This window comes from Phragmites australis, chromosome 8, assembly GCF_958298935.1.
Source record: "Phragmites australis chromosome 8, lpPhrAust1.1, whole genome shotgun sequence".
In the NCBI taxonomy this organism is placed as follows: Eukaryota; Viridiplantae; Streptophyta; class Magnoliopsida; order Poales; family Poaceae; genus Phragmites; species Phragmites australis.
Window position 1 is genome coordinate 26,649,709 of NC_084928.1, and position 144,179 is coordinate 26,793,887.

The 144,179-nt window shown below is 47.3% G+C and overlaps 4 protein-coding genes, 1 long non-coding RNA gene and 1 other non-coding gene across 7 annotated transcripts; 3 read left to right on the top strand and 3 right to left on the bottom strand.

The window, feature by feature from the left end:
* Positions 1–47,665: 47,665 nt before the first annotated feature.
* LOC133926867 (ras-related protein RIC2-like) lies at positions 47,666–58,489 on the bottom strand. The gene is made up of 2 exons (XM_062373007.1): positions 58,083–58,489; positions 47,666–48,360 (listed from the first exon to the last, which is right to left on the bottom strand). The coding sequence occupies exons 1-2, from the start codon at positions 58,304–58,306 to the stop codon at positions 47,934–47,936; spliced, it is 651 nt and encodes a 216-aa protein (XP_062228991.1). The 5' UTR covers positions 58,307–58,489; the 3' UTR covers positions 47,666–47,933.
* Positions 58,490–75,544: 17,055 nt separating this feature from the next.
* Positions 75,545–76,519, top strand: LOC133925923 (uncharacterized). The gene is made up of 2 exons (XM_062371663.1): positions 75,545–76,064; positions 76,190–76,519. Exons 1-2 carry the CDS (start codon positions 75,564–75,566, stop codon positions 76,217–76,219), a joined length of 531 nt encoding a protein of 176 aa, XP_062227647.1. The 5' UTR covers positions 75,545–75,563; the 3' UTR covers positions 76,220–76,519.
* Positions 76,520–77,135: 616 nt separating this feature from the next.
* Positions 77,136–77,207, bottom strand: TRNAQ-CUG (transfer RNA glutamine (anticodon CUG)). The gene has a single exon. It is a non-coding gene; the product is annotated as a tRNA-Gln (tRNA).
* Positions 77,208–77,316: 109 nt separating this feature from the next.
* Positions 77,317–82,290, top strand: LOC133926868 (uncharacterized). 2 transcript variants are annotated; one of them, XR_009911195.1, is made up of 3 exons: positions 77,317–77,570; positions 79,158–79,298; positions 79,387–82,290. It is a non-coding gene; the product is annotated as an uncharacterized LOC133926868 (long non-coding RNA). The 2 variants fall into 2 exon arrangements; XR_009911194.1 differs by lacking the exon at positions 79,158–79,298 and having other exon boundaries at positions 79,917–82,290.
* Positions 82,291–90,397: 8,107 nt separating this feature from the next.
* On the top strand, positions 90,398–93,448 carry LOC133926869 (protein BZR1 homolog 3). The gene is made up of 2 exons (XM_062373008.1): positions 90,398–90,901; positions 92,221–93,448. Exons 1-2 carry the CDS (start codon positions 90,656–90,658, stop codon positions 93,034–93,036), a joined length of 1,062 nt encoding a protein of 353 aa, XP_062228992.1. The 5' UTR covers positions 90,398–90,655; the 3' UTR covers positions 93,037–93,448.
* Positions 93,449–96,857: 3,409 nt separating this feature from the next.
* Positions 96,858–101,838, bottom strand: LOC133926870 (uncharacterized). Its single transcript, XM_062373009.1, has 5 exons — positions 101,524–101,838; positions 99,679–100,542; positions 98,561–98,761; positions 98,271–98,466; positions 96,858–97,275 (listed from the first exon to the last, which is right to left on the bottom strand). The coding sequence occupies exons 1-5, from the start codon at positions 101,680–101,682 to the stop codon at positions 97,094–97,096; spliced, it is 1,602 nt and encodes a 533-aa protein (XP_062228993.1). The 5' UTR covers positions 101,683–101,838; the 3' UTR covers positions 96,858–97,093.
* Between the last annotated feature and the right edge of the window lie 42,341 nt (positions 101,839–144,179).

The following is a 144,179-nucleotide window of genomic DNA, read 5'->3' on the forward strand; positions in this document are numbered from 1 at the left end:
TTGTGTTTTTATTCTTTCATGTGTTTCGCTTTTTTCTGTGATACATTTCTTATTTGCTTATTTATGTATAAAATCTTTTTTGTACTTTGTTATTTGCTCCATTTATGTTTCTATTTGTTATGTATTAAGATATATAATCTTTTTTTATTATGCCTTCATATATGTTGTCTCACACAGAGGGTATTTTCACTGTATTGTTTAAGGATGGTATGTACTCTGTAGTTTCTCAAGGGATGAATAACAAAATGAGCTACCTTGTTTAGATTTAATATTTAGTGCACCTCAAAAGAATAATTAGTTGAGCTGTTTAGGCCAATTCTTCTCTACCTTCTGTAAAATCAGATGGTTTTGCAAAGCTTTTTTGGAAAGTGTACATGTTATAGAGGACTAAGAATTTGCTAAATGACTTTGTTTCCTGTGACAAAGTTACTCTTTCCTAGTTTCACCATTGCTAAACCGTCTCGTTTGATAACAATATACACATTGTAGATTGAAACAAGTAATTTTGTTTTTTTGCTATTATCAATGAATCCATAAGGTAGAGACATTTTTCATCTATTTTGCTATGAATAAAATTTATTGATCAATCTTTTCTTCTTCTTTTTTTGGTTGAACATTGATATTGCATCTGTCATATTATATTTCAATTAAAAAATAGGGGTGAGGTTGCTCTGTTATATATGTGCTAAGATTACTTTTTTTTTTTGCAAAATAGGAAACAAGAATGTTTTTGAATCCAAACCCAAATAATAGCTTGAAGCTGTCTCCAACAATTCCATGCAAAAAAAAAAAAATGTGCAAAGGCAAAATTCCTAATATTGACCTAAATTTGTCCCTCAAGGCTGGGTGGAAGCTTGATGTAGACATTGTTGAAGTATGTTTTTTTTGCATTTTTCTTTGTTAATTTATTTGTTATCTTTTTTTAGAATATGTCTTTGAATTTTTCATTTTTTGATGGATTTTTTAGGCTGATACTATACAAAACTCTTTATCTCGACAAAATCAAAACATAAATGATAAATGTTTCAGAACTATAAGTAGCAAGAGGAATCCTGAAACAATTGACTATAAGGTAGGAAATCCTCAAAAATCTGAAAATGTGTTGAGAGCACATCATTTTTAATAATTTATTTAGAGTTGTATGTTTTAATCTCATTATAATTTTTGCTTTTTTTGGTTGTTTAGGATCCTAGTACCGAGAGGTTATTTCAAAGATTATGCAAGCTAGGTTAGTTTTTATTTTGTTATAGTGTAGAATTTCTAGTGTTGTGAAATTATTATATTGGTTATAATTTTTATTTATTTTCCTATATTCTTTTTGTTGTTGATCTGAGCAAAGAATTTGTTAAAAATAGAAGTATTGTATCTTTTGGTAATCATCTTGTCATAGGTATGATATGTGTTAAGTGTTATCTTAAAATATTTTATGGTAAGTTATTATGATATCTTATTATGTTCTTTTATAAAATGCTCCAATTAAGAAGCCCAAGATTATGCCAAAGCTTAGAGATATCCATAAAAATCTAAATTTTGTTGATCTGAACAATCCATCATGTAATTCTCTCTTTGATGAATGTCCTGATTCATACAAAAAAGGTGTTGCTGAAGTGAAAAGGGATTATTATGTTTTGGAAAATTTTCTCCTAATCATCCTTCCAATTGCTCCCAGCGTATTGAATCGAAGGTACGATGTGTTGGATATTTTTTCAAACAATCTATTAGTCTACATATTATATATTAATTCAACTATACATTATGCTATTTATGATTATTTTTATCCACCTTTTTTTTTTACAAACTCCTTGCGCATTCTACTGATCTTTTGAATGCTAAACTAAAAACAAAATCTTCTCATGTATGTTTTTTTATCTCATCCCTTTTTACTGGATATTAATTATATTTATCCATGTACATTATAGCTTAATTAATTTTTCTATGTTTTTGATGCTGCAGAGCAATGTTGATGTTGAGATTCTTGATGAGATTAGATTTGATCAGAAGACAAAGTCAGCGTGTTCAAAATATGAGAATCTTTACAACAAGTCTTTTATATATGACCATCAAAGTTTCAAGCATGTTAATAAGGACATCCCACATTCTACTGCTGTCAAGGGTACTTCTATTAATTGCAGCAACGTTGGGGCTCATCCTGATATTTTGTCTAATATTGTTGTCAATAGTGCTTCTAAATTTGTTGCCAATATTCAAGAGAGGAGGAACTATTATGCTGTGTGCAGCCTTGTAACTAGCACAATACACTACAAGTAAGTTGATAAGCCTTTTTTTTTTGTCTTTTTTATTGTTATGTGTGTATGTCTGAATATTTAATTTATAGTTGAGCATTTTTTCTTTTTTACGCAGCCAGTACGCCATTGATATTGATGGTTGCCATATCAAATATGATTATCTTGGGAATTCTATGAAGCCGGGTGGTAAAGTTGGTAGTTTTGTTATAAATATATTTTGCCATAAGTTTTTCTTGGATGAGAGGCCTACAAAGTCAAGGAAGCACTATTTTTCTCCAGTGTTGTTGTGAGTTTGAATTGTTTTGTTATTCACAATTGAAATATGCTTCATTTTTTATTATAATTTTATATTTGAAGAGTTGTTATTTTTTCTTGCAGCATGTGATATTGAGTGATACCACTGATTACTCGTATGTGAATAAATGTTTTGACGGAGTTGCCAGTGTTATCGCGTTGCGTAAGGCTGATATGGTCAATCCTCTCTTTTTTCTTATGATTTTTTAATTGTTGCGATTTGTAAGATGCTAATTTCTAAAAAAAATTAGCTGATTTTCCCTATCTGTCATGATGACCATTGGTTCCTTTTTGTTGTTGACTTGAAGTTCAATTTGTTTCTTTTTCTTGATTCTTTGTATTCCAAGGATGATGATTATCAAGCTTTTGTAAGAAGAAAGCTAGTAATATATCTTTCTTCATGTGTATGTGTATTTGTATGTGTATGTGTACATGTATGTATGTTTATGTGTTGTGTTTCTTTTTGCATGTTTGTGTGTTGTTTTCATTTTGTATATGATAGCCAATAAATAGGTTGGTTACATTAGTGTTGAGTTGTGTAAGTTCTTTATGTGTATGTGTTTGTGTACATGTATGTTTGTGCTTGTGTGTGTGTTTCTTTATGTATGTATGTATGTTTGTGTGCTGTTTTCATTTTTGATCCGATAGCCAATAAATAGGTTGGTTACATTAGTGTTGGCTCGTGTAAGTTCTTTTTTAATTGCTAATTTGCCACCTCACCTACAATCTGAAATGATAAGTCACTTTTTGTATTATGTGCTCTACCTTCACAATCCCAAGTTATGGATATATCTAGGAAAATTATAAAGTGAAATATAGTACAAGTTTGTGGTCCGTAGATTGCATCATATGCTTACGTGTTGCTATGCTTAGTCGGTTAAAGAGCCTGTTGAATTTCCACGGTAGCCAATGTTTTCAAATAGTGCGCAAAGTAGGTGTTCTAAAGCTCACAGTCACTGTTGGTGTGGTAACAATATGTTTTGTATATGTTTGTCCGTTTGTTTCTTTGGACTGGGTTTGGATATATTTTTGGGCATGTTTGTGGTGGAGTCAGCGTATATGTGTATGATGTTCTCGTGGTTTGGGGAGCCTGTTCCTGAAAAGAAGGACATGACCTTGGTTCGGGTTTGGTTAGTTTTGGTACATGTTTTTTGTTTGGGGGGGGGGGGGGAGAACCGAATCAATCTGTGATATCAGTTGTATTTCTTTTGCAAATAGGGGCGTTAATTCTTTTTAAATGGAACCATGTCTTGTTTGTGGTTCTATTTCATAAACATTTGTAATATACAAATATTTGTTATCATCCGTGAAGTGTGAGCTGAAGATTTCTGATGATGTAGATAGGGCACTGGTGCTGTTTGCATAAAGGATTTGTATGGTGTGTTAGAATGCGCACTTTTGTAACTGCCTCTTCCCCCTCATTTTCTTTCTTTTTTTCCTTCTGTACTTCTATTAATGGAAACCTCGTAAAATATTTTGTAGTTCTGTTAATGGCAATACCCTCATTTTTAGTTACTTGGCTTGTATTGATTTTGTTTGATATATGGATGAGTATTGCTGCAGTTCTCATTACATAGGCCTGCTGCATATTTTTGTGTAAAATGATGTGACATTTATTGAGTAGTTGTGTGTGTGTGTGTGTGTGTGTGTGTGTGTGTGTGTGTGTGTGTGTGTGTGTGTGTGTGAACTAGCTATGTGGTTGTTTGCTGTTTGATCCAGTTCTACTAAAAAAGATATGTGTGTATGAATTATATTTTTTTGGTCTAACATGCATAGCTTTTGTTGTGTTTTCTCAGATTATTTCTTTCAAGCATGTGTGGAATAAGTTTGTGCAAACACCAATCCCAATACGTTTGGACAATTTTCGCATTGGATATCCTTCTGTTCTGAAACAAAATAATATGTATGTCTCACCTTACTGCCTATACTTTCTGGTTCTATTATTGGTTTTTTCTAATATATCTTGTGTTTCATTTGTTTTAGATTTGATTGTGGAGTTTTTGTCATGAAGCTTATGAAACTTTGGAGACCTAAGGCTCTTCTTCGCTCCAAATTTTCGCAACCAATATTGGAATTCAACTTATGAATGATCTAGTTTTCAGTGAGCACAACATCGTCGACACTAGCATTGTAAGGGACTTTTATGCAGAGGTTTGTTTTCCACTTGTGTTTCTTTTTTTTTGGGAATTCTATTTTTTATGAAGTATAAAGAGTCTTGCCTTTTCTTTTATATGTTGGTTCAATGTCGATTATTTTTTTTACAGGGAAATTATCTTCGAGTTGGACAGGGGGTATAGAAGCTCACTATGTCCTTGTATCAAAAGGCAGCAAATACAACTTTATAGAGTTGATAATTAGTATAAAATGCAGCACATACGCAAAACATATGATCCTTGGAAGTAGCCCATATATGTTCCTTAGATAATACAAAATACATTGTAATGAAGAACTCGGTTACATAATGATCAACCATCATAGTACTTTTATAGTTTGTTCATCGGACAATACTTGCTGAAATATTATTGCTATTTTAGTACAAATTATTGATATAAATCCTTGCTTAGTCCTGTGTCGTGCTTTTCTCATTGCCTTTGAGTTGAGATGTCATTTGTATTTCTCTTCTTCCCTTTGTCTTTCTCCTTGTCCTTCTCCTACAAATTCATCCTTTATTAGACTATAGTAAAAGCTACAAATTTAGTCATAACTTTTTGTTAGTTACCTTAATTTTTTAATTTTACCTTTTGTAGTAGTGTTATTGTCCTTCTTCTTTCTCTTCTACTTTTTTTTTTTGCTCAAATTAAACTGTAGGTGTTTGAATTTACAATCGTGAATATTGTGTCCTACCCCTCCACAGTGTCCATAGTTGTATTTTTACTTACTTAGTATTTTTTTCAACAGTTGGCATCCATCTTTTATTTGACAGTGGTCTCCCTTTTGTATTTGCCACATCTAGGTCTTGCACCTGGATAATTGATTCCGAATCTGCACATTTCCATTTGATTGCATATAGTATGTTGGACTTTGTGGTTATTCTTCTGCATCAATGTTGTCCATTAGTTCTTCTATTCTCGCAATTTCTATTAGCACAAACTTGTATTTGTCTTCTGTTCTTGCCCCTTTGGATGCAATATCTGCAAGCCTTCAGGAGAGTATATTGAACCTCAGACTTACACTATCAGCCACAGGTGCATTTGATGTGCTTGATATTTCTTTCTTCCTTTCTCTTTTTCTCCGCCTTTCTATTATGTATTTATCTGGAATCTCTTTGATCTTTTGCTCCAACATTACTTTCAGGATGTGTGAGCACAAGAGTCCATCTTTCTCAAATTTCGCACAAATGCATATGTACTCTTCTGCATTTAAGTCTATCAGCACAATATAAGTCATGCTTCTATGTTCTTTCTTCTTGTGATAATCTGATTTGTAAATATGATATGTTTTATCCCTCTATATGACTGTCACATCTAGCTTTGTTGTACCCTTGAGCTAAAACTGGAATTTTCTGAAAAATTTTCTATTGTATAGCAGCATTACTTGTTCTTCTATCCAATATCCAGACTAAAGCTTTGATGGCCCTTTTGTGTTTTATTCATGATCTAAATGCTCTTCGTTGTCAAATATGGTTTCTTGTATCCTTTCATACTCCTTTAGAAAGCTAGTAACACTATATGTAGGTCCAACATTTGCTGATTCACTTCTTGCAATGCTTTGTATGAAAGGATAGAATTGATGTTTTAAAACACTGGCGCTCACCTTTGTCTTGTATTCCAAATGTGTGTCAAGCATCTTATATTATGAAGGTTATTCTTGTCTACCATTTCTATCCATAACTTCTCAAACTCCTCCACTGTCAACGAGTTGTTCACTATGTCCTCAAATTCCATATGCAGTTCTTTGTCCTCAAATGTTCTTCCACTTTTCTGCTTCACTTTATTTTTGATGTGGAATAAACAATTACGATGGCTTGCATTTGGAAACGCTTGTTCTGTTGCTAACCGCATTGCACCATCTTGATCAGTTAGGATACTTTTTGGAATTTTTCCTTCTATTGCTTCTAGAAACGTTGTGAACAACCATTTGAATGTATTTGTGCTCTCATCTGAGATTAGTGCACAAGTAAATATGCATGTCTTTGCATGGCCTATTATTCCCACAAAAGTTGCAAATGGCATATTGTATTTGTTTGTCAAGTATGTAGTGCCAAAATTGATGCAATCACCATACAATTTGTAGTATTCTCTTGTTGTTATCCATGTTGACCCTTGCCTTTATGTCAGCCCAATATATGCATTTCACTCTATTGCTATTATCCATATTGATCTTGTACAAGAATGTGGGATCTTCTATCTTTTTTTCTCGTGAAAAAACTAATTGCTTGCATAATATTATTTTGTGACGTATGTCTTCTAATTGATGTCCTTAGGTTGCTGACATCTTTTGATTCATATCGTAATGCTGCCAATCCTCCACAAAGATATGACAAAGTAGCAATCATCTTTCTTGTAGGCATGTTGCAATCATTTAAGGTCCTTATCCTTTTTCCTTCTTCAGCCATATCTTTATGAGCTCTAAAGAATTTTGTTTGTGTGCTTGGACTCAATGGATGATTGTGATCTAGGTTTACTCTTGTAATTTTCCATACCTTTTTTTCTTCTGAAATGACCATCACAACTTGGCAATTTGTTTTAATGAGAATGTTTGTGTCTCTTTCTACAGTCACCTCTTCCTCTCCTTGTTCTTGTTCTTCTTCTGTTGTTCCTTTTGACTGTTGACTCCTCCCTTATCTATTGCATTTGTATGTAATCCGTACCACCTCATTGTTTCTTTTCTTGCTTTGTGTGTGTGCACTATGTGCTATTACTATTGCAAAACCAGCCAAATATGAATGAAAGTTAAAGAAATGATGAGCATCTTCTGGGGTTTTGAATTCCATCCCTAATGTTGGGATGTATTCCCTATCTATTTGCACATTATTACCATGAGTTGCTGTCCTTCTCTCATTTTCTAGAAAATTATCTATGTCATCTTCCTTTAGTTCAGCACCCTCATTGCATTTTTCCTTTTGATGTCCTGCTTCTTTTCTTATCTAGCCAACTTCCTGCCCACATAAAACAGCTACTGTCAGTGACATGGGAACCGGGGGTCCCCGAGTCCCGAGGCCAGGACAACAGAGTGCCACTTGACGCCCTCCCTCGGGGATTATATCCCCGAGGTCCGAGAAGACCAAGTTCCGTGAGAGGGTGCTCGGGGCTATGAACAGTGGTCCCCGAGTACCCGAGTTCCCTGATGACCCGAGCAGTCTCAGTTCCGGGAGAGGGTGCTCGGGCCCATGAACAGTGGTCCTCGAGCACCCAAGTTCCCCGATGACCCGAGCTGTCACAGTTCCGGGAGAGGGTGCTCGGGCCCATAAACAGTGGTCCCTGAGTACCCGAGTTCCCCGATGACCCGATCAGACACAGTTCTGGGAGAGGGCACTTTGGGCCATGAACAGTGGTCCCCGAGCACCCGAGTTCCCCGAGGACCAAGAAAGGGCATATCCGAAAGAGAGTGCTTGGGGTTATGAACAGTAGTCCCCGAGCACTCACAGTTCCCCGAGGACCTGAGAAGTCCTTCGCCGGTGGTCCCCACAAGGGCTCAGCGATGAGGTGTCAATTGGTGAGAGGCCCGATGCTGCATTTAAGAGGGCGCGTGGCCTGTCACTTCCAACCACTCCCCCCACACCTCCTGTCAGCCGTGGGGATATTTAATGCGGCGGGTCCCATCGTGCGTCATCCGGCGCGCCTCGGGATAACGTCACATGGCTCGAGGCATATCACCTGCCGCTCTGTTGTGTCAGGTTCGCTCTGACCGGGCGGGCACGCGAGGTTGCTCGGTGACTGCCTGGTGGACCCTCCCCGCAGCACTCGCTGAAAAGCGGAATGATGACGACAGGACCGGACGGGGGCGCGTTTTCAACCCCCCCGTCACATCAAACTGCAGTCCATGATGGTTGCTTTTCATTTATGGTGCCTTGGAACTCGCGCCATCCATTCTGGGTACGCTAACCGCCCCGACAGGTATAAAAGGGGGGCGGGCTCCCCGGAGAAAAGAGAAGGGAACGATCGAGCTCACGGCAGACCACACAGAAGACAACGGTTTCTTTAGGACCGATACAAGCCGACGAAGAACAACAGGCACAAAACTCTAGACTTAGACAAACATCCTTGTAACACAAGAGATCCTCAGGGAGGTATTTCCAGAGCATTTATAGCATACACACAGGAGTAGGGTATTACGCTCCATGCGGCCCGAACCTGTCTAAAATCCCCAGAGCACTTATTTCCTCCTACATCCGATCCTCTGTCCCACCTGCATCTCATTTACTCCCATTTATTTCATGTACGAGGTAGATTCAGAATCATCCCCCCGGTCGAATCTCAAATGGGGTCCCTCCGGATCCCCGCTTGTGGAGTTCATCCTCGACAGCTACCATGTTTGATGTTTGGTTGCTTCCACATATTATTGCTCATTGCTCATCAATATGAACTTCAATGTCCTATACATAAGACATAGATCAGGGGTGATTTACTCTAGTGATATATGTGTTGAATATCTTTATTTGGATAGCTTGGTTACCTGATTTTTTTCAATGTTTCTAAATAGGTCTAAATTTCATTGTCCTTTTCTCTTCATCTTCTTCACCACATGTTTCTGAACTTTCCATCAACCAAAACATTTGGTTAGTATCCATTTCACATTCTTTATTTTTGTTTCATCCTTTTTTATTTATGAAGGGTGGCACTACCTCATGACTTATGAGACTATCTGACTGTCTCTCTTCATTGTTTTTGAATGTTGTGTCTCCACTGACACTGGCATAGGGTTGTATCTGCATGGAAATTTGAAGGTTAGTTGTCTATTGGTCTTTATTTTTTCACATTTATACATACTGTATTATGCTTTTCTTTTTTAGGGGAGATATAAAATACCTCGGTTGATAAATCATTTAGCTGCAATGTTATGTTGTTGTCAGTTAACCTACTTGTTGTCACAAATATGTTCCTCTCCACCTTATAATTGATTGATAATAATGACTTTTTGTTCTACAATTTTTTTCATACCAGGTATGGAAGTGGATCTGTTAGGAGTCATGAGTAGCCCCTAATTGGCCGTTCCTATTTTGTTTTATGGAAAATAGAAATATAATGTGTTCATATTTATTACAAAAATATACATGTATCCATTTTCAATTCTTTAAGTTTAAAATATAATATAACGAAGGGGGAATACCTCATTGTATATCCATTGCAGACTCCTTGCATCCGTTTGTTGGGTAAGAAGATGAAGCTGCTGCTCTCGATCTGTGTCATACGACAATTTGCTTGCAAAAAGAGATGAGCTAATCATACCACAAATTCAAGCATGCATGCGTGTATGTATGTATGTATGGGATATTTGTACGTATGAATGTATGTGCCCATTACCCAAGCCTGTTCACATATCTTGTATGAATTACTCAAGTCACTATAGCCACTCATGTATATCTTGTATGTGGTAATTTTTATGTTTTATTGATATGAAATCTTTTGTTGTTTGGCGGGTATATTAGCAGAGAAAAGACCCATTGATGCAGTCTTCTGATATGGTACTAATCATATCATGCAAGATAAATTTTCCTTTTTGTTCTCAGACAAATGTATGAACGTATGTAGGCAACAAATGTTTTTATTGGATACAAAGCAATATGTTTTGACTATGTTTTGGGTATTATTTTTGGAGTGCTAATTGTGTTGTTTTTTTAACCGAATTAATGGAACTTTATAGATTTGGTGCAAAGCTAGCAGATTAATTTTTATGTTTCTTTTTTGTTGTTTTTTTAATTGTCTTTTGTACATCGAGCTGTAGTAAGTCTGTTATATTTTTTGTGTGTGTTTGTGTGTTCTTGTCTATTTCTATGACAGATAAATAGGTAGAAATAGAAACATAAGCACATTTATGTGTGCGTTTGTCTCTCTTTGTTTAATTATGTGTCTCTCTATAGCTCTCTATATTTATATATGTTTGCTTTGTTTATATATATGTTTTTTTTCTTCTTTGAACATGTACCTCTCTCTATCAATAGAAAGAGGTTACATATATTTGCTTTGTTTAATTATGTCTCTCTACGCCTCTCTCTATTTATATATATTTGCTTTATTTATATGTATGTATCTATATCTCTCTCTATTTCTGTGTCATCTCCCTATCAATAGGTTATTTGTTTTGTTGTGTCATCTCTCTTTCACTATGTTTGTGTGTGTTTTGTCTGTGTCCTCTCTCTCTAAGTATCTCTATCACCATCTTTGTTTCTCTCTCTATTTTATCTCTCTCTTTCTCTTTCTTTTTCGAAGTATCTCTTTATTTCTATTTGTGTGTTTCTATCTCTTATCTCTTTATTTCTCTCTCTATGTTTCTATCTCTTATCTCTTTATTTCTCTCTTTCAGTTTCTCTCTATCTCTATTTATGTTTGTCTGTGTATGTGTTTATGTTGTGTATATGTTTGTCTTTGTGTATATCTCTTATGTCTCTTTCTCTTTTGATTCTGTCAATAGGTGTCCCTCTTTCTATTATTCTGTATGCTTGTGTATGCATTTGCCTTTGTTCATATCTCTTATTTGTCTTTATCTTTTGATTTTATCAATAGGTGTCACTCTTTCTATTTATATGTATGTTTGTTTGTGTGTCTCTATCTTTCTCTCCCCTTCCTCTCTCTATTTCTCTCCCCTCCCTCTCTATTTCACTGTATATATGTGCATAAATAAACAATTACCTTTTGTTACGACAAAAGGTAATTGTTTATTTTCTATCTCTTTCTTTTTGTTTGTTGTATCTCTATATATGCCTACAGATACGGTTCTTCCAATGGTCATATGCATCTGAGTATTCATATCTATGTCTGTGTTTCTATTTATATATGTGTTTTGTAAGCTCTTTGTTTAATTATCTCTATGTCCGTGTCTTTATTTCTCTATCTTTTTGTTTATCTCTTTCCTTATGTCCACTTGTATCTGTATGTCTTTACTGTTATCTGTTTCAATCTCTCTGTGTTTCTGTACCATTTTGTCTATCTGTGCATCTCAGTATTCATATCTCTTTCATTTTTTTCATACACTGACTCTTGTCTCCCCTAATATTTTTCAGTTTTGTGTATGTATCTCCGATATTTATGTATTATGTGGTATACATGTACCTTTTTATTTTGTGTGATATTTTTTTGTGTTCATATATTTTCAGTGGAATACACTTGTTTGTTTTATAGCAGAGAGAAGTTTTTTGAGATATACATGCATCTTTTATTTGTTTCATACACAGATAGAGAAAGATTGAGTGTTTTATATGCTCACGTCTCATATTCAGTTTGAAATATTTGTGTTATACATGTATTCTGTTATATAAATTTTAGCATGTATCTGTCATATTCCACTTCTGTGATATACATGTTTATCTGTGATATACACTTGTGTGTTTTTTTTGTGTTTTGTAGGATTAGATCATCAGACTATATGCAGGAAGACAATATTTTTTGGACTGTGTTTGGAGGTGAGTTTGGGTTACTTTCCTGGGTTTTTTTTGTTTGTATGTCTTCCTCTCTTTTTTCCATTTGTTTATCTTTGTTGTACAAGTCTACATTATAGTTGTTTGGAGATCGATCATGCATATCTCTAAGCTTCATCTTGCATCTGTGTCTATTGAACTGGATTAATTTGTCCCACAATCAACGAATCAAATCTACTGCATGCATGCATGAAGGATCAGGGGTAAAGTTTTCTGATTCATCGATGAGATGAGATGAGCAAGCAACAGCTATCCTGATGCTACAAATTTAGAACATGTTGTATAACAAAGAGAGAGGGGGGATCACGAACTACTACAAAATTGAATTTGGGTTACTTATCTGCATTTTTCTTCTTTCGATCACCATCTTCTTCAGATTTCATTATGTTTTCTTCTTCCTCCATTGTTTTAAAGCTTTTTTTTGTCTGTGTTTGTGAGCAGCTAGGAGACAGGGGATTGTTTTTTGGCTTCATCTTGTGCTGCAAGATGGCTCATTTTGGACTTTTTTCAAATTTTTTTGCTATGGGCTTTTTTACAAACTCGTTTGATGTGTTTTATGTGGCCTTTTTTTTTTGTCTTCCTGTATGTGGGTGTTTTTTTTATATGTTTTGTAGGTTAACACATATATAAATTTGTAGATCTTACCTAGCTAGTTTGTGATCTATTGCGGGCTTACCCGTTAAGGTTATTGAATCCGGTCTAGGGAAATATGATAGATTTGTTTTAAAAAAATCATTCAAATTCTCCACGTGGCCCTATATGATTGGACAAAAATATGATAAATTTTGAAACAAAAATATGTCAGCAGACAACTAGATAGACTCCTGAATTTTATATGGAAACGTCAGTACTTGTACAGACTGCAGAGTCTACGCGGTTGGGATGGTGTGAATTATCATCAACTGGCAAAAATCCAAATTAGACAATATACATAAATGTATTTACTGAAATAGATAATATATTATCGTATTTACTGAAATAGATAATATATTATCGTATTTACAAATTTAGCATCCGTATTTGACGCATCATTTACCGAAAATGAATTTTCGGTACACTGTACGCTGAAAAACTTATATTTGGCACACCGTGTGACAAATACGACACTGTAGCCCGTATATGATACACCGTGTGCCGAATACGGTCTACAATGCCGTATTCATCACACGGTGTGCCAAATATGACCGTGTGCTGAATTAGTGACTGCACGGCTGGCAAAGGCCATACTCGGCACACCGTGTGCCGAATATGGCAGTGTAGCCCATATTCGGCACACGGTGTGCCGAATACAGTTGATATTCGGCATATGGTCATATTTGGTCGAATATGACCTGGCCAAATATGACCGAGCTCGCGATTTTTCGATTTACGGTGTACTGAAATTCTATTTTCGGTAAATGATGTACCGAATATGAATACTAAAATTGTAAATACGATAATATGTTATCTATTTCAACAAATATGCTCATATATATTGTCTAATTTTAGATTTGTCCTCGTTCTTGACGCTATGAATATACCTGGAAGTTTTCAAATAGCTGCGATAAGGAATCTTCGGTTATTTCGAAGCAAATATAAAATGTCCACGAGAGTAGTTCATGTGGCACGCAAGAGAATTTTCTTTCTTTTTTTAATCAAAGGATTTGTTTTCTTAGGAACCATAAGAGCTTCAAAAATATAGGAACCACATATAAGAGCTTCAAAAATAGACCAAAAAATACGTACAGGTTGTTAGTGTAATCTGTTACTAGCTAGCTTAAGTCAACCGTTAGAATCGGTGTTTTCAGTTAGTGTGTGACTTTCAGAGTCTGTTAGAATCAGAGGAAAGCCGCGGGTTTGTGCAAGCTATGTGCGTCACGGCAACTACAGGATCTGCTCCTAGGATGACGCAAGATAACCGGATCATGTGCATGCACGTTCTTTGTTTTTATCAAATAAAAGGAGAGGAAAAATCACAGAAAAGCTACGTAAGCAACCTTAATATCTATGTACGAGCATCTATATTTAACCATATATATTTTTCTACTTGCGTATAAACGTAAATGAAATCCTCTCATGAACATAACTATAAATCAAACCATCTTAAACCCATTTCATTCAATCATACCATACATCTTACATTTGTGACTCTACGACTGCTACAAATGAACAGAAGCATACTCATGACCGAAAGCGTGATAATTCAAATTGTTCTTACACCCTGTAAGGGTACAACTTTACCCACATGACTCGGAACTATTCGGCTTGTATAGCCACATAGGTCCACACAAAGGGTACTCGTGTCAATCTTTCTCATACCCAGAACTACCTACTTACATATACCCCTATGGCACCGGAGTTACCACAACCGTGTCCCGGATACCTCCGGCTCCCCGCCACCTTGCTTCTCCTTTTTTTTCTCTTACGCAACATAGAGACGCACGGAAAGCGTCAACATGGTATATGGTAATTGGCTTGTCTTACCATTAGATCAACATGTGGTTAGTATGAAAAGTGCTAGAACCAACTGCTACAACGGACGATGCTTAAACGATGCAAGCGGTCTATAGCATTCGAGTTCCTCTCCCGAACTATATCGAGGAACTCCTCTGGTGAAGAAGATACCTCTAGCACCACCCACATCTCGCCTCATACTCACAACTCATACAACCCACATCATTATCATTACATTTGTAAACAATAAGTAAGTCATAAGCTCGTGAACAATAGTTGCACCATTGCTTGACTTCTACCAGGGACATATGCATTGCTAAGCATTTTGAATAACTCTTAAATTAGACCTCGACAAGATTAACAAGGCTACAAGGATATAGATAATCAACAACTCAAGATAGAGGTAATGTAATTCAATATATGTTCTGCTCGTATAAACCCGACATTGACTCGCTAACTATGCAAATGTACATAAGCGACAACTTATCAATTTAGACTCCATTCAATTCAAACAAAGATGTAATATGCTTAGATGTTTGCCTTGCTGCTCCAGTGTTTGACTGATACTCCCGGCGTAACACTCACAAAACTCAAGTAGATTGGTGTCACCTACACTCGCTTGGACCGTCAGCACAATGCTCTCTATTCAAATCAAGAATGCATTGCATAAACAAATGAACGATGGAAAATGATGCATGCTTGGATAATAATAGAGTGTTGTGTTTTGAAAACAATTGCAAAAGATCGCTAAATGATTAGGGTTCCGAAGTTTGAAACCCCAAATAAGATAACCTAATTGCACAAAGCCTTGAAGAGCTGGCGGTCAGACTGACGTGCAAGTGACGGCTAGACCGCGAGCGTGTAGAGTTAGGGCCCTGGTGGTCAAACCGAAGGCATGGTGGTGGTCAAACTACCAACCAACGGTTAGACCGGCCCTAACGGCGATCTAACTCCTAAATTCAGATATTTTGGACAGACCTATCGGTAGTCAGACCGGCCCTAGTGGTGACCAGACTGCCAGACTCTGCCTGTAGCACCTTCGTAGGGTCACCGGCGATGACTCTGACGAAACCTTCAAGGACGAAGGGCACCAAAGTACTCTATAGGACTAAGGGAATGTATCCTATGATTGTTCGGACGACATGCATGGTCTGAACACGTAAAATCCCAAAAATGAGATCTAGACCTAGTATTCACTAGGGTTTTGCGGCGAAAGCAAAACAACAATCGCCTAGGGCTAGGAAATGACGAGAAAATGGTAGAGAAATATTTACCTCGGTGTAGAAGAACTTTGTATCGGATCAGAATCCTCCAGGGATGCTTCGATCCATCGATTCGACTCCCGGAGGGTGAATGAGCTCGCGGAGGAAGAAACGGCGAGGAAACCCTTTCGGCGAGAAGGAAAGGGGGAACAAGCTCGGGAAAGTCCTCTGGGAAGCTTGTGGGAGTTCCCACCTCTGATCTTCGGCCATCGACATGTCGATTTGGAGCTCTCTCTTGTTGAAGTGAGAGAGTGAATGAGAGGGAGAGAGAGGAGTGAGAGTGGCGATCGACCACTTAAGGGAGCCTCTGTGCGCTGGTGGTCAGACCGCAAGAAGGGTCGATCAGACCGTGGGAAGCCTACGTGGCTATCCACCTAGCGGTCAGACCGTGGTTGAGCCCGATCAGACCGCGAGACGGGTTTTTGCTGAATTTTGTTCTAATTTCCCTATATTTTCTTTCTTCTTTCATTTCTTATTTTCTCCAGTGTATTTATGGTCTTCCTATCTCTTCCTATATCACTTTCACTCCCGAAATATCCAAAATAATAACTAATCACGTAAAACATACTACCATGATGATTATGCATGCTTAATCCCGTAATTAGCATTTTGAGATGTGACAACTGTCGACATTCTCAGGTGAGGCTTGGTGATTATCGTAGGACAAGGCGGACGAAGGCGTCTCCTTACAAATGTCTACTAGATACCACACCTTCGCATGAGTTTGATTAGTCTGGGCCAGCTCGATGAGGCAAGCTACCATATCCTGATTGAAGATGGGATTCTGTGCATTTGAGATCGTGATCAGAGGCTGCTTGCGAAGGGAACCCGCACAAGCAATTGTTGGTGCATGCTGCCACTCAGGCCAGAATAGGCAAAACGTATCTCTACACAAAAGGAAGAAGAGAGTTGGTCCACCTCAACTTTGACTCCATTCGCGAGCTCACATGGCGTGACATGGTTTATGGATTTATGGTGATCGAGTGCATCAACAAGATCTGCACATTCTGACTTGTAGGAAAACAGAGACAGTGACTTGTGCGGTCCAATCATGCCGGCAACACATGGTGGAAAATGTTACTTCATCCTGCTCATCAATAATTGCAACAGCTACATGTGGGTGCAGCTACTCCGAGCAAAACACGAAGTACCAAGCATCATCAAGCAGTCCAAGGCCAGCGCTGAAGCCGAGACAGGAAGGATGATGCGAGTTCTCTGTACTGATCGAGGAGGGTAGTTCGCCTCCATTGAGTTTGGGCGTTATTGTGCTGATAAAGGCACCTCATCACACTGTACTTACTGTAGCATAATGGTGTGGTGGAGAAATGCAACCAAACCATACATGCTATGGCACGGTACATGCTAAAGAACAAGTCGATGCATGACATGTTCTGGGGAGAGGTAGCGACAAGAGTTGTCTTCATTCTGAACAAATCGCCGACCAAGAAGCTAGACGAAATCATGTTGTTTGAAGCCTGGCACGAGCGCAAGCCCAACGTGCATTTCCTTCGCACATTCGGGTCACTCGCTTACATGAAGATCACTAAACCAGGGACGAGCAAGGTCGATGACCAAAGCTTCTCAGTAGTGCTGATCGACTACAAAGAAGGTTCCATGGCCAACTAGATCTACGATCCAGTGACACATCGAGTGCATGCGACAAGGGATGTCATGTTAGATGAAGGCGTGTGCTGGGAATGGGATGAGCTAGCAAGTGGTAGCAATTCTCTCGGTGAAATCTTCACGGTTGAGTATGTCATGCAGATTGAAGGAGGCAACATGTCTGTAAGTCCTGATGTTAGAATTTCCATTGATTCAGCACAACCGAGCACTAGGATCACGCCAATAGGTCCTGTCACTCCACCGACTGTTCGGGTGGAGGATCTCGACACTGATCATGATGATGCGCTCCTTAAGCTCTGACCCATTGATGATGTCCTCAGGCCAGCACAAGCACCAGGGCTAACAGTGCACACACTGGACTCCAATGTGCTGCTCATCGTGGCAAAAGAAGAACATGCCTCATATGATGAGGCAATGAAACATGCATGCTGGCAACACGCTATAGAAGAAGATATCCAAGCCATCGAGGAGAATGGTACTTGGGAGCTCACTGACTTGCCTGTTGATCATCGTCCAATAGGGCTCAAATGTGTGTTTAAACTTAAGAAGGACGTCGTGGTGTCGTCATCAGGCACAAAGCTCGGTTGGCGGCCAAAGGATCTGTGCAATGTGCCAGCATCGATTTCGATGAAGTCTTTGCCCCGGTGGCTCACCTTGATTCATTACATGTGTTGCTCGCCATTATTGCACACAAGGAGTGGAAGTGCATCACCTCGATATCAAGTCTGCCTTTTGAAAGGTGATCTCAAGGAAGAAGTGTTTGTGTAGCAACCAAAAGGCTTCATCAGCAAAGGATAAGAAGGAAAAGTTCTTTGATTGAAGAAAGCGCTCTATGGGCTTCGTCAAGCGCTTAGGGTCTGGAATGCCAAGCTCGATAGCATGCTAATCTCATTTAGTCCAGAGGAATCATTGGAGTATGTAGTTTACACCCGTGGCACTGAGGACTCTCGACTGTTACTCGGAGACTATGTAGATGACCTCATTGTAACTAGAGCAGATGGAGAGGAGATTGGCAAGTTCAAGAAGGAGATGATGTACTCATTTCAAATGAGTGACCTGGGGCTCCTAACATACTATCTTGGAATTGAGGTAAGTTAGGAGCCCGGTTGAATTACTCTGTGTCAGTTGGCTTATGCAAGCAAGCTACTGGAAAGGTCTGGTCTGAAGAATTGCAATCCGACTCAAGCTCCAATCAAACAAATACTCAAATTGAGCAAACAAAGCTCAATTCCTCCTATAGAAGCCTCACTGTATCGAAGCATCATGGGCAACTTGAGGTATCTTGTACACACTTGGTCAGACATCACATTCGCAGTGGGGTATCTCAGCAGGTTCATGGAGTCACCCACATCTGAACATCTAAGTGATGTCAAACACCTATTGCGGTATGTCTTCGGGGCAATCAAGTATGGGTGTTGCTACCTCAACCACAAGAGTGAGCTGAACTTAATTGGTTATAGTGACTCAGACATGGTCGGGGATATCGACGATAGGAAGAGTACGACAAGAATATTATTCATGATTGGACAGAACCCAGTTACATGGCAATCACAAAGAAAAAGGTTGTAGCTCTTTCATCTTGTGAAGCAGAGTACATAGCTGCAGCGTCAACAACATGCCAAGGTGTGTGGTTCGGGAGGCTGGTCAGTGATCTTCTTGGTACAAAACCAGAAGTTGTCGTGATTCACATTGACAACAAATCAATGATCTAACTTTGCAAGAACCCAGTCTTTCATGATCGAAGTAAACACATTGCGACACATTATAACTTCATCGGAGAAATCGTGGACAATGGCAAGGTATCTATCAAAGGCATCAACACTAGTGATCAGATTGCTAACATTCTGACAAAATCGCTTGGTTGGGTGAAGTTCTAGGAATTGTGAGCTCAGCTTGGTGTTGTGGATAATAGCAGTAACTAGATTAGGGGGAGTTTGTTAATGTAATATGTTACTAGCTAGCTTAATTCATCCATTAGAATCGGTATTTTCAGTTAGTGCATCAGTTTCAGTCTGTTAGAGTCAGAGCATAAGCCGCGGGTTGTGTGAGCTATGCGCGTCATAGCTACTACACGATTTGCTCGTGGGATGACGCAAGATGGCCAGATCATGTGCAGGTATGTTCTTTGTTTTTGTCAAATAAAAGGAGAGGAAAAATCACAGAAAAGCTATGACACTTGCAGCACAAACTCCCGAGCAAAACCTTCTCTGAAACTTCATTGAGCGTTTTCAGTCCACTGTAGTTTGTCTTGCCGGATTTCCATCAGACAAAGCGAGACAAGAGTTTGTGAGCTGAGAGCGAGTAGGATCAATGCAAGCCCAACACAGGTAGTTTGTCCCATAGGCCATATAGCTCGTGTTTTCTTGAACGAAATGTGTACGGTCGTGACCTATTGTTTCCAGCCAGTTACGAAGCTTGTCCTGCCGTTAAAAACATGGAAACTAGCTGCGGGCGAGGATACGACGCGATCCAGGTAACAACGACAGGGGAAAACAAGCATCGCATGTATGCTGCATGCGGGGAATGCAACTTCTGTATTAAAGATCGCTGCTGAAAAAAGGGAGCCTGACGGCCCTGCTGCTTGTTTTCAGCTCCTAATAAATTCCGATCCTGACGAGTTTCTTAGCATTGCAATGCTATAGCAGTGAGTTCTGAGTTGTGTGTCTAGCTAGAGTAAACACCATGCCTTGTAATATTATATTGTTGGAGAACCTCAAGCACTAACGTAAGCAGGCAGATTGTATATAAGATCTGAATTCTATATAGAAAACTGTAAAGCTTATAGACTACAGAGCCTTCGTTGCCGGCCGGGCGGAGGTTCTAAATAATTGTGCTAACGAATCTTCCATTATTTCGAAGCAAATTAATATTATGAGTTCATGTGACCCGCAAGAATGCTTCTTTTATTTATTAGTAAGATCTTCTAACTTCAGTTTTAAAAATAGATCAATAGTAGTCTGCTCTGTACCTCCTTTGTTTTCTTTGAACGATAAGTGTAGGGCCGTAGGGGTGTAGTAAGTTGTAACCCATTGCGCACCAGAACCGTGTGACGGACGTGACTGCTGCAGCAGAGACGTGTTCTACGATCATCGTGATCTTATTATCAGTTCATCAGCATGGCCTACGAATCTTCAAGCTCTAAAATGCACTACGGGTATACAATTTTTCATCTTTTCTTTTCCTACGCGTCCCTAGTCAACCAAAGATGGACTTAGTTTATTTTCTGCGGCCCATTTGTTCAAAGAACCAGAAGGTCCAGACTATCCCTGCTCGTCATGGGGCGGCCTTCTTGGTCTCCTTGCATTGGAGCCTTCTTTGACCAGAGATTGTTTTTTAAAATATATTTATTTTTAATTAATATTAAAAAAAATAGGCATCTGTCTGCAAATTTGACCTAAATAGACCCTTGACAAGGCTAATAACCCCACCATTGGGCGATTTGTTTTGCAAAAATCAAGTAAATATTACGTTTCTTTACTCTCAACATTCAAAACACCATCGAGGTAGTCACAACAAATTCTGAAACAATTTGGTCGTATATATTATTGTCTCTTCAAGCCTTCCACAAATTTTAGCCCAAACGATGACTTTTACAATTAGAAACAAAAAAGACAAATTTTAGAAAAACATTAGCTTGTCTTTGTCGCTACTCATGGTACAAGCCATTATTTGAGCTAAACATCTGTAGAGCTCTTGAAAGTAGCATCCTTTGCAACACCAAAAAATTTCAAAATTTTTAGTGACTATTTGGATGGTGTTTTGAAGGTTGAGAGTATAGTAACATATTATTTTCCTAGTTTTTGCATATGTCAGTCAATGGGTGAATTTTGCAAATATCGCCCAAAGCTCAGGAGCGATTAGGTGTTGTCCTCCGTTGGTTTGGAAATATGGATCATTTTTATAAAATTTAAAAACAGAGGTCTTATTTTGTAATATTAATAAAAAAATAAAATATATTTTAAAAATCTGCACTGGAAACTAGCAAATTCAGCTTTGGTACACTTGAACTTCCTCTAGAGAATGTTCAAGACCCTGTTTGGAATAAGGAGATTTTCATCAATCTTTTTTCCTTGTACAAAGTCCAGTGACATTCTTACGAAATTCATGCGTTTTAGACTAGGGCTAACACATGAAAAACAGAAGTTTAACACATGAACTGATGACGGTAGTATATCCAGTGGCGCAGCTTAGGCCAAAATTCAGAGGAGACTAGTGAAGCTAAATAGTTTCCAACTGAACCACAGAGATGCCAAATCAATAAAATATAAGAGATTAGACTCAAAATATACTATAAAATAAATAAAACATTGTTGAGATAGGAGGGTCGTGGCCACAATAATGCTCCGCCCCTGAGCATATCCAACAGAACATGCTTCTTCATTCTATGCCATGCATGGGAGCCAGCAAAAAAGATGCGCGAAGCGAATCGGCAGAGCATATATATAGACTCTATTCCAAATCGCAGAGCCTGTGTTCAACGGCCCAGTTTGGAAGTGAGGTTTTTCAAGGAACTTTTGAAAGGAAAAAAAACTGTTCTGGTTCCTGTCATTCCTTCGTTTCAAAAAAGTTTGCAGCTGCAGTAAACCTACTCCCCCATAAAAAAGGCACTAGTTAATCTTAGCTTAGTCAGTGTAAAATACACAAGAAACATTGGAATAAACACGACTATTGTCGTTGGTACAATACAAAAGACTCGTATTTTTCTTTCGTAACTGATACACATTTTTTTAAAATACCTTCAATCTACCAAAAGTTTCTAGTCCAAGATCTAGTCACAAATGGACGCATCAAAGTGGCCAAATAATTGAGATCTTAGATCCTGCCCGACATCGAAGACCCAATGGCTCGTCAATCTTCACTTCAGACACAAGCTTATTTAGGTAATCCTCAAAGGAAGGGTCCCTAGGAAGTAGGAAGCATCCAGAACAATGTTCTGCCAATGAACATGTTGGATTTCACACTGGCAAATTGCATATATTTTTCCTCTGTATTGTTAACTAGAAACCAAGTATTTCGGTTAGGCCACGCCATCAGAAATCTACCGCCTTCGGATTTAGAATTTCCAGCTTAGGGACTACCAGATATTGCTCAAATTAGCACGTAAAACACTGTACGTTGTCTGAATTTAGTGTTTGATAACCAGGATCAAGGAAGCCAACTACACCGAATGATCGGAGCAAATGTTCAACGGCCAACGGGCCGTGACTTCTATAATCAATGGCCATGTGACAATCTTTAGTCTGTTTTGTAAGCCTGCTATGATGTCAAACATAAAGGAACATGATTAGTCAAATAATCATTCATTTTTAGAGAAAAGGACCATTTTAGTAATAAAATAACTATTACATTTATTTCTGAATTTCAGCTATCCATTAACCTTAAAACTGTATTGGAGAATTGTGCTGATAATGAAACAAATTGAATTACATGTTTGCGCAAATAACATCAATTGTTTGTATAGTCCACAACGGAAATACATGTAAATATGAGTCACATCATTACCTTTCCTGTGTATTGCATCTAAAAATGGAAACACTATGCTATCGTTTGACCTCTTTTAAGACTAGAACAAATATTGACATATAACTATTTGTATCTTCGTAACGTAAAACTGTAATTTTTTAATTTATTTTATAAAACTATAACTACTTATTCCCTTAGTAACGTGAAACTATAATTTTTTTTGTCTGGTTCCACCTATTAGCCACACATTACTCGTTTTTCCCATTATATTAAAAATTTGTGGCTCACGAGTGGTACCCAGCTAAAAAAATATAGTTTTGCGTTATTAGGAGCAAAATAATTGTAGTTTTGTGAAATAAATCTTAAAAGTTGTAATTTTACGTTATAAATATATAAATAGTTATAGGTTTGTTAAGTTTACCCAATATTAATAGATTGCTGCTCACCAAAATTTATGATAACCAAATGGAAGAATAATTAGATAAGTGCAATGTACAAACCCAAACAGGTGCACATGCAGTGAACAAGTGCATGCGGGTATAGTTCTACCAACATTGATGTTGGGGTCGTTGTTAAGGACCCCCAACAGCCACTTGCTCAGCTAGCCCATGTCTATGGACTCACACCTCTTGAGACCGCTTTCAGACTTTCAGGCTTCGGAGTAACCATCTCCTGGAGCCATGTCTCCCTAAGCCTCCATCTTCCAGAGCCATGCCTCCTGAAGCCTCCACCTCCTAGAGCCATGCCCCTCTGGAGCCCCTGTCTCTAGGGCTTGGGTAGGCTTCCCAAAGGTTACGGGGTGAGTCATCAAATCTCAAGAAAGATCTGCTATAAGGGGAACACCAGTCATCCTTTACCTGCAAGGAAGTGACGACATTAAGTAACTAGGCTAGTGGACGCAATCCTGACACTCTAGTACAATGGAGGTTATCCTGACACCCCTGGCAGCACAGCGTCGAGCCGTAATTGGCGACCAGCTCACCCCTCAGGGTGCAGGCACCATAATAGTTACCATAGTAGATATTTATCTTCCATATAGGGTAAAAAATAGTTATCCAGGATAAGACCATGTAATTCACCGGGTTCTGGATATTTTACATATAGCGATAACTTGTACGCTAAGCTACGTATAATACTATAAATAGGAGGCCATGATCGTCTGGAAGAGGAGAGGGCAACACATAGGACATAGAGGTGCACAAATACAAAGTCACGCTGTGATACCCCCTAGGTCGATCCATTTTTCTACTATCAATACATTTATGGTGTTCCTTCCTCTCAAACTTCGTCTCCAAGTTTGAGTTTCCTCCTTAGAAGAAACTCTCGCCGTACTTACTGGGGCAAGACGATCTTTTACTATAACAATTGACAATTAAAAAAACTTGACTTAGGAGGGAGACATCTCGAAAGTATTGCATAAAGGTCGAGAAAAGACCACAAAAGCCGGCTACAACCTACACGCTATCGCTAAGCGACCGCACCATGACTATAAAAAACACACAACGAGAGGTCCTTTTCTGCGAGAACCAAAATTCAAACCCTGGTTGATAACCTTACACTTAAAAGTTTTACCACCGTACTATTCGTACGTTCTCAACACTGACAATTATGTTCCTAAAGATTGCAAATGTTGATTGCTGGGCAAATCTCCTTTGGCAGAGCAAACTAGCTTCAGGAAAGTGAAGCACAATGCCACAATCACTCTGCCCAAGGAGACGTGGCCCGGTAATCCAAAACTTGCATGTATGCACACTGCATTTACTACTTCACTCTGCCTATCTGGCTTACCTGATGACTGGCTTGCCTCATCCTAGGTTCAAACAATCCGGTATTTATATGCATTGCATGGTTGCTAGATTTGAGCTCGTGGCGCCAAAGCTGGCATCAGCATATCCGCTTGAGCTTCTCTTCGCTCTTTGCTTGACAGGTATTTTTTCATTAATATTTAAGAGAATAAGAAGATCCAGGAATAGCATGTAAGTGATCCTCTTAGTGTATGACCCATATGATAAAAATGTTACGCGGCCTTTCGACGCCCGCAGCAGCTCACCTTGCAGAAGGTGCACCCTTCTGCAAAAGCTCATGGAATCAGATACCTACTGGATTCTTCAACCGAAGCAGCTTTGAATAGCACCAAATGAGAAGATCCATGGGGATGTTCCGCGACAAAGCATAACATCAATGCGCCTTCATGGCATAAAGAAATAGAATACAATCTGATTGTGACCATTCAATGCATGTATAGGTTATTAGGGAAGTAGATGTATGAATTGATAGAAGAAGATGATGGGTCGGTGCATATTTTCTTCCCATTAGGTATGCAATTTCCGAGCTTTTTCAGACAATGCAAGCTCATAGTTCAATAAAAATCATTGGAAGTGTGGCACCGTTGGCTACAACTTACTACCTCCGTTTTTTTTTCTTGGCATTTAGGATATTGATACAGTCTCTGTCGGTGTATTAGGAACCAGGGGTCCCTGAGTCCCGAGACTGGACCCGCCATCCGCCACATGTCACCATCCCGCGAGGTCCACCCTGCCGGATAAGAAGAAACTAAGTCCCGGGGGAAGGTGCTCGGGGCCGTAGCCTCTAAGTTTCCGAGCACCCCAGTTCCCCGATGATCCGCAGAGTACAAGTACCGGGAAGGAAGTGCTCGGAAGGGTTCTCACTTACCCCCGAGTACTGTAGTCCCCCGATGATCCAAACACCGAAGTGCTCGGGAGAGAGTGCTCGGGGCTGCACGTGGCAGCCCCCGAGGACTCGGTTCCCCGAAGGTCTCACCCAAGTACTCGGGAGAGAGTGCTCGGGGCTGCACGTGGCAGCCCCCGAGGACTCGGTTCCCCGAAGGTCCCACCCAAGTACTCGGGAGAGAGTGCTCGGGGCTGCACGTGACAGCCCCCGAGGACTCGGTTCCCCGAAGGTCTCACCCAAGTATTCGGGAGAGAGTGCTCGGGGCTGCAAGTGGCAGCCCCCCAGGACTCGGTTCCCCGAAGGTCCCACCCAAGTACTCGGGAGAGAGTGCTCGGGGCTGCACGTGGCAGCCCCCGAGGACTCGGTTCCCCGAAGGTCCCACCGAAGTACTCGGGAGAGAGTGCTCGGGGCTGCACGTGGCAGCCCCCGAGGACTCGGTTCCCCGAAGGTCCCACCGAAGTGCTCGGGAGAGAGTGCTCGGGGCTACACGTGGCAGCCCCCGAGGACTCGGTTCCCCGAAGGTTCGCGCAAGATCGTCCGACGACCCGAAGGGTCCCATCGTCGGGGTGTCAGCCAGTCAAAGGCCCAATGCCGCATTTAATAGGCACGCGCGGCCTGACATCCTGACATTCTCAGCTGCCCACGCCCCAGTGTCAGACCCTGCCATGCACTGGCAGGGGGGCGTGGGTCCATTAAATGCATGGGTCCCGTCCCGTTTCATCCGGGTGCCTCGGGATAACGTTGCCAGAATCGAAGCGCTCCGCCTGCCACCCTGCCCTGGCAGAAGAACAAGATAGGGTGGGCGCACCGGGCACCTCTGAGGCTGCCCGGTGGGCCCCCTTAATGGCGCCGGAGGGCATCCACAGTGGCGGGTGGTCGGATGCGCGCCGTATTTTTCCACCGCCCCTGTCACTTCGCCAAGACGGAATGATGACGCCTTTCTCCGTGGCGCCTTGGCACTCGCACCCCCTCTTTCCCATTCAGGATATGTCGAGGTCGGCGCGCCTATAAAAGGAAAGGATGGAGAACACGTAAAAGGAAGTGAAAAAAGGAAGAGGACGCAGACGCTCACAGAAAAAAGCCCGACAACGCACACGCTCGAACCAGCTCAAGCCAAGCTAGAACACGAGAGCCTCAAGCTCTCTGTAAGTGGCTCTCCCCTGTAACCAGATACATCCTTGAAGAATTCCCTTCAAGGATAGATATAGCACTCACACAGGAGTAGGGTGTTACACCCCCGTGCGGCCCGAACCTGTCTAAACCCCGGTGCACCCATCTTTCTCGCACTAGGACGATCATCTCCCACCAGCCACTGCATTTATTTCCGTTTCCCGCTTATTTCCCAAACAAGCTCGTTCAGGATCATCCCCCCGGCCGAATCTCTAAAAAGGGGTCTCTCGGGATCCCTGCGACAGGAGTCCATCCTCCGACAGCTGGCGCGCCAGGTAGGGGGGAATATCCCTGGATTGTTTGTTTCACTCTCTTTCCACAGGAAAAGATGGCCGGTGGGCACCGTCTCCAGCGTTCCGGCTCCACTTCCAGTGACGGGGCGCTGCCCGACGCCAGAGGGAGCCCAGTCGCTGCTGCGTACCAGCAGCAGCCGCCATCCACGTGCGCGGTTTTTCCCGCTCAAGGGGATAGAGGCGCTGGGCCCATCAGGGCCGCCGCCGCCGCTGCCGACGCATTTTTCGACCCCCAGCAGGTGGTCGGGACCCCGGCCGCTAGGTCCGCCTCTGGACCACGTCGGGTGCCACCTCGATGCAGGCTCGCTTTCAGCGAGGCCAGCCCAGGGAGCGCGCTGCTTGCAGCACATGCTCTCCTTAGGCACCCGCCCGTTCAGGCCACGCCGAACACTCCGGAAGGTCGATGGATCCAAGATGTCGTCGCTTTGGTCGGCACTGCTCGTCGCCAGGTGCAGGCCTGGAGTCCTCGCACCACTTCCCAGCATGGTGCCGCCAGAGCCGGCTCCTCAACAGGCAACACCCGCACGGGCCGAGTGGTCTCCAGACGGAGTGCCGTCCCCCTGGCCGTGTCTGAAGCCCGGGACCAGCCAAGTTCTTCCCGCTCCGACAAGCGGGAAAAGAAGAAGAGAAGAAAGCGCGAGGCCGCTCCCGTTGAGCCAACCCAGGTCCTCGCTCACAGGGTGCCGCAAGAGCCTGATCACCGGCAAGAGCGCCGGCCGGGTGTCGATCGACGCCCCGTCAGGGCCCTTGCTCGGGCTCCTCCTCAGGCCTCCGTGCCTACGAGGGCCCTGGCTCCAGCAAGGGCACCGGCTCCAGCAAGAGCCCCGGCCCCCGGCCGAGCTCCTGCTCCAGCGAGGGCCCCCGCTCCCGCGGGGCCCGAGCCAGGTAAATGGTGTCCCATACACCAGACTAGATGGCACGACCTCACGGAGTGTCGTACGGTCAAAGGACTCGTGGAGCAGTGCCAGAGGGAGCGCGATGAGTCCCGCGGAGGAGGCGATACTGAGGTCGCCCCCGACGACGCCGAGCTCGGCTTCCAGGAGCCCGAGCACGCCGTCGCCTTCATCGACGGGGGCGCTTACACACCATGCTCGCGCCGTGGCATCAAGGTCATGCGACGCGAGGTGTGCTCGGCAACCCCGAGCGAGGAGGCCGCAAGGCCCCTAAGGTGGTCGGACGCTCCGATCACATTCAGCATGGCTGATCACCCCGCCAGTACTGCAGCCGTGGGGCGACTACCTCTGGTAGTGTCCCCCATTGTCTGCAATGTCAAGGTCGGCAGGGTGCTGATCGACGGTGGTGCCGGCCTCAACCTCCTTTCCAAGGAGGCTTTTGAGAAGCTGCAGGTGTCCTCCCGACGCCTAAAGCCGTCGCTCCCCTTCTGTGGAGTGACCCCCGGGCACTCCCTGCCCCTCGGGCAGGTTGAGTTGCCTGTAACGTTCGGGAGTCGGGACAACTTCCGCACGGAGTGTGTCCTCTTCGATGTCGTGGAGCTCCCTCTCCCCTACAACGCCATCCTTGGGCGTCCGGTGCTCGCCAAGTTTATGATGGCCGTGCATTATGCATACCTTACGGTTAAGATGCCCGGACCCGCAGGCTCCATCTCTGTGATCGCCGACTCCGGCGGCGCCGTCTCCTGCGCTGAACAGTCATACATGGCTCTGGTCTCAGCGCAGGCCGAGGTCGATGGCTCTACAAGGGGCCTGGGACCCTCTTCATCCAAACCCCGACTCACCGCCGACACCTCTGTTCCAACGAAGGAGGTCGTGGTGGGCGAAGACGCTACCCAGGTTGTCCGTATCGGCGGCGACCTGGGCAGCAAATAGGAAAGCGTGCTCGTCGCCTTCCTCCGGGCTAACGTAGACGTGTTTGCCTGGCAACCGTCCGACATGCCCGGGATCCCTAGGGAGGTGATCGAGCATCACTTGGCGGTGCGTCCGGACGCCCGCCCGGTGAAGCAGAAGGTCCGATGGCAGGCGCCAGAGCGCCAGGAGTTTATCCGCGAGCAGGTCAGCAAGCTCCTCGACGCCGGATTTATCCGAGAAGTCCTCCACCCCGATTGGCTAGCAAACCCAGTCATCGTCCCGAAGGCCAACGGCAAGCTTCGCATGTGCGTGGACTACACCGACCTTAATAAGGCTTGCCCTAAAGATCCCTTCCCCTTACCTCGCATTGATCAAATTATAGATTCAACCGCGGGATGCGATCTTTTATGCTTTTTAGATGCAAACTCTGGGTATCACCAGATTCGCATGGCCGTAGGGGACGAGGAAAAAACTGCTTTTACCACTCCGGTGGGGACTTATTGCTACATGTCAATGCCTTTCGGCCTGCGCAACGCTGGATCCTCTTTCCAGCGCGCTATTCGTATTACTCTTGACTCACAGGTTGGCTGCAACGTCGAGGCTTACATCGACGATCTCGTGGTCAAAACCCGAGACCGCGCCACCCTGCTCGAGGACCTTGCCGAGACTTTCAATAGTCTCCGCTCTACCCGCCTCAAGCTCAACCCGGAGAAGTGTGTCTTCGGGGTACCGGCGGGCAAGCTCCTTGGATTCTTGGTTTCTGGCCGAGGAATCGAGGTCAATCCGGAGAAGATTCGGGCCATCGAGCAGATGCGACCCCCGGCTCGACTCAAGGAGGTCCAGCGTCTCGCCGGCTGCATGGCAGCTCTCGGGCGCTTTATCTCCAAGCTCGGGGAGCGAGGACTCCCCCTCTTCAAGCTTCTGAAGAAATCCGGTCGTTTCGACTGGACGCCGGAGGCTGAGCAGGCCTTCCGCGATCTAAAGAAGTACCTCACTTTACCACCCGTGCTGGTAGCTCCCTCTCAAGGTGAGCCCCTACTGCTCTACGTTTCGGCCACACCTCAGGTCGTGAGCGTGGTGCTAGTGGTGGAGCGCGATGAGAGTTCAGGGCCGGACGCTGGGTCCCAGCTCCCAGGGGCCCCCGACCACTCGCCTATCCTCGCGACTCCTCCTACTCAGGGAGTCGAGCCCGAGTGCCCAGCCAGCCCCGACCGTGCCGCCAAACCTGGGGGCTACGGCAGCCCCCCGAGTGGAGCCGCCGTCCGGGCTCGCCGGGTACAGTGACCGGTGTACTTCGTCAGCGAAGTCCTCCGGGAAGCCAAGACAAGGTATCCCCAGGTGCAGAAGCTACTCTATGCCGTGCTCGTCGCCTCCCGGAAGCTGCGCCACTACTTCCAGGCGCACAAGGTCTCGGTGGTTACCACTTATCCACTGGGACCCATTCTCCGGAACCGGGAAGGCACCGGGCGCGTTGTCAAATGGGCGGTAGAGCTGGCGGAGTTCGACCTACACTTCGTCAGTCGCCAGGCAATCAAAAGCCAGGGGCTCTCCGACTTCTTGGCAGAATGGACGCCCGTCCCCTACATCGTCCCAGAAGAGATCTCTGCCTATCCCGGGCACGACGCACCCGGGTACTGGGTCATGCACTTCGACGGCTCCCTCTCGCTTAAAGGCGCAGGGGCCGGAGTGGTTCTCACCTCCCCAACAGGTGAAGAGCTCCGGTACATCGTGCAGTTGCAGTTCCGCGCATCCAACAACATGGCGGAGTATGAAGGTCTCATCGCCGACCTCCGGGCTGCGGTGGGGCTCGGGATTCGTCGCCTCCTAGTCAAAGGGGACTCCCAACTGGTCGTCAACCAGGTATCCAAGGAGTACCAGTGCACGGATCCTCAAATGGCGGCGTACGTGGCTGCGGTCAGGAAGCTCGAGAGACGCTTCGATGGCCTCGAGTTGCGGCACATCCCTCGCCGCGACAACGTTCTGGCCGACGAGCTCTCTCGCCTGGCCTCCTCACGTGCGCGCGTCCCTGCCGGAGTCTTTGAAGAAAGACTCGCACGGCCTTCCGTCCTGCCTGCCGAACAGGATGAAGGGGAAACCTCGAACTCAATTCAGGGGACCCCGGCGGTGCCCTCAGTGGGAAGCCCCGTCAGGGCGCCACCGTCCGGCGAGTGCGCTGTGCTCGCCGAATGTTCTCAAGATGCCTCGTGGATGTCTGACATCCGAGGGTACTTGAAAGAAAAGTTCCTACCCGGGGATGAGGCGTCTGCCGAAAGAGTTGCTCGGCAGTCCAGACGCTATGCCATAGTAGATGGGGATCTCTACCGGCGTAGCGCAGGAGGTGTCCTCCTGAAATGCATCTCCCGGGCAGAAGGCGGCGATCTTCTCGCTGAGGTCCACGAGGGCGAGTGCGGTGGCCATTCATCGTTCCGCACGCTGGTCGGGAAGGCCTTCCGGCAAGGTTTCTACTGGCCTACAGCTCTCCAGGATGCTTCCGAGCTGGTTCGGCGCTGCAGGGCGTGCCAGTTCCATACAAAGCAGATTCACCAGCCAGCTCAGGCTCTTCATACCATTCCCCTGTCATGGCCTTTCGCGGTCTGGGGTTTGGACATTCTGGGTCCATTCCCCCGAGCAGTCGGGGGCTATGCATACCTATATGTCGCTATCGACAAATTCACCAAGTGGCCGGAAGCGGTCCCAGTCATCAAGGTGACTAAAAGCACGGCGCTCCAGTTTATCCGCGGCATCACCAGCCGCTTTGGCGTCCCGAACCGGATCATCACCGACAATGGCACCCAGTTCACTAGTGCCTTGTTCGGGGACTATTGCGAAGATCTCGGCATCAAGCTTTGCTTCGCTTCCGTCGCTCATCCTCGGAGTAACGGGCAGGTCGAGCGCGCCAACGCGGAGATACTGAAGGGCCTCAAAACCCGGACCTATAACGTGCTCGCTAAGCACGGGAAGGGATGGGTGGACGAGCTGCCAGCCTTGTTGTGGGCTAATCAGACTACGCCAAGCCGCGTCACCGGGGAGACTCCGTTCTTCCTCGTCTATGGCGCCGAAGCAGTCCTCCCCTCCGAGCTCACTCTGGGCTCCCCTCGAGTGCATGCATACTTTGAGGGTGAGCAGGAACGGCAAAGACGCGATGACGTGGACTACCTGGAAGAGCGCCGGCGGCGTGCCGCTGTCCGGGCGGCTCGGTACCAGCAGAGTCTGCGGCGTTATCATCTGCGCCATGTCCGGGCCCGGTCTCTCGAGGTGGGGGACCTAGTTCTCCGACGCGTCCAGTCGCGCGAAGGAATGAATAAGTTGTCCCCTGTGTGGGAAGGTCCCTTCACCGTGATCGCGGTCCCGCGGGCAGGTTCTTTCAGGTTGGCGACGGAGGAAGGACAGCCACTCCCGAATCCGTGGAACATCGAGCATCTCCGACGCTTCTACCCGTAGATGGTCGTGCTCGCGGCCCAGGTTGGCAAGGCCGGGGGCTTCTCCCCGCCCAAGCAGTCCGAGGGCTCCGCCCCTTGGGTAAGTCGCTATCGCCCCACCATGTAAATGTTGTACATTCAGTATTTCAATAAGCAATCGCTATGTCGAAATATTTTTTCTGGATTCCGTATGTTTAATCTGTCTGGTGAGGTGCTCGGTTGTGCGAGAAAAAGTTCGCTCTCTCTCTCTTTTTTCCCGCTGATAAAAGAATCCCAATCGGTATGCATGCGAGCAGTCGCCGCTGACTTACGTCCGGCATGGTAGGCTGTGGTTCTCGGTGTCGTGACAGGCTCCCGGGCACTACCAAGCTTCGGGGCGCTCTGGGTAATCCCATCGCTCGAGCCGCTCGAGTAGTCCGGAGCCCAAGCCCCCGGAGCGGGCTGTCGGTGCTCGGTCTGGTCTGCCATACCCGGGCGCCACCAAACCATAGGACCTCTGGGTTATGCCTCTGTCCGCTCTTGTCCGCCGGTTCGGGTATTCAAGAGGTCTCGGGTCAAAAACGAGAGCAGTCTATGGCAAGTGCCGCACTAACAGAGCGCACCAGACAAAGAAATTCTATACTCTCTCTTAAGTCACAGGCTGGCAATCACGGGCGGTTCGGCCACGAGGGCTCAATGCCCCGGTCTCCGGTCGGCCCCAAGGGTCCTCGGGTGGTCCTACCACTTAGGCATGGGTGGTCGAGATCCCCCGACCCTAGGAGCCTCGTACGCCTCTGGGCGCTCAGGCGCTCCGTTGAAAGGATCAAGTTCCCGGGCACCCGAGCTCGGAAGCACGTCCCTCCTGGATCGGTGGGCCGGAAGGCCGACAGCTGTCCAGTGAGTGGTTACATTCAGGCAAATCTGTTTTCAGTAAATTTATGTTCCCGAGCCATTCTCGGGGGCTCTCGTGCTTTAATCTGTTCGGCGAGGTGGTCTCCTCGCACGCAAAACCCTGCCGCGTGTCTACTTTTTCCTAGAACGACAGAGCGGTTTTTGTAGAAAGGAGAACCGCGCGTACGGTAATGTCTGACCGAAGCCCTTCGTGGTGGTCGTGGTGTTTGGTCCGCTTTTAAGGACCCCGAGCACTACCGAGTCCTCGGGTGCCCTGGGTAATCCTATCGCTCGAGCTGCTCGAGTAGTCCGGAGCTCAGGCCTCGGCGGCGGGCTGTCAGTGCTCGGTCCAGCCTGTTTTAAGCCCGGGCACCACCGGACCACGAGGACTCTTGGTCGCCCGCACGCGTCTCCCTTCTACTAACTGAGTGGTCGCGAAGTGAAAAAAATGTTCACTAGGCATGGCGTCTTCCGAGCGGAATAGATCTATCTCCCGGGCAAGGAAGTCTGTGCCTTTGTTTCTTAACTTAAGCAGTACGGACTCGCGAGAGCTTGAAGGCCGACTACGCCATCAACAGCGATCAGGACAACTTCATCCTCGGGGACGGGAAGGTCGGGAACGGCCCGACTGAGTACTCCCCGGGACTTCAAAGTGAAACACCAGAAGAAACATCCAAACACTCAGAGAAACTGGAGTTGCGAGCCCAAGGAAAAGCTGCCATTAATATTCACAACATATATACAATGCTTTTTCTAAGGGTTCACTCCTACATCTACATTCATCAAGACAACAAAAGAAAAAAGGCTACAAAAGATCTAGTCGGCGGCAGAGGCGTCGGCTGAATCCTCTGAGTCGTCCCCGGGGGCTGACGGCGGCGGCACCTCTCGCCTGAAGCCGGCCGCCACCACGGCGGCGGTACTCCGGACCGCTACCCGGGCAGCCTCTCCCTCAGCCTCGACCACTCCCTCCCGCGCCGGCTCCAGCGGGAAGTTTGGGTCCCTGCTTCGGTAGCAGGCCAGGACGTGCTCGGCCACTGCATGGGCCAAGCCACGTCCCTCCCGGGCGGCGAGTTCCTGGACTGCCCAAGGTAGGGCCTCGAGGCGCTCGCAGACCTGCTGCAGCCCCAACACTTGTCGTGCGGGGCTGTCGCCCTTCTCGCCTTCAACGAGCCGTCCGAGACCACCCTTCTCTACGGCCCGCCGCATCCGCCGGAGTATGTCTTCCAGCATATGCTCGAGGTTGACCCGCGAGACAAAGGCGGACTCGAGCTTCTCCTTGGCGACCCGCAGCTGTGCCTCAAGTCCCTGGTCCCCGACCGGACCGGAAGAACCGCCAACTGCTGCGGGGGCGGCAGCCTGCTTCGTCTTGGCCACCATCTCGGATAAAGCGCGTTCACGAGCGGCCAGTTCCGCCTCGTGCTTCGCGTTCTGCTCCGCCCTGGTCGCCATGGCCGCCGCCGCCGCCGCCGCGTCAGCCTCGCCCTCTCGACGACTCAGTTCGCCTTCTCGGTGACTCAGCTCGCCCTCCCGCCGGGCCAGCACATCCTCCTGCTGGGCCATCGAATCCTCCCGAGCACCGAGATCCGACGCCGATAACTCATTGTCCACCTCCCGGATGGAGACGTCCTCCTCCCAGCGGCGGATCTCTTCTCTGATCTTCCGGAGGTCGTCTTCCCTGCGGTGGAGGTCGGCACGCGTCTTCTCGGCCGCGCCCTCCCGGCGGGTCAGCTCGGCTTGCCGCTCCTCCGCCGCCTGCTCCCGAGCTGCGACTGCCACCTCCCTCTCCTGCGCCTGCCCCATCCTGGCAAGGGCCTCGGCAGCTTGCTGCTTCGTTGCCTCAGCCAGGCGGGCGGCGTCTTCTCGTTCCCGCGCGGCCTCTGCCCGCACGGTCTTCAAAATTTCTTGTTCCCGCGCGGCTTCCGCGCGGATGTCTTCTAAGAGCTTCTGCTCCCGCGCGGCCGCCGCACGGGCCTCCTCCTGGGCGCCCGCCAGCTGCGCCTTCTCCAACGCCAGGCGGGCGCGCTCGGCTTCAAGCTCCCCCTCCTTAGCGTTCACCGCTGCGCCCAGCCGCCCGACCGCTACTTGGACGCCTTCAATGGCGGCCAGGAAAGGGTCGGCGGGCTGGCCGGGCGCCGGTGGGGCCCAGGCTTCTCCGCAGAGTGCCTCCAGGGGGGCCGAGCTCACTGCAGGGCCCTGCATTGTCATCCGCCCCGGGCTCTGCCTGCCCGGGGTAGGCTCTGCCGGCGCCGAAGACTCGGACAGCGGCCGCATTCCCGCATCGGCCGCCCTGTCCGCCGGCCCCGGCAAAGCGTCCACCGTCATCCGCCCCGGGCTCTCCGCGCCCGGGGTAGGTTCCACCGGCGCCAAGGATCCGGACGTTTGCTCCGTCCTCCTCTCGGCCGCCACCTCCGTCGGAACAGCAGGCGGGCTCGGCTCTGGTCCCGGCGCCCGCTCTTTCTCCGTCGCAGTAGCGTCTGCGGCCGGCCTACGGGAGACAAATGAAAAACGCCGAAGCTTAGTTCGGGCCAGAAATGCCCATGGAAAAGCAAGAAAGGAGACTCACCGATACCGCCATTTGGCCGCTGAGAGCCTGATGTCCGGGTCCGGCGCCGTCGATCCGGACTCCTCCCGCCGCCTCTTCCGCTGGGGGCTCGGCTGAACGCTGCGCGGGCCTCGGGCGCCGCCGCGCGGGTCTCGGTTTCCGCCATGCGGGTCGCGGGCGCCGGTGCAGGCCCCATCCGCACCAGGCGCGGCTCCAGCACCGGAAATGCCACCGCTGCCGTTGGCGACGGCGGAGAGTCTGGCACTAGGATCAGGGCCCGGGGACGCTTTCCCCGATCTCCCGGCGCCACCTCCTCGACGATTTCGGTGGCGCCCTCCTCCCTGGCACGGCGGTTGCCGCCTGCGGCGACCCCTTCGCCAGCCCGCGACGAGCTGCCAGCGACCTCCTCGCCAAGTAGCTCCTCCAGCCCGGGGAGTTCGGAGGCCTCGGGACTCCGGCTTCTTGGCCGGTCCACAAGCCCCTGGGCGTCGAACTCCGGCAGCCCCGCCATAATGGCCACCCGGTTGGGGTTGGCGCAGAGCGCCATCTCTGGCCACGGGAGCTTTGTTCGGCCCATGTCCTCCGTTCCGGTGATCACCCTTGTCATCCCCCGCAGTTCCGCCTGCCCCAGATCCCAGCTCGCGCCGATCTGGGTCCTGGTGATGTCCTCCGGTCCGGTATAGAACCAACTCGGCCGGGCCCGCTCTCGCAAAGGCGCCAGCCGATGGCGCAGGAAGTCTACGACCACCATGACGGAGGTCAGCCCGGACTCGCGCAGCTCCAGGATGCGCTCCAACACCGGCTTCAGCCTCGCGTCTTCTGGCGGCGGCGCCTCCCACGTCGATCGCCGAGGTTCCGCCGCCGCCTCCGGCAGCTCGAGGCGCTCATGGGGGTCGACGTCGATGAAGAACCAGTCCCGTCGCCACTCCTCCCACTTGCTGCGCAGCACCTGGGGAATGTAATGATCCCCCAGGCCGTCCCGGAGCCGAAGGTTGCAGCACCCCGCGACGTCCGTCGTGGAGTGCCCCCTCTTCTTCCCCACCGGCCGAAGGACGAAGAAATGGCGAAGCAGCGTCGCCGACGGCATCACCCCTACGAACATTTCGCAGAGATGCACGAAAGTCGCCAACACCACCACAGAGTTGGGGCTTAGGTGCACCAGCTGAATGTCGTACGTCTCCAGCACTTGCAGGAAGAAGGCGGAGAACGGCGGCACCAACCCCGCCGCCACAAAGGATGTGAAGAGGATGGTCCACCCAGGGACGGTCGTCGCCGGCGTCAGGCTCGCCGGCCTCACCACCACAGCACCTTCTTGCCCCTCCGGCACCAGCAGTTTCCTGATTTTGTCCGCCGCCTCCTCGTTCCTCAAACGAGACTCCGGCAAGATGCTGTCCGAAGCCTTGTCCCGGCGTCCTCCTCCAACCCTCGTCATCTCGGCAAAGATGGAAGGTGTTTTGGTGGTGGAGAGAGAGAGAAGGAAGAATGCTCCGGTCGCCTGAGAATTTCATAAGGGCTTCGGAGCACAAAGAAGGCAAGAGCACAAGTGCGAGAAAGCGTAAAGAGGGGAACGGACTGATCCATTCCCCCTTTTATATCTCAAAGTTCAAAAACTGCCGCCCAAACGGTTCGCTCGGCGAAGCGTCGCCTCGATCGACGCAACTGCCAGGCGAATCTCCCGCCGATCGCGCGATGTCAGCGGCTGCCAGGCGTATTTTCCTCGATCTGCGCGGCGACCGCGCGTGCCGCCCGTATGGTCATCATACCCTTCGGAAGTTGTGTGGACACGCGTCCACTCATTTTCCCGTTGGGGCGTACTTGAGGTCTGGGTCCGCAAGGGCCACCTCTCGAAAGCTTGCCACATGGCGTCTGCGCCAGCCTCGGCCTCGGCCGCGACGAAGGGCCCATTCGCAGTCTCTGTCCCGTCGCCTACCAATGGACCCGGGGGCTACTGTCGGTGTATTAGGAACCAGGGGTCCCTGAGTCCCGAGACCGGGCCGGCCATCCGCCACATGTCACCATCCCGCGAGGTCCACCCTGCTGGATAAGAAGAAACTAAGTCCCGGGGGAAGGTGCTCGGGACCGTAGCCTCTAAGTTCCCGAGCACCCCAGTTCCCCGATGATCCGCAGAGTCCAAGTACCGGGAAGGAAGTGCTCGGAAGGGTTCTCACTTACCCCCGAGTACTGTAGTCCCCCGATGATCCAAACACCGAAGTGCTCGGGAGAGAGTGCTCGGGGCTGCACGTGGCAACCCCCGGATTCTCGGTTCCCTGAAGGTCTCACCCAAGTACTCGGGAGAGAGTGCTCGGGGCTGCACGTGGCAGCCCCCGAGGACTCGGTTCCCCGAAGGTCTCACCCAAGTACTCGGGAGAGAGTGCTCGGGGCTGCACGTGGCAGCCCCCGAGGACTCGGTTCCCCGAAGGTCTCACCCAAGTACTCGGGAGAGAGTGCTCAGGGCTGCACGTGGCAGCCCCCGAGGACTCGGTTCCCCGAAGGTCTCACCCAAGTACTCGGGAGAGAGTGCTCGGGGCTGCACGTGGCAGCCCCCGAGGACTCGGTTCCCCGAAGGTCCCACCGAAGTACTCGGGAGAGAGTGCTCGGGGCTGCACGTGGCAGCCCCCGAGGACTCGGTTCCCCGAAGGTCCCACCGAAGTGCTCGGGAGAGAGTGCTCGGGGCTGCACGTGGCAGCCCCCGAGGACTCGGTTCCCCGAAGGTTCGCGCAAGATCGTCCGACGACCCGAAGGGTCCCATCGTCGGGGTGTCAGCCAGTCAAAGGCCCAATGCCGCATTTAATAGGCACGCGCGGCCTGACATCCTGACATTCTCAGCTGCCCACGCCCCAGTGTCAGACCCTGCCATGCACTGGCAGGGGGGTGTGGGTCCATTAAATGCACGGGTCCCGTCCCGTTTCATCCGGGTGCCTCGGGATAACGTTGCCAGAATCGAAGCGCTCCGCCTGCCACCCTGCCCTGGCAGAAGAACAAGACAGGGTGGGCGCACCGGGCACCTCTGAGGCTGCCCGGTGGGCCCCCTTAATGGCGCCGGAGGGCATCCACAGTGGCGGGTGGTCGGATGCGCGCCGCATTTTTCCACCGCCCCTGTCACTTCGCCAAGACGGAATGATGACGCCTTTCTCCGTGGCGCCTTGGCACTCGCACCCCCTCTTTCCCATTCAGGATATGTCGAGGTCGGCGCGCCTATAAAAGGAAAGGATGGAGAACACGTAAAAGGAAGTGAAAAAAGGAAGAGGACGCAGACGCTCACAGAAAAAAGCCCGACAACGCACACGCTCGAACCAGCTCAAGCCAAGCTAGAACACGAGAGCCTCAAGCTCTCTGTAAGTGGCTCTCCCCTGTAACCAGATACATCCTTGAAGAATTCCCTTCAAGGATAGATATAGCACTCACACAGGAGTAGGGTGTTACGCCCCCGTGCGGCCCGAACCTGTCTAAACCCCGGTGCACCCATCTTTCTCGTACTAGGACGATCATCTCCCACCAGCCACTGCATTTATTTTCGTTTCCCGCTTATTTCCCAAACAAACTCGTTCAGGATCATCCCCCGGCCGAATCTCTAAAAAGGGGTCTCTCGGGATCCCTGCGACAGGAGTCCATCCTCCGATAGTCTCTAACAAGTACATTTTACTATTATTTTTGATAACTACCTCTTGGTAAAAGTTGATAAAAATTAGATAATGATAAAGTATTTTTCACGATAAATTCACTACTATTATTTTCATATGTTAAATTATAATAATTTTATATATATTAGTGGTTAAAGTTTTTAAAGTTTGATTGTACGTATTATAAGATGATATCTATTTAAGAATAGATGTAGTACATTGTAAATGAGGACTAGTTCTTCGACACAACATTATTTTTGTGACGGTAACAGTATTCGTTTCTGGTTACCATCATAGCCACTTCTATTCAAGCTCAAGCAATGTACAAATGTCTCAACACACTCCTAGTCGCAAGTTTGGCATCCAACAGAACTTGTGAAAGATTAGTAAGATATATAATTTTATGATGCTTTTATCCATAAATATGTCAAGTCAATAGCAATTAGCAACACACTACAACAATCGGAACTTTAGGTAACTCGAATTGTATTCCAGTAACCAGATTACTAGAAACGACCTAGAAACGATATTAAGGTAACTTGCCCAACCTAATAGACATAGTAACCAGTTTGTACAAAATAATCAAATATACGATAACGCCCCTAGCGCCCGATGTCCGATTTGGGCCGTAGCTCCGGACGATTTCGTGTCGTCGGATCAGACTATTTGGACCATCTCGTAGCCGCACGATTGAGAGCGAAAAATTACCAACGCAACATGTTGATATGTTGCACGCAATATCGCGCGGACGTCCAATTCATTGTCCGATCCAATTAATAGTGTGTTGCATTATCAAAAATAGTGTTTGCAACGTCTGAAGTCAATGTTTGTAACATTGAAAAAATGCACCAAAATAGCTTATTGTATGCATCCAATTCTGAGAGAAAAATTTCCACCGTAATATCCTGTCTTGTTGCACGCAATATTTCAAGCAAAAACCCATGTGATATAGAATTAGGTACAACATACGAAAATAACTATGGTGTAGAATTAGATGTAACATAAAAAATAACTATGACAATAAATTTTTATAACGTTTGAAACATTAAATTTAAACATCTGAAATATTAGAGATATGAAAATATAGGAATTAACTCAAATAGATAATTTTTTCGGATTCAAATCTGTATGCAAGAGATTCCGAGATAAATAACTATGACAATAAATTTCCATAACGTCTTAAACATTAAATTTAAACATCTCAAACATTTATGTATATAGTCTGCAACACAGTAAAACACAAATTGCAACAAAATATCATACAAAAACCCACCACAACATTGTATAATTTTTCACTTGTTGGACTGAGCGTCCGATGCATCAGGTGTAAGAAAAGTAGTATTATTGTAGTAGTTAATGTTCGTAGATGTAGGTTGGTCTCTAATACAAAATGTGTCATCGATACATGCTTATTTTGGCATCGAACTTCTTTTCCAACAACAGTGACAGGGAATAAAATGGCAAAAGAGATCTATGCCTTTCGGATGAGATGGCAAGAACATAAGGGCCATTCTCATTCTATCGTTCAACCAAAGGGGGAGTATAAATGGATAAGGTAGGGGTAGAGGAATACCTCCTGAAAGCATTGTCCTGATTTGGGAGTATATCCTGCAGCATATCCAGATTTTGCTTGCTCATCTCTGCCCTATATATTTGCCGCGGCAACATACGGTGCAAGGCAAGAAATAGATCGAGCACAAAAGAAGAATATGAAGAGCAATTAACAGCAGAATGACGGTCTTTCTTGAAAAAGAAAAACAGAGAGAGATCAACGATGGCTATGGAGTGTTCAGGGTGAGAATCACAGTGCAGTTCTCCTCTGGCATGGAGGCCAACGTAGCAGGCATTGGACAATGGGCAGTACTATCGCCATCCCTGCCAAAGGAGAATTGCCCTGCCATTCAGTGTAAACCCTGCCTCGGTTTCGCTCTTTCTCGCATCAGAGTGCTAATTGCAGGCCAATGACGGAATGGACGATGCTGCAAAGGTATTTCATTATGATCCTATTAGAACTTCTTTGTAAATGATTATTGTAGAGAATGTTTTTTAATGGGCCGAATTGCCCTGGTAGCACTGGAATCGAACCGTTTAGCTCCCATACCATTATTTTTTCCGTAATTTCTCTTGCTCCGTCTAGCATTTTATCGTCGGATTTTGCACGAACGGTCCTGATCACGCCTGAATCCAATCACTGTTAAGCTCATTCCATCTCTCCTCTCCTGACTACATCCTGCACAACCACATTCGATTCCTCATCCGCGCCGACACCTTCTTCTCTGGCGAGCCCCCACCTCATGCCTGCCTCTACCTCCACTCCCACAGACGCGAAGCCGAATTCGAGCCACTGAATCAGCCACCAACCACCAGATCCCATTTCGCCCCTCCTGGTCAACCTCACATGTGGGGAGGGGATGGCTGTTGTGGCCGCTCGTGCACCAGCAGCTGCAGCCATGGTCGTCATAGTGGGCCAGCCTCGCTGCCAATCCCCTCACTCAACCTCGTCCAAACTCAACGGCCTGCTCCCAGTGTGGCCTGCGCATGTGTTTGAAAAGTCAAAGGAGGAGGCGGGAAGGCTTAGAGAGGAGAGCTAATTCGGTAGCTCGGCTTCGATTATTAGAGGTCGCGCGTCACCGGCTTGATGGGAGGAGGTTTGCCGAAGACCTCACCGTTGTCGCCGCTGGAGACGAGCTCCCTATTCGCGCCGCTCCCACAACGTCGGCCGCCGAGCCATCACCCTCTCACCCGTAGGCAAGTTCCCCTTCTCCTCTTCCTCTTCGTCTCTCTCTGAGTGCCTGCACCCGCCGGAGAAGAAGAAGAAGAAAAAGAAGAAGAAGAAGAAGAAGAAGATGCTAACGGATCCAACAGAGTGCTAGACGTAGGGAGGAGGGGAGCAAAACTAGTGCTATTTCTGAAATCGCCAAAAAAAATAATGGTACGGGAGCAAAACAGTTCAATTCTAGTGGTACTAGGGCAATTTGGCCTTTTTAATTATATAGTAATTGTATACTGTTCATCTGAAAAGTCAGAGTGGGAGCAGCATTTTTTATGTGGTACAGTGTGTATTAGAAAGCACATCACGTCAAACAAGTCAAGGGTGAATGCTCTAAAATAACAAAATAAAGTGGGAAGGAAAACTTAAAAAAAATACTCCAATAAAATATATAAATGAAAATGACTTTAGTAGTTCCTGTTTATACCTGAACTATTTGTTCATCTTGCTATCCATCTGCTGAATAAATGAAGGCATAAACCATTCAGTTTTCTCTCTTCAAAAATAGAAGGACCGACCATCATGCGTCGGAGTTCCTTCATTATGGGGTCAGGTTACTCAGGTGCAGAAGAGCATTTAGTCTAAGCATGCGATGGCATCAAATGAGCGAAATAATTGGGTGACTATGTTTCATTAAGCAGTTGCAAATGATGAAATATTTACAAAGAAACAGTTGCGATGAGTTGTTTTGGTCCTAGCCTCCTTGGTTACTGCAGTTGGCAAACCACCCTTACAATATTTACCAGCTAAGAAGAAGATGCAAAACCTTATCATATTGGAGAGATTAAGGACTCTCGAAATAAAAGGGTCAATTAAACTGATTGTTACAGCCTTCCAGGTAGGATTTGATGAATAAAAATGGGGGAACCACATCTTGCTACATCATTATGTTTCCCTGATCATACCCTTGAAAGAGTCGCATAATTAGAAGCATCCAAGTTCAAGCCATAGGAAATAAACAATGAGCATTTAAACGTATATTTCTTTTTTTTAAATCAGAATAACAATTTAATGTGCATTATATAATCTATAGCATGAAATACCTTTTAACATTTTGTTAATTGCTTGACCAACTACATTATCTACAGGTGATAACCACATGTCACATGGCAGTCATACAAATAAATGCCAATCACAATCAGGTCTATAATCAAAGGAAACGATTGAGCAGCCAAATTCCAAATTCTAAAAAATAACAATTGTTACGAATTTTCTCTTTGCAAAAGCCATCCACCATTTTCTTGGAGCGCCATTAGGTCTTTAAGCACAGCTGAGCAGCCTTCCACTTGCTTCCTCCCTTATTTTCTTGAAGATAATTCCTCAATAACTCTGCATCTCAACAGAAGAATAAAACTGTTATAAGTTTAACCAATCGGATAACAATCATACGGTTTTCTTAATCAAACAATAATATTGTTAATATATGATGCCTCACTCCGTTAATGAATAATATACACACAAAAAATCATAGTTTCTGTTGACCAAAAAGACAAGCATGAAACAGTTGGGACAGTTAAAATGTACCTGCTTCTTGATAAGATTGAGGATGGGCAAAAATTCCAGGAAAAGGAAATCCTGGCTCTGCAGGGACGTGAACTTTCTCTAAGCCCATGTTGATGATTGTCTTGGTGGTAGCAGCCGGTGTTCAGCAACCTTCTAGTCTTTTCAAGGCAATTTTGATGTAAAATGTCAGATGGATAAGTGTCTGCTGACCTCTTAACATTGAAAATTCTGAAGAAAGCATTTGTTTGAAAGAAAGTTATTGCGTCATCAACTGTCAACTTTATATGCAATTGCAACATGAAAGACCAGCAGTACAGTATAACCCCATTTTGTGTGCAACAAAGGACAACGCAAATGTGTTCAGATTTTGGGACGATATAACTGGATCAGACACTGGAAATGGACCAGTTACATGACTTTTAGTGGAAGCAAAGGACGGCACAGGCTTTACTGATCCTGTTGGAGTATATCTAGCTGTTATGATAAGATACGATTTGTTATGATTGACTGTTATCTTTCAGTTAGTTTTTGTCTCTGGTCACCATATACTCTATATAGATGCCCACGAAGCTCAATACAATAGTCCATCGCAGTATACTCATCCGCCTACAGATCCCATCCTCCTCAATATAACTTGAGTGATAAGCCTGCCCAGTAGGATTAAAATTTATTAAGTGCTCACCAAAATCACACATTTATCAATTCACAAATTACAATCCCACAGACAAAGTCCCTCTGCACACTAACAAAATGCAAGGACCAATGAATGACTCCTAGGTTGCATCTCTTTCGTGAATTTTTTTTTGTGGGAATAATAGCAAGAACAGACGACGCGCACGAGACACAAGCATTGGGGTTGTATCTGCAATCAGATAAAAAAACAGCCACATGTTCGCTGTGGGTACGCTGGATACCGAGCTGGCTCGGGCGGCTCGTTCTAGCTTGTTATCATAGCGAGCTGGATTGGCTCGACTCATTACGTTGATGGGCAAGAAAGTTGTTTGACTCGGTTCGTTAGGCTCGCGTTAATTCTATCTGAAATTATCGATCGAGAGCTCTTCTTTCTTTACAAAAGAAAATGCATAAAAAATCACCATTTATTTACAATGTATATGTTATTATAAAAACAGGTATTGCCTATTTTTTTAGTTTGTTAGCGTCGCTTAGATCTGAAGCTTCAAATCTCACTTAATTATTAGTTATTTACCTAAGTAAATTACTCTTTCAGCACAAGAAACTACACACGTATCAACAAGACTTGTCTATCATTTTGAGAGAGATCTACATGCTTGGCCTTGTAGCTGAGACGGCAAGCCTAGTTGGCATGGGTGGGTCTATTGGGTCGCTGGGCAGCATCATGTCATCACCACTGATGGATGACGGTGACCAGGGAATATGACCTCAGGTGTGTGGAGGATTTGTGATCTAAGAGATTAGAAATATAGGTTAGAACTGAGAAGAGATAGTTGAAAACATAGACCGTACACTTCTCAAGTAGACCGGTTGATATTATGGGGCCTTAGCTTGTTAGGCTCATGAGAACTGAGAAGAGACCGGTAAAAACATAAACCGTACACTTCTCAAGTAGACCGGTTGATATTATGGGGTCTTAGCTTGTTAGGCTCGTGAGCGTCTCATGAGCTAGCTCATTATCTAAACAAGCTAATACGTTAGCTCTGTGAAGGGACCGGTGACGTCCTAAGAGGGGGTGAATTAGGACACTTAAAATTATTAGCTTCAAAACTTTTACAAGATAAGTCTATTTTAATTTCTACGTAAATATTCTCTAGGCTTATCTAGTGTGTCTACTTCTACCGCTTATAAGAATTGTAAGGTAAATTGCAAGTATGTAAATGCGGAAACGTAAATAAGGTAAAGAGACAAACTCGGCACGAGAGATTTTTATCCCGTGGTATCGGTGGCTCACAAGTCACCTCTAGTCCACATTGGAGCTCCACAAAGGATATGCTTCCAGTCGCCAAGTCTATTCCGGTCACGGCTCTTGAGATACCAAGTCGACAAGGCCTCAAGCACGATGAGCCACTAAGCCACTAAGGCAAGATCTTACCACTAACCTCTCTTCCGGTTACTTGTACGATGTCTTCACTTCGGAGCTTTAGTCATAAAGATAATAGCTTCCGCATCCCCGCACAATCCTCTTGTCGCCGCTCCATACCAAGTCGGAGGGTCATCAAATTACCAGCGAGTCATAAAAGACTCTAAGGTGCCGACGTACCTCTCGGTACACTTTTGATCACTCCTTGATCCATACTCTAGGTTGCAGCACCTAGCAACTCTTCTCTCTAGACCTATAAGCACTAATCACTCACTAATGATGTGCTTAATCACCTTGGATGAACATTTTATGCTTTTGGATGGCTTGGATGTCTTCTTGGGTGTACAAGGGTTTCTCTGGACTTCAGCCGCTCCAAATGAATGAGTGGAGGGGTATATATAGCCTCAATCCCGCGGACTAGCTGTTATCTCAACGGCTCAAATATTTTATGAACACCGGATGATCCGGCGTTAACAGACGTACAAGCACCAAACCATTCGGTCTGTACATTCTCAAAAACTAGCCGTTGGAACTCCACTCAGAGTTCTTTTGAACAACGGGTTGTCCGGTGTAATCTTCAATCCATCACCGGACTATCCGGTGAGTTATCCTGAGCCAAACCACGCCAAACTTCTTCTCTACACAAAATACTCTGGTACGCATTGTCTTCATCACCGGACCTTCCGGTGTGTAGAATTTCTTCTTTTCTGGGTTTCCCACATACTCTGTTAAATGCTCCGGTGAAGCCTCCAGTGTGCATCACTTCTGGTCACCGGACCATCCGATGGCTTATAATCTATTTCCTCCGAAAATACTAAGTTCTGTTAAATAATCCGGTGATAATTCCTTTAAATCACCGAACAATCCAGTCAATTCAGCTTAGATTTTCTCCAGAAAAAAGTCATTCTGTTAAATAGTCCGGTGAGTATAATTTCTTTAACACCGGATCATCCGGTGAGAACAAATCTTCTAGAACTTCTTTAATTCAATCAAATTTTGTCTCGGCTGCAGTAGTTTCTTGATATATTGCATCCATAGGAGCTACTGACATATATCCTCGACAAATATGTTAGTCACATTAACTATGTTATCATTAATTACTAAAATTACAATCATAACCTGATAAGTTCATTTTCGCTATACTCAACTCGCTATATTTAAAATATATCGAGACAAGTCGACCTACCATTTCTTTGCCTCCCCACCCACAGCGCCACAGCGGGAACGCGAAAGAGAAGACCATGGGGCGGCGAATCTTCTGTTCCTTCAGCGGCACTGGAGAAAGGGAAGCGGTTAACCGTCTGCGCGGTGGTTAGGGGATCACCGGCCTAGCGCTATACCGGACCGCGCCCTCTCCGGGAAGGCGCCGTCGGCAGCTCGAGAGATGGACCCAGTTTTCTTTCAAGTTCTGCAGCTTTTTATAATTTGAAGTGCACCTCAACTGGCACCCCAGGCGCATGGATTATCGAGCATTCGAGCCCATCAGGCTTCGAGATTCTTGCACAGGTGAAAATTGTGTGGTTTTCCATTTTTCTTGTTTCCTTTGGAGGAGGGCAGGCATTGCAGATTTAACGATATCCACCCTACTCAATTTCTCAAAAAAAAGAAAAACCTTCACAGCCCGTCGCACAAGAGTGTACAACTCTGCAGAGCTCCTACGAAATTGTGTTCAAAACGGGATCTCAAAGATGCTTCGCACAAAAATTCGAGTGAACAAATCCTTCACAATAGACCTTAAACATAGCCGCGAAAGAGGAAAACGGAATTTTTCAACTCCTAAATTTGTTAAACTATGTTTAGTCTAGTGTTATTATGCAAATTATATTAGACGAGCGAGCAAAAAGGATGTCTGATAAATTTGTTCAAGGTTAAATATTGGACTACGGCAATAGTTCCGGGATGCAAGTGTTATAAAGCATAACGAGAGACTGCGTTGGATTTCTCAAAGAAAATTTTCCACCCATGCACAGAAGCTGAAATTACTAAATACACATCCAATGTACGAAGTTTTGTATCTTTCAGAATTCAGAATTCGGCAAGCATGAAGCATATTTCTATTTTGAACAGTTCACAAGTTCAAACATGGTCGCAATGGATTCACAGCAAAAACAATACCGTGCCTATTGCCGCATACACAATACAGTAATAGAAAGATCTAAACTGATCTAACCCAACTTTTCAGTTTGACAGTACTCTCTAGGTAGCATAGAAGTTGCTAATGCCACTAACAAATCTCTGTCGCTGGAAAAGCCATAACATAAACTACATCACACAACTCCAAAAAATACAGGAGTACCGCTCAGGAGCAGCAACCGCCCTTCTTCACTGCCGAAACATCATCCTTTATATTGATCTTTTCACCCTTGCCAGGCCCAGAAGCGGCATCTTCACCTGCTTCGACTGCTCTCTTACTCACAATACGGTAGATCTGAGTCAAGACATCTGCAAATGCGTTTTCGACATTGGTGGACTCGAGCGCGGAGGTCTCCATGAAATAGAGTGATTCTCTCTCCGCAAATGCCTTCCCTTCATCAGTTTGAACTGCTACGAGATGGCGGAGATCAGATTTGTTGCCAACCAGCATAACTACTATATTAGGATCTGTATGGTCCCTCAATTCCTTCAGCCAGCGCTCAGCATTCTCAAAGGTTGAGTGCCGAGTGACATCATAAATAAGCAATGCTCCAACAGCACCTCGGTAGTATGCACTAGTGATAGCACGATATCTGCAGCAAGATTTGGATCCAAGATACAGTGAGATAAGTAAACCAAATAGATAGCATTCTGATTTGCAAGAAAATTCAGTACCAAGGCTACCAAATAAAGAACCCTAAAATAATTTACCAAATAAAATCGGCAAACATATATTTGGGATCTTTCAGACTGTTCTACACTCCGCTCATCTTCAACTTTCTTGTTCATGGATAAGTAGCTTATCTACAGGTCTGGGCAACATGATTTCCTTATTTTGACCGTGTGGACACTGGACAGGGAATCCCAGCCCTGTGGGTGGGTCAAATGGTGACGGAAATCGTTGAACGAAGCTCAGAATAAGTTGCTAAATCATATGTAACTGCTATCCAACTTGCAAAGCATACTTTTTTGTTGAGCGGTTAGCATAGAATTCAATCCTAATGGCAGTCTTTACTGCCAATTAAAACACCCATTATAACAGTGTCAAGGAGGCAATGGCAATGACTCCACTTGAGGCACGAGCATTTCCTTTGATCCATATTGATTTTCGCACAGAATGCTATGAGAGAAAATCGATAAGGGCAACCCAATAGCAACAGATGTAACTCTACACAGAAATCATAATTGGCTCATCCACCATCCACTCAGGTCATGGTATTGGTAAAGGGAGTTTATCACTTCAAATTGCTCGTTAAGTGATACAGTAAATGATATTACATGCATGCTATCTCAGGTTATGTGAAATTCTTATTGTACAAACTCACTGATCAGGGGGTACTAAAAAAATCAAAACAAGACCATATTATTGACTTGGGTTGAACCCTTAATTTTTCGTCTTGCTGCTTGCAAAGCTGCAAACATATTTCTGTGTGCACCTGCCAGATACTGGCGTCCTGCAGCATAAAATCCAGATTCCAGTGCTCCAACTTTGACAAGGCAGTTACATGCAGCCATGCACAATGTTAGTCACAGCTACCGACATAAACCATCGCCTCAAGCCCTTTAACTGCTTCCAATCTAACAACTCTGTTATCTTTTCCAACAAAAAAGCTCCTTCCCCTCCAAGAAAAAACAACACTACACTCCTGTGTCATCATTGCTATTGTTAGTGCTTAGCTGCAATCACAGAAGCTGGTGCTTTGAAGCAACAGACCCAGCATTGTGTTAGTCGCTGAATTCTTACTCTTGGTAGTAGCTAAATTCTTACTCTCATCGAGAGAGGATGACACTAGGAGTTGGGGCAATTTTTCTGGTTTATTTCTCACACAAATGCCATGCCAACCTGAGGGGTTGGGGATACATATTTATAGGCTGCTAGCCAGCCAAGCATATGCTAAGATGCTATCCTAGATGCCAAGCATATGCTAAGATGCTGTCCTAGATGCTGTCCTAGCTGTCCTAGATGCTAAAATGCTGTCCTAGATGCTGTCCTAGCTGTCCTAGATGCTAAGATGCTGTCCTAGATGCTAAGATGTTGTCCTAGATGCTGTCCTAGATGCTAAGATGCTGTCCTAGATGCTAAGATGCTGTCCTAGATGCTGTAGCCCTAGAAAGGACCACAAAGACCAGCCAAGGACCACAAAGACTTATCCCATCATTAATGCTGTCCTAGATGCTGTAGCCCTAGAAAGAACCACAAAGACCAGCCAAGGACCACAAAGACTTATCCCATCATTCTCCCCCTAAGTCTTGTGCGTCGTCTTGTGGGAAAGTTGAACCATCCCGGTCCTGGAGCAGAGCTCAAGGAACTTGATCCTCCCAAGAGGCTTGGTAAGCAGGTCCGCGAGCTGGTCCTTGGTGTTGATGTAGCTCGCCTTGATGCTCCCTTCCTCCAAACAGCCTCGGATGAAGTGGTACCTCACCCGGATGTGCTTACTCCGTTCATGGAAAACGGGGTTCTTTGCCAGGGCCAGAGCGGACTTGCTGTCCATCCTGAGCTCCACCGCTCTAGTGTCTCTGCCGAGAAGATCACCAAGCAGTCGAGCGAGCCAGAGCGCCTGAGTTAAAGCGGTGGAGGCCGCTATGTACTCGGCTTCGCAGCTGGACAGGGCCACCACTTGCTGCTTGACCGACTGCCAGCTAACGAGGCACTTGCCGAGGAGGAAGAGGATCCCGCTCGTGCTCTTGCTGGTTTCGATGTCGCCGGCGTGGTCACTGTCGCTGTACCCGACGAAGTGTGCCGCCCCAGGGCACCTAGGGTAGTAGAGGCCGTGGTCGAGAGTCCCCGCAACGTAGCGGATGATTCTCTTCACAGCCTGCTGGTGCTCCGTCATCGGTCGCTGCATGAACCGACTGACGTAGCCGACGGAGAATGCCAAGTCCGGCCGTGTGTGGGCGAGGTAGCGAAGGCTCCCCACAAAACGCCGGTACTGCGTAGCGTCCACCTCCTCCGTCGTGCTGTCGCGGCTCAGCTTCAGCCTCTCCTCCATCGGAGTGAGCTGGGTTGCAGTCGGTGAGCCCAGCTAGCTCAACGACGCGCTTGGCGTAGGCGGTCTGTCGAAGCGTGATCCCGGAGTCATCCTGGTGCACCTCGATTCCCAGGTAGAAGGAGAGAGGCCCCAGGTCACTCATCTGGAAAGTGGCCTTCATCTCTTCCTTGAATGCCGCCACCTCCGCATCCTTGGTGCCGGTGATCACCAAGTCGTCGACGTAGACACCCACCAGCAGAGCATTTCCTCCACTGCCCCGTCGGTAGATGGCCGCCTCGTGCGGGCTTTGCTCGAAGCCCATCCCCTTTAGCGTGAAATCCAACTTGGCATTCCACGCCCTCGGCGCCTGCCGCAAGCCGTAGAGGGCCTTGCGCAGGCGGAGCACCTTGCCCTCCTTGCCGGGGATCGCAAATCCCGGCGGCTGTTGCACGTAGACCTCCTCCTTCAAGTCGCCGTTAAGGAACGCCGACTTGACGTCCATGTGATGAACACGCCAGCCCTCCTGGGCAGCTAGCGCAAGGAGGAGTCGCACGGACTCCATCCGTGCCACGGGAGCGAAGGCGTCGTCGAAGTCGACCCCCTCCTGTTGCACGAAGCCTCGTGCCACCAAGCGAGCCTTGTGCTTGACGATGGCGCCGGCTTCATCCCTCTTCAGCTTGTACATCCACTTAAGGGTGATCGCGCGGTGACCACGAGGAAGGTCAGCAAGCTCCCAGGTGCGGTTCTTCTCAACCGCATCCATCTCCAACTGCATCGCGGCGCGCCATGCCGCGTGTCTCTCGGCCTCTGCAAACGACCGAGGCTCGCCGTCGTCACACGCAAGGTGCAACTGCGCCTCCAGGTCGTGAGGCACCAGTCCCGGCACCGGCTGGTCGCCGAGAAGGTTCTCTATCGTACGGTACCGCAACGGCTCGCCGTCGTGGTACGCGTCGATACGCTCCTCATCGTGAGAGAGCGGAGTAGCGAGCTCAACCGGGCTGTGCTTGACACGAGCTGGTGTTGGAGTAGACGTGCCCGGAGAGGTGCCTGTCGGTGCTGGTGCCAGCTGTGGTGGAGCCAGCGAAGAACTCATCGCAGCCGAGGTCCTGGCTGGAGAGTGTGGTGCTGTCGGGGTAGCAGGCGCCGGGGTCGGTGAGGGCTCGGGGACTGGGGTAGACGTGCTCGTCGAAGAAGAGCTGCCTACTCCCCCAGCTTCCTCGAAGTGGACGTACTCGACAGTGAAGTCGTCGTACGTTGGAGCCGAGCCGTCGTCCACCGCCTTGTCCCACGCCCATCCTCGCCCTTCGTTGAACACAACGTCGCGCGCCGTGCGCACACGTTGTGTCTTCGGGTCGAGGATGCGGTAGGCCTTCGAGCCCTCCGCGTAGCCGATTAACACTCCCGGAGTGCTCCTGTCGTCGAGCTTGCTGATGTGGCCAAGCTCCTTGGCCAGTCGAAGACTCGCAAGTGGGAGACCGCCGGCTTGCACCCATGCCAAGCCTCGTACGGCGTCCTGCCGTCGAGCGCCTTGGTAGGCGAGCGGTTGAGGATGTAGACGGCCGACACCACCGCCTCTCCCCAGAAGACAGCCGGCATCCCCCTCTGTTTGAGAAGGGCCCGAGCCATCCCCACAACCGTCTGGTTGCGTCGCTCGACGACGCCGTTCTGCTGCGGGCTGTACGGCGCGGAGTAGTGGCGCTGAATGCCCTTATCAGCGCAGTACGACGCGAATTCAGCCGCCGTGAATTCGCCGCCGTTGTCGGTGCGCAGCATGCGCAGCTTGCGGCCGCACTCCGCCTCCGCAGCAGCCTGCGCACGCCTAATGGCGTCCGCAGCCTCTCCCTTGCTGCCGAGGACCATCACCCACATGTAGCGGGAGAGGTCGTCGACGAGTAGCAGGAAGTAGCGTCGTCCTCCCGGTGTGGCCGGTGTCACCGGACCACACAAGTCCCCGTGCACAAGCTCAAGCCTCTCCTTGGCTCGAAAGCTCGCCCGCTGGGGAAAGGGGAGTCGCCTCTGCTTCGTCAATACGCAGACGTCGCAGAGCTGCTCCACATGGTCGAGGCACGGCAGGCCTCGCACCATCTCCGTGGCACTGAGCCGCTTCAGGGCCTCGAAGTGAAGGTGCCCGAAGCGCTCGTGCCACTGCCACGCCTCGTCATCCCGACGAGTAGCGAGACAGAGCGGTTGTGCCACCTGCACGTTAAGGACGTAGAGTCGATTTGCGCTTCTGGTTACCTTGGCAAGAAGGCGACGACGGCGATCCCAAATCCTCATGACTCCATCCTTAACCACCACGCGCGAACCGTTCTCATCCAGCTGTCCCAAGCTGATGATAGAGTTCCTCAACGCGGGGATGTAGTAGACTCCGGTGAGCAGCCTGTGCTCACCAGACGCGGCGGTGAAGATGACGGAGCCGACGCCCTTGATCTCTAAGCCGGAGGCATCCCCAAACTTGACGGAGCCTCGGACGCTAGAGTCAAGCTCGGTGAAGAACTCCCGTCGACCGGTCATGTGATGGGTGGCGCCGGTGTCGAGGCACCACCCGTCAGTCTTGTCGTTGCCGGAGCCGTCGCCGAGGAGGGCGTGTGCTTTTGGCTCGTCAAGGTGGAGGAGAGCCGCTGCGGCCGGTGCCGCTGGAGGTAGCTCGATGCTTGCATGTGCCATGAACAGAGCCGGCTCCTCCTCCTCCGCCTGTGCGACATGGGCATGGCCGCGTCGTGGCTGTCGACAGTCCTTGGCCCAATGGCCAAGCTGACCGCAGTTGCGGCAGGTGTCGTCTCGTGCTGGCTTGTACTTGCCAGCGGCGCCGCCCTGGGCGCCTCCGCGGGCATCACCCTCGGCACGTCCTTGCGCCCCGGCCTGGGCGTCTCTGCGCGCCTTGCGCGGCTTGCCACGCTTGCGGCCGCCTGTCGCGGAAGAAGGCTCCCCCTTCTTCCGGTCACCTTGGCAGACAGCCCACTGCTCCCGAGTGAGAAGGAGCTTCCCGCCAGTGGTGATGGGCCCCGAGAGAGACTGTGGCTCATCGCTGTCGACGACCTTGAGTCGACCTATCGCCTCCTCGATCGACATCGTGGAGAGATCCAGCAGGGACTCGATCGAACGAGCCATCTGCTTGTACTTCTCGGGGACGCAACGGAAGAGCTTTTCGACAGCTCTCTCCTCGCCGTAGGTGTCATCGCCGAACTGCACCATCTTCTGCAACAGTGTTGAGACGGAGAGCAAAGTCATCAACGTCCTCACCTGGCTTGAAGGCCAGGTTCTCCCACTCCTTGCGAAGTGCCTGCAGTGTGGACTTGAGGGCGCGATCGCTGCCGATGCGTGCCGCAGTGATGGCGTCCCAAGCCTCCTTGGCAGTCCGCTTATTGGTAAGCGAGAACTGCATCTCGGACGGGACTGCAGCGATGAGGGCATCCAGCGCCCGTCGATCCTGGTCGTAGTCGACGTCGCCATACCGGACTGCCTCCCACATGTGCCGCACCTGGAGCTTTACCCTCATCACCGCAGCCCACTCGACATAGTTGGTCTTAGTGAGGGTAGGCCACCCACCGCCGGGGCCGACGTCCCTGACAACAGTCTGGAGCCCGTGGTAACCACGGTAACGATCCGGGGAGAGAGAGCCACGCTGCCTGTGAAGGCCGCGCTCTCTATCGGCCCGTCCGCCACCGTTGCCGTGCTCGCCCCCTCCAGGAGCGCCACCGCCGTGCTCGCCTCCTCCAGGAGCGCCACCGCCGTGCGCGCCTCCTCCAGGAGCGCCACCGCCGTGCGCGCCTCCTCTAGGAGCGCCGCCGGCGCGTCCGCGTCTGTCTGGGCTGCCGCCGCGCTCGTGGGCGTGCGCGGCTGCCCACTGCGCCGCCCGCGCTCGCGCTGCCTCCCTCCCCAGCAACTCGAGGTCCGCGTTGGCGCTGTCGTCAGCAGAAACGGAGCTGCTGATGCTGCCGCGCAGAGCCTCGACCTCTGCTGCCGCCGCACGCGCTGCATCCGCCGCCGCCGCTGCTTCCGCCTCCGCTCTGACTGCTGCCAGCTCCGCCGCTGCCAGCCTCGACGCCCTTGCCGCCGCCGCAGCGGTCTCTGCCGCCGCTCGCTCGCGTTCCTCTGCCGCGGCAAGTTCGGCCTCCTGCCGACGCCGCGTGCTCGAGGCGACCGAGCGCTGAGACTGCCCTGCGGACATGACGCGCTACCCGGGGGCTGCTGCGTGGGGAGAGGGCTGCTTCAGACGAGCTGCTGCTCGTCTGCGCAGAGGGAGAGAAGTGAGCAGGAGCGGCCGGAGCTGCTGCTGCTCCCAGCTGGGGCTGTTGCGCGGCTGGGAAAGGAGGTGAGCAGGAGATGCTCAGGCTACAGGATACTACGGCTCTGATACCACTTGTTAGTCGCTTAATTCTTACTCTTGGTAGTAGCTGAATTCTTACTCTCATCGAGAGAGGATGACACTAGGAGTTAGGGTAATTTTTCTGGTTTATTTCTCACACAAATGCCATGCCAACCTGAGGGGTTGGGGATACATATTTATAGGCTGCTAGCCAGCCAAGCATATGCTAAGATGCTGTCCTAGATGCCAAGCATATGCTAAGATGTTGTCCTAGATGCTAAGATGCTGTCCTAGATGCTAAGATGCTGTCCTAGATGTTGTCCTAGCTGTCCTAAATGCTAAGATGCTGTCCTAGATGCTAAGATGCTGTCCTAGATGCTAAGATGCTGTCCTAGATGCTGTAGCCCTAGAAAGGACCACAAAGACCAGCCAAGGACCACAAAGACTTATCCCATCACATTGCACCGTCGTTGGACACACCCAGGGCTTCCTCAAACAGAAGCAAAGGCCACCGTTTCCCCCCTTTCTTGGTTTGTTTGATTAGTTTTTCTTGTAAGTTATAACATATAAGTACGGTACCACTTCAAATGTACTTTGCATGGATTTCTTATTAGTCCTTTCTGTTTGTGTGGAAGTTGCAACTTTTTTTGAGTTTAGTTGGTGTGATCTAGACTGCTTATCAGCAATCCACATTTCCAACAACACACCATTCTCTCTGCCTCTCGGAGTCCACAATACGGGTCATGGATGCAAGTTAGCAACCAGGGGCTAAATAGCACAACCTAGAAAGACAGCACCTAGACATATCATTGCCCATTAGATCACTAGCCATTAGAATATAGCATGTTTTTAAAACTTATAGGCAATGTTGATAGCCCCTTGGTTAGAATTTTTCCCCTTAACCAATTCAATGTCATTTTCTGAAGATTATGTGTCATGCTGAGAGCCTCTTTTGATTTAATTTTTGGTTTAATTAATTCTGACACTAATTATCAGCACTAGCCAATAGTCAATACAAAGCTGTAGTAAGTCATTTCCATACTATACCACACACTTGAATAAGAGAAATAAACTGCTTTTCTATTGTGTTATTGAAGTGTTCCAGTTCCCGGAGAAATACAGATTACAAGTTTGCAACGCATATCATAGTACTATCATTAATTTTATTTATAAAGGAGATGAATTACATCTTGTAGCATCACAGTATGTAAACATTGAGACAATAAGATAGATGACATGGATACATGGTTATTATATCCAATCAAAACTCACAGTAAGTACGGAAGCGCATGACTAGTTTCCAATCACAACAAACAGGAATGGTAAAACATTTAGGAAAAAACAATTGGTTTTCTTAGTAAAGTGGGACAAAATGTGATAGTAAGTAACTAATGATGAAAGATTACAAGGCACAAATCATCAAAGCATTGTCAAATTTAATGGTAGAAGTAGAAACTCTTCACACAACTCTAACTATACTAGAAACTAAAAGTAAAATAAATAACAATTTGGGACAAGCATAACTCTAAATATAGACACGTTTTCCATCTAAAGAACTGGCGAAACAAGCTAATGACCAGTATATAAAATGGTGAAATGGGCTAAGACAAGCACATGAAATCTTCTTCGGCAATGCGGTGCAGTGTGGACAAACGACTAGCCAAACTTTTGTATCAAGTGTGTGAATGCAAAATATTTCAACAGTCAGTATCATTTCTTTTAATGTGCACACAAGAATTTTCCTGTTTCAATTTAATAAAATGGAATGACGGTTTAGGCCATGTTCTACCATAAGCAAGCATCAATCCTAAATTTAGCTGACCACATTCAGCAAATATGTTTGTAATCTCTCTCGTCACAAATACTTGACGTTTTGGACAATGACACGGTCTCCAATATGTAACTTACACTACTATTTTCTATTATAATATATTTATAAAATCCAATAAACTTATGATATTATGAAAATATTTTCGAAGACAAATCTACACTTACGATTTTTTCAGATTTTCAAACAAAAATGTTCTAAAAGTTATTGATAGTCAAAGTTTCAAAAGTTTTGAAACTTTGACCAGAACCTTGTCCAAAAGGTCAAATATTTGTGACTGGAGGGAGCAACATACTATTCTAGTACTATTCAAGATGTCTGAACTGTAAAATGGGCATCAATCATGAAAAGATGATATCCAAAAGATCTTCGTTCTGCAGTCAACAAAGCGTACTAAGTACCTATTTTGAGCATTGCGCTCATTAAATCCCCGTTCACTGTTTTGTCCAATTGCACAAAAGTGGCCTGGAATGGCATGCATAGAAAGAAAAAAAATGATTGATCTGCTCTCCATACACCAAACGGACCATCCTTAGCCACGTGTACAAGAGAAAGGACCTAAACTTCAGAGAGTCATCTCCAGTCTCCACTATCTCTGGAGGGAACCATACTCCAGTTGGCATCATAAAACCATCTTGGAAACAAAAGAATATCCTAGCTTCCTACTTGATCACCACAACTATGTCGCTCTTGAATCTCTCATCTTCATTGCAATGTGCAAGATAAGCCCACGCACTGCCATACTGCGACCCAAACTGTCAAATCAAACTCCAGAGAGAAAACCCTTAGGTCCAACTCCACACATCGAGATCAATTTCATCACTAAAGTAACGTAAATAGCACCAGCAATTAAGCATGCATATCTCGTTCCAAAAGGAAAACAACCAACCACTTTAAGGTAGGATCCAAACTTATTGATTCAAATGCAACCTATACCATCTGATAAAATAAACATACAACGTGTCAATTCCATTGCTAGGGTTGGATCCAACTTCACCAAAGCACCAAACCCTACCAATGGCTATCAACCCCAGCACGCAACACAACTCGGCAGCAAGATCCAAGCCACAAGGACCCACCGTCCAAACAAGGACACGCACAGCCACAGCGCGCATGCATCGGTAACGTAAGCAGCTACCAAAGCGAGAGCAGATCTACTGGTACTACCAACCGCCGCGGAACAGAGAGACGGGCTGAACCGAAACGTACCGTTCCTGTCCGGCGGTGTCCCAAATCTGGGCCTTGACGACCTTGCCGTCGACCTGGAGGGAGCGGGTGGCGAACTCGACCCCGATTGTGGACTTGGACTCGAGGCTGAACTCGTTGCGCGTGAAGCGGGAAAGCAGGTTGGACTTGCCGACGCCGGAGTCGCCGATCAGGACCACCTTGAAGAGGTAGTCGTAGTCGTCCTCCGCCCGGTACCCGGCCGCCATTGCTCCGCTCCGCTCTCCTCGCCTCGCCGTCCGCGCCGATCTGGTTTTGGGACGAGAGAGAGAGAGAGAGAGTCGTGGGGCGTGGGGAAAGAGGAGAGGAAAGGAATGGAATGGGTGCACGGCAGCGAGCGCGGCGGGCGGTGCGGTGCGGGCGCTCGGGGGATTTTGGTCGGCTGGGGCTAAGATCTCTGGGTGTGGGGCCCCGCGTCGGGTTTTCTTACGGCGGGGGTAACCGAGAGGGAGTGCATAATCCTCAATTTCATTCTCTTCTCATTTTCATTTATGTGAGAGGCGCGCATAATTAGAATATTTTTTCCATCAGGCACAGGGCTTCATGAGAAAAAAAACTAGGAAATTAAGCAGCAAAAAATTCAAGTGCATAGAGGGCGCGGGGCCAGCTTGGGGCATGATCCATTTCTTGCTTTCTAGCTCCACCCGTCCGTATATAAATAATTTTTTCACAATTTTTTTTATCTGGTGACTGAATTTTCAGTTGGCGGAGATTTGACACCCATCTGAGGTTTCAGTTTGGTCGAACGACAACTACCTCAAAAGGCACAGAGTCTAAACGTCAGAAGCATTAATCCGCCATCAAAGTTAAGGACTCCAAGCTCATGATCCTCATTGAGGCCTCCATGTTCGATGACGCTGCCAAGGGTGAGAATAATGACAGTGCTAAGGACAAGAAGGCTAGTTATGGTGTCAATGTAATACCCCTCAATCCGTCCAATCTAGCCAAGACGGTTAAAATAGGGGTCAACCTTGATCCCAAATAGGAACTCAAACTCATCATTTTCCTCCGAACAAACCAAAATATGTTTGCATGGAAACCGTTCGACATGCTCGAGGTCCCTAGGGAGGTGATCGAGCATGGACTAGCTATGGAACCTGACACCAAACCTGTGGTACAGAAGTAGTAAAGATTCACGGAGGGCAGAAAACAAGCCATCTAGGAGGAGGTCGATAAACTCCTAAAGGCGGACTTCATTCGAGAGGTTCGCTATGAATGAAGTCCGCTATACCACATGGCTCGTGAATCATGTCCTCATGAAGAAAGCAAATGGCAAGTAAAGAATGTGTGTTGACTTCACTGACCTCAACAAAGTTTATCCCAAGGATCATTTTTCCTCTTCCTCTCATTGACCAGATTATTGACTCTATGACAGGTTGTGCATTGTTGTATTTTTTAGATGCCTATTTGGGTATCACCAAATTAGCATGGGTGTAGAGGATGAGAAAAACCTACTTTTATCACTCCCTTTGGTATATTTTGCTATGTAAAGGTACATTTCGGTTTCAAGAGTGCTAGTGCTACTTATCAACAGTGTATTCAAAATTGTTTACATACCTAAATTGGGCACAATATTAAAGCTTATATCGATGGTATTGTAGTCAAACCTATAACCAAAGATGCATTGATTGACGATCTCAAGGAAACATTCGACAATCTTAGGAAGTATCGTATGATACTTAATCTTGAGAAGTGCATGTTCAACGTTCTAACCAGCAAACTTCTCAATTTTCTAGTGTCAAGTCAAGGCATTGAGACCAGCCCAGGCAAAATTAAGGCTCTCGACCAGATGCGGTCATCTCGAACATTGAAAGAAGTTCAAAAACTTGGCAGGATGCATAGCAACCCTCAGTCAATTCATCTCCAAGATGGACGAGCGAGGGATGCCTTTCTTCAAGTTGATGAAGAAACAAGACTGGTTCAAGTGAACGGAAGATGCGAAGAAGGCCTTTCAAGATTTTAAAATCACTTCCGTTAATTCTAACCCCGCCTAACAAAAAAGAGGAGCTCTTTTTGTATATTGTAGCTATCCCACAAGTAGTAAGCACGGTCCAGGTGGTCGAACGGGAATGTCCTAAGAAGAAGGCCAAGATCCAGAAGCCGGCTTACTACGTGAGTGCAGTCTTACATAATGCTAAGCTACGATACCCACAAGTGCAAAGGTTATTGTATGCCATCTTAATATTTTCTCGGAAGCTATGATATTATTTCCAGACACACAAGGTCACTGTCGTGACGACGTACCCACTGAAGGATGTTATACGCAATAGGGAGACAACTAGATGAATTGCGCAATGGGCGGTCAAGCTCAACGAGTTCGATGTGGACTACGCACCGTGTACAAGCGTTAAGTCAGGATTACTGTCGAAATTCATCGCTGAGTGGACAAGTATTGAAGATGCACAGCCAAACATGGCCGAAGACACTAGACGCTTTTCTTCGATGGATTGCTCACACTCCAAGGCTCGGGGGCTGGCATCATGCTTAAATATCCAATGGGCGACGAACTCAGGTACATCATTCAATTAGAATTTAAAGCTTCCAACAATATTGCAGAATACAAAAGACAGGTAAATGGACTCCGCATAGCTAGTCGTGAAAGGGGATTCACAACTAGTTATAAACCAAGTGTAAAATAAGTACCAGTACTTAAACGACAACATGGCGGCTTATTTGAATGAGGTACGAAAGCTTGAGAAAAAGTTTAAAGGGCTAGAAATCATATCCAGAGAGATGATAATTTCACCACTGATGAACTTGCCAGGCTCGCTTCATCTCGCTCATCAACACCTGTGGGGGTATTCATCGAGAAACTCATCAAACTATCTATCTCGATAGCCTCGAGCATAAACGCTACTCCAACCCGACCAGCAGTCTGGTCAGGTTAGCAAGGCAGAACTCACAGACACAAAAGTTACACTACTCGAACGCAAACTGACTTGGATGGCTCCATTCTGAGCCTATCTCGAAGGTCGAGAGATCCTTGATGATGATTCATCTATAGAGAAAATTGCTCGTAATTGAAACGCTCTGTTATACGGTAAGCTCTACCGAAAAGGGAGTAACAAAATCTTAATGAAGTGCATCAGTCAGGAAGAGGGCAACAAAATATTGCTCGATATCCATGGAGGCATGTGTGATAATCATGTGTCTTATCGCACATTGGTCGAAAAAGTTTTCCGCCAAGGGTTCTATTGGTCGACTGCCCTCTAGGATGCTTCCGAGCTGATCAAAAAGTGTGAAAGCTGCTAATTTTTTGAAAGGCAGACCACTCAACCAGCTCAAGCTTTGCAAACAATTTCTCTTTCTTGGTCTTTCTCTGTATGGAGCTTGGATAACCTGGGACCGTTCCCAAGGGACCAAGGCGGTTTAAAATTCCTTTTCGTGTATATTGATACATTCACTAAGTGGATTGAGACCAAACCTATAGGAAAGATAATAGCAGAAGCAGCTAAGAAGTTCATGAGTAGCGTAATTACTCAATATGATATTCCACATCTGATAATTACAAATAATGATAGCTAGTTCAGAAGCAGGGTCTTTACTATGTTTTGTGAAGAATTTGTCATCAAAACTTGCTTCGCTTTAATAGCTCACCCTCAAGGTAACAGTTAGGTTGAGCATGCCAATGATATAGTTTTGTAGGGTATTAAGACTCTGGTCTTTGATAGGCTAAAAGCTTACTCGAAATGCTATGTGAAAGAACTTGCCTCAGTGCTATGGGTCATTCGTACCTCGACTAATAGGGCCACCGGTGAAACTCCTTTCTTTTTAGTCTACGGAGTAGAGGCAATGCTTCCGACTGAACTGCAGTTTGGGTCACCACTAGTGGAAAGTTACTCGGGAGAGGGGCAAGAGCAATTACGAGCGGACAATATCAATCTACTGATTATTACCATGATCGAGCATCCATTCGAGCGGCTAAGTATCAGCAGCCGTTGCGTAGATATCACAGCCAAAAAATCCAGCACCGAAAACTCACTATTGGTGACCTTGTTATACGAAAGGTGCAGAAACAGGCTAGACGCTACAAGTTATCACCTAAGTGGGAAGGGCCCTACATAGTAGTTGAAGTCACTCGACTTGGATCAGTGCAGTTATCTACTCCAAATGGTGAAATACTCGAGCACTTTGGAATATCGATCACACCGACAGTTTCATTAATAGATAAGGTAAATTAAAGGTAAGTTGATTACATTTTTTTATCAGATTGACTATCCTATTACATATTTTCTCTTTCTGACCTGCATGGCTAGCACAAAGTTGACAGAAAGTATTCACCTAGCTCTTGCAAATAGTGAAGATCCACCACCTCCAAGAGTTTAGAAGTATGTGAACCCCTACTTGCCCTCAAACGAGTCGAGGAACCTCTTTTGCTCCTCTTTGGAGAGGCAGCTGATCGTCCTGAGGATCAGCCACAAACCAGCGTAAGGGCCAGGGAGAGTGGCCGAGGCAAAGACCTTGTTTGAGCTGGAGTTGTTGGCCAGCATCGACGATGCCAAAGGACCCTCTGCAAAGCGCGGAGACGATCTAGCGGTTGTCAACGGAGATGACGATCGCACTTCCTTCACCACCGGAGGCTCGAGGGCTCCATCGTCGAAGACCTCATCGGTGACCTGGTCAATTATCTCATAAATATCACCACCATCTTCACCTCCCTCTTGCGCAACATGCATCATTTACTCCTGCATCGTCGGCTCTGCAGCGTCGGTGTCAAGGAAACGTTGGAGGTGCCGGGTGAATGGTCAATGACCTTTGACAAACATTCAGTCCCCTCTCCTCTTAGGCCTCTCACTCATTTCCTACTCATCATAGGAAACAATGATGACTCCCAGTGAAACCATGGCGAGAGGCCTTGGGGTGAGAGATCCTACTTCTTTGGTTTTTGGACATTGCTCGGGAGATAACGGTGGAGTGGATGCCATGGTTTCAAGTTTAACGAATACTACTGAGCAATAAACATGGAAGAATGGAAGGAGATTAGAGTGAAAGTGAACGGCTTCGGTTCCCCCCTATTTATAGTCATGGGAATGGGTCGAACGGAAAGGTTTGGAGCCGTTAAGATCCGATAACGATGGTTGAAGTTCCGAGGTCGCTTCGGATGTGCGGTGATTCAAAGTTGACGCGTAGGGTGGAAGCTGAGACGTCAACAAGGCATTATGGCATGTCCAATCTCCATGTAAAGGGATGTTGTGTCATTATAGCATGTCACATCAAAGGTTGCGGTGCAAACGAGCATGAACAAGAATGGGTTTTTAATGTTCACCTGTCTGACTGTTCAAATTCACTCGATGACCATTACTTAATCATAGCCATATGCTCGTAGGTTTACGCCTTTGAGCATATGGTTGAGAATAATGAGTTGATGCTTACGCTTTACTTTTCACTCAATCCAGTCATTGAGTAGAGAGCCGGGGGCTACATCATATATTTTTTATGGTACATGTATGTTCTTTATTACCCTCCGATAGGGAAATTTTCTCCTCGACCAAAGAGTCGAGGGCTACATAGTAATATCATATTCTGTAGATACATATTTTTTTGCAAAATTTATTTGGCTTTGTGTCGACTACATTGGATAGAACCAATAGAGACATACGTTGGGTTGATGAACAACTATAACTCATAAGGCATAACGATGTTAGAGATTATCAGACATCTCATGCTTAACAACCCACACGGTTCTGAAGTTCTAGTCGGTCCCATGTGTGTTTTCTATCAAGTTCATATTTGCAAAGTCAGTTAAAAGTTTGCAAAAAACCATCATATTATGTCTTTTTCTTAGTTTCATACTATTTTTCTTTTCCTTGTTCATTTAGCTACTTCGAGTGCTTACTCGAGGTCCGATGCATATACTAATATGTATAGTTGATCTTTCATTTATCAACGGATATTCAATCAGCAAGTTTTGAGTATGGTCATAGCATGTACTAATCAGTTTTTGCATCGACTTATGCTAACTCTATTTCATCAACAAGGAAATAGTAGCAAAAGCATACTGAGCGCTAAGGAACCACAGACAATCAGCTAGAAAGACAATCAACTAGAAAGATTGCCCTCACTTTTGTCATCAGGTAGCCTGAGCACTAAGGACTCGATGAAAACATGAATCAGAGGTTTGATGTTTTGAATATTATTTGTTGACTCCTCTGCTAAACACCTAAACTCCTCTATCACTATTGATGTGTAGAGGTTGGGGTTGTAGCTCTTGAGAAGACCAATCATCGTCTCGGCACTTATGAAGGACTATTTCATGTGGTCTAGGGTTTGGCCCTTCAGCTTCTGAAGCGCTATGACCGTGGCGTCCTGTTCGGCAGCCATGGCATTTTGGTCAGCTTTTGCTTTCTTCAAAGCGACTTTGAGATCTTCCAGATATTTGTTCTTCTTCTTGATAATGGTCATTGCGTCATTAAGAAGAGTGTCTTTGTTTTTCACAAAGGACTCAAGAGCTGGGAAAGCAAACAAAAACCATTTATCATTAGTTGCCCGATGTTCGAATTACATACTAGTGATCTATGGGTAGACTAATTGTCAATTCTTTCTTGTTTAGCAGCAAGCAGTGAATCCTTTTCCTTTTGGCAGCTGGTGCAATCGTTCTCCGAATATCGAGCCTTGGCGACTGCTACCTAAACACCTGTAGCCTTGATGAGAGCCTTTATCATCGCCCAAGGATTATCAGTTGGGGTTGATGCCAGGGTCTCAACTTTGTTGGGTTGCAGGTTGGTTTCAGGTATGTGGCTCAGTGTTTGTGGAAGGATTTTTCTACTCGAGAAAGCAAAGGTGATGTGACAAAAGAGGTTAGAATCAGCTGACTAACCGATCCGCTTGCAATTTGTTCCTTCAACGTCTCTGGGGTGACGGTCTACAATTAGCCATATAAGGAAGGGAAAGGAAGGCCGCAAGTCAAGATAAGTGTTCAAGTCAAACCTTTTGGTGATTGGAATGCGTGACATAATGTTTGACTTCTGCTTCTTGATTGTTACTTTCTTCTTCATCATACCAGCAGCTTGGACTGGTTGTGTCGAAGGGGTGACTTGGGAGTTTGATGAAGCTAAGTAAGTCATTGCCTACAAGAAATCAACCCACAATGACTCATCATTCTGGACTTATCGAGTGAATCATTAGAAGAATGACCAATGTATAGGGGACAACATGATATGAGTTACCTCTCCTATCAAATCATCGGGTGTGGCAGTCTCTCGAGGAGGCGATCGAGGGGGTGCTTCAGTTGTTCCCTATAAAAAGGTCACCCATACAGACCGGGCATCAATTGGCATATGCTCAATAATTAGAATAATAGCGAAGGACTCAATTTCAATTCTAGTTGACTTTTAAGGGGCAGTTGGTCGGATGGGGAGGACGATCTATTGGATCGTCCTGACCCTTCGGCCTCTTGACTGATCGGCGTTTTCCCCTTGTCGTTGGTGCTAGAGGAGGAGGTATCTTCTTGGTGGAAGGTTGGAACCTGAAGTTAAAAAGACAAATCAGGTCGAACAAGTAATGATCAGTACTACTCCCTTAATCCAAGCCAATTCTCATTGGTGGTCAAGGATTTTGGAGGGAGTAGGGCTGAACAGAGCATGGTGGTGCTTCTTCAGCAAAAAATTTGCTCAATCGAGCAACAGTGTTCTGCAGGGATAGGGCTAAAGAAAGAAGGAGTCACTTGAGAGAGTTCGACTGCAGCTGCAGAATCAGTAAAATGCTAACTAAATCTTACATCCGGCCATGTCCCTGGAGCTATCGTTATCTCTAGCATAATCCCAAGAGAAGTGATCCCGCGTATTTAAGGGGTTTGACCTTCGACTAATGAAATCTTTGGCCATGTGACACCCAGTTAAAACACTCTGCCAAAGTTTGCCAATTTTCTTAACGTAGTGTGCAGTGTGGTCGGACTCGTGATGCTTCTTTGACCAGGATGGATTTGGCTGGGGATAAATGCCCTTATAGACTAATAGGTGACTAGATCGGGGTTGGAAATATAAAACCAATTTTTCTTCCAATATGCTTGCTAGGAGGAGATTAGCAGAACCGGGATGTAGGAATTCTTCATTAGATTCCCAGTTGGAAACGCCAGCCTCCCACACATTTATTTTAAGTGTTCCTTTTCATATGATAGAAATACTAGAACAAATTTAAGCTCGACACGATACCAAGAAAGACTTCACACAGATGGGCAAACACACTAAGTATTGTGATCGAGTTTAGATTTAAATGGTGAAGCTCGACTTGGTAGCAGTCGAGTATGGTGAGAAGAAATTTGAAAGGGGGAACATTGAAACTGCAGCGGAAAAATAGTTCAAACACCACAATCTCATGATCGAACTAGCAAGATAGGAATTATTCACCCGACACTGACCTCCAGTTGGCTAGCTCGCGAGGAGGAACAATTCCTTCGGCATTGAGTTCCTAGAGTTTTGATTCTTGCATCGCTGAAATCACCCAGACATTTGTTAGGAGCTTCATCTTGTCAAGTTGCTTGGGAGAGGTGTCGGTGGCAATCGTGTCAGGAATCTTCTCAGACGAGGAAGGAGAGGCGAAGTTCGTAGAAGGGCTGGTGGCCATAGAGTGAGATTGTTGTGCGGCGACGCGCGCTTGGGCAGAGAAAGGTGAGAGCTTGAAGTAGAAGACTGGCGAAAAAAGGATGAAGAATAGCTACAGTCCAGATTTATACGGATAAATATCTTGGAACTTAACGTTTCTTTGGTAACTACTCCCGTTATTGTGGTGTCTCGTTCGGCATGAAAGACGGGATGATGGCGCCATGTGAATCTTTACACGGCCATCCAAGTGCATTAAATGCGCCTATACTCAACGATACAAATTTTGAAGGTTTCTTTTTAACTCTACTTAGAGACAGCTGTCGAGAAGTTGAGTTTTCAAGCCTTTCTTAAGGCTTGAGTGCAGACAATGGCAGGGCGCTCTTCCTAATTGTGTTTCCACTCGATACTCGGAACATGACTTTCGTTGCTCGATTCTTTTGATTGTAAGCTTGATTCACCTTACTCGACCAAGCCTAGACTTGGCACTACTCGAGTAGGCACTTGTGGAAGCCCTCCTTACTGAGCAGAGTTAGGGGGCTCTGTCGAATATGCAACTATGTGGTATATACGCATAAGAAGTACACCGTATACATATAGGGTACATTGTACACATTCTTAACAACTCTGAATATTGCGGACCCGAATCTGTAGGACCCGATATACTTAGGGATTTGAAGAACCTATATTAGGAAGGTTTCGATCAGGTTAACAGACTTGAGTATGACAAGTATCCAAGTGGGATCCTGCTGCCTTGACTTGGCTGACAAGATAAAGGATTCCCTATCGACTACGGTTAGACCCAGAGCAGTGCCAGGACCCCTATATAAGGCGGGGACCTAGACCTCAAGAGGGGGAACTCAACAGACCAATGCATACGCAACTCGACGCAAGCAGCAATAGGACCATAGCCATCGAAGATACTTGATGACTTCAACCTTAGAATAGTTTAGATCCGGTATGCTCCATTGTAGTAAGTCTAGTGAAAGTACTTGATGTCGCCTAAAGGGGAGTGAATATACGTTTCCTGAAATTTTAAAACTTCGCAGTGGATTAAACAGTACTCAGATACTCCAGTTCAATCTGGACACTCCGGGGTCCGGAGTCTCTGAGTTCACCTGGATTATTCGGCCTATATAGGAACTTCAAAATCAAAGAGAACTTGAGCAAATCTAGATATATCTATGAGTTACCACAAGCTCTAATAGAAGCCTAAAGTTTTTTTCTCCAGCAATCTGCGGCCACAAACTCACTAGCAAGTAGATCGGAGCAAATCACTCAAAATCAACTAGAACAATGAAAAACAAGAAAGTAAAGGAGACAAAAATTTGTTGCCAAAGTTCGGCCACTCCACAAAGAAGTGCCTACATCTCCGTTGAGGAGCTCACAAAGGGCCGGGTATCTTTCAACCCTTTTCTCACCCAAGCGACCACAAAGATTGAGTTAGGGTCTCTTACTCAAATCGATGGGTAATACAAATTTCCCAGGGCACTCCACAAGCTTGGGTGCTCTCCAGGCGACGCCAACCGTCTAGGAGCTCAAAACTCCAAGAGTAAAGAATGCAAATCGAAAGCTTGGTGATGAACTCAAGTGCTCAAGGATGGGATTTAAGCTTTCTAGCACTTAATCTCACTCTCCCAACCCCAATCCCCAAATCTAGCAAGAATCAAAGCTCTAGAGGAGTTGGGAGGGCTATTGAATGGCAATAAATGCTTTTGTCCACGAGTTGTATAGCAGCAAATGAAGAGAGGGGTGCGGGGTTTATACCCACGCTCTAAAAAACTAGCCATTACTGTGCTTTTTGAACTAACCCAGAGTATCCGGGTTCACTCGGAGACTCCGAGTAACACTTAGCCCTAGCCGAAAGCACAGCTCAGAGCCTACTCGGAAGGTCTGGGTGCTCTAGGACCCGGAGTATCCGGACCAACCCGGAGACTCTGGGATTAAAAATAAATCTGAACCGAGAGCCCCCTCCCGGAGCTCTACCCAAAGACTCTGGGAAAAACATCAGAATCTGGAGTATTCGGTCTAACTCGGAGACTCCGGGTTCAGAAAACTTTTTCTTTTTCCCAGTGTACGTGGGTGATTATGTCTCTCACTTTTGGTTCTAAAAAGGATACTTTGAGCACTGAGACGTCATCAAGACTATCATTACACATCCCTCTTGATAGAGCGGCATTTCTAAACTCAATTTCAAAAAAATAAAAGAATTAAACCCTATCGATCAACTACATGCCACTTCTCTATTTTTTAGACGTATGCCAACGTCGTTTAACTTCTCCAAAGGGACTTAAAACCTGTTCATAACTTCAGCAAACCCATTAGTCCTTTAATCGTTTGTCATCAATTAGCCAAAACCCACATAAAGGTTCTAGATACACTTTCAATCTCCCCTTTTTGGTGATTGATGGCAACACAATTAAAGCTTACATAAAATAATTGAAATGAAGGTTTTGAATTCTAAGAAATATGGTGAGCTCCCCCTAAATGTGTGCATTGATTGAAATATGGCTTAAAATCAAATGCACATATTTAAAAAGAATGTTTGCAAGAGATCTCCCTATATCCTAGCATCCATGGGGTGCAAGAGAGTGAACATGATGATACGTGATGCATATGGCAAGATATATCACAAGACATAAGAAAGAGAGAAACAAACATTACAAGTCAAACAACTCATAGCATCAAACTAACACAAAATATTGCCTTATAAATTTAAAAGTTTGACTACAAGCACACCACCACATAGATCATCACAAATTATTATATAGGTCTTACATGTCCAAAAGGAAGCGAAACGATAAAGGTTAAGATGAAACGAAAAAAGATATGCATTCTCTCCCCCTTTGGCATCAAGCACCAAAAAGAAAGAGAAGCAGAAAAGAAGCTCTACTCATCATCATCATCAGAACCGTTATCCTCTTCCAGAGAGCTTTCCTCGTTTGCTCCCAAATTCTCCTCTTCTTCCTCTGTCTCATCATCATCAACCTCTTGAGCTCAGGAGGTTCCCTCTACAACTGTTTGGGCCTCATCATACCAAGCCCAGGGATTTTCAGACACTTCCGGCTCGCTAGCTTCCTCTTCGGATACAATGGGAGAGCAAGGGGGTTGAATTCCCAAATGAGTATGAGTAGCCTTTTGCCTCTCCTCTATTTTCCTCAACCTCTCATTTGTCTTGTATTTGTGCTCTTTGATCTTTATTGCATTGTGGGTGCAAACACGGAATATAGCTTTGAGAGCCTTCATAATGAAAGTGGGAGAACCACGAGAGGAAGGCATACGCTTTGAAGTCGCCCTTTGAGCACTAGGAGCTGATGGAGGAGGTGATGGTGGAGGAGATGATGATTTTATGCTTACTAGTCCCATCCTGTAGGCTCATGCTTTACTTCCTTAAAGAAATTCTTCTTTGTGACAGTTTCAATCATACGCATGATATACGACGTATAGGCACAACACTTGCTAGGCGTGTGAGATGTAGTGTGAATTTCTTCCAAAGGAAATCCACATCACTAAAGGATTCACCCTCATTGGACATTCTAACAAGAAGGTTTCTTGATATACCTTGAACCGTTGTGGCTTCCTCGCTTTTTGGAGCCAAAGAAAGATGGAACAAGGAGTTTAGATATTTGTAAAATGGCCTCATGCCTGTAATAGTGCCATGGGTCACCTTTCCCTGATTCATATACATGAAATCCATATCTTCAGTGGAGAGTTGATTTTCATTGTGAATCTTGGTCTTGTGTGTGTCACGGACATCAAATGCAAATAAATGACCAAAACTCCGATATGTGATCTTGTATTTTTCTCCCTCAATCATCCAAAATGATTGGTTGTCCTCATGATCATACCAGAGTGTTGCATAAAATTGAGCAATAACTTTCTCACTCCATTCATACTTGAATGACATGATGTCCTTGATCCTTTTCTCCTCACAAGCTGAAATGACCTCACTGAAAGTTGGATTATCTTTTCTTGCCATGTAATCCCAATCTATCCAGTGCATTGGGGTGACTGTCTTCTTTTTCTTCAGAATCACTATTTCATAAAAGTCTGTTTGGAATTCATTCCAAAAATGATAATCAGATGCATTCTTCTTATAAACAAAAGGATCTTCATATCTTTCCTTCTTCACCTTTCCGACCCTTTTTGTATAGTCAACCACGTGCCTGCCTAGTTCACCAAATCTTGCTCCTTTGTAGGGCATATGAAGCTTCAAAGGTTGCACGGTGGTTCTTTCTTCATCTTGCCTCACATCCTCATCTTGCCTTGGAGCTCTAGGTCCGGAGGCCATAGCCTTTCCTTTTCCTCTGCCTCTCATGGCTGCCATCTTTGTTCTACCGCGAGGCACATTTGGGTTTTGAGTTGGCTCATTAATGTGAATACCTCCTGATGAGACTGACATCTTTCAAACAACCGTGCGAGTGTGACCGTGTCCATCCCACTGCCACTTCCATTGCTATTGCCACTGCTCTCAGTTTGATGTGGACAAATATCACCTTGGGCAAATGGATCAAACTTGACTTTGGTTCTCCTTTGATAAGCATGACCCTTGTCACGTCCTACCTCACAAAATTCTGAGAAGCACAAGAGAGATGTGCTTGAGAAAGAAGAAAGTTTGCACAAAGAAAGGAATTGATTAACAAAAAATTATGGCACATACTGGATAGCCCGGAGTATCCGTGCTAACCTGGATACTCCGGGTTGCCCGATTTGGGCTGGTTTTTAGGGTTTTAAAGATTTGATCAAGGCATTGCAAAACCCTAAAAACAGGTGGTTCTAGGATGGATAAGGAACACATTTACCAAAGGAATCTGACTTTAGATCAAAACATTTAGAGATTGGGTGGATCGTTCTTGATGAGTACCTTTAGGGCAAATGATGCATTGAAAGTTGATTCGGAGCAAAGGTCAGAGAATTCGGGTAAGAGTTGTTGTTGATTTGATGAAGAACTCCCAAATCCCACGTGGAATAAGGAGATCGCCGGAGAGGAACTCTTCCATGTTGAGAGGGAGTGAGAGGAGAGAAAGAATAGAAAGATGAGGTGTAACTCCCACGGGAGAAAGATATCCACTGGATGACCCAGAGTATCTGGCCGGACCTGGAGACTCTGGGTTGAAAAAAAATTTTAGCTGAGACGGTCTTCCCAGAGGGTGACCCATACCCTCTGGGTTGAGTGACAGAATCTGTTCTGTCAACTCACCAGAACCAACAGAGCTCTAAGGATATCCAGGATCCAGATACTCCAGGCTAGGCCGGACTCTCCAGGTCCTAGAACTTGACAGGGACAAGATTATGAGCTAAGATTCGACGAGGAATTTTCAGAGAATGATTGATGGACATATAAGACCTTTTTACCACTTGTGATCAGCCAACAAATGATAATACATAACCATGATCACAAGTAGCAAAGTGTGATACAAAGATCAAAGAAGCGAATCTTTTCGAAAAAGCACAAAAATGACATTTTTGCAAACTTCTAGCTACTAAAACTATAAAGCTAAAAACAATCAATTGTATGCAACATATCAAGCCACGTTTTGAGAATCTAGGATAGTTAGCTCCAACTCGCAAAACCTTTTCTCATCTAATGGCTTTGTGAGGATATCGACTAGTTGTTTTTCAGTTCTCACATAGCAAATTTCGATATCCCCTTTTGTTGAGTGGTCTCTCAAGAAATGGTGTCGGATGTCAATATTTTTGGTTCTTAAGTGTTACACAGGATTGTTGGCTATTTTGACGGCACTATTATTTTCACACAAAAGTGGGACTTAGGTCATGTTATAACTATAATCTTTCAAAGTTTTCCTCATCCAAAGTAGTTGAGCACAACAAGCGTCCGTGGCAACATACTCGGCTTCAGCGGTGGATAGGGCTACGGAATTTTATTTTTTTGAGGACCAAGACACCAAAGACCTACCCAAGAATTGGAAGTCCCCGAGGTGCTCTTCCTATCCACTTTGCAACCGGCATAATCGGAATCCAAATAACCAATAAGGTCAAAAGATGAACTTTTGGGATACCATAAACCAAGGTAAGGGGTATGAACCAAATATCTAAGAATTCTCTTAACGGCCACTAAATGACACTCTTTTGGAGCGGCTTGAAATCTTACACACATGTATACACTAAGCATAATATCGAGCCTAGATGCACAAAGGTAAAGTAATGAACCAATCATAGAATGATATACTTTTTGATCCACGACCTTACCATCTTCGCTGAGATCAAGATGTCCATATGCTTGCATGGGTGTCTTGATGGGTTTGGCATTCTCCATGTCAAACTTCTTGAGCATATCTTTAATATACTTGGTTTGACATATAAATATACCTTCCTTGAGTTGTTTAATTTGAAATCCAAGAAAGAACTTCAACTCTCCCATCATTGACATCTCGAATCTTTTAGTCATGATCCTATTAAACTCCTCACAAAAGAGTTGATTAGTAGAACCAAATATAATATCATCTACATATTTTTGGCAAATAAATAAATCATTATCAACTTTCTTAATAAAAATAGTAGTATCAACTTTGCCTATTTTAAAGTCCTTTTTGATAAGAAAATCCCTAAGACATTCATACCATGCTCTAGGTGCTTGCTTAAGCTCATAGAGTGCCTTATAGAGTTTATAAACATGTTGAGGATACTTGGGATCTTCAAAAAAAATAAAAGAATTAAAACCTATTGAGCAACTACATATCGCTTCTCTATTTTTTAGAGGTATGCCAACGTCATTTAACTTCTCCAAAGGGACTTAAAACTTGTTCATACTTCAGCAAACATATTAATCCCTTAATTGTATCAATTAGCCAAAACCCACATAGGGGGTCTAGATGCACTTTCATCTAGCTATATTGTTTATACTCGAGACAATTCATATATAACATCATCAACACAGGATGTAGGGTATTACTTTTCATCGGGGGTCTGAACCTGTCTATATCGTGTGTCTTATTTCCTGCTTGGTCTCTGATCTCAAAGATATCCTAATTTAATTATGAATATATTGTCATGAACTAATCTTCGACATGCAAGATAGTGAGACGATGTAAACACGGGAGGAAGACGCACAATTGAGGAAGGCTAAAGGAAGAAAAGGAGAGCCGTCGAGATTTGGAGGTTGAAAGCATCGTCTATGATTTCTCGTATAAAACACAAGCGCCTGAATGATAATCGCTTAGCCTCTCTTTTTTCCGAATGTATGTAAATCTAGCTCCTGGCTTAAGGGTGATGAATACCCTTAACCTTAATCCAGGGGGCAGAAACTACAGAGGTAAGCGGACAATTAACTAACTAAAGTTGGCTGCAAAACAAGCGTGCGTGCCTCGCGAAGAGTTAGATAGTGTTTGGTTGTTTGAACCGGTACATAAATTAATTGAAAGTGTATTGTCCATATAGCCACAGGTGACTCTCAAGCTCTCATGTCCATACTCGCTAGGGCTTACGCGTCATCATGGGCAGCCTAGCTCGGCATATCCGACCTGACCTAGTCTGAAAAACCTGACCTAATCCGACCTAACCAATGTGTGGGTCGAGCTCGGGCTTCCAAAATTGGCCTAAAATCCAAAAAAGCTCAGTAAAATTTGAGTCTAACCTGAAAAATATATTGTTCACCTCTGTCAAGTTAGACTCAAGCCTAGAAACCCAGACCGAGCCACGAGCCGAACCAAGCTCGGGCTTTTAGTTTTCCTGTCATGCTTTTTTAAACCCAGCCCAAAGCCTGACCCAACCCGGCAGTTGAACAAGTCTACTAGGGGTCCCTTGCCATTGCCACCCCTTGTACCCCCTCCAGCAGTCTTGCCGGTGGTGAGAGGGAGGTGGTGAGATCACTCTTTGTAGATCTATATAGTTGGTGTAGTTTTATCCAGGTGCTCTTGTGGTGGTTCGGTGATGTCCTAACGTGGTTGATGGAGATCTATGTTAGGCCTCCATGCCTATCTTGTGTAGCTTAGTTATCTTCAGGATTCTTTCTTTATTAAAAAATTCTAGAGTTCTTTATGTAGACCCACTGTTGTAATCACTGTCATTATTATAATATAATACATGAATGTTGAAATAGTAAATTAACTTACGATGTATAAACCTAACACGGTTTCTCGCCAATCAAAATAAAAGAAAAAAGATTTCTCACGAGGGTTAGATCTATCAGATGTGTCCACAACACCACCACATGACCGGTGTACTGACAAAGAATAGCATGACTATTCGTGTCAAAAAGGAGCACAAACATTGTTACTGCCTCGGTTGTTTCTGCAGCATGTGCATCTGATTGGATCTCGGATCCAACGAGTCCCACCAGGTCATCCCCCTCTGTGCAGATCGAGTTGGAAAAGGATGTGAGATCTCCTTCGATTAGTCTGTCGCTCCAATTGCAGGTGGCTCATGACGTCCCTACCGGCCCATACGAAAAGGTTCAGCTTACCTTGCTGATGAACCCTAACCCGGCCGGATCGAGATCCGTTCTGAAAGGCTGCTCATAATTGGCAAGGAAGAATATAGTGCAATAACATGACAATCTAGTATGCCAGCAACGTCGCCACGAATGGAAGGACTGAATCTTATGTTCAAAGATCGACCAAGTACTTGGCCTAAATTGATTTGCTGTCGTTAACATAAAAATTGCATTCGAGTCCTACATATCCTGGTACCCATGCTATGTATATATCTCCATAAGAATTATTCAGATCATCACGGTTATCCTTCAATGCACTCTCCTGACTAGATGCGAGGCTTATCATCATCTCTCTATTAGCGGTAGCCATTAGAGACATCACGTGATGGAGAGGTGCCTGGTTGGTCGCTGGAGAGAAAAGAGTTCAGCTGTACTTGTTGCAAGAGGTGAGTGAGAGAACACTCGAACGTGAGACAGCGAGAAAGAAAGCAAGAGGTGCCCCCGCCCCCCCCCCCCCCCCCCCCCCCCGCGACACTGATGAAATCATTCACAGATCAGGCAGGCACCACAGTTACTTCATTGGAGCTGGGATCAAATGGAGGAGGCGTCCGTCCAAACCAGGTCCCTTTCCGTTCAACCACCACACGATCTGCTGCAATCCCTTCTCCTGCTATTACAACAGCTCACCACCAGCCGTTGATTGATCACGCTTCGTCTCCTTTGTGCATACGCATCTATCTGAGCGAATTCTTTACTGATCACACAATGCCGTCACCGTCGGTTCCGGAGATCATGAGCTGTTCTTCGGGGGATCCATCGTCCCCGACGATCACCGGTGACGGTGATCTCGTCGTTCAGGTGGTCTCACGAGATGTTTCTGACGAGCTTCTTGGCAAGTTCGCGGACACCAGCGAGTTGGACTTCGACTACGACCGCAGCGGCCTCTGGTCGCCGCTGGTGCTGCGTCCCGAGGTCATGCTGCTCGCGCAGTCCCCCGGTAGCCGCAGCCGACGGCTGCGGCGCCGGAAGCGGAGGAAGGTGCGTACGTGCTACTGAATTTCACATTGTGCATTGTCGTGTGCCGTGTTCAGCGAATTGGCAGATGGCAACGGAATAGGGGGTTTAATTTGTTCATGGTACGTACTTGTTGTCTTCCCCTGCAGATGCTCTGCTGTTGCTGGTGGTGCTGGTGATGGGCATTGTAGCCTGTGTGTGATTCAGCTGAAGCAGCACGGCGCTCATAACATGGTTTGCTCTGCAAAATACAATACTAGAGGAGCCAGGAGTGTGTGTTTGTGGAGACGATGGTCTTTTTGTAGTATGCATGCAATAAAGAAAGGTCCAAATGCAGGAAGGCATGTGTAGTGTAGTGGCAGTACGTTCGCTACTTTTGCGATTGTCAATTGGTCATGATTCTTGGAGGTGCCAGGATGCACTCTGTAATTATCCTTAGTAGTATTGTTGGTGATGATATTGCCTGATGTATTTTATGTAGCTACAGATATGCACACCAGTTTGAAACAAGTTCATTGCCATTCGTTCCTACAATGCATATTCTCCATTTCACCTTCTCATAATTACTAGCTAAGCACTCGTACGCTATGATAAAAACATAAATATTATATTTAATAATATCAAATATAAATTTAAGATATAAAAATATAGATACACTATAAAAACACTGTTGAAATTTGATTCCAGATAAAATCAAAAAGAAGAAGATTATATGTTAATTTCCTTCCTAATTTTTTAATTATTTTCATTCATAAAACATGTCTTATCTCCGTAGCAAGTAAAAAGATGAAGAGACTGGAGGACGAGAATGGATAATAAAAGTGAATGAATTATTTAAATTTTTTAAAAAATTATTAGATAAGAGGAGAGTAAAGAGAAAAATTGATATGAGAACCAACTCATATTTTATATAGTGGAGATCTCTCTCGTTGCCGTAGAAAAAGAGATTGCAAAATCCAGTTTAAAAAAAAACAATGTAAGTCTGAGCTCAGAAACATATACTACTACTGCAAAAGTTTCATACTCGGATGAGCACATAAACTTCTGCAACAACTAGCGGGGCAAAAGAAAATATAAGGAGAAAAGAAAAAAATTAGGTCCCACCGAGATTTGAACTCGGGTTACTGGATTCAGAGTCCAATGTCCTAACCGCTAGACCATGGGACCTTACATGTCCAATATGAGTACTATATATTACTTGTTCTTTTGAAGCTCAGCATCGAGACAAGGTGAACCAGGTTGGCGTCTTCGAAAAACCAAAAAACCACGACAGAGCAGTGGAAACTCTGGAGTTAAGCGCAGGCGTGCGGAGAACCTGGACCCCGTCCGAGCTAGCCGCGGAGGCCGGAGCACCTACTTATTGCAGTCCGTACATCTACGGCGGCGTGCGCTTCCGAGTTGCCTGCTTCCGGCCGGAACCCGACGCCCAAGCGGGCGGCTGTCGTCGCCACCAGCCGGGTCTGCCCGCCACCTGTTCGACGAAATGCGCCTGCGAGAATGCCGCAGCCTCGTTGTTTAAGCATCATGAAGGTATGGTTTCTTTGTGCCCGCTTCCTGTTTCCTCTGCGGTATTTTTCCAGATCCATTGTCGGATCTCCAGATAACAGTAACACCACTGTCAAGCTTATCGGCTCATGCGTGTTGGCGAGGTGTCTCTAGTCGGATGGTGCTTGTTGATCATATGAATTTGCAAACACCGACTGCGTGAAAAACTAGATTAGTAGAACTAGATTAATGACTGGCTGATTAGGGTAATTAGTCTTTATTAGGAGGCCAAGTGATGTACTATGGTTTGAGCTAGTCGCAAGCCCTGTTTATACAGTTAACTGATTGCCAATAGATGACCAAAGATTAGCATATCAGAAACGATGCTTGGATGAGGTTTTCTGACCATATAGCAGTACAATGGAAAATGGACAGGGGATAGGAAATAAATAATCACGTCCTTTGAACAAATCAAACCTAAGGTCTCTCTCTCTTTCTGGGTTTAACTTTGTGAAGAGCTGAAGAATGGTTGCATGAGCATGATCACAGCTGTTTCGTAGCATAGGATTTGCTTGAACTAGTCAAATGGCGGGTGCAGATAGGGCATGCTTCCTAGCCAATCAAATTGTATGTTCTTAATAAAACAAATGTTCCATTACGTGTTTTCATTATATTAAAGCTGAGATCAAAACAAGGTACACGGGTGGTGACTTCAATACAGCTAGCAGTGTTTACTAGTCGACTGTGTAGGTTATGTGTTACCATCGGTTTGCTAGGTGCGACCATTGACTTGGTAGTAACTTCAATACAGCTAGCAGTGTTTTCTTCACTCGCTTATGGTCAAATGAATACAGCAACATCAACTTGGTAGTCTCTTCAATACCATAAATGCTGCTGAAGGATGATGCTGGTGCCTGTTAATGTGTAGTAGTCTCTTCATGTTCACGTTCATTGTATCTGCCATGATTTATGAACACATCTAGATAGTTATGCTGCCGAGAAAGAAAAAACGTGTCAAGTAAGAACTTGAAATGTACAGAGTTTTAATCTAGCGATTTTTGAAATGTTCATTTGCTTAGGAAAGAAGACAGGGGGTACTATAGTCCATAATGGCATTTCGCTAATTTCACAAACTTAGTAGCGGCATACATCAATTTGGAGCTTTCGAGTGCCATATTTCAAACCTGGCAACTTAGTAGTGGCATATATTTAAACAAACCTTAGAAAAGAGAGTCAACCCTTGATGTTAACCGACTTACACTTCTCGATCCATTGGACTGGCTCTAGAATGGGGCCAAAAGATTAGGTCACCTGTTCCAATTAACATATCATTTTAAACTGTAAAAGTCTCTGATAATCAGTGTATTGGTAGGCATTTTACCTCTCAGTCACTTTGTCTACACTGGTTTGTTGACGATGGCAACTGCCCCTTCAATTAAATGTGTTTAACAGCAACATGAGAAAGACAATTTGGAGATTTTTTTTATAAAAAAAAACCACTACTTTCGTCTGGTCAATGAAGAAAAATGGCTGGTTTCTGGTTGGTCCTTTGACTTGAAACTTAATGTAGTCCGATGGACAGCTGTGTAGAAAAGAAGAATTCAGGGCCCTTAACATTGCATTCATTTCCAGGTTGTATCATCTGCTATGCTATTAAAATGACACCAAGTGCCTTAGGCCTCATGTCTTCAATCCAATTCCCACTCGCTGTTAGACTAGCACCTAGCACGGCTGAAATACCTTTGCAGTCATCATACAGTACGAAATAGGAAGGTGAGTTGTTATGTCTTCTGATAGTTTCATCTTCTTTCCCCTCCATGCAAGCAAATTTTCTGAAACTACAATCCTTTTCATCTTTTAGGCCCTATGTTTTTGCTGTGGATTGTCAATATACGGATTTTGTGGAGAAGCTCATTCCCACCAAATTGTGGATTGTGGGGTTTCGTAGTACAACGTGGACTATGGATTGTGAGAATCAGCTTTTAAATTGCGACTGTTTGTTTTTGTTTTTGCTTTTGGGGCTAGAATCCATAATTAGAATAAAAAACAAACAAGGCCTTAGTCCTTGATGCCATAGTGTAAACAACGGTTTGAGTTTGATACATTCTGTATCCTTGTATCATTCAAAACTCTTATTGCTCTTCTTTTCCGTCCGTATTACTATCTCTTCCTCCAAACTCGCTAACCCTGTCGCGAGCAAATCCTTCACTGCCAATGCTGAGCTTAGCACCACATGGAAAAACAATCCATCCCTCCTCCACAATAGATTTTCTGACAACAATTTCTCCATCCGTCTCATCCTCCCTCGCCCTCATGGCACCAACATGTATTTAAATGTCGACTCATATCTTGACAGTGTTCCGTCATTTGCCTGTGGCTTCTTCTGTGCAGGACCTGCAGCCACCTGTGATGCCTACTTCTTTTCCATATTTATTGTCAATGCCTTCAGCATGGTTGCTGTTTTGTACTTGGAATCACCCCAGGTAGTCTGGTCCGCCAACCGTAACCGACCAGTCAGAGAGAATGCCACTGTTCAAATTACTGAACTTGGTGACCTGGTGCTCTATGACGCTGATGGCACACTGGTCTGGTTCACCAATACCGCCGACAAGTCTTTGGTCGGCATGAATCTTACTGAGTCAGGCAATCTGATGCTTTTAGACCATACAAATACTGAAGTATGGAGGTCCTTCGATCACCCAACTGACACACTTATCATTGTGCAGATGCTACAAGTGGGACAGAAACTCATTGCAAGCAGCTCAGAGACAAATTGGGCCGAAGGAAAATTATATCTCGCAGTACTCGCTGACGGTATGTATGCATTTGCCAGAGTTGACTCTCCTCCAGCATATTATCGAAGCCCACGGTGGGAATGTTATAACAAACATTTCAACATACATCGCACTCAAGAATGGCAGCCTGGAGGTTTTCACTTCATTCCGGGGGACAGAGGCACCAGATTATCACATCCAGCTGCCCATGGATTACTATGGACTGGAGTTTGTGAGGCTAGATTGGGATGGGCACTTGAGGCTGTACCAGTTAAATGACAGCTGGGTGACTTCAGATATTCTGGATATAGCAGATCCCTGTTCTTACCCTTTAGCTTGTGGGAAATATGGTATCTGTTCAGATGGACAGTGCAGCTGCCCAGATGCAGTCCTCAGGCAGTCCGGATTATTTGAACTGGTTGATGCCAGGTAGCTTAATCGTGGCTGCTTCCTAACAGATTCACTGTCTTGTGGGACAGCACAAAAGGCAAGGTTTCTTGCTGTTCCCAACACCACTCACTTCAATATTATCTACAATTGGACAACAAACGAAGAGCACTGCAAATCATCATGCTTGAATGATTGTGCTTGCAAGGCAGCATTTTTTCTTTATATGGACACTTCTTCTGGTTTCTGTTTTCTTGCATCTGACATCTTCTCAATGATAAGTGTAAAGGAGCAAAGTTATTCAAGGAATTTTAGTTCTTATGCATTTTTTAAAGTTCAGGAGCACAAACATGTGCTATCTAAGGAAAAAACAGCCATTCTCTTGGTTGTTGGTTCTTCAACTTTTGTTGCTTCAGTTGTTGTCTTGGTGCTCATAGTTCTAAGAAGAAAGAGTGCAGAACCATTAGAAGATGGAAACATTATTGATCAGTTGCCAGGGCTGCCCACAAGATTTTCTTTTCAGACTTTGAAATCGGCAACCGGATATTTCTCAAGAAAAATTGGGGCAGGAGGATCTGGTTCCGTTTTTGAATGGCATACTGGTGACAAGCAGGTTGCTGTAAAGATATTGGATGGCATAAATCAGGGGGGAAGGGAGTTCTTAACGGAGGTTCAGACGATTGGAAGCATCAACCACATACATCTGGTGAGTCTAATTGGATTTTGTGCTGAGAAATCGCATAGGCTGCTTGTCTACGAGTACATGCCTAATGGATCTTTGGATAAGTGTATTTTCGCAAAGCACCAAGCAGCCCCACTTGATTGGAAAACCAGACTGAAGATCATCACTGATGTAGCAAGGGGGTTAGCTTATATTCACAGTGACTGCCAGCAAACAATAGTTCATCTGGACATGAAGCCACAAAATATCCTTTTTGGTTGAGATGTTCGGTGCTAAGGTATCCGACTTTGGGCTATTGTGAACAAAGCACCGTCATGACTAGATTGAGAGGCACACTGGGTTACTTAGCCCCTGAGTGATTGACTTCTTTCATCACCGAAAAAGTCGATGTGTATAGCTTTGGCGTTATCATCAGGGAAATTTTGTGTGGGAGAAGGAACTTGGACTACTCGCAGCCTGAAGAAAGCCGACATCTTGTCAGCATGCTCCAAGAGAAGGCCAAAAGTGGCCAGCTGATGGATCTCCTTTCTGCCGCGCTCCACTGATATGGGATTGCATTTCGATGAAGTGTTTCGGGTGATGAATCTGGCAATGTGGTGCTTGCAAGTCGATAGCAACAGAAGGCCTTCCATGTCCACAGTGGTCAAAATCCTGGAAGATGATGTGACTCTGCAGATTGAGTCTGTTCTTTCAGGGCCGAGATGAGGTTACACTATCCTATACAATAGCAATTGCAGACTTGCAGCCCAGTGCTGTATGCACTGATATCAGAAGTTTCTTATTGTACCAAGATTTGTACATCCAAATTGCATTCTTATTATTGAACATGGAGGCATCTGAAAGACTCTGAAGTTCTCTCTTTCTTCACACGGAATTTCCAATGACCTAAATCGGCATGAGTTTGAAATTGTTTGTTTGTACCTTTGGTTCTTTGAGGTATCAACTCTCGTTTCCTCATGATAACCAACTTGATTTGGCTCCGCAATGATGCTACGTGGTACGTTTTCTTGAGGAATCGTACCAGTATGATTTTACTAAATATCTTCATGTTGTAAAAGCCACAGAATATTCTTTTCAACTACTAGTTTAAACACCACACCTGGCCCAGCACAATGGGCTTGCAGGCCGCAGCGGAGCTCCCAAGGCCGCGATTCACACCGGAGGCGGAGGAACGCGCTCGTAGTAGCTCCCAGGCTTGCAGTTCTCCTTTCTGCCGCGCCTGTACAGAGAAAGAAGATGGCCACGTTGTTCGCTTCATTCAGCTCGCGACTTTACCGTTTCCTTCACAAGTTTACCGTCTCTCCTGCTTTGGTAGCGAAAGCAAGTCACCACTGTGACTCCCAAGGCGAACCCGCTGTACTGCACCACGGAGTAACAGTCACAGGAGTCGCGCTGCCATTCGGTCCAAAAACTCCAAAGCGACGTTTCGTAGCCACCGGCGCAGGCATGAAAAGACGTTCACCCACCATGCGGGGGCAAGGCCTCACAAGGCGAATCAGACAGGCAGTAAACGCAAACTCCCCGAGACAGATCCTCCCCCCAAATCCCGAGGAGGCCAACATGCGGTGGCCCGCGCTGGCTGCTGCGTGCTGCCGCCGGGTCACGCGATCGCGCCTTTTCCTTCCTGGGCGGGCCGCCACCGCGCGCCAAAGTCCGTGCCCGCCCCGGCGTCTGTGCATGCGCTGTCTCCTTTTCCTTTCCCGGCCCCGTGCTGCGTCGCGTCGCGTCGCGTGTGCGCGCGCGCCAGCCCTGCCCGCCTGGGGAGTGTGATCTAGCTTGGGTGCCCGCGCGCGGGCGGTGCGGATCCGAGGAGGTTTCCTAGCGCTGGGTACGTTTTGGCAGGGGGAAAAGTTGCCCGCCGGGTGGGGAAACGCCAACAAAAGGGAAAGCAGGCAGGCCCTCCGTGCCTGGCGTGGCCAAGGACGAGCGCTCACCTTGCGTGTAACCTGTAGCCGTATTATGTACTACGTGCAGTCGGTTATGCGACGCTGCTAGCTAGTTTCTTCACTTTCTACCGTGCTGGATTCGTTGCCGTGATATTCCCCGGTGTCAATTATACCACGATGCAAAAGGAAAAGGAAAAATTATGCACGCGCGAGCTGAGCTCTCGGACGTGTTTGAATATTTATGCAATGTGTTTGGATACTATTTAAGCAATGGCTCAAACATGGGTCCCTGGACCAACTGTGTATTTGTGCCATTTAAGTAGATCGTCCCTGCCCCATCGTTGTTAAAGAGGAAAGAGGAAAGCAACACCTCCATGGAACGGACATATATTGCGTCGCCACGGACACTCACATGGGCTTGCCACCTTTTTATACACCCGGATCGGTGGCGGACATGCTAGTGGGACTTCCATGGAGTATCTCTACGACCGTCCCTTACATGGAGCATCGCAGTCGGACGAGAGGGAGCAATCGCTCCCTAAACTATGTCAGTGCCGTCCAAATGTCTTCAACCAACCATCCATCCAGCCTTGAGGCAACAACACGTAGAGACAAATCGGAGATCGATCGACCAAGATGGCAAGATGCATGCCAACCGCGAAAGATTTGCTCAGAAAAATGGGGCGGCAAGGTGATCGGAGCAGGCGGGTTGGTAGCTGCATGGCCCGGACCGGCATTGCACTTCTACTTGCAGGCAGCTCACTGTCATGTCGACGCATCATGCATGCCCCAGCCCCACAAGTTTAGTATGCTTTGCAATTTGCATGCATCTTCGGTTTTGATTTCTGAGTCCGTATATTTGACCGGCCGGCATCATATCGTGTGTTGCGATGCCCTGCCTGCCTGCTTTACGCCTTGCATGTGAGCTCTAGGTCGCCGAACATGCGGAGGCTAGGGGAATGATGATGTGCTGCTGGTCGCTCCATGAGTCCATGCGTTGCTAGCTTCGCTTGTGTCGCGATAGGTGGTTATGATTGGGGTCCTCATGGATCCAAGGCTGCCATGCCATCCGTATAATGCGAGCGAGGCATCATGCACTCAGAACAGTTGAAGAAATGCAAAAAAACATTTCGTCTTTTGGCAAGGGAGTACAGCACTTTCTGAACTATTTGGCTCCCTTTCTCAAGGCAGGAGGGAAAAAAAGTTGAGACGTGTAGTGTAGATATGGAGTACTACTAGTAGTGAAATGCCTCTCCCCTCCACTTTTGTCCTTACAGGGAATACCATTCTTTCACGTTTCACCAAGGGGCATTTGTCCTGTCAGAACAATGGCTGGTTAGAATTAATTCATTGGAAGCTGTACATCTCTCTAGGTTTGAACGGAGATTATTCTATTCATGAAACAACCAAATTAGACAGACAGAGCCAACGGAGGGAAAGGGAAAAAGCTCAAAGGGAAAACAGGGCAAATGTGCGGTGCGCATGCTGAAGCCTGCGGGTACTGCTACGACAATTCCCTCTCATGCATGAGTCACGAGTCACGAGTACCACGGCCATGCCATGCATGTATCGGAGGCAGCACAGCACTGCTCTCTCTTTTGCGCCATCCCATCCGCTCGTGATCTGTTCCTCTGCGAGGATTTTTTCGGATAATATTATTTTTATAATTCGGGAATAGAACGAAGACGACTCACACTTAATATATACAGGTTTAGGTTCTTAATTAGAGTAATATTTTATGTCATATATAGTCGATGATGTATCTGTATTCACTCGAGTATAAATAATGTGTCTAGATCTATTACAACGAGTAGATGGAATCTAAACTATACTAATGAGCAGGTCGTCGAGTATCTCATATGGCCCTAATGGTTGCGTCGAGTTGCAGATGAGTTATCCTCTTCTGAGAAAAGAAATTATCCTCGGAGGTCTGAATCGCCGCCTTATATATAGGGTCTTGTACCACCTTCTATCTCACCGTAGTCGATAAGGAATCTTTTATCTTATCCACCAAGAAAAAATCAGATAAATTTGGCTGGGATACTAGTTGTTCTCGAGTTATGTAACTAATCGAGATATTCCTAATATATTCTTACTAGATCTCCGGGAGTATTAGGTACCGTAGATCCAGTTCCGTAATATCTAGAGTTGTTAAACATACACACGGCATATCTTATTCGTCTATGGTACACTCCTTATGCTTATATACTCTATAGTTAGAGCATACAGAGCTCCGGCTACAGATGTCCCTGGCGATATATCTCTAACATTGCCAGCATTGGCAGCCGCTGCCGCTGGATCCTCGAGGATTTTCATGTCGTAATTCACCATGGTGTTTGGATCTACCACCATCGGATTGACAGGTGGGACCCCAGTTCCTCCAACCATAAACATGAATCAATCTGTTCGATTGCTCTAGCTGTCAACGGAGCCGTTGTCACCACTCGCGTCGCTGTTGGTGTCCATGAACTGCAAAATATTGGGCTCATTGGGATCCCATTCAAGGTGTCCTACCTCGCGGTACACGTCCAATGGGCTAGAGTTGAGAATATCGGTGTGGATCAGTCCACCCTGACCATCCTATTGGAAAACCATAGTTCCGAACATGATCTCGATTCGGCCGGGGGCGATTTGAAAGCGATTGCTGGCGACTGGAAGTAGTAATAGAAGCTGGCGTCGGAGAATTCAATGCGAATGTGCACTCAATACATAATCGATCCTAAAAAGCAGATGACCTCTACCTAGTGCGCCAACTATCGAGGATTTTTCACTGATAATATGTTCGTAAGAATAATGGGGTTGTCTTCGTGATTCAGGAAACGAACAGGAGACGAGACACATGCGATGTATACAGGTTCGGACCTCCAATTGGAGTAATACCCTACGTCTTGTGTGGTCGATGATATATATGTATTCACTTGAGTACAAACAATGTGTCTAGATCTATTACATGGAGTAGATGAAATCTAAACTAGACTAATGAGGAAGTCGCCGAGTATCTCCTATGGCACTAGTGCTTGTGTCAAGTTGTAGATGAGTTGTCCTCCTCCGGGAAAAGAGAGTCTCCATCGGGGGTCTAGGTCTCCGCTTTATATATAGGGATCTTGTACCACCTCATACCTCGTCGTAGTCGATAAGGAATCATTTATCTTGTCTACCAAGAAAGATCAGATAAATCCAGCTGGAATACTAGTTGTTCTCGAGTTGGGTAACCAATCGAGACATTCCTATTATACGCCTGCTAGATCTCCAGAAGTATAAGATATCGCAGATCCGGTTCTGTAATATTCAGAGTTATTAAATATGCACACGGCATACCTTATCTGTATATAATATACTCTTTTTATACGTATATACCCTATAGTTAGATATTTGACACTGATGACGTTGATGGTAGCAGCAACAGAAAAGAAAAGGAGTGGTCACGGCAGCTAGGGGAGGCCCCCTCACAAGCATGCAAGTGGGCCTTTAGAGAGAAGGGAGGGAGGGAGAGAAGCTCCATTGGGATGTTCGTTGTTCCATAGGATCGAATCAAAGCTAAGTGGAGCGAGATCATATTCAACTCGAAATCTCAAATCCAACCCGACCCCAAAATGCCTACTGGGTGCAAAACGCCTCTCGGCCCCAGCGGGGATCCGAGACTCGTTAGGGGAGCTCAGTGTGTTCTGTGGGAGGGTGACGGTGGCAGAGGAGGAGGGCGGGCGAGGCAGTGCGGTGCAGAGCCGCAGGCAAGGCGACGTCAACTACAGAGGAGGGTGCTGGTGAGGCGGAGCAGCGATGAAGTCATGCGAGTGAGGCGATGACGCGGTGCTGCAGGTGTGGCAGCAGCGACAACAGAGGAGGAGGGCGTGAGTGAGGCGGTGGCGAAGGCAGAGGAGGAGGGCGCGGACGAGGTAGAGCGGCGGCGCGGAGCTGTGCAGGCAAGGCAGCGGTAGCAGAGGAAGGGGGTGTGGGCTAGACGGAGCATCGACAGAGCTACATAGGTGAGGGTTCGAGGCGGCGAGACCTCTTGAGTGTGCCATGGTGGAGAATGAGAGCCGGGAAAAAGTTGGACCATGCCAGACTTGTGGGAGCAAATTAGGCCATATTAGAAGCCCGCGGGGCACTCATGAATGTGGAATACATAGCGGCCCTAGACCCGATAGCCCCATAGGTTGATTTCAACACCCACCCTTCCCTCACAAGATCTGAAACCTACAGACCTAACTTGATCCGGTCTGTTGCCAGCCTTATTGTTCCATGAGCTGGAGTCTGAAGGAGCACGTTGGCCGGCCGGGCATGGACCATGGCGGTCGGAGCAGGAAAACATGTTCCGGCGCAAGTTAAGCCGTGTCGCGTCGTCCTAAATGAGGTCGCCGATTATTAGGAACGAGTTCTATGAACCTGCTTCGCCAATTATGCCTGTGTCGTCGCCAATCATAGCTTTGTCCAGCTCATGAAGTGACACAAGGATGCTTAGTTTAGTAGTTTAGCCTGTGTTGCATGGCAAGTAGCCGATTTATTAAGAGCACCTAATATTAGTAAGACACAACAACGAAGCACTACTTGTAAACTCCACGCTAGGTATTTTATGTGGTTGACGTGTTTTACTTGTTTGCTACTCTGCACTTCCTGAGGCTTTTGACAAATGGACATTGAGCTAGGCGGCGGCTAGGCAAGTAGGAGTAGCAGAGATGATCCGTTTGCAACAGGCTATGGGTGCAACTGTGGTAGCTAGCTAGAGTACTCCTGTGGATAGCATCAGTAGCTTCACCGAATGAAGATGAATTTTTTTTGCTAAGTTGACGGATAATTATACTGTAAGATACGCCTATGCATAAAATCCAACGTCTTGGAGAACATATGATGCTGCGTTAGGGTGTATCTATTTATTCGGTTCGTGTATTGGCTTAGTTGCCCAAGGGACTGTTTAGTTGCCCATATGGCTTAGTGTGATTGGTATCTAGCGAGCTAGGCTGAGTTTAGTTAGGTTGAAGAGATGTAATATAGTTTGTTTGGTTGAATGTATGTATTTAGTCTGACTGAGGAGATATTGTGTTTGGTTACTCGTATGAGTATATATTGTATTACAAAGGAACCCACTTTTTTACCAAATACCCTAAGTTTGATTTTTTTTTTTATAAATTGGTACATGACATGATGAGAATATTAGTGATTTTTTTTCTAATTTTTGAGAATTTATATAAGGCATAAAAAAATTGCTAGAAGTTATAAAAGTAAGTTTCTTTGAAGAATTTTAATTAAATATTAGCTTAGACTTTTTATCAAACTAATTAAAAATAAATTCTTAGTGAGCTCTAGTTTACTTATAAAAACTTTTAGAATTTTTTAAACCACTCTTATACCGTTAAATAAATGAGAGTTAAATAAAAAATACACGTGTACACCTAGCTACATCGAGCGAGCCAGAAATCCATTTCCGTGGAGCTTGGCCGACACAACGAATTTGCACGACAGGAGCTGGCCTGAGCGCTCGACCAGACTACCAATCAACCCTGAATTGTTTTAGGAGCCCTACTATGCCCTAGAGATATTGTTTTTCTACATATTAATTTAGTGTTCTTCGTGTGACGTGACAATCTTAAATATAACAAAAATGATAAGATGTATTGAGAGTAGCCTTTATATTTTTTGGCTTGTCCACGAGTCCACACTCCGTAGCGTTGGCCAACCTCATCTATCTGTCGTTAGGTCATCTTCAACAAAAACTCAAAAAATCTACCCCTATAATACTATTACAGTATCCTCTATCACTATTATAATATTCTATATTTTTTTATCTCCACGTACCTACGCTGTGAACAGCGATAAAGGGCCTCATAACCAGAAGCAAATATGCCGCTCGCAGCCTAAAAAACTGTCTCCCGCAACACTGTATGGGGAGATACTATCTCTGTTGGAGCCATCGCCAGATGTTACCTAACGACAAACTTGTCGGTACAGTATTGCCTCTGTCGATGCTGTTTCTGTTGAAACTGGTCTTAGAACATGGCAGTAGCACGTAAAGTGAGAGTTAAATGCAATATCCCAGGATGAGTAAAGCTCCGGATTTTACTAGTTCCTCCTTCCTCTTGTTCGAAACAATTCGAATTTGCGGGGCCCGAAAACATGATAGTAGAATTCACCTCATGTGCATGCAGGCCATCATCCTCTGATACAAACAACAACAAGTTTTCTTTTGCTTTGTTTATCCTCTGTTTGCGACCCTCCTGCCGTGCCTTAACTCAGAAAATGCCCAGGAAAAAAAAAGATAGTGCAAACTAACGAATAAAAAGCGTGAAGAAAATGCCCAGTCAAAGCTATGCCGTCATCTACGCAGCACATACAAAAGTCAAAGCTATATGCCACCGTTTTTTGTTGGATATTTTTTTTTGTTCCAGCAGAAACCTGGCAAGAAAATATACTACTACCAGTACCGATGCCACACGCATCGAGCTACTCATCTGTGGGCGGATTTACGAACGAAACGCCCAGAAACGGGCACTAAAACTTGGCCCGGAAAGCTGGAGGAAGAGACGGGCGCGATGCAAACAAAGCACGCAAGCGGCCGGGCCAGGAGTGAGGCACCGCAGCTCAGCGTCGTCGCGAGTGACGAGCAACGTGCCGCGGGGTCCCCACGGGCACGCGCCAAAGCCAAACCAGATTACCAGACCAAACGGGCGAACGGCTAACGCCTCGCCGCAGCGCCAACGCGGCTCGCACCAGGCTAGCTCAGGTCCCTGAACCGCCCCGGCCGGCCGGGCCCGTTCAGCCGTTCGCGAGCTCTCCGCTCGGTTTCCTCCTCGCCTCACGTGGCATGGGCCGTGAGCCACCCGTCCGCCCGCCTGGTTCGGTTCGGTTCGGTTCGCGCGAGCCGCCGGGCTGTCGTAGCTCGACCGGGGGCTGCTGTGATGATTGCGCTCTGACGAGACGGCGGCCTGCCCTGGCCCCACCACCATTCCGTTTGACCGCGAAACAGCGATGACACCTGGGGCCCGCGCGTCAGAGACGTACTACTTGAACTGGGTCTCTCTGCCCCGGCTGCGAAATACCGAAGTACCGTCACTGCCCCTGGCGCTGTGGCACACGTCCTCCACGCGAGCCGGCCCAACGCTGAGGTTAAAACGGGAAGATGCAGGTGGCAAGAGTGAGCTGAGCATCACCGTTCCTGTCCAGCTCGGTCACTCTCCCTCCTTCCCAGCGAACGAGCGTTACAATAGGAGGCAGCAGCAGCCACAGCAGCGGCAGAAGCAGCAGCCGCGTTCAGACTACTACTACTATACTTCCTCCTCCCCGCCTCCCAATTCCTCCCCAGAAATAATAAACAAACCAGGGAAGGAAGCGAGCGAGCCACGGCCGCAGGAAACAGCGAGCTAGTCCCGCGCAGATCCGCGAGATCCGGCGGCCGGAGGTGGAGTCTCGATGACGAACGGGGCCGGGGGCAGCGGGGGCGGCCTCGGGGGCACCAGGGTCCCGACGTGGAGGGAGCGGGAGAACAACCGGCGGAGGGAGCGGCGGCGGCGCGCGATCGCCGCCAAGATCTTCTCGGGACTCAGGGCCTACGGCAACTACAACCTTCCCAAGCACTGCGACAACAACGAGGTGCTCAAGGCGCTGTGCAACGAGGCCGGATGGACCGTCGAGCCCGACGGCACCACCTACCGCAAGGTAATCCACCCATCCCCTGCTCGCTGCTGGCTTCGCAATGGTTTCGGCTTCCATTCCGGTTCCCAATCTTTCCACGCGGCTCTGCGGCAGCCCTGCGCCGAGAGTGGCGCTGGTTTGGTTGCTCCACGGAATCGCAGGAGCAACCGTGGCTGCGACTAGTGCGATCTGAGTAGCTCTATAGCGTGTTTGCTTGATTGTTTTGACTAGTCTTGTTTCGCCGGAGATGCATCCTCGGTCTTGTAGGGATTTGGGCTGTTTTTTTTTTTTTGAGATAGTGAGATGGCGCTCTGCTCTGTTCAGGAATTGGGAATGCAATGTGGTGATTTGGCTGGTCCAATGGAGTGATCTTGGGATGCGCCAATTGTCATGTGCACATCCCTGAATTCTGCTGGATTTGGAGCAGTTTTTACTCGCTTTGAGCTTTGTTTGTTTCTTGGGGATGCATTGATTTGCTGGGATTATTAGGCTGTTCTGTTTTCTCGGTCAGGGAAATGGGAGCTCGATTGAGGGCCATTGGGGAATTCAATGCGGCTTAATCAGTTGTGCAAGCTCTGAAATTAGGATTTCTAAAAAAGAAAAGCTTCAAAATTAGGAGAAGGGAAACATTGCCTTTTTTTAAGCACTGAAGGCTAGTCTTTTGGGGATGCCCTGTTTTGTTTGCCATTAATGGTTTCGTAGTTCCTAGTATGATCAAAATCTAAGAGTTAAACTGAAGATTTTTTTTTCAATACCACATTTCTCTTGGTCCCTGATGAGCATGCTGTTTAATTTGTTTTGGAGTCATTTGGGTTGGAAGTTAATGGTTAAGTCAAGGTTAATATGAGCATGACAGAGTGCTGCATATCACATCCCGGTTAAAGCTGTAAAGGACCTTGAATCAGAAAACCACAAAGCACAGTGCAAAATGGCGCTTGCTACGATCATTTCGCCTTGTGCACATGCTGCTATTGCAAAAGAAACAGATAAACAGTAATTTTTAATTTGCTTTTGAGGGTTGGGTCAAATTTGTTAGTAGAGAAGAGTAGTATTGCCATATGCAAGGTAAACCTACAAAAATGAGGCGTTGCTATTGCCATACTGTGGGTTGGTTGCCTTGGGTCCAAGCCGCATGCAGCACTTGTTTACTCTCTTGTCAAGATTACACAACTCAAGTGATTGCCTTGTTTTTTCATCAGGACAATTTCCTTTCTGATAAAAGCTTTCGTTTTCTGCTTTGCAACAATTCTTCAGTACACTTAAATTTATTTTTGGATGGAACAAACTGCGTAGTTAATTGATTATTGTTAACTGACGAATTTCTCCATGTTTCCATGTTTCAGGGATGTAAACCTCTTCCAGCTGAGCGTCCTGATCCAATTGGAAGGTCTGCATCACCAAGCCCTTGCTCTTCATATCAACCTAGTCCACGGGCTTCATACAACCCGAGCCCTGCATCATCCTCCTTTCCAAGTTCTGGATCCTCCTCTCATATTACTTTTGGTGGGAACAACTTCATTGGTGGTGTCGAGGGCAGCTCTCTTATCCCATGGCTAAAGAATCTTTCCTCGAGTTCCTCGTTTGCCTCCTCCTCCAAGTTCCCACAGCTTCATCATCTATATTTCAATGGCGGCTCTATCAGTGCACCAGTAACACCTCCATCCAGCTCCCCAACTCATACACCTCGCATCAAGACTGACTGGGAGAACCCAAGTATTCAGCCGCCATGGGCTGGGGCAAATTATACATCTCTTCCAAACTCCACACCACCGAGTCCCGGGCACCAGGTTGCTCCAGACCCAGCATGGCTAGCAGGGTTTCAAATATCATCTGCTGGTCCTTCATCTCCAACTTACAGCCTTGTGGCACCAAATCCTTTCGGTATTTTCAAAGGGACTGTCGCCAGCTCTTCAAGAATGTGCACTCCTGGACAGAGCGGAACTTGTTCTCCGGTAATGGGTGGCGTGCCAGCCCATCATGATGTCCAGATGGTTGATGGTGCCCCGGATGATTTTGCCTTTGGGAGCAGCGGCAATGGCAACAATGAATCACCTGGTCTGGTGAAGGCGTGGGAGGGGGAGCGGATACACGAGGAGTGTGCCTCGGACGAGTTGGAGCTCACCCTTGGGAGCTCTAAGACTCGTGCCGATCCCTCCTGATCATGCTACAAGAGTGCCTCTTATTCGCCTGGGTTTTACTTCTAATATTTATTTGGACGGTCCTCTTCTATTTTATGAGTTCAGTGTTTGTAGAAAGAGAGAAGGGATTCAGAGATCGTATCATGTTCCTCTGGTGGTGATATGATATCCATCCTCTTTCAGGGATCTGAACTTGTTTTAGCCTAAACAAATTGTTAACCTATTTATTTCGTTTTCTTCTTTTCTTTTTTCCTTTTTTGCTATTCTCAAGAAATGAAAAGAACAAAAAAAATTGCAAGGGAAAGGAGTGCTTGCAGGAAACCTTAGACAACTTGAAGAGGCATCCATGTGCTCTTGTAAATTAGCTTCAGTTGTCCTTGATATGACTATTATCGTTGTACTTTTGTCGGAAGTGTGTACATTGTATGGATCATTCATTGTTCTGTTGCGCCTTTGTTGATTAAAGCGTTTACAAGTTCAGGTTCCAAGGTTGAGGATATCTTTCTTCAAGATTTTCAACATCTGTTAAACACTTGTTCTTGCTGGTGAGTGTCATGTATTACCCTGTGGCTAAAACTGTATCTTCGCAACCGTGGTTTTAACTCCCCACCCCGCCCCACACACACAAAGTCGGTCAAGTTTGAATCCCATGGACTTTCTGACAGAAGTGTTGCTACAACAATTACCTCAGCTCCAGCTTAAACGTCATATATATTAGTATATAATTAAGTCGCTAAGACATCATATATAGTATACAATAAAATGAGAGAAGTTTGCCAGAGCTTCTAGAATAGTTTTCTGACTGGAATCAGGAAAAACTCTGCTAAATAGTAGCTTTTAGTTTTTGGAGTGAAATTTATAAGAGTAATTCTCTTAAATGAACTAGAAGCTGGGGAGCTGAAAAAAACAGTTTATCTTGATTCACTTTCTGCACAGAATCAATTTCTTTATATAGTTTATTTTAAAGAATTACTTCATTTAGATAATCACTCTCTGCAGAAAATTTGAATTAAAAAAGTACCAAATAGACCCTAGACATTTTCAAAATACATCTTTTCCCGAGCGAACTATATAATAGATTAACATACTGCCGGATATCTTATGCTTATGTAATCCTCATTCCACATCACGCAGTGGTGTGTACTGTTGTACGGCCACGCGAGAAACATGAAGAACCCCCGACCCTAAAAGCCTCTGCATTGTTGGTACAATGGCTACCCTCCCGAATGAAATTTTGACAATTCGTCAAAGAACCATCTCTCTGCTGACAATCAGAGTATTTCATAGTCACAATAGTCTAACCTTTAATTGCTGTTAGTAACCATCATGTGGTTTTTTTTGACGATGATCAATTTGATTCTAGCATATCAAGACTCTATTTGGCACAGCTAAAATTTATAACATTTAACTGAAAAATGGTTTTTTAAAGCTATTTGTCTTTTGCCTTTTGGCTGTTGATTTTTATGAGAAAATTTTAAGTTTTTAATATATCAAAAGTTAGAAAAATCACACTCAACTAGCTTATCAATTTTTAATTCATTCTATCAAAAACCATATTTCCAGTTTTTTTAAATATCAACAATAAACTAGTCTACTTGTTTTAGTTTTAAATTTCTGAGAAATAAGAGTCAATAATAAACTGAAACAATCAAAGCCCAAATAAAAATATGAATCGGAGCACAAATCAGAATATCAAGGTCATGCCATCAATGAAGACAAAACAGCCGTCCTTGCAGGCTGATCATGAGCAGAATCTGAAGGTCACGACAGTGGGCAGCTAAATTTGCAAAAGACTGATCATGAGCAGTGTACATACTGAGAAAAGCTTGCTGCGGCCATAAAATTGTCTCACGTACACTATCACAAGCAGGAGTACAGTGCATGGTCTGGCACCCTACTGCCGCAACAGAGTAAGCAATGCATCACAACACGATTCAGGGTTTCGCACATCGATGGCCACTTTTCATTTACTTATCTTTGCAGTGAAAATGATCATGTTAACTTATAATTATGATTTTGATAATTAATAATAATATAGTCATTATAACTAGCATGTTTGTCTAAAATATATATTAATAAGTCTCATAGATGCAATATATTAAGAAGCCACTGAAACCAGGATAAAATTTGAATGAATTGAAAAAAATCCCAGGAGAAATAACTTCACTATATGATCCGGTGTTCACATAGTTGAACACACTGGAGCATTATGTCCAGAGACACTTGACCTCACCGGATGATCCGGTGCTCAGAGAAGGATATACATCAGAGTATTTCCACTAGAGAAGGTTGCAGTTATTGAAGATCGAAGGTCAACACGTCGGAAGGTCCGGTAATGAAGAGAAGTGCACAGGATAATACACCGGTCAATGAATAATGCAAAGACAAAGAAGAATATCTCACTAGATAGTCTGGTGATTGATTTGAACACACCGGAAGAATGCACCGAAGCATTGTTGACAAATGGGAGAATGCAGTGACCTCACCGGAAGATCCGGCGCTCTGAAGATTTGTACACCAGAGTATATTTTTCAGAGAGGGTTGCATTGGCTTGACTGGCGGAGGATAACGCATCAGTTAGTCCGGTGATGAAGTTGATGTGCACCAGAGCAATTTACACAGAGAAGATGTTGGCTTGGCTTGGATGACTAAGGTATACTCACTGCAAAGTCCAGTGATGAAGGTGGTGTATACACCGTAGTATTCAGTGTTCACAAAGATTTGAGTGGGGTTCCAACGGCTAGTTTGCAAGAGTGTACTCACCGAATGATCTGGTGTTAGTACTATTATTCTCATCAGATCATCTGGTATTAACAACGTTTTAGAGCCGTTAGGTTAATAGCTAGTGCGCGAGTTTGAGGCTATAAATACCTCTCCACTTAGTCATTTGAGTGTACTAGAGTCCAGAGAAGTTCGTATACACCTGAGAAGACATCCAAACCAACAAAGTGCTTAAAGTGATCATCCAATACGATTAAGCATAAGATTAGTGAGTGATTAGTACTTATAAGCCTAGAGAGTGAGTTGTTAGGTAATTGCTGCCTAGAGAGTGAATCAAAGAGTGATCTAACAGTGTACCTCTTGGTACGCAGGCACCTTGGAGTCTTGGTTACTCGCCAGCAAGCTTGTTGACTCTCTGACTTGGTGTGAAGTGGTGGCAAGACAATTATACGGGGACGCGGATACCCTTGTCTTTGTGGCTCAAGCTCCGAAGTGATCACAGCGATAAAGAACCGGAAGATGGGCTAATGGTGAGACCTTATCTTGATGGCTCATCTGGGTGGAGACCCTGTCTTTGTAACTCGATGGCTCAAAGACCATGACCGGATGCCAACCGAGAACATATCCTTTGTGTAGCTTCAACGTGAACTAAGGATAACATTTATGCCATCGATATCACAGAAAAAATCCTTATACCGAGTTTGCTTTCTCTAACTTATTTACGTTTTCGCATTCACTTACTTACAATTTACCTTCTTAGATAGGTTGCAAACGTTTTGATCGATAGAGTAGATATACTAAATAAACCTACAACACGTTTAGACAGAAATTGATATAGGTTTATCTTGTATTGTTTGGAACAAAATAATTTTAAATATCTTAATTCATCCTCTCTTAAAACATCACCATCCTTTCAACATTCATATCCTTTCGATATCTCGCCTGGTCCCCCACACCCTCTCCTATTGTGAAAAAATTTAATACAACATGCTCTGAAAATACTCTGCGCGTCTGAAATAAAATGATCTAGGTGAAAACAGCACTGCAGCGACAGTTCATGCTATCTCACATCTCCAGAAATGTAGGTATGACACGATGGCAACAGCGGATTCAAAGCTAACTTTTCAGAGCAATTGAACGGATGAATTTAATTTAATTTCTCACGAAATGTAATTGTATGTACAATATTTACAGAGCAATTCGTGGTACTGGATAGAAGACCTTTTTGATGTAACAATGGATGGCAAAGTGTACAGTTGCTTCATCACCACGCAGGAACAAATAAAAAGTGCAAACTAATTGCATAGAGGTGATTCACCAGGGGGGATAATGTGTGTTAGAAACTAAGATAAGGGGATTACTTTTCGATCTTATCAAACAGTATGGATAGAGCTTTGTAGAGCGTGGCGGCAGCAGGTGGTCTTTGCATCGAGCCAAGAAGGATTTTTGATGCCTTAATAGGACCACCATAAAACCGGGCATTTACAGAGTTTCGAGTAGATACCACACTTCCATTAAGTGCGCAGCCCACAAAAGCACCTTCCAAGAAACAGAAAATGACAAAAGGTGAAGATAATGAATAACAATGTCGCACAACTAGTCGAACACAGTTTAGCAGACTTATTCATCATTGACATCAATGCTATAGATTTAGCAAATCCAAACAAAAATTGGGAACACCTGTGCTCAATAAGATAACAATGTGCATCCAACTACACAATAGATGAAAGCATATGAAGTATATATGCTGCGACTATGAAGATAGCAAATGATGCTCAGTTTTACACTTCACTGACTGTGACACTGACTATATACACCTATACTAACAATGTGATTCAACATTCCCACAGCAACATTGTTGATTTATTAGATTATCTGAGTGTACGACTTTGAAGCAGCTAGCTGCAATATTTGACCATCATGTTTCACTCTATTTGACTGCCTGGAAGTAAGCTCTGCAGATGCTATATGCGACATCCATAGAGATCTTACGTGGCCACCATAGTGTCCCAATGGCTAAAGGTCTATGAACCAATTTTTTAAGAAACAAAAATCTTGGTTTACGCTACACATAATTGTCGGAAGCCTGGAGTCTTCACGAATGTCGGAAATATGTGCTGAAGAACAGTCACATACTACTTTGCACAATAGAATAAATTAATCACTAATGTCCTCAACCATAATCGTGAAATTCTGTAAGTGCACAGAACGTAACCATATAGTGTTTGGTTGTTTGGTGACAACTGGTACCTAACAGTTATCTGTCAGAAACGTGCTGCTTGGACAAAAAACACAACAACAGAGTACAGCTGGATAGAAACATAGTGTGAATCATTCAAAAAGGGACCTAGCATCTCGTCACTAAACTAGTTGGTATTCAAGAAACTTGGTCCTGTCTGAGTTTTTAATTACTGACTAGTGAACAATATCAAGAACATTAGAAGAATATTTTTTTCCCTAGAGCAATGTGGTCAAATGGTAAAATTAAGTGAAGAAAATTCAATTATGCTCAGCTGCTAATAATTTAAACCAACCTTTGCTACAACTGTATGTGTAACAGGCAGCATAACCACCATCACCAGCACGAAAATCAGCCTCTGCCGCTCGTCCAAGGTGACCAGCAGAAGCACTGATGCCAGCCCCAACTGACATATGTGCATTTCCACCGAAAGTTTTAATGGCATCTGTGTTCCTAAGAACAATAATGTAGTCAGCTAACTCACCTCCAGCCTGAAAGGTATAACAATACAGACAAATGTTTCAAGTGTTAGAAGTAGGCCTTAGTTACAACCAAAAACACAAGCATCTTTGATGATAAAAGCACCTGAGCTCCATATCCAAGACCACAAGTAGAGATGGCAGAAGGAGGGGACCAGGAACCATCAGTTCTGCGAGCAATCACCAGTCCAGTACCAATTTTGTACGTAAGCATCATTCCAACCTTTACCTCAGTAATTATTGCAAGCCCTTTTGCTTGTCTAAGAATTGAATCAGGGATCGATTTCTCAGGTTTCAGCTCTCCAACCTGAATATTGCAAAGCATAGAACATTTCATGATTACATCCTTATTAATTGCAAAGGATTAACTGAACAAGCAGCATGCAGGGAAAAAACTGTAAAACTTTATTGTGATCCCGAAATTCTGAAAAGCATTAGATTAGCATATGTAAACGGAATCTACAGAAACAGTGAATTGAACACTGAAAAGATCTATTCAGCAGCAGTGTGCAGCATAAAAGGAAAAATTGGATTCTGAATAATCTAATCATGCTGTTGCCAAATGCAGAAAAATAATGAATCTATTTCTGAGACGTTTTCCACAAAATTTTACACAGGTATAAATTATTTATTTGCAACTTTGCGTCCTAAGGTGGCACAAAGCTTATGTCTGTCTACAGAATGTAAGATAATGAATGCGTAATTATGCTTGCATGATTTGGACAAACCAAGTCATCGAGGAAACTAGGATAAATGTTTCCAGTAATATCTTGTCACATAAACAAGGCGCCGTATGAAGCTAGGAGCACTGTGCTACAAGTTTGTAGAGAACAAATTGTAAAATACTTTGGAAGCATGAATGCCACAATCCGTTTTTCCTTTTTGGGCAACATGAATGCCACAATTTATACATTAGATATAATCATTGAAATGAATCGCCTTGGATATTATTATTCAGCCATAATTCATACAGGGACAAAATGTTTAGCTTGGGTTGGGTAGAGTTGTAAATTGATTCAAGGAGTTTCAACAGGGCTGGAGATTTAGAACTGTATATAAGATTTAGAACTGATAGCTAATGAATGCTTCTAGCATTTCATGGCCATTGGTTGAGCAGAGATGTGTTTTTCGAAGAAAACAAAGGCACAAGAACAAATGTTTTCTAGGAAACAAGCAGTGAAATAATTAACAATTATAGGCATAAAAAGTATTGGATATGAATACCTTACAATAACCATATATAGAATTTGCGGCTTTGTAGATCTCATACTCCATTGTGATTGCCCATGGGAAGTTTAGCCATGACCTCAAGGTGCTCAGGTCTGTCAAATCTTGAGTTGGAAGTTGAAAAGCGCGACTGAGTTGATTCATCAAATAAGGCTGAATGCACTCAAGACGCACTCCACAAACATCACAGACCCTTTGAGGATCTGAAGTCATGAATTTTGGAGGCATTAAACTTCTACCCTTTGAACAACCAGCACAAAATACCCCACCACAAAAACGGCAATGATGGCGAGAGCAAATTATTGGATGAAAATGTGCACCACAAAGCATGCAAGAAGGAGCAGCACTATCAGGCAACCACTTTGTCGGTTCTGTCTGAAGGAGAGCATGTTCAGAACCAGCACTGGCATCTTCCAGTGTTTGAGCCTTATCCTTCAAAGCCTCCTCAAGAAGAAAATGTGAAATCATAGACATACCATGCCTCCCAAAATCATATGATGCAATGGATAATATTTTATCTTTTCCTGCAACAACCATCTCAGCGAGCACATCCCACATTGTCATCTCCCAATTTTCGTCATTTATATCCCACTTATATTCTTCTTCTGCGAAGCACCCACCATTATAGCCAAAGCCTTTTCGCCACTCCTTGTGATCATGTTCTGTCATTGGAGGAACAGAAGCAGGTATCCATATGTCCGTTTGTTCACGAAGTGGGCAATTGTGATAGACATGTTCTCCGGATTCCTTCATGGAGGTCATCTCATCGCTGCACTCATAATCATTGGCAACACTAACACTTCCTTCCTTGAAATTTCTGGGAGAATGATCCGTTTTCCCTGGTTCAAATATGTGTGGGGCCTGTTTTTCACATTAAACCATAACCATAAATAATCTGGGTAATAATACACATATACAAAAACTATTGGGCACATAATTAATAAACACGATCTAAGCCAACTGATTACTCACTATATTTTATTTATATTTGATATTCTAGACATGTGCATACTTATTAAAAAAAAGTGCAAGATGGCCAAATGCCCCTATTGAAGTTGTGCCTCTTTCTAGGTCATCGAATCTTTTGGTTTCCTAAACCATCCATTGTGGTCAAAGAACAAAAGAGGTTGAGTTTTGTAGATTATCTTAAAACTAAATGAGATAGGGGCACTTTATGAAGATATAGGTATGTCTCTACTGGAAATCTTGCAACATCAAACAAAAATAACCCTCTTACACTGCTTAAACATCAAATAAGAAAGCATAAGGGAGTAATACTGTAAGGAAGAACCACATATTGATCATTGCTTAGGCATGCATTCCCATGTTCATACATATCATGCTTCTAAACACAAGACTAAGTAAACTATACCTCTTTATCTTTCCTTGTAGATTAGCATATACATCTAAACAAGCCTAAACACAACTAAAGGACGAACACACATAGACAACAGTCAGAAAATTGCTTGGCAAAGATTCTTTTTATGTATCTATCCAATGGTAACACTTCAATCTGCAGCATTAGAAAACTTCGAAAAGCAAGTAAGATGGTGAGAATTTCTTGCGCTCATACCCTCCACAAGCGCAACAGCACGTGAACCAGCACCTCACCACACCAAGTAACCACTAACCAGCACAAACCGTACCCTCTTAAAAACTCCAACCTTTCCACCACGTGCTCTGCCGCCCCTTAATCCTAGGCGCCTAGCTTGATGCACGCACCTCCTAATCAGATGGGCACTTCTCCAACCCAATCTAGGATGAAATCATCACGCAGCGATTCCAATCTACCGGGAAGGCAAGCTCAGTATCAGACGAATCGAAGAGGACGAGCTCGATTACCAGCTCATGGGAGGACGACGCGTCGGGCTCTTCGTCCCACCTCACCGGCCGATCGCAAACCCTGGACTCGCCGGCGGCGGCAGCTGCGGCGTCGAACTGCGGGGGCTCCAGGTCGCACGGCTCGATCGGAGGGTAGAGGCGATCGGTTCCCGCCGCCATGTCAGCAGCAAAGATCGGCGGCGGCTTCAACGACTGCTGGAATCAAGATGGGACGGACTCGCAATCGGGAATTTGGGGCTCTTTGATATTGGAATACTGTTTCGTGTTTCGTGAAGAAGGGGAGGAGGAGAGGGAGACGGGAGGAACAAGTTAAATTTTTGTAAGATGGACTTGGGTTCTTAATAAATTGCAAAAAAAGAAAAGAGAAATTTGTTTTTAATCTTTACTGTACAAAACATACGTTGATTCCCATATCATATTTTTTTCTTAATCTTTTCAAATATAATAAAAAATTATAAAATTTAAATAGTTTATTCACTTTTGCCTTTTTTTTCCTCGTCCTTAGCCTCCTGGCATCGTTATCCACTAATCTTCTCAAATATAATAAAAATCTATAAAATTCAAATAATTTATCCACTTTTGTTATCCATTCTCGTCCTCCAGTCTCCTTGCATCGTTACTGGTTATGGATATGTGATCTGTTTTACTAATAAAAATAAATAAAGAAATTAAAAAAAATTAGCGGATAATCTCTTCTCCTTTTTGATACCATCTAAAATCAAACTAAGGTATCGCTCTCGACGTAATCGTTTAGTGGCATTCTCCCAACACATCCATAACTTCATATATTAAGTTTGTGCTTGATGTTATCATGTCCAACATTTGTGTTTTCATTACAACGCACACATACTTAGCTAGCATACGTTATATTTCGAGTTGCAGTCATATACAATAAGAATACTAGTGGATATCCTTAGTTTATGTTGGAAATTTGAAAAAATCTTGAAAATTCCCTAATGTGTTTCTATTTTTTTTCGAGTACAAGTTGACGCATAATTCACTTCTACTCGAGGTCAAGAGTAACCCTTTTTTCCATTCATTTATATTCGAGGATAAAGAGGTATTGAAGAGGATAAACTCCATTACCGTCTTAGGAGAGGGACACGCCTCAATCTCTCTATGCCACCTCATTGCAGCCCATAAACCCTAGCCTCCTCATCAATGGTAGTGGCGGCGGTGACTTACAAGACTCCAGGTCGGCTTGATCGGAGGGTAGAGGGGAATCAGTTACCATGTGGAGCGCAATTAGAGGATTCAACTCAGGTCTAACGGCATGGGAATCGTATGGAACTGAACTGAGCACTTAGGATTCAAAGCTTTTGGAATACTTTTCGTGTGAAGTTGAAAGCCTAAGAAATTGAAGAATAAGTCACACGGTATGTGCATGCGTGGTCATGATGTGCTTAGTTTGTGTTGAAAATTTGCATACCTTAATTCAGTTGCAATAGGAGGTCAAGACTCAAGATAGGGATGGCAGTAGCACTCATGGGGCAAGGGCGCCCATAGGTTCTACACCCAATGGATTCAGGCTTTGGGCTCATCTTCCATCTACGGGTCTAGTAGGTTGGGTGTTTAACAATGGGTTGGGGTGGGACCTAATCCAATATCGCGTGTGGCTTGCCTCGTCCAAGCCTAAGTCCCAACTGCATGCTGTTTTGCCAAACATAGAAAATGGACACAAAGAGATAGAGAGTGGCCATACATGCAGAACCGGGCTTGGAGCCGATGACATGCCGATCTACTGACGACTACTATTGAATAACTATTATATTCGAGCATTTTAGGGGTTTTCGTAATTTTTCGGAGCATATCTCTATCTCCAATAAAAAAAATTCTTGAATAAAAGGAAACTACCCATAGATGCATAAGGTATCTCGTAAATATGGAAGTTTATTTTTAAAAATAAGAAAAAAGACTCCAAAAAATGTATGACATATACGGAGCCTGAAGCCACTGCATAGGACAAGCCATTACGAGCTATCACATGTGATTAGGAGTTAGAAGACGACATAAGCTGAGCAAGAAAGTTACCAACTAAGTTTAGATCTATCTAAATTAGTCACAATCTAAATTAGTCACACACCCCTTTGTACAAACTCATATCAATACAAGATAAACATAATATAGTGCTATTATACAAAGAGGAGTCTGAACCTATCTAAAACCTCTCTATGTGTTCATTGATTCATCTACTTAAAATATTTCCTTCTATTCTATAAGTTTGTAAGATCGGCAGTTAGGATAACTCCAGCAACATCGGTATCGAGTGCTACAGGGCGAGGATAAAGCATATGCAGATTAGAGACAGCCGTATCGAGTGCTCTAGTAGCACCTGTATCGAGTGATATAGGGATACGGGAAGGAGGGGGACTCCCCCAAATTTGTAGCCATCGATAGAGACCATATCATCGTGTGGCATTGTTCATAGTAGATGATTGTGGATCTGAATAGGAATGGAAAATAATGGAAGGTAGGAAATAGAATAGCAGCTGAAGATGTAAAAAAAAAGAATGATGTAATAATATTAGAGGATGCTATAATAATATTATAAACGATAAATTTTTAGAGTATCTGTTGGAGATGATGTTAACCAATAGTCGACACTACCCCCGTAGGCCTGGTCATGGGCAGCTCACCCTAGCAAACCCGATCCAACTCGAAATAGCTCGACCTCACCAGTCCACAGGTCAAACTCAGGCTTGACTCTTTCAGCCCACAGTGGGTTTCAGGCCGAACTCGGGCTTCAAAAACGGACCCAAAACCAAAAAAACCTGAAAAAACCTAACCCAACCCAAGAAAACCTGAAACCTGATCCGGCCCACAATAAGTTTCGAGCCAGACCCAGGCGTAGAAACCCAGCCCGATATCAGGCTCGACCGGGCTCAGGCTTGTAGGTTTTCTAGCTTTTAAACGTCCGGCTCGATCCCACAGTTGAACAGGTCTACCACCGGCCAAATTACTCTCGACTGTGCCGCCTCGTTCGGCGTCAACCTCCTTTGGGCAGCGCGCGCCTGCACCTGTCCTCGCGACTCCCGCTGCGCCGCACGCTTCGACATTGTCGCCCACGCCGCCTAGGCTAGCACAGTCGCCCACAACGGCCTGCTCGACATTATCGTCCCCTAGCCAAGCACCGGCGCCCGCATCGTCCGGCCCCAGCCTGGCGCCGTCCCGCGCGTCATCCAGCCAGGTGCGGGTGCCCACGCCGTCGGCCTCGGCGCAGCCCAGGTCGGTGCCGTTGCCCCCAGCCAGTCGCCGGCACCCAGCCGTCCGACCCCAAACTGGCGCCAGCGCCATTGCACGCACCGTCAAGCTTAGCGCGGGCGCCAACGTCGTCGGCCCCGCCGTGTCAACCAGGCCGGTGCCGCCGCCCACGCCGCTCTGCCCGGTGTCGTCGCCCCCAACCAGTTGCCGGTGCCCGCGCTATCTGGTCCCTGTCTGGCGCCGATGCCTGCGTCGTCCAGCCTGGCGTTGTCGTCCACGTCGACGGATCCGACGTCGCCCAGGCCGGCACCGCCGCCAGTGTAGACCGTCTCAGCGTCACCACCCGTGCCAGCTAAACCTGCGCCGTTTCTCACGTCGTCTGACCTGGTACAGTTGCCCGTGCCGTCTGGCCCAGTGCTGCATAGTCCGACGCCGTCGCCCATGCCGACAGGTCCGGCAGCACCGCCCGGGCAAGCCAACCAGGCCCGTGGCCCGTGCCGTTCACGCCATTCAGCCAGGTGCCACCACCTGCGTCAAACGGCCCGGCGCCGGCCAGCCTGGTGCCATCAAACTACTCCAAGCTGACGGAAACACGTATCAACATCCATCGCCGAAGCGGTCGCCTCCAGGAGCTTGCACTCGAGGATGTGGGACACAGGACACTGACGCTGACTCGATGATAAAGCATTGCGACACATGCTGTGACAAGGAACTTGGACGCGCGTTTGGGGTTGTCAACAACAAATCGCCCCTCGCTTCAGGCAGTGGCGGAGCTTGCGTTGGGCAAGACTAGGTCACTAACTAAGCGCCAAAACCATTTATATCGTGTGACACATCAATATATAACAAAAGTAAAGTATAAAATGTAAGAGAACTCAATTCAATTCTTTACGGTACAACAAATTAGATAAAAACAAAGTGATACAAAACTAGTTACCTAATAAGAGAAGATTTGGTTCCTCCTAGCCTCTCATTCCTTCATCAATAATAGCCTATGTACTTGAACCTACAAAGATAAGTTGAATAAAGACAAATTAGAGAATCAAAACTTTACCTAGTTACTGAACTTAACATAAACTGCTATTCAGGACTTAAAAATATAACATACTGTCGGTGAATCAGAAATCAGGGGTCCCCGAATTCCGAGGCCAGACCAGCAATCCGTCACGTGGCGTCTTCCCGCGAGGTCATCCCCGCAAAGGTAAAAAAGACTAAGTCCCGGGAGAGGACGCTCAGGGCCACAGTCAGTGGTCCCCGAGTACCTGGGTTCCCCGATAATCTGCGAAGACTAAGTGACCAGGAAGAGAGTGCTCGAGGAGGTGAACAGTGACCCCCGAGCACCAAGTCCCTCGACGACCAGGAGACCCGAGTACCGGAGGCGTGTGCCCGGGGCTACGAGCAATAGCCCCCGGGGCACCCGAGTACACCGAGGACTCAAGGAAGGTAGTTCCGGGAGAGAGTGCTCGGGGCTGCGAGCAGCGACCCCCGAACACTCGGTTCCCCGAGGATCCGTACAGTCAAGACCGGGAGAGAGTGATCGGGGAGGTGAGCAGTGGCCCCCGAGCACTCAGTTCCCCGAGGACCAAGAAAGGGCGTTCTCGGGAGAGAGTGCTCGGGGAGGTGAGCAGTGACCCCTGAGTACTCGGTTCCCTGACGACCCAGGAAGCCCCCCGTCAGTGGCCCCCACAGGGGTCCAGCGATGAGGTGTCAGCCAGTGAAAGGCCCGATGCCGCATTTAAGAGCGCGCGTGGCCTGTCACCTCCAACTGCTCCTGCCACGCTCGGTGTCAGTTCCTGCCATATTCTGGCAGAAGGGCGTGGGGATGTTTAATGCATGGGTTCCATCCCGCGCTATTCGGCGCGCCTCGGGATAACAAGACGGGGCAGGCACGCCGGGCCGCTCTGCGGCTGCCCGGTGGGCCCTCTCCACGGCGCCCGTTGCCAGCGCCATCATGACGACTGAAGACTGGGCGCGGGGCGCGTTTTCAACCCCCGTCACTTTGCGCAGAGGCCATGATGACGCCCTTTCCATTTATGGTGCCTTGGAATTCGTGCCCTCCCATTCGGGGTACGCTACTGTCGGCGGATATTTAAAGCGGCCGGTAGCACGGACAAAGACATAATTAATTGAAAGGCAACACTCGAACTCTCAGACAGGGGCACACAGAGTACAACAGAGATAGAAGAACACCTTCGCACGAGCATAGAGGCCGAAGAACAAGGAGCCCAAGGCTTTAGAATAGACAGACATTCTTGTAACTAGCACATTCCTGAGAGACATTCTCAGGGTATTTATAGCATCCACACAGGAGTAGGGTGTTACGCGCAGTGCGGCCCGAACCTGTCTAAAAATTCCCCAGCGCATTTACTCCTTTCTGCATTAGATCATTCCACCCCACCTGCCATCGCATTTGCATCCATTTATTTCTCCAGCAAACATATTCAGAATCATCCCCCCGGCCGAATCTCTAAAAAGGGGTCCCTCAGGATCCCTGCGACAGGAGCTAACCCTCCGACAGCTGGCGCGCCAGGTAGGGGGTTGCATCCCTGAATTTGTTTGTTTGTTTTCTCCTGCAGAAAAAATTGCTGGTGGCCATCGTCTCCGGCGCTCTGGCTCCAGCTCCAGTGAGGAAATGGAGCCCCTCGCTCAGGAGGCCCCAAATCGCTGCTGCTTCCCTGTAGCAGCCGCGGTCTGCACACACGGCGTTCCCCTCTCAGGGGGACCATGGTGCTGGGCCCAGCAGGGCCGCCGCCGTTGTCGTTGGTGCACCGTCTAACCCTTAGCAGGTGGCCGAAACTCCGGCCGCCAGATCCACGTCTGGACAACGCCGGGCGCCGTTACAGCGTAGGCTCGCCTTCGGCGAGGCCAGTCCTGGGAGCGCGCTGCTCGCGGCGCAAGCTCTCCTCAGGCACCCGCCATTCCAGGCGGCGGGGGAAACCCCAGAAGGCCGCTGGCTCCAGGAGGTGGCCGCCTTGGTCGGCACGGCTCACCGCCAGGTGCTGGCCGAAAGTTCCCGCGCTACCTCATACTGCGGCGCAGCTAAGACCGGCCCATCATCAGCTGGCGGTCGCACTGGCCGAGGGGCCTCCAAGCGGAGGGCCGCCCCCCTGGCCACCACCGGAGCTCAGGACCTTCGCTTACACCTCAACGAGCGGAGGGTCATCGAAGACGCGCGCGTCACCCTCGAGCGCCAGCGGGAGACTCCGCATGAGGCTGAAGCCGAGGACCAGGCCTCCTCTTTGCCGGCCCATGATCGCTGGGGCTCCCCAGCTCGCCGGCGTTTGCCGCCTAAGGGCGCTGCCCGCGCTGCAGGGTACGGCACAGGCTGCCGTGCCTTCACCAGCGAGCTCCGCCGGGTCAAATGGCCCACCAAGTTCCGGCCAGAACTGCAGGAGAAGTACGAAAGGTCCATCGACCCCGTCGAGTTCCTCCAGATATACACCACTGCTGTCCAAGTGGTTGGCGTCAGTGAAAAGGTGATGGCCAACTATTTCCATGTCGCCTTGAGGGGCTTTGCCCGCTCTTGGCTTATGAACTTACCTCCAGGATCCATCAGCTCCTGGGATGATCTTTGCCACCAGTTTGTGGCTAACTTTCAGGGCACATTCACACGTCCCGGCCTGGAGTGCGACCTCCACGCCGTCAAGCTGCAGGAGGGGGAGACGCTGCGGCGCTTCATACAGTGCTTCAGGCAGGTCCGTAACACCATCCCGCGGATAACCTCCCACGCTATCATTGTCGCGTTCCGGCAGGGTGTCCGCGACGAGCGGATGCTCGAGAAGCTGGGCACGCACGAGGTCGAAACCACCGCAGAGCTTTTCGCGCTGGTCGACAAGTGCGCCAAGGCGGCGGAAGCTCGGGCATGGCATGTTCCACGCCCTGAGCATCCCGCCACCGATCAGCTAGGTCCTTCCCGCTCCGACAGGCGGGAAAAGAAAAAGAGAAGGAGGCGCGAGGCTGTCCCCGTCGAGCCAGCCCAGGGCCCTGCCCATGGGCCGGCCCAGGAACCCGACCGCCGGCAAGCAGGCCGGGCGGCCGCCGACAGACGGCCTGCGCCCAAGAGGGCTCTGGCCCGAGCCCCTCCTAGGGCTCCCACTCCGACAAGGGCCCCCGCTCCCGCGAGGCCCGAGCCTGGGAAGTGGTGCCAGATCCACCAGACCAGGTGGCATGACCTCACGGAGTGTCGCACAGTCAAAGGCCTCACGGAGCCGCCCTCGAGAATCAAGAGCTCGGTTTCCAGGAGCCCGAGCACACCGTCGCCTTCATCGACGGAGGCGCGTACACACCCTCCTCCCACCGCAGTGTCAAGTCCATGCGGTGCGAGGTGTGCTCGGCGACCCCGAGCGAAGAGGCCGCAAGGCCCCTGAAGTGGTCGGATGCCCCGATCACGTTCAGCCTGGCCGACCATCCCGCCAGTACTGCAGGCGTGGGGCGACTACCCCTGGTAGTGTCCCCCACCATCTGCAATGTGAAGGTCAGCAGGGTGCTGATCGATGGGGGCGCATGCCTTAACCTGTTCTCCAGGGAGGCTTTCAAGAAGCTGCAGGTGCCATCCAGGCGCCTAAAGCCGTCGCTCCCCTTTTACGGGGTGACACCCGGGCACTCCCTGTCCCTCGGGAAGGTCGAGCTACTCGTGACATTCGGGAGCCGGGACAACTTGCGGACGGAGAACGTCATCTTCGACGTCGTGGAGATCCCCCTCCCCTACAACGCCATCCTCGGGCACCCGGCGCTCGCTCGGTTCATAATGGCCACGCACTATGCGTACCTCACGGTTAAGATGCCGAGCCCAGCGGGCCCCATCTCCGTGTCCGCCGAGACCAGCAGCGCCGTCTCCTGTGCCGAACAGTTATACTCGGCCTTGGTTTCAGATCGGGCCGAGGTTGAAGGTCATCCAGGGGGCCCGGGACCCTCTTCATCCAAACCCCGACTCGCCGCCGACACCTCCGTTCCTACGAAGGAGGTCGTGGTGGGCTAAGACGCCTCCCAAGTCATCTGAATCGGTGGTGACCTGGGCGGCAAATAGGAAAGCGCGCTCGTCGCCTTCCTCCGGGCTAATATCGATGTGTTTGCATGGCAGCCATCTGATATGCCCGGATCCCTATGGAGGTGATTGAGCACCACCTGGCTGTGCGCTCGGACGCACGGCCGGTGAAGCAGAAAGTCCGACGGTAGGCGCCCGAGCGCCAGGAATTCATACGGGAGCAAGTCAGTATGCTCCTTGACGCCGGATTCATCCGAGAAGTCCTCCACCCTGAGTGGCTGGCGAACCCAGTCATCGTCCCGAAGGCCAACAGCAAGCTCCGCATGTGCGTGGACTACACCGACCTAAACAAGGCTTGCCCAAAAGATCATTTTCCTTTACCCCGCATAGATTAGATTGTAGATGCAACCGCGAGATGTGATCTTTTATATTTTTAGATGCAAACTCTGGTTATCACCAAATTCGCATGGCCATAGAGGATGAAGAAAAAACTTCTTTTACCACTCCGGTGGGGACTTATTGCTATGTATCGATGCCTTTTAGTTTGCGCAACGCTGGGTCTTCTTTCCAGCGCGCTGTCCGCATCACCCTTGACTCGCAGGTTGGCCGCAACATCGAGGCCTACATCAACGATCTCGTGGTCAAGTCCCGAGACCGCGCCACCCTGCTTGAAGATCTTGTCGAGACTTTCAACAGTCTCCGCACTACCCGCTTGAAGCTCAACCTCGAGAAGTGTGTCTTCGGGTACCTGCGGGCAAGCTCCTCAATTTCTTGGTCTCCAGCCGAGGGATCGAGGCCAACCCAGAGAAGATCCGGGCCATCGAGCAGATGCGACCTCCGGCTCAACTCAAGGAGGTTCAGCGTCTCACCGGCTGCATGGTGGCCCTCGGGCGCTTCATCTCCAAACTTGGGGAGTGAGGACTCCCCCTCTTCAAGCTTCTGAAGAAGATCGGTCGTTTCGACTGGACGCTTGAGGCCGAGCAGGCCTTCCGTGATCTGAAGAAGTATCTCACCTCGCCGCCCGTACTGGTGGCCCCCTTCGAGGGTGAGCCACTACTGCTCTATGTCTCGGCCACTCCTCAGGTCGTGAGCATGGTATTGGTGGTGGAACGCGATGAGTGCTCGGGGCAAGATGCTGGGTCCCAGCTCCCGGCCGCCCCCGAGCACTCTCCAGTCCTCTCGGCTCCCCCCGAGCAGAGGGTCGAGCCCGAGCACTTGGCTCCTCCCGACCAAGGAGTCGAGCCCAAGCATCCAGCCAGCCCCGACCACGTCGCCGAGCTCGGGGGCTGTGACAGGCCCTCGGGTGAAGCCGCAGTCCGGGCCCGCCACGTGTAGCGACCGGTGTACTTCGTCAGTGAAGTCCTCCGGGATGCCAAGACAAGATACCCCCAAGCCCAGAAGCTGCTCTACGCCGTGCTCGTTGCTTCCCGGAAGCTGCGCCACTACTTCCAGGCGCACAAGGTCTCGGTGGTTACCACGTACCCACTGGGGCCCATCCTCCGGAACCGAGAAGGCACCGAGCGCATCGTCAAGTGGGCGGTGGAGCTGGTAGAGTTCGACCTGCACTTTGTCAGCCACCAGGCGATCAAAAGCTAGGCGCTCTTTGACTTTGTGGCAGAGTGTACGCCCGTCCCCGAGGTCGACCAAGAAGAGATTTCCACATATCCCGGGCACGATGCGCTCGGGTACTGGATTATGCACTTCGACGGTTCCTCATGCTGAAAGGCACGGGGGCCGGAGTGGTTCTCAACTCCCCAACGGGTGAAGAACTCCGGTACGTCGTGCTGCTGCAGTTCCGAGCAACCAACAACATGGCGGAATATGAGGGCCTTATCGCTGGCCTCCGGGCTGCGGTGGGCCTCGGGATTCGTCGTCTCCTGGTCAAGGGAGACTCCCAGCTGGTGGTCAACCAGGTATCGAAAGAATACCAGTGCACGGATCCTCAAATGGCAGCGTACATGGCGGAAGTCAGGAAGCTGGAGAGACACTTCGACGGCCTGGAGCTGTGGTACATCTCTCGCCACGACAACGCTCTGGCCGATGACCTCTCTCGCCTGGCCTCTTCCCGTGCACGCGTCCCTGCTAGAGTATTTGAAGAAAGACTCACACGGCCTTCCGTCCTGCCTGCCGAACAGGACGAAGGGGAAACCTCGAGTCCAATTCAGGGGACCCCGGCAGCGCCCTCAGTGGGAAGCCCCGACAGGGTGCCGTTGCCCGGTGAGTGCGCTGCGCTTGTTGGCTGTTCTTAAGATGCCTCGTGGATGGACGAGATCCGAGGGTACTTGAAAGAAAAGTTCCTCCCCGGGGATGATGCCTCTGCTGAAAGAATTGCTCGGCAGTCCAAACGCTATGCCATAGTAGATGGGGCTCTCTACCGACGTGGCGCAGGCGGCGTCCTCCTGAAATGCATCACCCAGGCAGAAGGCGGCGAGCTCCTCGCTGAGGTCCACGAGGGCGAGTGCGGTGGCCATGCATCGTTCCGCACGTTGGTCGGGAAGGCCTTCTACTGGCCTACAGCTCTCCAGGATGCTTCTGAGTTGGTTCGGCGCTGCAGGGTGTGCCAGTTCCATGCAAAGCAGATTCACCAGCCAGCTCAGGCTCTTCGAACCATCCCCCTATCATGGCCCTTCGCGATCTGGGGGTGGACATTTTGGGTCCATTCCCCCGAGCAATCGGGGGCTATGAGTACCTCTACGTCGCCATCGACAAGTTTACCAAGTGGCCGGAGGCGGTTCTAGTCGTCAAGGTTACCAAGAATATGGCGCTCCAGTTCATCCGCGGTATCACCAGTCGCTTCGGCGTCCCGAACCGGATCATCACCGACAATGGCACCCAGTTCACAAGTGCACTGTTCGGGGACTACTGCGAGGACCTCGGCATCAAGCTCTGCTTCGCCTCTGTCGCTCATCCTCAGAGCAATGGGCAGGTCGAGCGCGCCAACGCGGAGATACTGAAGGAGCTCAAAACCCGGACCTACAACGTGCTCGCAAAGCACGGGAAAGGGTGGATCAACAAGCTGCCTACTGTGCTATGGGCCAATCGGACCACGCCAAGTTGCACTACCGGGGAGACTCCCTTCTTCCTTGTGTACGGCGCCGAGGCGGTCCTCCCCTCCGATCTCACTCTTGGCTCCCCTCGAGTGCACGCCTACTCTGAAGGCGAACAGGAACTGTGAAGGCGCAACGACGTCGACTACTTGGAAGAGCGCCGCCGACGTGCCGCCGTCTGAGCAGCCCGCTACCAGCAAAGCCTGCGGCGCTATCATCAGTGTCACGTCCGGGCCCGGTCTCTCGAGGTGGGGGATCTAGTTCTCCGACGCGTCCAATCATGCGAAGGAAGGAATAAACTGTCCCTTATGTGGGAAGGCCCCTTTACCGTGATCGATGTCCTGCGAGAAGGCTCCTTTCGGCTGGCTGCAGAGGACGGGCAGCCGCTCCCCAATGCGTGGAACATCGAGCATCTGCGCAAGTTCTTCCCATAGATGGCATGTATGCGTGCTCAGGACAACCAGGCCGGGGGCTTCCCCCCCGCCCAAGTTGGCCGGGGGCTACCACTAACCGGGTAAGTCACCCAGACTTGTAAAAATTGTCAATTATCAATTGTCAATACAATATACATGTTATCAATGTCCAGTTCTTATGTCAAATTTTATTTTTTCTGGAAACCATATGTTTAATCTGTCTGGTGAGATGCTCGATTGTGCGAGAAAAAATTGCTCTCTCATTTTCCCCGTTGATAAAAGAATCCCGATCGGTATGCGCGCGGGCAGTTGCCGCTGACCTATGTCTGTTGTGGTAGGCTGTGGTGTTCGGTGTCGTGGCAGTACCCCGTGCATCACCGAGTCCCTGGGGTTCTCGGGTAATCCTATCGCTCGAGCAAAGAGTAGTTCGGAGCCTATGCCCCTGGGGCGGGCTGTCGGTGCTCGGTCTGGTCTGTCATACCCGGGTGCCATCGAACCATAGGACCTCTGGGTTATACCTCTGCCTGTATAATCCGCCGGTCCGGGTGTTCGAGAGGTCTCAGGTCGAAAACGAGAGCAGTCTATAATGAGTACCGCACTAACAGAGCGCACCAAGCAAAGAATCTCTCTATTTTTCTCAAGTCACAGAACAACAATCAAGAGCAAAAGCAGCTCGACCTCGAGGGCCTCAGTGCCCAGGTCGCTGCTCGGACCTAAGGGTCCTCGGGTGGTCCTACTGCTCGGGCATGAGTGGTCAGGATCACCTGGTCCCGGGCTCCCCTTCACGCTCCCCAGTGCTCGGGCGCTGCAACCGAAGGAACCAAGTTCCCAAGCACCCCGAGCTCGGAGAGCATGCCTCTCCTGAATCGGTCGTCCGAAAAGCTGACAGCTGTCTGGTGAGTGGTTAAATTCATACGAATTTACATTCAGTAATCTACTGTTCCCGAGTTATCCTCGGGGCCCTTGTATTCTAATTTGTTCGGCGAGATGGTCTCCTCACGCACAAAACCCTGCCCATGTGTTTGCTTTTCCCGGAACGACAAAACAGACAGTAGAAAGGTGTACCGTACGAACGGCGATGTCTGACCGAAGTCCTTCATGGTGGTCGTGGTGATCGGTCCGCTTAAAAGGCCCCGGGCACTACGGAGCCTCTAGGGTTCTCGGGTAATCTCACCTGCTCGAGCAAAGAGCGGTCGGGAGCCTAGACCCTGGGGGCGGGCTGTCGGTGCTCGATCCGGTCTGTCCTAGCCCGGGCACTACCAAACCGTGGGGACTCTTGGTCACATTTCCGCCCGCACGTGTCTCCAGTCTACCTGTTTGAGTGGTCACAAAATGGGAAAGTGTTCACTGGTCGTGGCGTGCTCCGCGCTGGATCGACCTATCTCTCGATCAAGGAAGTTTGTGCCTTTGTCTCTTGACTTAGCCGCTGCGGACTTGCGAGGGCTCAGGGGCTGAACGCGCGAAGAAGGCCTCACTACTCGGGCGTTGAGTGGTCGGGGCGACTTCGTTCTCGGGGAGGGAAAGGTCGGGCTCGGTCTGACTGAGTACTTCTCGGGACATCAAGTGAAAAGAATAGAGACTTCATTAAGCATTCGAAAGAACACTGGAGTTGCGACCCCAAAGAAAGGCTTCCATTATATTCAAAAGAAAGGACAGCTATTCTGAGGGATCACTCCCATATTTACATCAAGTCAAAGAAAAAGAAAATTACAAAATCCTAATCTAAGTCTGAGTCATCGGGCTCAGAAGGTAGCGGGGACTCCTCGCCGCTGCTGCCCGGGTCCGGCGGCGGCGGCGGCTCCTGCATGAAACAAGCCACCACCTCGGCTGCGACGCCCCGGACAGCTTCCCGGGCGGTCTCCTCCTCGGCCTCGACCACCCCTTCCCGAGCTAGCTCCAGCGAGAAGTTCGGATCCCGGCTTCGGTAGCAGGCCAGGATGTGCTCGGCCACCGCTTGGGCCAGGCCACGCCCTTCCTGGGCAGCTAGCTCCTGCATGGCCTGGGGAAGTGCCTTGAGTCGCTAGCTAATCTCCTCGATGCCGAGGGCGATGTGGCCGATGGTGGCTCGCTCCATCCCCTTCTCGCCCACGTGGACTCGCCCGAGCCCGGCCACCCTCATGGACCTCCATGCCTATCGAAGGATGTCTCCTATCATCAGCTTCACATTGGTCCGCTCGGCGCTGACGGTCTCGAGCTCATCCTTCAGGACCTGCAGCCGCTCCTCCAAGCTCAGTCCCTCGGCCGTGCTAGTCGGGACGACGCCGGGCGCCGAGACTTCGGCTTGCTTCTTCACCTGCTCGGAGAAGATAGAGAGGGCCTGCTCTCAAGCAGTTAGCTCTGACTCCCACATGGCGGCCCGCTCCTCCTGAGTGGCTAAGGCCACCGCTGCCTCAGCAGCCTCCGCCTCCCGGTGAGTCAGTAGCTCCTCCCGGGCGTCCAGAGCCGTCGCCGTGATGCCGACGTTGGTCTCACGGATCACGATGTCCTCCTCCCGATGCTGGAGCTCGGTGCGGCTCTGCTCAACCTCATCCTTCTGGCAGGCTAAGTCCGCCTGGGAGGCCTCCACCGCCCTCCCACGTGATAGGATCGCGTCGTCCCGAGCCCGCACCAATCTCTCCCTGGCGAGCACTTCGGCGGCCTGCCGCCGCGATATTTCACCCAGGCGGGTGGCTTCTTCTTGCTCGGCGATGGCCTCCTCGCGTATCTCATTCGGGGTCTGCCGCTCTGTGTCCATCGTGCGCCGCTCCTTCTCGTGGGCGGCGCGCGCCGCGGTGACGCAGGCCTCCAAAAGGTGGCTGATCTCCGCCAGTCGCTCCCTCTCCTCAACAAGGGCGGCGCGGTCCGCCTCAAGTTGGGTCCTCTCCCCCACCACGGCCTCCTCCAACCGCTTGATCACCTCCCGGGCGCTTCCTAGCACGTCCGGGAGGGGTTCTGCAGGCCAGCTGGATGACGGCCGGGCGCTGGGTCCCCTGCGAGCCCTCTCCGAGGGGCTCGGGGTCCCCGAATACTGCCATGCAGGCACCGCCCTCGATGAGGCCATCCGCCCTGCACTCGATGTGCTTGGGGCGGGCTCAGCCGGCGCCGGCTGCTCGGGCGCGGCCTCTGCCATCGGCTCGGGGCTGGGCGGCTCATGCAGCTCTGGTTCGGCCGGCGCGCTTTGCGGCTCCAGCTCCACCGGCGTGCTCGGCTCAGGCGCGCTCGGCTCGGGGGTTGGAGCCTGCCTTGGTGCCTCCGGCCATCCTTGGTCTCCGGCGGCGTCCTTAGGCGGTCTGAAAGAGAAAATAATGTCAGTCTCCAAACTCACTCCGGGCAAGGCATGCTCGGGGAAAAGGAAGAAACTTACACAGTTTTTGGTCTTCGGTATTGCCATCTCGATTCCGGGATCTTGTATTCCGGGCCCGATGGCTTTGGCCCGGAATCCTCCCTCCTCCTCTTCGGTGAGGGGCTCTGTGGGGCCGCCGCGGGGTCCGTCTCTGGCAATGGGCCGGCTTGGGTACTCGCTGTACACGCGCTCCCATGCCGGCCTTGGTCTCTGGGCTCCGGCACCCGGGTGCCCGTCGCCGGTGGCGGGCTGGCTTGGGCACTCACTGCAGACCCTCTCGAGTGCTGGCCTTGGTCTTCGGGTTCCAGAACCGTAGATGCCGCCTCCGTCGCGGGCCCCGCATCGGATGATTGGCCGCCCCGACCTCCCTCCTTCGCGTCACCTGCCGGCGGCCGCTGCCACGGAGGCGACGGCGACGACGAGGACGTCGGCGTAGGAACGAAAGTCTGGGGGCGCTTCCCTTTGTCCCCCGGTGCTGTCGCTGCCCCACTGCCGGCGGCACCTCCTCCACCGGCCTGGCGGCTGCTGCCTGCGGCCGCCCCACGGCCGTCCTGCGGCCTGCCGCCCGCGGTGCCCGCGTTGCTGGTCTGCGGCCTGCCGCCCGCGGTGCCCGCACCACTGGCCTATGACCTGCTACCCATGGCGCTCGCACCATCGGTCTACGCCGGGACGCCCGCGGCCCCCTTGCTGCTCGTCTGCGGCCTGCTGCTGGCGGCGCTCCCGCCGGAGGCACTCGGAGCGTGGCCGGTCGCCTCGTCCACCCTGGGAATCTGGATAGTCCCAGGGTTCCAGCGCCCTGGCCGGTCGACCAGCCCCTGGGCGTCAAACTCGGGCATCGTCGCTTGCAGTGCCACCCGGCTCAGGTCAGCGCAGAGCGCCAGCTACTCCCAGGGAAGCTCCGCCTGGGTCAGGTCCTCCACGCTGGTCACCACCCGGAGCAGGCCTGCCAGCGCCGCGTTGTCCAGGTCCCACTCCGCGCTGATCTGGGTCCTGGTGATGTCCTGGGAGCCCGTGTACACCCAGGAGGGTCGGACCCGCTCCTGCAGAGGCACCAGGCGGCGGCGCAGGTAATCCGCCACCACCATCACCGAAGTGAGGCCGACCTGGCGCAGGAAGTCGATGCGATCTAGGACCGGCTCCATCCGCTTGTCCGTCTGCGGCGGTGCCTCCCAGATTGACTTCTGGGGCTCCACCACCATCTCCGGTAACGTCAGGCGGTCGTGGGGACTGATGTCGACGTAGAACCAGTCGCGCCGCCATTCGTCCCATTTGCTTCGCAGCACCTGGGGAATGTATGCTCCGCCAGGCCGTCCCGCAGCCGGGAATTGCAGCAGCCGGCGACGTCAGTGCTGGAGAAGCCCCTCTTCTTCCCGGCCGGCCGCATCACGAAGAAGTGTCGGAAGAGCGACATCGACGGTGGCACCCCCACGAACATCTCGCAGAGGTGGGCGAAGATCGCCAGGACGACGATCGAGTTCGGGCTGAGGTGCACCAATTGGATCCCGAACGTGTCGAGGATCTGGAGGAAGAAGGTCGAGAACGGCGGCACCATCCCGGCCGCCACGAAGGAGGCGAAGAGGACGATGCACCCCTACTGGTCCATCACCGGCGGGAAGCTCGCCGGCCTCACCACCAAGGCCTCCCGCTAGCCTTCGGGCACCATCAACTTCTGCACTTTATCCGCCGCCTCCTCGTTCAAGAACCGGGATTCCGACAGCATGCTGTCGGGTGTCTTGTCGCGGCGGCTACCTCCCGCTCTCAGCATCTTGTTAGGGTGGGGGATTTGTTGGAACAGTGGGGGAAGAGGGGTGCTCTGATCGCCTAAGGAAGGGCGAAAACTCCGGAGCGCAAGGAAGAAGAAGGCTTAATGGCGTAAAGAGGAGGCCGGTTCGCTCCCCTCCTTTTATACTCCAGGGAAATTCAAACGTCGCCTGCCGCGATGCGCTCGGTGAGACGATTTCCTCGGCTAGCACAACCGCTAGGCGAATCTCCCTCAGGCCGCGCAGTTGTTAGTGGTTGCCTGGCGTACCTTCCTCGATCAGCGTGGTTGCCACGCGCGTCGCCCGCCTCATTATCACGCGCCACCCGCCTCGTTATCACGCGCCACCCGCCTCGTTATCACGCGTCGCCCGCCACGTTATCACGCGCCGCCCGCCACGTTATCATGCGCCGCCCGCCTCGTTATCACGTGCCTTGGGAGTCGGCTGGACGCGCGTCCGCTCGGCTCCTCGTTGGGCCGTACCAGAAGCCCGGGCCGGAAAGGCCAGTGCCTAAAAGCGCACCGCGTGGTGTCAGTGCTGGGTTCGGCCTCGTTGACGACAAAGGGCCCATCCGCAGTCTCTGGGCCATCACCTGCCAATGGGCCCGGGGCTGCTGTCGGTGAATCAGGAACCAGGGGTCCCCGAATCCCGAGGCCAGGCCAGCAATCCGCCATGTGGCACCTTCCCGTGGGGTCATCCCCGCAAAGGTAAAAAAGACTAAGTCCCGGGAGAGGGCGCTCAGGGCCACAGTCAGTGGTCCCTGAGTACCTGGGTTCCCCGATGATCTGCGAAGACTAAGTGACTGGGAAGAGAGTGCTCGGGGAGGTAAACAGTGACCCCCGAGCACCCAAGTCCCCCGACGACCAGGAGACCCGAGTACCGGAGGCGTGTGCCCGGGGCTGCGAGCAATAGCCCCCCGGGCACCCGAGTACCCCGAGGACTCAAGGAAGGTAGTTTCGGGAGAGAGTACTCGGGGCTGCGAGCAGCGGCCCCCGAGCACTTGGTTCCCTGAGGATCCGTACAGTCAAGACCGGGAGAGAGTGCTCGGGGAGGTGAGTAGTGGCCCCCGAGCACTCGGTTCCCTGAGGACCAAGAAAGGGCGTTCTCGGGAGAGAGTGCTCGGGGAGGTGAGCAGTGACCCCCGAGCACTCGGTTCCCCGACGACCCAGGAAGCCCCCCGTCAGTGGCCCCCACAGGGGTCCAGCGATGAGGTGTCAGCCAGTGAAAGGCTCGATGCTGCATTTAAGAGCGCGCGTGGCCTGTCACCTCCAACTGCTCCCGCCACACTCGATGTCAGTTCCTACCATATTCTGGCAGAAGGGCGTGGGGACGTTTAATGCACGGGTTCCATCCCGCGCTATCCGACGCGCCTCGGGGTAGCATCACGAGGCCCGAGGCGTTTCGTATGCCACGCTACTGTGGCAAGCGAACAAGACGGGGCGGGCACGCCAGGCCGCTCTGCGGCTGCCCGGTGGGTCCTCTCCACGACGCTCGTTGCCAGCGCCATCATGACGACTGAAGACTGGGCGCGGGGCGCGTTTTCAACCCCCGTCACTTCGCGCAGAGGCCATGATGACGCCCTTTCCATTTATGGCGCCTTGGAATTCGTGCCCTCCCATTCGGGGTACGCTACTGTCGGCGGGTATTTAATGCGGCCTGCAGCACGGACAAAGACAGAATTAATTAAAAGGCAATGCTCAAACTCTCAGACAGGGGCACACAGAGTACAACAGAGATCGAAGAACACCTTCGCACGAGCATAGAGGCCGAAGAACAAGGAGCCCAAGGCTTTAGGATAGACAGACATTCTTGTAACTAGCACGTTCCTGAGAGACATTCTCAGGGCATTTATAGCATCCACACAGGAGTAGGGTGTTACGCGCAGTGCGGTCCGAACCTGTCTAAAAATTCCTCAGCGCATCTACTCCTTTTTGCATTAGATCATTCCACCCCACCTACCATCGCATTTGCATCCATTTATTTCTCCAGCAAACATATTCAGAATCATCCCCCTGGCCGAATCTCTAAAAAGGGGTCCCTCAGGATCCCTGCGACAGGAGCTAACCCTCCGACACATACCAATAACAACATGAGGTAGCTGATGTAACTTTTTCATACGCGACTTCAGTTCTTGAAAATGGTATAAAATGTCATCATTTGTAATGCTTGCAAAAATATCTCGCTCAATATAACATATCATCCTATGGTTCAACCAGTCGTTTAGTCTTGATAATTTTCATAGCAGAGAAAACTCTTTCAACCGTGGCAGTTGCAACAGGCAAAATCAAGGCCAACTCAGTGAGATGATAAACTAATAGAAAGACTTTGTGTCTGTCAGTCTGTACCATCATCACAGCAAGATCTCCAAGGTCAATACAACATGTGAAACTAGCATCAGCCCTCGCATCAGCAATATCTCAAGTTGACCTCAAAGGACTACACGATCATATTGGGATAAGTCGATTACATAAATCTTAGCAAGTTCTATTAGTTTATCTTCATCAAAGTTGGCAAAAGAATTTCTTTGATCTAAACAAGCAGTGTATCTCAATAATTGAGTAGACCTTTTAACAAAACACTTTGTCAATTCCACAATTATTTGGTCATGGACCACATTAAAGATTTCATGCTTGAAGTGATGGAAATAAGTTACCAACTGCCCACCACAACCCCTTGAACGACCCCTAACAGTTATTGTATCCTCCATATTTGGCACAATGATGTGATGTAGGAGATATAAGTTCTCCACCTCATGAAATAGCTCCTCACAACCATTGTTCCTTATGTCATTAATTTTCTGCAATGTGATCCCAATCAGTCCTACAACACAAACGATGTTTTGATATTTCTTTTGCAAGCATTGTGACAAGTAATTAGTTTTGCCCAATAATATGATCATAAGATACAATATAAGCACGAATTCAAAACTCTCCATTTGTTTCAACAAACCGGAAGTTGTGTATTTCTTTTCCCCATTAGAGGCATCATCAGCCACAATATCTAATACCTCTAGGATTGCATCCCACATGTGAACAATACGACACAAGGTTTTATGATGTGAGCCCCACCGAGTATCCCCGGGTCGTACAAGGTTGTTTTCTTGGTTTTTCCCTCTCCCTAAAAAAATTTCACCCCTATCCAACATGTTCATAAGATTCTTATGGTGTTCTTGGACCACTTGATCCCTTCTCTTACAAGAAGCATTAACGGTGTTCACAATCAAAGTGGACATATGAAAGAAATCAAAGACAAAAGAACAACACTTGGCAACTGAAACAACCACTAACTGCAACTGATGTGCAAAGCAATGTATGTAAAAACCATATGGATTCTCATCTAATATCCTTCTTTGCAACCCATGGAATTCTCCCCTCATATTTGATGCCACATTGTACCCTTGTCCACGCAATCTAGACATAGACAACCCATGGAAGCAAACATACCATCCAAAACTTTCTTTAGTGAATATGATGTCATATCAACAACATTCTCAATACCAAGAAATCTCTCAATCACTTGACCTCGTGCATTCACATACCTACATAGAGTAAGAAGCATGGTTAATAATAATATGGTTAGCCTTTAAATAAAAAACAACTCGCCAAACATTACATACTAATGCCAAACATGCATCTCGGGCCTCATCAATAAGAACAAAGAATTGCCTATCCCCATTATCTTCAATAATGGCTTTGCTTGTCTGCTCTGAACAAGCTCTACACAAATCTTTTTGAATCTCAGGCGAAGTCATTTGATTGTGACGAAGCAAATATGCAACATTTTTATCCTTGTATTTATACCATTCTAGCATCTATACAAAGTTCCCCTTGTTGCTTGAGCTAGAAGACCCATCATATCCACGAAAAATATGTGCTTGTAATAGAAGAAATCTTATAACTCCCAATGTAACAATCATACGACTTTTATATTCATCGCCTGTCCTCTTTCCTCCCCTAGTCATAGCATATGACACACTTTGCCTCTGATTTTTATAGTCCTCATAATCCCTTATAGCATTATTGTGACCAATACCTTTAGCATGACCATCAATTATTTGAGGTCCATCCTTCCATCCATGAAACCCAACATTTGTGAAGGATTCGACACCATAATTTTCAGCTCTCGGTTGTTTAAAGAGATAACAATAAAAACAAAAGGCAGCATCCTTAGCAACATTGTATTCCAACCATGCATGATTTTGAACCATTCTTCATGGAAACTCCTATTGCGGCCGCATATTACTCTATTTGGATAATTATGACCTCTTTGCTGGCATGGACCCATCAAAATATACGATCTTTTGGCAGCATCACTAATGTTTGGATCCATTTCCTCAATCGGTGTCCGAAGCCCAGGATCAGCGACAATGCCACTGGGTACAACATGAGGAATATTTTGCTCAACATTGCTAGCTCCGATTTCTACTATTTCAACTTCTAGTTCTATTATAGGAGGTGGACTGCATTGTATTATAGGAGTAGGAGCAGGAGCATAATAAGCTATCAATGTCTTGGCCCTCTTCATTATGCAATTCTACAAGATGCAATTTGATTCAAATCTGATTATAAGTTCAATTGAATTGGACTGTTGCCTATTGGATAAGAGATTAAGGGATCGGGAGAAATAGGACTGGGGAGAAAGAGCAATAACCTGAGGGATTTTCACTTTTGTGCCTGTTGGAGTCCTAGCATCCTGGGCAGGGGCCAAGCTCCAACTAGTAGGTGGAAAGTAGAAGTGACTTCTATCATACAAATGTTGTAGTAAAAATCCACATTTGACACAAAGCCCTCAAGTATTTCATCACCTGCTAAACATATGTTGATCTACAGATAAATGTGTAAGAACAATATTTAGTGCTTACAGTTTAGAAGAAAGACAATGAATCCATAGAGGAAGGAAAAGAGTTCACCAACCTTAAGTTCATCAGGTAGCACGTCTTTGTCTGAACATCTTACTAAACTTGCACAGTCACCACATAATCAGTATCATTCAAAAATTCAACTATTGTGCCAGAGCAAGCGAAAAGCTACTTGTCTCTTGCAGGAGAACAAAAAAATGAATCATTTGCAGTATAGAGAGTCAATACAAACACAAACAACAATGCACTCAAACCAAGTTACTCACCTAGTCACTTGTAAAATACTCAAGCCCAACCACACATCGAGAAAGCTCTAAAGTGAACTTCTCGACTCCCCAACTTGTGCACTTTAGCTCAAGTTCTGTACCAAACTCATTATCTGATTCATATGGTAGCCACTCAGTCCCGGGCACAGCCATTAGAGCAAAAAATCAGATGAAATCATTAGATTTGAGATGGAGCTCAGAAGCAAAGAAATTTCAGATCAGAGCTCGAAAGGGGGGAGAGGGGGTTGCGACACCTCGTTTTCCTTCACCATTTGTGGAGAAATGTGAGAGGGCTAGGGAGAGGCCTTTTCTGACTGTGTGCTCAGTAGGTTGCAGGCTCGTCGGCCTCAGGAAGGCCCTCGTGCCGCCATGCTGGCATGCCCTTACCACTCACCTTCTTCCTCCTCTCGTTAGCGACTCAACATGGCCTTCCGGTGGCGGTGGCATGTGGGAGAGCATGGTGGTGGCATGGGTGAGGGCGGTGTCAACATGGGAGAGTGTGGTGGCAGATGGCGTAGGAGAGGGCAGCTGCAGTGCCTGCATTGGAGGACGGTGTGGGAGAGGGTGGCTGAGGCCTGAGGAGATTGAGTTGGGCTGTAAAATTCCTTAGGGGTACTCGGGGTTTTTGGGCCACGACTAGGGCTGTGGCCCTAGTTGGAGCTCCACCCCTGCTTCCACGCTACCAGTCAGTTATTTGTCTGGCATGCCCAACTCCTCAACCCCTCTTTGTTTGACCTCTTCTACTACCTGTATTTCATTTAATATTAGACAACTAGGAGTTTCAATGGGTAATACTAAAAAAATAGAGGTTCCCATCAAGACTATTAAGCACATGGTACTTGATAGGGTGAAAGTTTAACCAAAGAAAACCAAACATGGTAATAAAGTTAGCAATAATGACAGTCTGGGAGATGACCTGGATGATTTGAGTGAGGGGAAGATGGAAGTTGCCTAGGACAGTCCTCTCCTTTCCCACTTAGTAAATGAGATCACAGATGTTGATATGGATGAGGTGGAGTTTGAAATCTTAATCTATGACCTTAAGGCTACCCCTTAAAAGTCCAAGTTGCATGATCGAAGAAAAAAGGTAGTGTGACTAGGTCTTTAGAAAAAGGCAAGAAAATTAAAAAACCAATTAGTGTCACATGAAATGTGTCTTCTCGAATAGCAGAGGTCTTCGTGACTTGGCTAAACTCAGGTACATCGGCGAATGTGTTCGTGATCACATATTGGACTTCCTCGCCCTGCTAGAGATAGGGAAAAGCAAGGTGGATGTCAGGCTCCTTAATTGCCTATCTAGTGGTTTGAACCTCTCTTGGCATTGCTTACCTCTTCGTGGCAAATCCAGTGACCTTGGGGTAAATCTGGCATCCTTTGAGATCATTGATATTTCAGATGAGGATTTTTTTTTTGTGAAATGCCATCTTCGAAATAAGGTAGATTCTTTCGTGTTAACCCTTATGGTAGTCTATCTATTAGCTGAATCAGATCTCAAGTCCAATTTCCTTGAGGAGCTTGTCAACATCTGCCTTGATATCTCTCATCCTATGATGATTGGTGGGGATTTTAACATACTGAGACATTTGCAGGAGAAAAATGATAACATGTTCTTGAACATGTGGCCTTTCCTATTCAATGCAGTCATTGATAGCTTGGACCTAAGGAAAATCAATGTATCGGGTCATCAATATACCTGGTCAAACAACCATCAAAATCCCACATTTGATAAACTAGGCTGAGTTTTAATGTCCATCGAATGGGATTTAAAGTACCCTTTGGTCACTGTCCATGCCCTTGAAAGGACAGATGTGTCAGACCATACTACTATTCTATTAGATACTGGTGAATTGGCCCCTCCAGGGGTTGCAAACTTTTCAAGCTTGAGTTGGGATGGCTAGCTAGTGAGGGGTTTGTTGACTGGATTAAGGAGTTATGGAACCAATTGTCTAGAGGACAAACTCCTATGCAAAGGTGGATAAACAATCTTAGTTATCTAAGGTGGCACCTCAGAGTCTAGGCCACGCACACTAGTGGGACATATAAATAATAAAAGAAAGAACTCCTAACAGTTATTGATGATCTTGACAAAATATTGGAGATGAGAAGCCTAATTGAGCTCAAGATTAACCTTAAGAACCAGTCTAATGAAAAGTTGGTCAAACTCAACCGAGAAGATGAGACAAAATGGTATCAACAAGCCAAAGTCAACAATGTCTTCCAAGGAGATAATAATACATGTTTTTCACATGATTGCAAACAACAAACATATGAAACAATGTATCTTCTGTCTAGAATAGGATGAAGGAAAAATTGCCGGCGATCCTAGCTTAAAGCTTACATAAGAAAATACTACAAGGATTTATTTAGCCCACCTAAGACTAGTGTCTCTACCATACTCGCTTTCAGGGAATTCTGTATCGTACAATGATTGATTTTTTCTAAGGAAATACAAAAAATCTACTTATACAACAATTCCATCATTTCTCTATGAGGAAATCATGGACATATGACATCACTTGGGTGACATATATTGAAATGAAAATCCTTACAACCCCCTTGAATGAAAAGAATGTATGAGATGTTGTGTTCCAAATGGAATATAATAAAGCCCCTTGTCTCGATGGCTTCCCAACAGGGTTTTATCAGGCTTTCTGAGACATCATCAAGGATGACCTGATGAACTACATTATAGGAATCTTCTATTACATATCCTCAATTTCAGAGTGATTACGCTCCTACCAAACATCAAAGATTCAACAATATAGGCTAGTCGGCTTGTTAAATATTAGCATTAAAATTTTCACAACGGTGGTCACCAATCGCATAAACATCATTGTGGACCGAATAATCCTCCCCCACACAAACAACTTTTGTGCGTGGCCAAAACATTCTAGAAGGAGGTGGTAATACTGCATGATATTATGCATGAATTCCATCAAAAAAAGAAGAGTAGTGTGCTACTAAAAATAAACGTCGAGAAGGCATACAACAAAGTCGAGTGACCTTTAGAGTCCCTCTGGATGAATGCTTTCTTGCTCAAATGATGCTCATGGTAGGAAGTTTCATTTGTGGGAGGAGTGTAGCAATCAGAGTTAACTGCTGGTCAGTACCTCCAAACAGAAAAGGGCTTACATCAAGGGGACCTGCTCTCTCCGATTTTGTTTAACATTATCGTTGACATATCAACAATCTTAATCGAGAGGGCCAAAAGTGCTAGTCAGATTGGTGGGATCATGCCACATCTTATAGATGATGGATTCTCGATCCTCCAATATGCTGATCATGATCTAGAAAAGGCATAAAACATGAAGCTTTTGCTTTGCGCTTTAGAGAAGCTTTCATGCCTTAAAATTAAGTTTCACAAAGAGAATTGTTATGTTTTGGTGCATTACAAGACAATGCCAACCAATACACATAAATATTTGGATGCGCTAATTGTGAGCTAACCCTGCGTTATCTAGGAATACCGATTCATTATCCTAAACTCAGGAATTCAGACTAGAAAGGAGTAGAGGAACAACTTGAAAAGGGGCTGAGTAGCTGGAAGGGAATTGTGACCGTGGGTGGCAAGCTCATCCTTCTTAACTTCGTACTTATCAGCCTACCCACATATATGATGTCCTCTACCATAGAAGCCCCAATAGATGACCGCCTATTAGCGTCGATTTGGCTAGCATCGGTAGTGATAAGGGTATCACTACCATTTCATAACCACCAACGGGCAAAAAAATGATGATTCCATTGGAACTAACAATGATATCACTTATCACTGCTGGTACATACCACCAACCGGTAGTGCTACATCACTGCTGGCTTGTGGCATCAATCGCAATGATAAATAGTGTATCACTGCTAGTTGCTACTACTAACTAGCAGCGATGTATCAATGCTAGTTCATGTTATCAACTGTCAGTGATATATTTTTTATCACTGCCGGTTGATTGCATGAACCATAAGTGACATGAGACTTGCCTCCAGAGTGGACGTGTTGGCCAAACTTATAAGTTCAAAATTTAGACTAATTAAGCTTGGAAGGGCAATATCTTGTTTCTATATATAAGGTACAATAAATTCTAGATTACACACAAAAACCAACATGCGGATTGCACTGAAAGACTAATTAACAAACCTATATACCATACACCTATGCTAGCTTCCGCTTCTTTGATAGTAGGCCATCATCCTGTGACGACAACAACAACTCCTTCTCATTATTATCATTGCTGTTGATGATGATGGAGTCATCGTGACCTCTAGAGGTGATGATGACCTCCTCCTTCTCAGAGCTAGTCCCAGTCAATGCTTCCACCATCGTCATCATCAGTGATGACAACAGTCTCCTCCACCACCTCCCCCTTCTCGTTGCCATCGAATGCATCGACATTAGTGTCCTCATTGTCATCCTCGTTCTCCTTGGAGGATGTGCCATCCTTGTCCTCAGAGGAGTCCTCCAAGATTGTCGGCGCGTGGTGATTCTTCAACGGAGGGCCCTCACCCAAGAAGTTCTCCCAGTCATATTTGTACGGGGAGGAGGACTGGTCATCGCCGGAGGAGGAGAAGGAGCGGTCATCGGAGGAGACTAGCATTGGCTCCTCCTCTGATGATTATGGCAGTGAGGAAGGAGTAGGGGCTAGAGATGGCGATAGTGGAGGAGTTCTAGCACCCATGACTGTACCGAGAGGGCAAATGAACTAGTTTGCATGTGGTGGATCGGAGGAGGAGGAGGAGTGACATCATGGATAGAATGAATAGGGCCAGGAAGGGCGATGATTACAATGGTTGTTCAAGGAAGATGAAGGGGCGTTGTGCATGCATGTTTTAATATGGTGCAAAATAACAAAGGGGCACACATGAGTTTTAAGGGGGCAGTTAAGATATCACTACCAACACAATTACTAACTGATAGTAATAGGATATCACTATCGGAATTGGCAGTGATAGGGGGGGGGGGGGGGGGCTAATAGACGCGTCGGTCTATAATTGCCAGTTGATAACTTCAATCATCATAATTATGACCTCTATTTAATCCCCCCCCTCTATCATTTTTTGTATGGCACAAGTGAGAATTTACTCTTGATACTAGTGAGAGCAAAGTTTTTCTTCTTCTTTACTTTTCCTTACTTTAATTGCAAGAGGTTTGTGAAGAAACACAATTTTCCTTTCATCATCATCTAGTGTTTCATTCTTCTTTACTTAGATCTATGTTCTTCTTGTCTTATTTTTTGTAGATATTATTTTTTTGTCACTATGATGTCTCATTTTTAATCCTTGGAGGGTTAGGATCAACTAGCTTATCGCTCATCACTTGGGTCTTGTTTCAGGCATCTAGGAATGTTTACTTTTTGTTTGGGGACGCTGGCTTCATCCAACCTGAAACATGTGGATGATCATTGCTGTTGTTCTCTAGTAAGCCCTGGGATCGAACAACATTTTGTTATCCCAAATTGCCTTTGATCCCCATAACAAATATTGCTATGTTATCTACTCGTTACCTGAAGATGCTATGTTTCTGTGTGGTCATCAGTACAATGTTGATAATGATAATGTTGTTTTCACCAGAGGGAGCCATGTTAGCTTGGTGGAGCAGACACATGATCTCACAACTAGCTTAAACATCAAGAGAGTTTTTTTAAACTAGTGTGATGAACTTTTATGTATTAAGTGGTTTGTCTAGAGAACTAGTAGTTGCTATGAACTTATCGCAATTGAACATACTCATCACTCTTGTGTTCCCTAGCCTCATTTGGGCCAAGTGAATGGTATCATTGTGGGCCAATATTCACTATATTTCACTGACCCCTTTGCATCCCTACTCATGACAACCTGCTATACCTTTACTATCCTTTAGTACCACACTGAGGCATGACACACACACTTCATAAACCTAAGCCCTGACTTGTAGAACTGATAGGTTGTGTTGGGCTTGTAATTGTTTGGAACATACAAGTGGCTTTCCTGGCCCTGCAACTCAAGGACCATTTTTTCAATTTATTTTGGTTGTATCACAACCAGTTCTAGTTATCAACCAATAATGATGGTCTATAACTGAAGCATTGGTTCCCTTGCCTAACACATTCATACTATCACTGGCGCTAGTTATGAACCGATATTGATAACTACCATCAACGCCTCGATTCCCACATCCCGCACATTCAAATTGTATGTAGTGCCAAATCAAGTCTATTATTGCCAGTTGGCTACTTGATCTAGTAATGATAGTATCACTGCCGTATATAATTTTCCTTATCCGCCCTTGTTCAACACTTAGAAGCTCCAGAGTCACCACACCGATGCCTTGGCCTCCACCACACAATTTCCTTCACATCTCATTGCTGACGTCACATCCTCATCCATCCTAACGCTGACCTCATCCACACTAATGCCTCGTTTCCCTCCATGAATTGCACTCTTCTCGGCGTCCTCCACCGCGTGACCTCCTCCACATGTCGAAGCCAACATCGAGTCCTCATTCACCCCGATGCCACCCCCTTCACACCGATGCCTTGGCTCCCTCCACGCATCGCACCCTCCCTGGTGTCCTCCACCGTGTGACCTCCTCCACATCTTGGAGCCAACACCGAGTCCTCATCCACTCCGATGCTGCCCCCTTCACACCGACGCCTCGGTTTCCTCCCGTCGTAATTTCCCCAAGGAATCCCCAACTTACTTAGTCCTTCCCACTAGTCTATGAACTTGGATGTGCGTTTTTGCAAATATTCACTAGATAGAAGATTATTGAGAAAAAATGAATAATTAAACTCTTGAAATTATGCAATTTGCCAATGATGATTTCGTGTTGAGTTCATTTTTTTAGATAATGGAAGTACAACTTTTGGCATGTGCACCAACAAGATGTAAACATCTAAGATGACTCGAACTTGGGTGGTCTAGGCGTACACATACACACCCTCCTCCCCCTCTGCCTTGGTGAAATTTCCTCAGCCAAACATAGGATTATCCACCAAAATATTTTAGAGAGGGCTCAACTTACACACATGCATTCTGCGATCGATGATGGGGACATAGTCCTCCTAAATGATGCTAAGATATATACCTTTTACATATTAATGCATAATTTTCAATTGGTACATATATAAATGATGAAACCATATATGAATGATGAACTATATGTCAACCATATGTGACATATGATGAAGGAAGATGAGCTATATGTGAATTATATGTGCTATTTTTTTGGGGGTGTGAAAGTTTTACTGTTGGTTCATGGCTCAAAAAGACAGTGATAGTGGAGATATCACTACCGGTTCATGATTCTAACATGCAGTGACAGTGGTGATATTACTACCGGTTCATGGCTCAAATTGGTAGTGGAAGTGGTGATATTAGTGCCAGTTTGTGGCTCAAATCGAAAGTGATATGGGTCATATCAGTGCCGGTTCTTGGCTGTCACGTCCCAAAATGTTAATCACATAATTAAGCATGCATAATCGTCATGACAATTGTTTCTACGTGTTTATTTATTAAAGTAAGTTTCAAAGTACTTGGGAGATGGTCTAGATCTCTTTAGGTAAGCTCTAAATACTTTGGAGAAGAAGAATAATAGAAAATGGAAGAAAAAGGAAAAAGACTATTTCTACGGTCTGACTGGGATCCCCAGCAGTCTGACCACTAGGGGCAGCCACGTGGGCTTTTCATGGTCCAATCGGGAGCTTCTGTGGTCTGACCGCCAGAGCTCAGATGCTAGACTTAAGTTAGTCGATCACTCGGTCTCGCTCTATCTTTTCTCTTTTCTCTCTCACTTCCTCTCCCTCACCCAAACCTTAGAGAGAGGAGAGGACAACCCCAATTACCAGAGATCGACGGTGGGGACTTCCTCGAGCTTCCTGAAGGCTTCCCTGAGTTCTTCCCCCTCTTCTCCATCGCTGAAAATGCTTTTTCCCGGGCTTCTTCATCTCAAGCTTAGCGACCACCTTGAGGCTCGATCCACAAATTGGAGCTTCCCCGAGGTGAATCAATCCGATAGGAAGTTCCCCTATGCTGAGGTAAACCTTCCCATGCCATTTTCCATCATTTCCTAGCTCTAGTCACTCACCATTTTGAATTGAACCAAGAAACCCAAGCTAAACCTAGATCTAGATCTCATCCATGGGGTTTCATGTGTTTGGACCATGCATGTTGTCTGAACAATCATAGAAAATATTCCCCTGGTCTTGTGGAGTACTTTGTTACCGTTCATAGTAGAAGGTTTCGCAGGAGCCATCGATGGTAGCCTCACAATGTGGCGTCGACAGAGTCTCATGGTCTGACCACCACTCAGGCCGGTATGACTGCCAGTAAGTTAGTTCAAAACTATAGCAAAACCCAATAGTTAGGAGTCAAACCACCACTAGGGCCGGTTGTTGGAGCAAGAGTTCATCTTGCCCCAGCAAGTACGGCGAGAGTTTCTTCTAAGGAGGAGACTCAAGCTTGGAGACGAAGTTTGAGAGGAAGGAACACCACAAATGTATTGATAGTAGAAAAATGGATCAGTCTGGGGAGGGGGGGGGGGGGGGGAGGGGAGTATCACAGCGTGGTTTAGCGCTTGGGTATCTTTGTGTCCTGTGTGTTGCCTTGAGTGTTCTCCTTGTGACCTCCTCCTTCCTAGATGACCATGACCCCCTATTTATAGGGTGTTACGTAGCTTAGTGTACAAGTTATCACGATATACAAATATCTAGGACCTGATCGAATTACTGGGTCTTATCCTGAATAACTACTTTTTACCCTGCATAGAGGATAAATATCTACCATAATAACTATTGTGGTGCCTGCACCCTGAGGGGTGAGCTGATCGCCAATTGCGGCCCGACACCACGCTGTCAAGGGTGTCAGGATAACCTCCATTGTACTGGGGTGTCAGGGTGGCGTCCACTAACCTAGGTATTTAATACTGGTCACTTCGTTGCAGGCAAAGGATGACCGGCGTTCCCCTTTTGGCTGATCTTTCTTGAGGCTTGATGATTCACCCTGTAGCCTTTGGGAAGCTTGCCCGAGCCCCGGAGATGGGGGCTCCGTGGGAGGCATGGCTCCGGGAGATGGAGGCTTCAGGAGGCATGAGTCCAGGAGATGGATGGTTTGAGAGGCATGGCTCTGGGAGATGGAGGCTTTGGGAGGCATGGCTCTGGGAGATGGGCTAGCTAAAACATGGGGCTGTCGGGGGTCCTTAACAACGACCCCAATAGTAGCCCGTCGCGAGGGCGGCCAGCGGAGCGGTTGGGCCCGCGGTTCTTTTGGAGCAAGGCCTCCGACAGTCCCTGGCTTTGCCGTTGATGGCTCATGGTCCCTAGTATCGCTTGTCTTGGAGGATTCGATCCACTTGATCTGGACTGTCCGTTTGATGACATTGGTGATAAGGGGCATTGAATGCACCCTGTGAAGAAAGACATGATTATGTCCTGTCAGGTAGATGTGGGACGCGTGGCGTCTTTAGGTTGGGCGGTCGCAGGGGGCGGTTCCGCTCCCCCATGATTGTGGCCTGGCAGGTGAACGGACAGGGCATGCGCCCACTTTTCTAAGGGAGGTAATCTCTCCCTTACCTTTATAAGGAGAGGGATTACCCTGAGTGACCTTTTCGCCTGCGCTTCATTCTCGTTTCCCTTTTGCCTCCAGTTGTTCTTGCTTTGCGCGTGCGTCTATTGGTTGCTGTTCTTCTTTCTTTCTTTCTTTCTGTCCAATGCCCTTTGCCATCCTCCTGCGATCCATATGGCTAGCTTGAGTGCCCCGTGCAGAGCTGGAACCCAGGTGGCGAGCGAAGCCGCCGGTGCGGCCGCGGCAGGGGGCCCTCAGGTGGTGCCAGTTCCTTCGTTGCCGATGGGGCCCCTGCCAGGGGTGGAGCTCCGCTGCGCCAGCAAAAGTCATCCCCAGCAAACCATCATGCTGGGGATGTTTGCCATCGATGATGAGGAGCTTGACCAGATGGTTAGAAAGGGAAGATTCCCTCTAGGGCCATCGCTCGGTCCCTACTGGACGAGGAGGTTCCAGAGCCTCCGGCCCATGAGGTCGTGGTGTTCAAGGCTTTCTTCGAAGTGGGCCTGGGATTTCCATCGGTGCTGCAGCTCGAGGAGGTGCTCTGCCACTATTACGTGGAGCTTCCACAGCTCCATGCCAACGCCATCGCCTGCCTGGTCACCTTCGAGTGGGTCATGCGGGCGGAGGGGTGTGAAGGGAGGGCAGATTTCTTTGCGGCCCTCCACTTCGCCAGCTGCCAGCCGAAGATGATCAAGGGCGATGGGACGAAGAGGCCCCTCAACTTTGGCAGTGTTAAACTTCTAGATACGGCCGCGGTACCGTGATGCCTTCCCGGTGAAGGCTATTAATGGTCGATATATACCAGCTGGTTGCAGCGATGGTTTTACTATGACGTAGGCTTCGCATCCCCCCTTCGCTCCACAAACCGTGATATTGCGTATGTCCTGGAGCCTGAGACGGGGATCATAGACGACCAGTTTTCTTCGCGACTGGCCCTTCTTCGGAGGGTGGATGAGAAGATGAGCATGCGTGACCTTGTGGAGGAGTTCACCATGTTGTGCATTTGGCCCCTTCAGATGGGCTAGGACTGCGCCTTCGAGCAAGGTACGTAAGAGTGGTCGAAGGTGTACTCCAGCCCCCCTGTCAGCTCTAGTGAGTCATCTTTGTTTGTATGGTTTTTAACCCGCGTATGTGAGCCTCCTTTTTCTTTTAGAGAGCTGCCTTTTGTTGGAGCGTGCGGTGGAGATCGCGGAGGTGATCCTGGGCCCACCTACTCACGTGGAGAGAGAGCGGCGGGTGGCTCTGACATAGAGCTGGGAGCGGTATAACTGCTTCTGCTTTTATCTTGGAGTGGAGGCTCTGGCGTGGCAGGATCCATCGAAGCCAAAGGCTGCTGGGAAATGAGCGCGCACCGCTCCCTTGATCCACGCGAGGCCACTCTGTGCCCAGCAGCCTTCTATTTCAGAAGGTTCACATACCAGCTCGACGGCTGAGTCGTCCGAAGTGCTGCTGGTCCGCAGAAAGTGTTAGAGGCAGGTCAGGAGCGCGGGCAATCCGTTCGGAGGTGAGGGTTAGCTCGGTGGTGGTGACTGGGGGAAGGACCTGACCTCTCCAGATATTGCCAGCCACGGCCAGAGCTGGAGAGGAGGCGTGGCCTCCGTGGAATACGATTTTGGGTTTGCTGATTCGGACATCGAGGACGTTACGGGCCCTTCTATGAGAGGTTTTGAGGGACTTGGTGAGGTGTTATTGCATCGCTAGCTATATCCTATTTTGGTCATGCACCGGGATCTTGATTTGTGTTTCTTGGTATCTTACAGTGACCATCGAGGTGGATGTGTCTTCGACTCCTCCCCCAGAGGCTTCGGAGCCTTGGTAGGGGTTGGAGACATCCTCTAGATGTGCCCCTGAAGGCTACCTCGGGGGATGCAGCCTCGTTTCTGTGGAGCCCCGAGCTGGCTGGTGACTTGGCTCAGGCGGCCCGTGCTGGGGGCGTTGTGCCCGGGGCTCCCTTTGTAGCGGCCGATGGGGGCCTTGGCCTTGGGGTCTTGACTTTGGATGACTTCGCGTTGCGCCCGATACGTCAAGGGCCTTTTTTGTAGCCTCCTCCCTTCTAAGGAGTGGAGAGGTTGAGCGATCATTGGCCCAGTGTCCTTTGGGGGAAGTGGAGATGCGTTTTGTAGTGGTGGCCTTGCAGGTCAGTAGTTTGAGTCGTGATTTGCCGAGTCCAATGTCGGGTTCTGAGTACCTCATCTGGTCCTTTTTTTTCTTCTGTTGTACCTCGTAGCAAGTGATTTTGATGAGGGCACTAAGAGATGGGGGCGCCAGGCATTGGCCGTGGCTCGTGACGAGGTTGAAGGCATTCGTCAGGCCTTGGAGGAGGCCCGAAAGCATGTGGAGTCTTCAGAGGGTCGCCTTCAGGGGGAGACGGCGCTCCGTGAGCGTGAGGAGGGTCTCCGGTGGGAGGAGGCTTTGAAGTGAGAGCGCATGGAGGCTGAGGCGCGAAATGCTACTGACGATCTCTGGGAGGCGAGGGAGTTCGCCGATGTGGCCAACGCATCCCGTGTGTCAGCCGAAGGTGATGTTGAGACCCTTCGAACTATGATGGGTGAGGTGCGGCGAGAGCTGAAGGAGGCTCGAGCATCGAAGGTGGCACTGCGCTCGGAGTGCCAGTAGTTAGATTCTCTTGCATTGGACGTTGCCCATATCACCTCTGATGCTATGAGCGGCCTTGGGGCCAGGTGTCCGCTACTACCCTCTGACTCGTTGGTGTCCGTTATGCCGCTCTTCTGGCTGCGATCTGCTGTGAAGGTCATGGTTAGGGCCACGGAGACCTACGTGAGGTCCAGCGCATGCATAGCTACAGTTCTCCAGCTGACCCTGCAGCACCAAGCGGGGGTTGGTCCCTTCAAGGTACTGGAGTAGCAGGTGGTGGACTCCGTGGTCGAGGGTTTTCGGCTAGAGGCACCTCCGGCGGAGATTCGCGTGGCTCTGGAGAACTTCTGCCATAACTTATGGGTGAGGCATGGCTGGAGCATGATGCTGCACTATAAGGCAGGTCAGGTGACTCCAGGCACCCCAGGGGGTCTTCGCCTGGGTTCTTAGTCGGGAGGTCCGGTCCTTCATCTGGAGCCTACAGGCGCACTGCATCCCTCTGAAGGCCTTTCGCTTCGCGTTGTTGCTCTGCGAGAGTGGTCTTCGCATGTGGATGCCTCGGAGGTGTAGCTATATCATGGGCTGTCTGTTTTTTGCTTTCTTTTCTTTCCGAAGAGGGTCAAAGTCTCAGTATGTTGATTACCCCCTTCTGCTTCATATACTTGGTCTTTTCCTTATCTAATAGAACCATGTCTGTCTTCTTGTGCTTCGCCTGTGTTGTTCCGGAATGTTCATTACTTTGAGGCTAAATGGAGTCTGATATGTGTATATAGGTGCGGCGGCCCGAAGCCGGAGGTGGACTTGCTCGTATCTGGGATGGTGCCTCCAGGGAGGAATCGAGTGCGTCCGGAGCGTCTGGGGCTACTCCGTCCATCCAACCGTGGAGTCATTTTGTTATGCCCAGCGATTCCGAGGGGCATGTGGATCTGAAGGTGGCCGCCGATGCTTGGTCAAGATCGAGCCGAAGGGTCCCCTTGTGTCTACTCCAAATGTCTATTTTTTTGCAAAGGACGACTGGTGTGCAGCCTGAGCAGCTCGGGAGGTTGCTGGCACATGCTTCTTTCGATACCTTGTCCTCCCCCGGGATTCTGACGGAAGGGTGCCTTTGGAAATCCTTGAGCCTATTCTGGCCGAGGTGAAGGTGGAGGAGGTATGGGCTGCAAAGTCCCCACCAGAGGAGCAGGGGGAAGAGATGGATTTCTCAGCTTTCGACTCGTATCTCTTCCCAGCGGATCCTTCGTCTTCACGAGGCCGAGGGGGCTTCGTTTTAGGCAGCAGCTCCCTCCGTGGAGGGGATTCGCGTTGACCCCCTGTGTGCAGTTACTGGGGCCAATTCTCCAGGTCCCATGGTATTTCTAGGAGACGTGGTGGTCAAGCGCCCTCGTCCTCCCGTAGTACGTCAGGGAGGCGTAATAGGCTAGCAAGTTTGCAAGGCATAGATTCGATGCACAGTGGTTAGCAGAATGCAAACTCTTTGTATGTCATGTATGAATAAACTTGCGTTTGTGTTAGCTTTGTTTTTTGGAGTTTATAATTTATTGTATCGATGCTTTGTTATCGTATCAACGCTTCGCCTATGCCCTCTATCCCAGCCCTTCCGTATTCTGCTGCTGTTAGCGACCACGGGGTGTGAGATCCGAGGGGTACTGCGTTGCGTTGGGCGTGAGTAGCAAAATCAATCCTTTTAACATCTTCTGATTGAACGTTTGAATGGCTATTTGAACATCTAAATGATCTTAAATAAAAATTTTATCAACTACAAAGTTGTAGATCTCGCTGAGTTCTACAATAATCATATAAAGTTTGTCTCCATTTGACTTCGTATGAAAAAGTTTGTGTCCAACCTATGCAGTGTTCAGTAAAACAACCATAACTTTTGCATACGGAGTCCGATTTCGATGTTTGACCTCAGCTGTCGAAGGTAACAAGGAGGCACATCCAAAAAATACATGTCTCATGACATGTACCTTTCTTGACCCCAAAAAAGGCTTGGAAGACCCTCGATAGGACCTCTGAAGTTTTTCGTTAAAAATTGACCTTCTCCGATTTGTCTGAAAATTTTTGGAGACATAGTGCTATATCTGAAAGTTAGTATTGCGCAGACATTTCATCAATCTTAGTCACCAAACTCACGATAAAAATATTTGAATTTGCAATTTTTAACTTTGTGACCCTATGTGTGTCTTTATCACCCGTCACTAATGAGCGTGCCCTCTCTATCCGTCACTAATGAGTCAGTCATTAGTGACGAGCATTGAGGCCTTTAGGTAACCCATCACTAATGAGTGTGCTCTCTATACCCATCACTAATGACTCCATCATTAGTGACGAGCGTTGAGGTCACCCGTCACTAATCAGTGTGATCTCTCTACCCGTCACTAATGAATCCATCATTAGTGACGAGTTTTTTAGGTAACCCGTCACTACTATCTTTAGTGACGGGTTGTTCCCTCGTCGTCACTAATGACCCCTCATTAGTGACGGGTCTTGGCCGAGTCCCAACTCGGATCACATATTAGTGACAGGTCGTCATTTAACCCATCACTAATAGTGTATTAGTGACGCGTACTGAGCATCCATCACTAATGACTTGTCTCCTCTGATGGTTTCTTACATAGTGAGAGGCAGCAATAGTGGAGACAATAGGGGACCATTGCTCCACTTCAACCACCACTACCCCTCAGGAGCGGCTTATGGGAGAGCGAAATGAGATGAGGGCTGCTGAGGGAGACATGTTCATTTATAGAAGAATTATCACTGCCAGTTTGGAATTCAATCTGATAGTGATAATAATTAGCACTGCTGGTTCGTCTTTATCAATTATTTCTCCCTCGGTTTAAATTATGAACTGGCAGTAATAAGTATTATCATGGCCGGTTTTGGAATACGAACGGGTTGAGATAAATATTATCATTGGCGGTTATTAAAGCCACATCTTTTGTGCTTGTAGTTTTAAGAACTGGAAATGGTAATTTGACTATCACGGTTAGTTTGAAATACGAAGCGATTGAGATAAATATTATTAATACCGATTATTAAAGACACATCTTTTTATGCACGTCTTTTTAAGAAACGGTAGTGATAATTTAACTATCACTGCCGGTTTGTGATAAAAACATGTAGTAATAACTACTATCATTGCTGGTTCTTACTGGCTCAGCTTTTTATATGTGCCTGGAGCTTAAGAATTGGTAGTGAAAGGGGGTAGAGATGACCCTTTCTGCAATAGTGTATATGAGTAACAACAAGTTGAGCGGTGCTGTCAAACACATCGACATTAAGTATCACACTGTGAAAGATAGAATCATGATCAAACAATTAGTGTCAAGCATATAAGCACTAAGTCAACGCTTTCAGATCCACTTACAAAAGGCTACCACCCAATATCTTTCGTGATCATGTTATCGACATGGGGTTATTGGAAAGCCTATGATTCTAGATAAAAGAATCATAAAGCAAACCAACTCCCATTAAGCATAACAAATTTCATTTTGAGATGGAGTGGTATACTATTGGTATTTGGGTTTCAATGGTATTTCATTATCCGCTGTAACACTTTGCCTTGGTGTGCTGTTTCATTGAGAGTGTACTTATGATGTCAGCCTTTCGATCAAGGTAAAAAATATTGGGAATTATCTCGATCTAACGTCCAATTGAACCAAGAGAGTTTGGGTGGGAGGGGGGGGGGTCCACCTAGCGCCGTGATCGGTGGTGCAACCAACCATGGTTGCGGTCCTGTTCCTCATGAGTTATCAATCTCATGAGGTTTAGCCTCTCCCACACATACGCACAATCTGCCGATCATTATGGCGCCAACATTGCCCACAACCACATGCCATCGATTCCTACCTGCTGCACGCCTACGTCTACCTCACGCTCAATACCGATGATCATGCATTTGGCGACATCAACACCTTGGCGCCAATGCCGATCACGATCTTCACCTACATCCAATGACATCTCCGAACACCAGTATGTTCATGCTTTCGCTCTAAAGTGGTGTGTAATGTTAGGTATATTGTTTATGCAAATTAAGAGACAAATTTAGATACAACGAGGGTGCACTAGGCCTACAGGAAAAGATGGCCTCAGAGGCTGCATAGGCGGCACTAGCTACAATTGCGCGTCTTTTGTTTCTTCATGTTACGCTACAACCATACCAATCTACCGAACTATGAAAATGACCAGCAATTCTGGCTGTCCATATGCGCGTATGTGCACGAACCACGAAGTATTGGCCAGCAATTTTGGACCATATCGTACCTCTTTAAAGCCTCCAAGTTGTCGACTTCAAACTTCTGGAATGACATAGATTCAGTACATGGGCTCACGCTACAGGTTGGCACCACTGGGATGGCAAGGCCCAAAGCAGTTTTAGATGATAGATGTTAGCCAAACAGCCTGAAAAACAATGCTGGAACGCAATGGCTGGAGGAAGAAGATGAACAGCAAACTGGAGTGTTTTTGCGCTGCATGCTCTGATGCATCCTTTTCTATTTCTTCCTTTTATATTCAAATGCAATACAAGTTCGTAAGTCTAACAAATCACCCCCTAACCTTTGCACCCAGAATTCACCTCAATCACTCCTATCCTGTCCCTTTAGCTCGAAGAACTTGACGCGGTCGAGAGCTTTGGTCAGGATATCAGTGAGCTGATCTTCAGTCCCCACGTGATCCATGTCCACTATGCCATCATCAACACAATCCCTGATGAAATGGTACCTTGTGTCGATGTGTTTGCTGCGATCATGAAGTACTGAGTTCTTGCACAGCGCTATCGCCGATTTGTTGTCAACTCGGAGTAGTGCAGAACTCGGCTTCACACTCATCAGATCACCAAGCAACCGACTCAACCACATCGCCTGACACACTGCCGTAGCGATAGCGATGTACTCCGCCTTGCACGATGAAAGTGCGATGATCTTCTGCTTTTGAGAGCTCCATGTGATTAGACTAGTACCAAGAAAGAAGGCGACACCAGTGACGCTCTTGCGATCATCAACATCTCCAGCAAGATCGTTGTCACTGTACCCAATCAGCTCAGGATTTTCCATGCCAGCCTTGGTGTATCGGCATCCAAACTCCACTGTTCCTCGTACATACCTCAAGATCCTCTTCACAACGGCTAGGTGTTGTTGGGTCAGCGCTTCCATGAAGCGACTCACAATGCCTACTGAATAGGCAATGTCCGGCCTTGTGTTTACCAAATACCGCAGGCTACCAATGATTCAGCAATACTCAGTGGCATCAACAGCTGTGCTTCCATCCCTTTTGCTGAGCTTTAGTATGTTCTCCATCGGAGTAGAGCATGGGTTGCAATCTGCCATGCCCATCATTCCGAGAATCTTGTTAGCATAGCTGCTCTGGCAAAGGGTGATTGCACCAGCCTCTTGCTTCTCTTCAATCCCAAGATAGTAGCTCAGCAACCCGAGATCACTCATGCTAAACAGCTTCTGCATTTGTGACTTGAACTCAGCGATGTCATTGTTGCAGGTGCCGGTGATGACAAGATCATCTACATACACCCCCACAAGAAGGAATGCATCTCCCTTTGCTCGCATGTACACAGCATGTTCCAGGGGACTTCGCTTGAAGCCCAGTGACACCATGGTGCTGTCGAATTTGGAGTTCCAAGCCCGCGGCGCCTGCCGTAGGCCGTACAATGCCTTGTGCAGTTTCAATACCTTGTTCTTATGCTTGCTGTCGACGTACCCGGCTGGCTGTTGCACGTACACTTCTTCTGCAAGTTCACCATTCAAGAATGCAGACTTCATGTCCATACGGTGAACTTTCCAGCCACCATGCACTGCTAGCGCGAGCAGCACCCACACTGTCTCCATCCTGGCCACCGGCGTGTAAACCTCATCAAAGTCGATGCCCGGCTTTTGTGCATATCCCTTCGCCACCAAACGAGCTTTATGCTTGACAATTTTTCCTGCGGATCTTTCTTAACCTTGAAAACCCACTTCAATTCAATGGCTTTGTGGCCAGCCAGAAGAGAAGCGAGCTCACAGGTCTTGTTATCACGGATGGCTCCCATCTCATCATCCATGGCGTGCCACCATGATGCGTTGGCCAGAGCTTGCTCGATGTTGGTGGGATCTTCTGCAGCAATGAAGCAGAGCCCGCTGTGCTCTTCATCTTCAGTATTCTGTACGAACACTGGCTGCGAAGTGTCGATGATGTTCTCCAGTGTTTGGAACCGAAGCGGCACCCCTTCTGAATCCTGCACACCGCTAGATGGTGGCAATGCCCACTCGATCTGAGGCTCAACTGCAGGTGTGGCTCCCTGAGGTGTTGACGACATTGTAGGTGGGTGGTTCACAGCGCCTTCCCCATCGATCCCGTGCTGCTCGCCCGTCACATACGTGACGACAAACATGCATCGTGTGTCGCAGCCCAGTCCCAAGCGTGCGACTCCTCGAACACAACATCGCGCGTGATGTGGAGCTTCTTCATCGACGGATCGTATGCGCGATATGCCTTGGAGCCCTCCTCATAGCCGATGAACACCATCGGTGTCAAGCGATCCAATAGCTTGGTAATGCCAGGTCCTGTGTTCTTCACATGAGCCACACAGCCGAAGGTGCGGAAGTAGCTCACATTCGGCCTCCGCTTGTACCATGCTTCATACAGAGTCTTGCCGTCGAGGTTGCGTGTTGGAGTGTGGTTCAGAATATGCACCACTGTCTTCGCAGCTTCGCCCCAGAATACTCCCAGCATGTTCATGCTCTTGATAAAGCTCCTCGCCATCTCCACCATAGTTCTGTTTCGTCTTTCGATGACCCTGTTCTGCTGAGGTGAATAGGGTGCGGTCATGTACCGCTTTACCCCACGTGCATCACAGAACTCCTTGAACTCGATAGAGTTGAACTCACCATCATGGTCATTGTGGAACGCCTTGAGCTTGACCTCGTTCTCATTCTCAGTAGCAGCAATGATCTTCTTATAAGCTTTGAACGCCTCATCCTTCGACTTTAGCACCTCCAGCCACATAAACCTGCTGAAATCATCAACTATCAATAGGAAGTATCACCCACCCGCCGGCGTGGCAGGGGCGATAAGGCCGCAGAGGTCCCCGTGTATTAGCTCCAAACCGCGCTCTGTGTGGTACATTGATGCCTGGGGAAATGGCGCCTTGTGTTGCTTGCCGAGGGCACAGCCGCTGCAAAACTGCTCAACCCGATCGATTGTTGGCACACCGTGCACCATCTGCTTCAAGCTGAGCTCACGAAGTGCATGAAAATTCAAATGGCTATACATCGCATGCCATCACCATGCGACATCGTCTGCCTTTGAGAGAAGACAGACCAGTGCCGCCAAATTCAGTGACAGCTTGTACAGCCGGTTCTTGGAACACGCCACCTTGGCCGGTAACATGTGCTCACTGTCAAAGATTGATAGGAATCCATGCTCGATGTCGATCTTACATCCTCCCTCTTCTAGCTTCCCTAGGCTTATGATGTTGCTCCAAAGATGAGGAATGAAATATACTTCCATCAATACCTTGTGCGCCTGTGACTTGGTCTCCAACAGCACCAAGCCAAGCCTGCAGATGTCCACTGTCGATCCATCCCCAAATTTCACCGCGCCTCGCACGGTGTCATCGAGCGATGCGAACACCTCCCTGGCACCCGTCATATGATTGCTGGCGCCCGTGTCGAGGTACCATTCGCCTTCGCGTCCATCGATAGGGAACACGCGTTCCTCGTTCAGGAATACTGTCTACGTGGTCGGTGGCTCAGGGTTGATGCAGGTCATCGCGAGGAGTAGGGCGGGTTGCTCTGAGTTCGTCCTTGCCAAATGTGCCTCCTCGCGGCGTTCTCACCGCGGCTTGCGGCGCTCCTTGGCCCAATGGCCATAGATGCCGCAGTTGCGGCACTTTCCGCGACGGCGCGGCGTTCCCTCCGACGTGGTGTCGTTCGTGTCGCGGTTGCCGACACGCACGTGGCCCTTTGCCTTGCCACGCGCCTGCCCGCCAGACTTGTCAACCACGGACGAGCCAATGCCCGCCTTATGTTTCTTTTGACACGCTTGCCACTCTTCCTCGGTTAAGCTTTGGTTACCTAACCTTGCTTCCTTGTCCCACTGATCTTGGCATCGAGAGCCAAACAATGTACCCTTCATGAGGCCATCTCCAATAAGCTTTGGTTACCTAACCTTGCTTCCTTGTCTGGTGTCACAGACCAATACATTACTGAATTCATACACCTCTGCGAGCGTCGTCCATCAGGTGGAGCTATAGCCCAATACCCAGGGTGACATAACCTGGAAATTCTCAGAGAATGGGAAGTATACGACAACATCGGCCTACAAAATCCAATTTCTGGGCTTATTGGAGACGGATTTTCAATCACTTATCTGGAATTTTTGGGCACATTGAAATACAAATTCTTTGCCTAGCTGGTGATCTAAAACAGGCTATGGAACTCAAATAGACTTGCTACTGGAGGGTGGCTTCACGACCCGCTCTGTCCACTGTGTAGGTGGGAACTGGAATCGAGTCACCACATGTTCACTGCATGTAGATTTTCCAAATGCATCTGAGCTGGCCATGCATGGTGGATTGCGCAACCTGCACTACTGCTGGATTTCTGATCTCACACACTATCCACTCATCAATGGCGGACAATCATACATAGCAACATGCTCAAACATTACAAAAAAGGGTTGAAATCACTC

What these genes read in the sequence shown, in the direction of transcription:
- LOC133926869 (XM_062373008.1), top strand. Translation starts at nt 90,656, where the DNA reads ATGACGAACGGGGCCGGGGGCAGCGGGGGCGGCCTCGGGGGCACCAGG. An exon ending in ACGGCACCACCTACCGCAAG is followed by an intron (nt 90,902 to 92,220) that starts GTAATCCACCCA and finishes TCCATGTTTCAG; the next exon opens with GGATGTAAACCTCTTCCAGC.
- LOC133926870 (XM_062373009.1), bottom strand. Translation starts at nt 101,682, where the DNA reads ATGGCGGCGGGAACCGATCGCCTCTACCCTCCGATCGAGCCGTGCGAC. An exon ending in CGTCGTCCTCCCATGAGCTG is followed by an intron (nt 100,543 to 101,523) that starts GTAATCGAGCTC and finishes TGTGAAAAACAG; the next exon opens with GCCCCACACATATTTGAACC. An exon ending in CACATACAGTTGTAGCAAAG is followed by an intron (nt 97,276 to 98,270) that starts GTTGGTTTAAAT and finishes GTTTCTTGGAAG; the next exon opens with GTGCTTTTGTGGGCTGCGCA.
- LOC133926867 (XM_062373007.1), bottom strand. Translation starts at nt 58,306, where the DNA reads ATGGCGGCCGGGTACCGGGCGGAGGACGACTACGACTACCTCTTCAAG. An exon ending in GACACCGCCGGACAGGAACG is followed by an intron (nt 48,361 to 58,082) that starts GTACGTTTCGGT and finishes ATCTTGCTGCAG; the next exon opens with ATATCGTGCTATCACTAGTG.
- LOC133925923 (XM_062371663.1), top strand. Translation starts at nt 75,564, where the DNA reads ATGAAATCATTCACAGATCAGGCAGGCACCACAGTTACTTCATTGGAG. An exon ending in GGCGCCGGAAGCGGAGGAAG is followed by an intron (nt 76,065 to 76,189) that starts GTGCGTACGTGC and finishes CTTCCCCTGCAG; the next exon opens with ATGCTCTGCTGTTGCTGGTG.